The 111,554-nt window shown below is 41.4% G+C and overlaps 2 protein-coding genes across 5 annotated transcripts; one reads left to right on the top strand and one right to left on the bottom strand.

Moving 5' to 3' along the window:
* Positions 1-15,542: 15,542 nt before the first annotated feature.
* LOC113129103 (cyclin-K-like) lies at positions 15,543-45,185 on the bottom strand. Its single transcript, XM_026304901.1, has 10 exons — positions 44,938-45,185; positions 44,594-44,675; positions 43,950-44,081; positions 43,372-43,477; positions 43,101-43,158; positions 42,707-42,876; positions 42,450-42,622; positions 42,328-42,358; positions 42,120-42,185; positions 15,543-16,719 (listed from the first exon to the last, which is right to left on the bottom strand). Exons 1-10 carry the CDS (start codon positions 45,183-45,185, stop codon positions 16,304-16,306), a joined length of 1,482 nt encoding a protein of 493 aa, XP_026160686.1. The 3' UTR covers positions 15,543-16,303.
* A 453-nt stretch (positions 45,186-45,638) lies between these two features.
* On the top strand, positions 45,639-80,194 carry setd3 (SET domain containing 3, actin histidine methyltransferase). Of its 4 annotated transcripts, XM_026299560.2 has the most exons (14): positions 45,789-46,188; positions 46,600-46,640; positions 47,607-47,730; positions 52,000-52,092; positions 52,276-52,424; positions 56,311-56,383; positions 56,677-56,933; positions 69,919-69,977; positions 72,309-72,423; positions 72,680-72,754; positions 72,942-73,108; positions 74,283-74,368; positions 75,798-75,958; positions 78,767-80,194. In XM_026299560.2, exons 3-14 carry the CDS (start codon positions 47,628-47,630, stop codon positions 79,223-79,225), a joined length of 1,797 nt encoding a protein of 598 aa, XP_026155345.1. In that variant the 5' UTR covers positions 45,789-46,188; positions 46,600-46,640; positions 47,607-47,627; the 3' UTR covers positions 79,226-80,194. The 4 variants fall into 4 exon arrangements, with proteins under 4 accessions (XP_026155335.1, XP_026155366.1, XP_026155345.1 ...); XM_026299550.1 differs by lacking the exons at positions 45,789-46,188; positions 46,600-46,640 and adding an exon at positions 45,639-45,734; XM_026299581.1 differs by lacking the exons at positions 45,789-46,188; positions 46,600-46,640 and adding an exon at positions 45,689-45,734 and having other exon boundaries at positions 47,612-47,730.
* The last annotated feature ends 31,360 nt before the right edge of the window (positions 80,195-111,554 follow it).

The following is a 111,554-nucleotide window of genomic DNA, read 5'->3' as shown; positions in this document are numbered from 1 at the left end:
AGCTATGGGAGAGAGCAGTCTAAACATAACTGAGGTCCTACAGATGATTCAAGAGCTACTGTAGTAGAAGATTCATTTATTGCAGGTATAGGAAGCATCTGCTGAATTTTATCTCTAATAGTTGTGATTTTATTTGTAAAGAAACTCATAAATTCATCACTGCTGAGAGCTAAGGGAACACTGGGCTCAACGGAGCTGTGACTTTTTGTCAGCCTGGCTACAGTGCTGAAAAGAAACCTGGGATTGTTCTTATTTTCCTCTATTAGTGATGAATAGTATGCAGTTCTGGCTTTACGGAGAGCTTTTTTATATGTTAGTAGACTGTTTTTCCAGGCTAGAAAAATTTCCTCTAAGTTTGTGGAACGCCACTTCCTTTCCAGCCTTCGTGATGCCTGCTTTAAGGTACGAGTATGTAAATTATACCATGGGGCTAGTCTTCTCTGATTCACTAACTTCTTTTTCAGAGGGGCTACAGAATCAAGCATTTCACGCAGTGAGGTTACAGCGCTGTCAACAACATGATCAATTTGGTAGGGAGTGGGATTGAAGCAGCTGCCCTCCACTATGTTTATACTTGGCATAGATGTAAATAAAGATGGAATCATTTTCTTAAATTTATTAACAGCGTTGTCGGATAAACATCTGCTGTAGTGGAATTTTCTTCCAAACGCTGCATGATCCATCATTTTAAATTCAAAAGTTATTAAAGAATGATCTGACAAAACAGGATTTGTGGGAAAAACTATTAGATGTTCAATTTTGATGCCATAGGTCAGAACAAGATCAAGGGTGTGATTGAAACAGTGGGTGGGTTTATTAACATTTTGAATGAAACCAATTGAATCTAATATAGAATTAAATGCAATGCTGAGGCCGTTATTTTCAACATCTACATGAATGTTAAAATCTCCCACTGTAATAACTTTATCTGATCTAAGCACTAAATCAGACAGAAAGTCAGGGAATTCAGTTAAAAACTCTGAGTAAGGGACAGGTGGACGGTACACAGTGACAAGTAGAACTGGTTTTTGTGTTTTCCAGTTTGGATGTGAGAGACTAAGAGTGAGGCTCTCAAATGAGTTAAAATTGTTCTGAGGATGAAAGTTTAATAATAAGTTTGAGTGGAAGATTGTAGCTACTCCTCCACCTCGACCTGTGCTTCGAGGAACATGATAATTTTTATGACTGAGGGGGGTTGATTCATTCAGACTGACATATTCATCCTGCTGTAACCAGGTTTCAGTAAGATAAAGTAGGTCAATTTGATGATCAGTTATCAAATCATTTACGAGATTTAGAAGAAAGGGACCTAATATTTAATAGTCCACATTTGACAGTTCTGTTTTTCTGTTCAATAAGAGGAGTGATCTTAATTTTTATTAAGTTTTTATGAATAACTCCTCTTCTGTTAACTTCTGATTTAATATATGAATTTATATGTTCGAGGGGCAGACACAGTCTCTATGTGGTTTGAGGGGGGCAGCGGCTCTAAGGAAACTGCAGAGAGGCATTTTAGACTGAGTCTCTGCATCCCGGTCCCCACCCTGGATTGTCAGGCTTTAGGTCGGCTAATAAACTCGGTCAAATTTCTAGAGATGAGAGCTGCACCATTCAAAGTGGGATGGATGCCGTCTCTCACTACCAGACCGGGTTTTCCCCAGAAAGTGGCCCAATTGTCTATGAAGCGCACATCGTTTGCTGGACACCACCTAGACAGCCAACGACGGAACGACGACATGCGGCTAAACATGTCATCGCTGGTCAGATTGGGGAGGGGTCCAGAGAAAACTATGGAGTCCGACATTAATTTAGCAAAGTTACACACCAACTCAACATTAATTTTAGTGACCTCCGATTGGCATAATCGGGTGTCATTGCTGCCGACGTGAATAACAATTTTCCCATATTTACGATTAGCCTTAGCCAGCAGCTTCAGATTTGACTCGATGTCGCCCGCTCTGGCCCCAGGAATACATTTGACTATGGTCGCTGGTGTCTCTATTTTCACGTACCTGACTATGGAATCGCCAATTATCAGAGTCGGTTTCTCAGCGGGTGTGTCGCTGAGGGGGAAAATCTATTTGAAACGTTAACAGGCAGGTGATGAGCCGTGGGTTTCTGCTTAGGAGTACGTTTCCGTCGGACCGTCACCCAGGCTAATTCTCCGGACTGCTCCGGAGCTGCCCTTGGACCTCTAATAGACCCTGAGCTCGGTGGCTCCACACCAGCTAACGGGGCTAGGCTAGCTGGCTTTTGTTTGAAGGTGCGGAGCCGCGCTTCCAAATCAGTGATCCTCGCCTCCAAGGCTAGCAGAACCTTACACTTATTACAGGTATCATTATCGCTAAAGGAGGCAGAGGAATAACTAAACATGTGGCACACCGAGCAGGAGAGAGAGAGAGAGGGAGAGGCCATGTTAGCTAAGCTAACTAGCTAGCTAAGCGAACCGGTAGGCTAACGAGCACTAAGCCAGGAAATAGCAATAAATACCGGTCAAAATAGAAAGGTACTTGACTAGTACCGGAATGTAGCAGTTAATGAATTGTTTAGAGTTTAGTTAGTTTTTAGGTGTGTTAAACTATAGCTAGTCTGTTGCTAGTCTGTAGACAAACTATACAACACACACAACACGACACGCTTGCAAGACAAAAGTGATTCGCTTACCCGGAGGGCAACACCAACAGGAATCAATAATACAAATAATCCACACAGTGAACTACCGACTGCTGGTCCAACACAACTAGATGAAGGGAGCTGTGAGCTTGCTGTACCGACCAAACCACCACCACCATCATCAGAGCTGCTCTGATCACCAGTATGATCAAGCGCATCCACACTCTGTTCACTAGCTGATGATGCTGATGCTGAGGCTAATGTTGTGGCATCCACAGCTGGAGCTGCGGAGGCTGATGTTGCGGCTGCTAAGACCCTCCGTTTAGCCAGAGAAGCCTGATGGTATTGTTCGATTTTTCTTTTGAGTTGCTCTGTTTTCATACATGTATTTTCAGACCATTTGAGGAATTCAGATGGGGATAGTGCGACATTACCATATTCAGAGTGTGGTGGTGATGGTGGGATGTTCAATAGTTGTCTGAAATAAGTATCTTTCTCACGAATCTCTGCAGCCCTGCGTTGGAATCTAGCATGCAATATGGCCCAATTAGGGTATTCACTATCTGCAGACATGTTCAAATTAGGGTGTTCACTATCTACAGACATGTTCAAATTAGGGTGTTCACTATCTGTAGATATGTTGTCGTTCTGGTTGACTGCCCTGTTCATTTTTAAGAAATTATTGTGTTTTGTCTAAAAAAAAAGTACTCATTACTTTATGTGTATTGATCATGTGTGATAGGCCTAGTTCTGTACTGTTTAAAAAATATAAGCCTTGCTGTGCACCCTCTGAGCGAGTCTGCATTACGTCTCTATGTATACACTCAAGCTTTTTACCATGCTCTCTGAGAGTAGCCCTGATGTCTGACAGCGGGTCTATGCTGGGCTGAGATAGAAAGAAAGTGTGTTCACCGCCACTAGTCTGTGTTGCTACGTCTGTGTAAACAACAGCTGACTGTGCAACGAAACGAGTCGCAGCTGTTTCAGCGCAGTAGTTGTCATCGTTCATTGAACGAGACTGAAGTATATAGGAAGAGAGACGCTTTTGCTGTTTAACTCATTGTGTTCATTTCACATGTTTTGAGTGTAAATAAGTTGAAATGAAGCCTCTGTGAATATTTTTGGCAGCATCTTATTGAGTTTAGAAAATGCATTATATTATTATCACGATGATTTTTGGGCATGGGCATGATAATCCATATTCAATGTGAATATCAACTTAACGTATCCACTGTACCGCTTGATGTAGATTGAATGACTGTGCAACGAAACGAGTCGCAGCTGTTTCAGCGCAGTAGTTGTCATCGTTCATTGAACGAGACTGAAGTATATAGAAAGAGAGACGCATCTGCTGTTTAACTCATTGTGTTCATTTCACATGTTTTGAGTGAAAATGAGTTGAAATGAAGCCTCTGAATATTTTTGGCAGCACCTTGTTGATTTTAGAAAATGCATTATATTATTATCACGATGATTTTTGAGCATGGGCATGATAATCCATGCTTATTCGCTTGTTGATTTTAGAAAATGCAGTATCACGATGATTTTTGAATTCAAAACAAGTAGCTTTGCAGCATGTTTGCAGAAAATTCAAAAATGCCAGTGTGATCAGAGCGGTGATTGGCACCTGTGTAAGCCGATCATAGTGCGGTAGGACTGGGCACGGCTTTCTGGATGTCCCCCTGAAGTTTTCGCTGGAGCCCCAGCAGTTTTCAATCATGACTGCGTTAACAGGAACAGAAGGTTTCTCCTCCTGACCAGGACGACTGCATTGCTAGTATGCCGTGCCCAACAAATGATAGTCAATATCCAAAGTGAATATCAACTTAACGTCTCCACTGTACCGCTTCATGTAGTCATGACTGTGCAACGAATCAAGTCGCAGCTCGTTCTTGCGCTGTAGTCAGCGTTCATTGAACGAGACTGAAGCCATATAGGACAAGGAGAGACGCGTCTGCTGTTTAACTCAGTGTGTTCATTTCACATGTTTGGAGTGTAAATGAGTTGAAATGAAGCCTCTGTGAATACTTTTGGCTGCACCTTATTGAGTTTAGAAAATGCATTATATTAATATCACGATGATTTTTGGGCATGGGCATGATAATCCATATCCAAAGTGAATATCAACTGTACCGCTTCATGTGGTTATGTCTGTGCAAAGAAACGAGTCGCAGCTGTTTCAGAGCAGTTTTTGTCCTCGTTCATTGAACGAGACTGAATTCCTATAGGACGAGAGAAGCGTCTGCTGTTTAAATCAGTGTTCATTTCACATGTTTTGAGTGTAAATGAGTTGAAATGAAGCCTCTGTGAATACTTTTGGCTGCACCTTATTGTTTTTAGAAAATGCATTATATCATTATCATGAGGATTTTTGAATTCAAAACAAGTGGTTTTGCAGCAGGGGCGAAGAGAATTCAGAAATGACAGTGTGATCAGAGCGGGGATTTGCACCTGTGTAAGCCGAGCATAGTGCGGTAGGACTGGGCACGGCTTTCTGGATGTCCCCCTGAAGTTTTCGCTGGAGCCCCAGCAGTTTTCAATCATGACTGCGTTAACAGGAACAGAAAGTTTCTCCTCCTGACCTGGACGACGGCATTGCTAGTATGCCGTGCCCAACAAATGATAGTCAATATCCAAAGTGAACATCAACTTAACGTATCCACTGTACCGCTTCATGTAGTTATGACTGTGCAACGAATCAAGTCGCAGCTCGTTCTGCGCTGTAGTCAGCGTTCATTGAACGAGACTGAAGCCATATAGGACAACGAGAGACGCGTCTGCTGTTTAACTCAGTGTGTTCATTTCACATGTTTTGAGTGTAAATGAGTTGAAATGAAGCCTCTGTGAATATTTTTGGCTGCACCTTATTGAGTTTAGAAAATGCATTATATTAATATCACGATGATTTTTGGGCATGGGCATGATAATCCATATCCAAAGTGAATATCAACTGTACCGCTTCATGTAGTTATGTCTGTGCAAAGAAACGAGTCGCAGCTGTTTCAGAGCAGTATTTGTCCTCGTTCATTGAACAAGACTGAATTCCTATAGGACGAGAGAAGCGTCTGCTGTTTAAATCAGTGTTCATTTCACATGTTTTGAGTGTAAATGAGTTGAAATGAAGCCTCTGTGAATACTTTTGGCTGCACCTTATTGTTTTTAGAAAATGCATTATATCATTATCATGAGGATTTTTGAATTCAAAACAAGTGGTTTTGCAGCAGGGGCGCAGAGAATTCAAAAATGACAGTGTGATCAGAGCGGGGATTGGCGCACCTGTGTAAGCCGAGCATAGTGCGGTAGGACTGGGCACGGCTTTCTGGATGTCCCCCTGAAGTTTTCGCTGGAGCCCCAGCAGTTTTCAATCATGACTGCGTTAACAGGAACAGAAAGTTTCTCCTCCTGACCTGGACGACGGCATTGCTAGTATGCCGTGCCCAACAAATGATAGTCAATATCCAAAGTGAACATCAACTTAACGTATCCACTGTACAGCTTCATGTAGTTATGACTGTGAAACGAATCAAGTCGCAGCTCGATCTGCGCTGTAGTCAGCGTTCATTGAACGAGACTGAATTCCTATAGGACAACGAGAGACGGGTCTGCTGTTTAACTCAGTGTGTTCATTTCACATGTTTTGAGTGTAAATGAGTTGAAATGAAGCCTCTGTGAATATTTTTGGCAGCACCTTATTGAGTTTAGAAAATGCATTATATTAATATCACGATGATTTTTGGGCATGGGCATGATAATCCATATCCAAAGTGAATATCAACTGTACCGCTTCATGTAGTTATGTCTGTGCAAAGAAACGAGTCGCAGCTGTTTCAGAGCAGTATTTGTCCTCGTTCATTGAACAAGACTGAATTCCTATAGGACGAGAGAAGCGTCTGCTGTTTAAATCAGTGTTCATTTCACATGTTTTGAGTGTAAATGAGTTGAAATGAAGCCTCTGTGAATACTTTTGGCTGCACCTTATTGTTTTTAGAAAATGCATTATATCATTATCATGAGGATTTTTGAATGCAAAACAAGTGGTTTTGCAGCAGGGGCGCAGAGAATTTAAAAATGACAGTGTGATCACAGCGGGGATTGGCACCTGTGTAAGCCGAGCATAGTGCGGTAGGACTGGGCACGGCTTTCTGGATGTCCCCCTGAAGTTCTCGCTGGAGCCCCAGCAGTTTTCAATCATGACTGCATTAACAGGAACAGAAAGTTTCTCCTCCTGACCAGGACGACTGCATTGCTAGTATGCCGTGCCCAACAAATGATAGTCAATATCCAAAGTGAACATCAACTTAACGTATCCACTGTACAGCTTCATGTAGTTATGACTGTGAAACGAATCAAGTCGCAGCTCGTTCTGCGCTGTAGTCAGCGTTCATTAAACGAGACTGAAGCCATATAGGACAACGAGAGACGCGTCTGCTGTTTAACTCAGTGTGTTCATTTCACATGTTTTGAGTGTAAATGAGTTGAAATGAAGCCTCTGTGAATATTTTTGGCAGCACCTTATTGAGTTTAGAAAATGCATTATATTAATATCACGATGATTTTTGGGCATGGGCATGATAATCCATATCCAAAGTGAATATCAACTGTACCGCTTCATGTAGTTATGTCTGTGCAAAGAAACGAGTCGCAGCTGTTTCAGAGCAGTATTTGTCCTCGTTCATTGAACGAGACTGAATTCCTATAGGACGAGAGAAGCGTCTGCTGTTTAAATCAGTGTTCATTTCACATGTTTTGAGTGTAAATGAGTTGAAATGAAGCCTCTGTGAATACTTTTGGCTGCACCTTATTGTTTTTAGAAAATGCATTATATCATTATCATGAGGATTTTTGAATTCAAAACAAGTGGTTTTGCAGCAGGGGCGCAGAGAATTCAAAAATGACAGTGTGATCAGAGCGGGGATTGGCGCACCTGTGTAAGCCGAGCATAGTGCGGTAGGACTGGGCACGGCTTTCTGGATGTCCCCCTGAAGTTTTCGCTGGAGCCCCAGCAGTTTTCAATCATGACTGCGTTAACAGGAACAGAAAGTTTCTCCTCCTGACCTGGACGACGGCATTGCTAGTATGCCGTGCCCAACAAATGATAGTCAATATCCAAAGTGAACATCAACTTAACGTATCCACTGTACCGCTTCATGTAGTTATGACTGTGAAACGAATCAAGTCGCAGCTCGTTCTGCGCTGTAGTCAGCGTTCATTGAACGAGACTGAAGCCATATAGGACAACGAGAGACGCGTCTGCTGTTTAACTCAGTGTGTTCATTTCACATGTTTTGAGTGTAAATGAGTTGAAATGAAGCCTCTGTGAATATTTTTGGCAGCACCTTATTGAGTTTAGAAAATGCATTATATTAATATCACGATGATTTTTGGGCATGGGCATGATAATCCATATCCAAAGTGAATATCAACTGTACCGCTTCATGTAGTTATGTCTGTGCAAAGAAACGAGTCGCAGCTGTTTCAGAGCAGTATTTGTCCTCGTTCATTGAACGAGACTGAATTCCTATAGGACGAGAGAAGCGTCTGCTGTTTAAATCAGTGTTCATTTCACATGTTTTGAGTGTAAATGAGTTGAAATGAAGCCTCTGTGAATACTTTTGGCTGCACCTTATTGTTTTTAGAAAATGCATTATATCATTATCATGAGGATTTTTGAATTCAAAACAAGTGGTTTTGCAGCAGGGGCGCAGAGAATTCAAAAATGACAGTGTGATCAGAGCGGGGATTGGCGCACCTGTGTAAGCCGAGCATAGTGCGGTAGGACTGGGCACGGCTTTCTGGATGTCCCCCTGAAGTTTTCGCTGGAGCCCCAGCAGTTTTCAATCATGACTGCATTAACAGGAACAGAAAGTTTCTCCTCCTGACCAGGACGACTGCATTGCTAGTATGCCGTGCCCAACAAATGATAGTCAATATCCAAAGTGAACATCAACTTAACGTATCCACTGTACAGCTTCATGTAGTTATGACTGTGAAACGAATCAAGTCGCAGCTCGATCTGCGCTGTAGTCAGCGTTCATTGAACGAGACTGAAGCCATATAGGACAACGAGAGACGCGTCTGCTGTTTAACTCAGTGTGTTCATTTCACATGTTTTGAGTGTAAATGAGTTGAAATGAAGCCTCTGTGAATATTTTTGGCAGCACCTTATTGAGTTTAGAAAATGCATTATATTAATATCACGATGATTTTTGGGCATGGGCATGATAATCCATATCCAAAGTGAATATCAACTGTACCCGCTTCATGTAGTTATGTCTGTGCAAAGAAACGAGTCGCAGCTGTTTCAGAGCAGTATTTGTCCTCGTTCATTGAACGAGACTGAATTCCTATAGGACGAGAGAAGCGTCTGCTGTTTAAATCAGTGTTCATTTCACATGTTTTGAGTGTAAATGAGTTGAAATGAAGCCTCTGTGAATACTTTTGGCTGCACCTTATTGTTTTTAGAAAATGCATTATATCATTATCATGAGGATTTTTGAATTCAAAACAAGTGGTTTTGCAGCAGGGGCGCAGAGAATTCAAAAATGACAGTGTGATCAGAGCGGGGATTGGCACCTGTGTAAGCCGAGCATAGTGCGGTAGGACTGGGCACGGCTTTCTGGATGTCCCCCTGAAGTTCTCGCTGGAGCCCCAGCAGTTTTCAATCATGACTGCGTTAACAGGAACTGAAAGTTTCTCCTCCTGACCAGGACGACTGCATTGCTAGTATGCCGTGCCCAACAAATGATAGTCAATATCCAAAGTGAACATCAACTTAACGTATCCACTGTACAGCTTCATGTAGTTATGACTGTGCAACGAATCAAGTCGCAGCTCGTTCTGCGCTGTAGTCAGCGTTCATTGAACGAGACTGAAGCCATATAGGACAACGAGAGACGCGTCTGCTGTTTAACTCAGTGTGTTCATTTCACATGTTTTGAGTGTAAATGAGTTGAAATGAAGCCTCTGTGAATATTTTTGGCAGCACCTTATTGAGTTTAGAAAATGCATTATATTAATATCACGATGATTTTTGGGCATGGGCATGATAATCCATATCCAAAGTGAATATCAACTGTACCGCTTCATGTAGTTATGTCTGTGCAAAGAAACGAGTCGCAGCTGTTTCAGAGCAGTATTTGTCCTCGTCATTGAACAAGACTGAATTCCTATAGGACGAGAGAAGCGTCTGCTGTTTAAATCAGTGTTCATTTCACATGTTTGAGTGTAAATGAGTTGAAATGAAGCCTCTGTGATACTTTTGGCTGCACCTTATTGTTTTTAGAAAATGCATTATATCATTATCATGAGGATTTTTGAATTCAAAACAAGTGGTTTTGCAGCAGGGGCGCAGAGAATTCAAAAATGGCAGTGTGATCAGAGCGGGGATTGCACCTGTGTAAGCCGAGCATAGTGCGGTAGGACTGGGCACGGCTTTCTTGATGTCCCCCTGAAGTTTTCGCTGGAGCCCCAGCAGTTTTCAATCATGACTGCGTTAACAGGAACAGAAAGTTTCTCCTCCTGACCATGGACGACGGCATTGCTAGTATGCCGTGCCCAACAAATGATAGTCAATATCCAAGTGAACTCACTTAACGTATCCACGTTGTATACGCTCCATGTAGTTATGACTGTGCAACGAATCAAGTCGCAGCTCGCTGCGCTGTAGTCAGCGTTCATTGAAACGAGACTGAAGCCATATAGGACAACGAGAGACGCGTTGCTGTTTAACTCAGTGTGTGCATCTCTCTGAATTTACATCAGTAGTTGCTTCATCGAAATCATCAACGTGTCTCTTAGACCCCCTCCCGACTAGACTGCTTAAAGGCACCCTGCCATTAATGAACTCATCTTTATTGGACTTGGTAATTTATCTCTAGTATCAGGCTACGTACCACAGGCCTTTAAGACTGCAGTAATCAAACCTTTACTCAAAAAGCCTAGTCTTGATCCAGGAGTCTTGGCTAATTATAGACCAATATCCAACCCTGCCATTTATTTCTAAAATCCTAAAAAAAAGCTGTTGCTAAGCAGCTATCAGACCACCTTACACAGGAATGAACTATTTGAAGATTTTCAATCAGGATTTAGAGCACATCATAGTACAGAAACAGCACTGTCAAAAGTCACCAACGATCTTCTCTTAGCCTCAGATAATGGACTGGTTTCAATACTTGTCCTCCTAGACCTTAGTGCAGCATTCGACACCATTGACCACAACATCTTATTACAGAGACTGGAGCATGTGATTGGTATCAGAGGAACAGCGTTAAAGTGGTTCCAATCCTATTTATCAGACAGATTCCAGTTTGTTCATGTCCATGATGAACCTTCCACACGAACAAAAGTTAGTTAGAGTTCCACAAGGCTCCGTGCTAGGACCGATTCTGTTCACCCTGTACATGCTTCCTCTAGGCTATGTCATTAGGAAGCACTCTATTAATTACCACTGCTATGCAGATGACACTCAGTTATATCTATCTATTAAACCTGTTAACACAAACCAGTTAACCAGACTTCAAGCCTGTCTAACTGACATAAAGGCCTGGATGACCAGTAACTTTTTACTTTTAAACTTGGAGAAAACAGAAGTCATTATATTTGGGCCAAAAAATCTCAGAAATAACTTTTCTCAAATTATAGCTACTCTAGATGGCATAACCCTGGCCTCTAGCACTACTGTAAAAAACCTTGGAGTTATTTTTGACCAGGACATGTCCTTTAACTCACACATAAAACAAATCTCTAGAACTGCATTCTTTCACCTGCGCAACATTTCCAAAATTAGGAACATCCTGTCTCAAAATGATGCAGAAAAACTAGTCCATGCATTTGTTACCTCAAGGCTAGATTACTGTAACTCATTACTATCTGGATGTCCCAATATCTCCATAAAAAGCCTCCAATTAATCCAGAATGCCGCAGCCAGAATCCTGACAGGAAATAGCAAGAGAGATCATATTTCTCCTATATTGGCTTCTCTTCATTGGCTCCCTGTAAAATATAGAATAGAATTTAAAATCCTTCTTCTCACATACAAATCCCTTCATAATCAAGCTCCTTCATACCTTAAAGACCTCATAGTACCATATTATCCCAATAGACCACTTCGCTCTCAGAGTGCAGGTCTACTTGTGGTTCCCAGAGTTTCCAAAAGCAGAATGGGAGGCAGAGCCTTTAGTTATCAAGCTCCTCTCCTATGGAACCAGCTCCCAGCCTGGGTTCAGGAGGCAGACACTCTCTATACTTTTAAGGCTAGACTTAAAACCTTCCTCTTTGACAAAGCATATAGTTAGGGCTGGCTTCAGGCAACCCTGAACCATCCCTTAGTTATACTGCTATAGGCCTAGACTGCCCGAGGACCATCGGTGCACTGAGCTCCCCTACCCTAACACTCCCCCCCCTTTCCCTTCCCCTCCCCTTTCTTCTCTCCTCCCACCTCATGTATATTCCACCATTGAATGTTACTAACCTTGTGCTCTCTCTCTCTCCCCTAGTTTGTGCTCTCTCCCTCTCTCTCTGTTCTCTCTGTTCCTTCTGCAGGTGTCCCTGGTCCTGGAGTTGTATATCGCTGATGTGCACTTACTGGTCCCACCAACCTGCAGTGTCTATTTGTTGTTTATTATTGCTGTTCTTTTCTCTCTGCTCTATCCACTCACCCCAACCGGTCGAGGCAGATGGCCGCCCAAACTGAGCCCGGTTCTGCTGGAGGTTTTTTCTTCTGTTAAAGGGAGTTTTTCCTCTCCACTGTCGCCAAGTGCTTGCTCATAAGGGAATTGTTGGGTTTTTAGTTTTACTTTTTGTAAAGTGCCTTGAGATGATTTGTATTGTGATTTGGCGCTATAGAAATAAAATTGAATTGAATTGAATTGAATTGAATTGAATTGAATAGCCTAGCCCCATTAGCCGGTGTGGCTCCACAACAAGAGGAGCTCTGGAGCAGCCCAGACCACCTGTGTGACGGTCCAACGGAAACATACCAACATACAATGTGGGACTCCGCGGTTTTCTCTGGACCCCTCCCCAGTCTGACCAGCGATGACATGCACTGCATTTAATTCAATATTAGATTCAACTGGTTTCACTCAAAATGTTAATAAACCCACCCACTTTTTCAATCACACCCTTGATTGTTCTGACATATGGCATTGAAATTGAACATTTAATAGTTTTTCCCCAAAATCCTATTTTGTCAGATCATTCTTTAATAAGTTTTGAATTTAAGATAATGGATCATGCAGCATTTGGAAGAAAATTCCGGTACATTAGATGCTCTTAATACATTTAAGAAAATGATTCTATCAAGACCGAGGACCATCGGTGCACTGAGCTCCCCTACCCTAACCCTCCCCTCCCTTCCCTTCCCCTTCCCTTCTCTTCCCTCCTCACATGTACATTCCACCATTGAATATCACTAACTTTGTGCTCTCTCTCTCTCTGTCCTCTCTCTCTCTGTACCTTCTGCAGATGTCCCTTGTCCTGGAGCTGTATATTGCTGATGTGCAGTTACCACTAGCCTGCAGTGGCAGATGGCCCCCCCAAACTGGTTTTTTCTTCTGTTAAAGGGAACTTTTTCTCTCCACTGTCGCCAAGTGCTTGGTCATAAGGGATTTGATGGCTTTTTTTTGTAAAGTGCCTTGAGATGATTTGTATTGTGATTTGGTGCTATACGAATAAAATTAAATTGAACTGAATCTTTATTTACATCTATGCCATGTGCCAACACAGTGGAAGGCAGCTGCCTCAATCCCACTCCCTACCAAGCTGATTTATGTTGTTGACAGTGCTGTAGCCTCACTCTTCATACTGTGGCCCCTCTGAAAAATGAGTTAGTGAATCAGAGGAGATTGGCTTCATGGTACAGTTCACATATTCGTACCATAAAGCAGGCATCATGAAGGTTGGAAAGGAAGTGGCGTTCCACAAATTTAGAAGAATTTTCTCCGTAAAGCCAGAACTGCATACTATTCATCACTAATAGAGGAAAATAAGAACAATCCCAGGTTTCTTTTCAGCACTGTAGCCATGCTGACAAAAAGTCACGGCTTTGTTGAGCTAAGTGTTCCCTTAGTTCTCAGCAGTGATGAATTTATGAGTTTCTTTACAAATAAAATCTCAACTATTAGAGATAATAGTTGACCTGTGAAGACTAGGTCAGCCAACATTTCCTTGTAGGGAGTTGCCTACTATCTGTCTATTGTTTAACAGTCTCTGGGGTGTAGTCCCTTCTGCCCCTAAGTCTCTGTCCAGTCACACTATAATGTACAACACATTCTTTAATACATACGACTAGTACAAATTCACACAAATTGATAGTTTTCTATCTGCAGAAGCCTTCATCTTCCCTATCCACTCTGTCTGTCTCTTCACACAGTGGAGACAATGCTTTTAACCTTTCTCCTTACTGGCGTTCCAGGCCTGCACAACTCCTTTCAACAATGTAAAAACAAATAATATTTATAATCCAGCTAAACATAATGCTATGCTAAATGAATAGTACAATTTTTCCCAACAATTTTGAGCACATCATAGTACAGAAACAGCACTGTTAAAAGTCACAATACAATCTTCTCTTAGCCTCAGATAATGGACTTGTTTCTGAACTTGTCCTGCTAGACCTTAGTGCTGCATTTGACACTGTTGACCCCAGCATCTTATTACAGAGACTGGAGCATGTGGCTGGTATCAGAGGAACAGCAATAAAGTGGTTCCAATCCTATTTATCGGACAGATTCCAGTTTTTTCATGTCCATGATGAACCTTCCACACGAACAAAAGTTTGTTATGGAGTTCCACAAGGCTCTGTGCTAGGACCGATTCTCTTCACCTTATACATGCTTCCTTTAGGCAATGTTATTAGGAAGCACTCTGTTAATTACCTTGACTAGTACAGGATTATGTAGCAGTTAATGAGTTGTTTAGAGAGTTTAGTTCGTTTTTAGGTGTGTTAGACTACAGCTAATCTGCAGCTAATCCGTAAACTCGCTATACAGCACACACAGCACAACACACTTGCAACAGGAACTGAATTTGCTTATCCAGGAAACAGCGTCACAGGGGTCAGATAATTTTACTACAGAATATTAGTTCCCTTCATCAGCTCCCTGTAAAATTTAAAACAAAATATTAAATTCTTCTCCTTACATTCAAAGCCTTTAATGATCAAGCTCCTTCATAGCTTAAAGACCTCAGGTCTAATAAACTACATATTATAGTAGTAGTAATAGTAGAATGGGAAACACATCCTTTAGCTCCTCTACTGTGAACCCATTTTGGTTTTAAAATTACTCTAAAAAAATTGGGGTTAATCTGACTCATCCAAGGAACACTGTTGTTCTTTGGTGCTGAGGGTACTATCTCAGTTCCTCTGCAGGAGTGGCATTCTGGGGTTGCCTGGTATGATGGTGGCATCACACTCCTGAGCGCAGCATTTTAAGGAGCCCTGGAACCTAGTGCTCATCCTCCACTACATCAGCGATGCCCCTCACAATAGCTGACCTCATTTCTGTAGGTGACTTGTACTGAGGTACAGGTGAAGTTTCATTGTCCACCCTGATGGATGAACTGCAGTGGGTCCATCCTCCAGTTGGAAATTAAACCATAAACACTATATATAGTATAAGCATTTTAACAGAGTCCTTAAACATCACCCAAACAACAACTGCTGAACAAGATGATTAATTGGGTTTGATGACATTTTATTAAATTTGGATCAGATTTCATAGGATGTCCTGTACAGGCTCTTGGAAATGTTTTGAAATGCAGCTTTTTGTCCCTGTAGGTTAAGTTAATTAGTGATTAATTACCCATAGGTGTGAATGAGCCTGGTTCGGCTGGAGGTTGTTTTCTTCCTTAAAGGGAGTTTTTCCTCTACACTGTCACCAAGTGTTTGCTCATAAGGGATTTGTTGGATTTTTTTGTAAAGTGCATAGAGATGATTGTATTGTGATTTGGCGCTATACAAATAAAACTGAATGTGAGTGTTTGTTTCTATGTGTGTTCGCCCTGTGGTGGACTGACAATCTCTCCAAGTTGGGATTGGCTGCAGCTCTGTGTGACACACAATAGGATAAACAGTACAGATAATAATTCTTAAATGTACAGCATTTCATGGGAAAAACACAAAAGGTAAATGTAAAAAAAAAGCCTTTCACAGGGCTGTGTTCTCTTTAAAAGGCTAATAAAAACAGTCAACAGTATAAAACTCCATCACAATATCCAAACTGAAAAACCTCATATACAAAGCAATGCCACATAACAAAAGAATAAAAACAAATTTTATATCAGTATCTAAATTGCACAAGATAATTGCAGAGATGATTTAAGCAAAAAAATAAAAAAAATAAAAAGAATACAGTTTATTTTAAAAATATGACAGGTAAAGGACAGTCACTTTACAATCCTCCATGTCTCTGTTAACACTACTAAGTCGTGTCAAACATTTCAAATAAACATTTCAGATTATGTAAACGCATGTGTTTATTAGAATGATCAAAAATGTAGACACAGCTACATTCTCCTGCCTTTCATTACCTGCCAGCAAGGCCCCATATCATCATGTAGTGAAGAGTTATTGAAGTGTTTTCTTTTATCTTATAAGGGAATACTATTTAGACCAGCAAAGTTGTCCACTGTGGTGATTTTACTATATATCAGTCTAACTTTTCTGAGCCTTTGCCTGTGCTCCCGGTACTCATCTTAACCATGTTCCTCGATTGACTCCACTGACAGGAGGCATTCCAGGAGGCAGCGGGGGGGGTAGTTGTGTGTGTCCTGTGGTTGATGGTGGCAGGTACCCACTATTCAAACTGGGTGCCATCCCAATGACTGAGGAGGGTGGAGGTGCAAGCAGGTAGCTATAGGCTGAGAGTGGGGGAGTGTGGTAGGATGTGGTGCCTGGGGCATAGTGGTGGTAGCTCAGTGGTGGGCCACAGGCCTGGGGTACATTTGTATAACAGGAGCCCTCTGTCTTCATCATGGACTGCAGCTTCTGGTAACCTTCACTGGACACCAAGGAGCTGGAGCTTGGGAGGTCCATGGGTAGAGGAGGTGGCGGAGGGGGGCAGAGGGGTAAAGGTGGCAGGGCTGGTTTAGAAGGTTGATCTGGGGCTAGTGAATAGAAGGAAGAGGGTATAAGATTATGACAAAAAAGACGCAGTGAACTATGTGAATTTCATTTTCTGTAACTAGTACACTGATGAACATGACTTCTATTAATCTCCAATGTGACCCCCAGTGTGCTGTGGAAGGCCTCTGTATCATGTTCCTGTCATCTTCCAGCTTCTAGATACAATTTGCTGCTGCTCTTATCAGTGTGCTGACAGCCACTAGACAGGTGAGCCTACGGCGCAAAACCCAGCACAGTGGTTTGTAATGATCCTGACAGGATTTCACAACTCTGTGAAGTATCACAGCACCAGCTCTTTAATTTTTGATGATCTTGAAAGAAACAGATGAAATACAGCATTCATGTTACATTTGTGTGACGGCAGTATCCACAGACACACAATGCAAGGTTTAAGTCTTTCTGGTGTGGCAGAGGAGGTGGCTGAGTATGGAGCAATATGGAATAATGGAGAGGCCCACGCAAAGGACCAGACCAAAAATTCTGAGTTAGATTTAGTTTTTAACTGAACAGTATGTTAATTTGTTTTAAACTTATGTAGTTAATTAGGTTTGTCTTTGCAACCCCTTTTGCTTCAGATTGGCCTGAGTTCATATTGCTTGATTTGAGTTCTCCACCTCTTTTATGTGCACTTGGTGTCATGTTTTGTAAATTGTTCTTTTTCTTTGTTTTATTTCAGATCTGATTTCCATTCTTTGGGCTTACTTTTATTTGTACTTTTGTTCTGGATTAGATTAGTTTTTGTGAACTGACAGTTTTTTTCTCCCCCATTTGTGTTTATTGTTTGGTTAGTTAAGTTTGACTCTCTTGCTTCAGAATGACCTGATCAGCCAGTGCTCCCATTGTGCCCCTTTAGCACTAAAATAGAATTCCATTATTGTCATTGTATGTAATACAACAAAACTTCTAAGCGTAAGGTGAAGACACATCTCTTAAAAAAAAAAAAAAAAACTCTGTCATCATAGCACGGCAGCACAAAACTGAAATGTCTGGATCTCCTCGTAGGACCATGGTACTGTTTTAGCCATTTGCCATACTAAAGACGATAAAAATGGAAAAACTTTTTTTCCTCTATATATTTATTGGTTTTTCAGTTTTCTCACAATAAACAGAAGAAGACAGAACACAGAACATTCCGGCTCATTGATACTGACAGGTAGCAAACCTAGAGACCATAACATGACAAAAATATCTTTGTCATGTCTTACATGTTTACATCATACAAAGCCTCTTAAAAAAACAGTATAAATATCCAAACCAATGTATATCATAAAAGGGTCCCAGATTTTATGGAATGCGTCGCTTTTATTGTGTAACTCTGTGGTTCTTGTTCTTTCAGATTTATCAGCTGCTTTTTATACCATAGACCACTCTTTACTTTTATCTAGATTAGAGTCTTGGGTAAGTCTAAAATCAAACATTTTGAAATAGTTCCAGTCATATCTCTCTAACAGAAATGTTTTAGTCAAGCCTGGTAATTTTTCCTCTTGTCCTGCAGCTTTGACCTGTGGCCTTCCACAAGGCTCTGTCTTAGCTCCATCTGTCTTTCTCTCTGTATGCTACTGTTGGGACATATTCTATGACAACATGGTGTGTCTTTTCATTTCTACGCAAATGATACCCAAATCTATATATCAATCAAAAGAAACAATTCCTCTGTGATCACTTCTCTTCTGCACTGTTTAGAGGAAGTTAAATTATGGCTAGCCCAAATTTTCCTCTTTCTAAATGAAGACAAGACCAAGGTAATTGTTTTTGGCTCAAACTTCGAAAAGCCCTAATTTAGAAAGTCTATCCACTTTTAGATCCTCGCAGGTGAGGATCCTAGGTGTCTTTATTGTCAAGCAGCTAAAATTTGTTAAACATATCTCTTCTGTTATTGGATCCAGCTTTTATCAGCTTCACTTACTGTAAATTAAAACCTCTCTCACTCCGAAGACCCTGGAAATGGCTGTCCATGCTTTTGTCAGGTCTCGTTTAGATTACTGCAATTCCTTATACTGCGGTATATCTAAATCTCAAATTGCCCGTCTTCAGCTTGTCCAGAACGATGTTGACTTCTTGTCAAGTGCCCTAAATGAGAACACATCACTCCGATTCTCAGTTCCCTACACTGAGTACTAGTTCTTCAGAGAACAGACTTCAAAATTCTTCTCTTCGTATATAAATCCCTGCATAATCTTGCTCCTGTCTATCTCTCTGAACCTCTTCTTCCTTATTCTCCATCTAGGTCCCTACGACCCTGTGACCAGGCCCTGTTGGCCATCCCCCAAATTAGGCTTAAGCGTAGAGGGGAGCATACATTTGTGGTGGCAGGGCCACGACTTTAGAATACCCTGCTTTTACAGATTAGAATGGCTCCTACCTTGTCTGTTTTTAAGTCTATTAAAAACGAGAGTTATGCATGTAACTGCGGTTCTATGAATCCTGAATGACTGCCAGGGGGCGGTGCTGCAAGCACTGAATGCTCCCTTCGCGCATGCGCAGTTCGAGTAATTATACCAAAAAAGTCACCTTTGACCCCCAGAGGTGATATATATTCCGGCGTCATCCGAGGCTCTTTTCCTACAGAACCTTCTCGCACTAGCGCAAGGATTCTGGGGGAGATTCATAGAACTGCAGTTACATGCGTAACTCTCGTTCTATTTCATCTTTTCTGACCGCCAGAGGGCAGTGCTGCAAGCACTGAATGACTCATACCAGCAAAGTCACAAGGAAACCTGAGTGTATACCTCATGGAGTAGACCCCAAGGCCTCTGGCCAGAGGACCACATCCACTGGCTGAGGAGTTACAACATTCACCCTGTTGAACCTGGAAAATGTGCCAGTGATGCCCATGAAGCAGCAGCACATATAGCATCCAAGGATACACCCCTCAAGGCCGCCCATGATATGGCAACGCCTCTGGTGGAGTGACCCGTCACGCTCTGTGGCGGGGAGTGGTTGCCTGCCTTGTAGGCGTGAAAGATGACATCGACAATCCAATGTGAGTTGCGCTGCTTGGAAAGAGTGCGACCCATCTTAGGACCATCACAGCATAAGAACAACTGGTCAGACGCTCTCACAGCAGCTGTAGCCCGTACTGCAGCCCGTGCAGACTGGGCACAACAATTTCAGCCTACCCCCCCCCCTGTAAAGAGGCCGATAAGGCAAACATAAGGTGCGCCAGTGAATTGCCAAGACGGCCAGCACGTGCACAGGCGTTATAGGCCCTTGTCAGAAAGTCTCGACACTGGGGTCGTGGGCACCGGACAGTTGGGCGCAGTTGCCTCCTCAGGTGTCACAATGAGGGAGGCGATAGCTGGCTCAACTGCAGGCATGTGCGCCAAGCACCTCTGCTGCATTGTGCATGGACGCCAGGACTCGACCATCGACTAACAGCCGTGACCGGGCTCCAGGGTCCCTCCAGCAGGCACTTAACTCCTTCAGATATTCCCTGGAGGGGGGAACAACAAAGAAGGCAGTCGGTGGGGCCGAATCAGTCTGCTGCGGGACTTCTATCTGCAACTGCTTGAGGCATTGCATGAGGCATTGCATAGAATTATCACTTGTGTCACTCAGTGTACTCCGACCAGAGGACACTGTACTCGCTTCTGAAGCCTGAGAGCCCACTCTTCAGCATCCTCCATAAACTGGGAGGCTGAGGCGGCCAACGAAAGAATATTGTCCTCCAGCGCCAAACCAGGCATAGGCGGAGAGGACAGACCTAAGAACATAGATCTCATCTCAGCTAATTCTGTGGACAGCCGCTCGGCCCTTGAGGAAAGCCCACGTCCAGCTTTTGCCCTCTTTCTAGGGGGAGTTGTTGTAACCGTGGGCTCAGCCAGGTGCCTTGACCGCCGAGGTGGGGCTAACGCCTCTCGCCCTGAGGGGGGAAAGTCATCCCCACTTGCCAACGACAGCAGTGTCAACCTAGCTAACATGAGGCACGAGGCATGTAGCTACAATTCATGCATAGGTTGCCAGACAGGCCTTCCGTCAAGTGATCAAGACCGAGGCAGGCCGGGAAGAGGTTGTGTCCACCATCAGGCTGAAGTGTGTCCCCACAGGTCGCACAGCAGTGAGCCCCATCCATGATGAAAGGCTCCTCTGTCTGCACCAATATCAAGCCGCTGGCGGCTGAACTGAACCTGCTAGCCAAGCCCCCAAAAACCAACGGGCTGAGGCGGCAGGTACGTCCCTGTCGCTGCGACAGTACACTAAGGAAAAAAATCCAACTGCCAAAAACTGGGAGCAGGGAGCGTGAACGCTGCTTTCACTAGCAGAGGCTCAAGCTACTGTCTTAAAGAAAGATAGAAAACAAGTACGGTGTTTGAACCGCAGTGAACAAATGGTGCGGAAAACACAAAGTGGGAGCGGGGAGCGGGGAGCGGGGAGCGGGGAGCGGGGAGCGGTGAGCGTGAACGCTACCGTCACCAACAAATATTCAAGTCTCCGTTACTACCAAACAGAAAACAACTATGGCGTTTTGACCGCAGTAGACAAACGGTGCGGAAAACACAGAAAGTGGGAGAGGGGAGCTTGGACGCTACCGTCACCAACAGATGCTCAGGTGAACTGAACAGAAAACAACCACGGTGTTCCGACCGCAGCGAACAACAGATGCGTCAAACACAAAGTGGGAGTGGGGAGCGCAAACGCTTCCTTCGCCAGCAGAGGCTTAAGATACTGCCTTAAAGAAAGACAGAAAGCAACTGTGGCGTTTCAACTGCAGCGAACAAACGCTGCGGAAAACACAGAAAGTGGGAGCGTAAACGCTACCGTCACCAACAAATACTCAAGTCTCCGTTACTACCAAACAGAAAACAACTACGACCTTTTGACTGCAGCAGAAAAGCGCAACACTTATCGCAGCCAGCTGGGAAACGGGGCACAATGCCACTGCTACCAGCGGTTAACGTGAAAGCCTAAGAGCGTTAGCACCGCGGCTGGGGGAAAGAGGACGTGCATGCCGTCTAAACCAGCAAGGGTGAAAACGAGATATATAACCACATACCTGAGGTACAGAAACCCACAGTCGCAGCTTCTGGAGAGCGGAATTCCGTTTCTCCGACTGATGGGGTCACGGAGCTCCCAGCAACTGTCAAGGAGTGCGTCGCTTGCTATGCAAGTAGCACTCAGTGCGAACTGCGCGTGAGAAGAAAAGAGGAAAAGAGCCTCGGATAACGCCGGAATATATATCACCTCTGGGGGTCATCTGGGGTCACAGGTGACTTTTTTGGATCAATTGGTATAATTACTCGAATTGCGCATGTTCGAAGGGAACATTCAGTGCTTGCAGCACCGCCCTCTGTCGGTCAGGAAGGATGAAATAGAACCTATTTGTTTTCCTGAGCGTATTGATTACTGTGCTCTGGTAATTTTAATGGGTTGTTTTAAATTCTGTCTGGTTTGTTTTATGTCTATATGATATAATTTTGCTCCTCTGTAAAGCACTTTGGTCAGCTGAGTGGTGAATGTGCCATTCAAATAAATTGAACTTGAACTAATTTGCTGATTAGATAGTCCAACAACACATATTCAAGTACAGTCCGGTGCCACTGTGATATGATGGAACTGTCTGTTGCCCAGTTCAAAAGGATACATTTTTATACATTTTCTATTCTATTTTAATTTTAATTTTTTAATAGTTTTCAAGAGTGTCTGTAACTGAGCTACTGTGACCAAAGAATTTCCCTTGTGGACCAATAAAGTTTATCTAATCTAATCTAATTTCCTAGCACAGAAGGTAAGCATCCTGTAAAGTTGCCCTTTATGCTATACTGGTTATCCCAACTAGCATACCCAGTGGGTTACATTCTATAGTAGCAGAGAAGATTTTGTTGTATTTTCCTGCAAGACCAAAGATAATGAGTAAGATTGCCCACTTTTATTTTATACTTGGGGCACAGTGGAGAAAAGTCTGAACTAAATCGATGGCATTGGGAAGGGGAAATATGAGCTCGATGTAGGATTTTAAGTTAGCTTTAAACCTGCTACAGATGATTTATAGATTTAGCATTTACCCAGGCTTCATCCCAGTCTCCATTATTGATCTTCATGCTTTTTATTTTTTCCCCATGTCGCCTTCAAGTGAGCTTTGTTAGTGATACCTTACTCTTTTAGCAAACTGTGAAAGGACTTTACAGAGCTCCTAAGTGTAAAGTGTTCCTTTTCAGAATCAGAGACAGTTTGGTTGAAGAGTATTGTAGTATTCCTCTGAACATAGTCCCTCACTTGTAAGTGGCAGAAAAAAAAATCTGGCCTTTCAATGGCCTTCGTCAGGTAGGCCAAATATTTTCTGGGTTTGTCACCATGTTTGTATAATATTTAGTTGTATGACCACAATTTTTTATAACTGCTTCACATCTGTGTGGCATGGAGTCAACCAAATTGTGGCACCTTTCAGCTGTTATTCCACTCCATGATTCTTTAACAACATTCCACAATTCATTTACATTTCTTGGTTTTGCTTCAGAAACAGCATTTTTGATATCACCCCCCAAGTTCTCGATTGGATTAAGGTCCGGGGATTGGGCTGGCCACTCCATAACATTAATTTTGTTGGTTTGGAACCAAGACTTTGCTCGTTTACTAGTGTGTTTGGGGTCATTGTCTTGTTGAAACAACCATTTCAAGGGCATGTCCTCTTCAGCATAAGGCAACATGACCTCTTCAAGTATTTTGACATATGCAAACTGATCCATGATCCCTGGTATGTGATAAATAGGCCCAACACCATAGTAGGAGAAACATGCCCTTATCATGATGCTTGCACCACCATGCTTCACTGTCTTCACTGTGTACTGTGGCTTGAATTCAGAGTTTGGGGGTCGTCTCACAAACTGTCTATGGCCCTTGGACCCAAAAAGACTCTCATCAGTCCAGAAAATGTTCCTCCATTTCTCTTTAGGCCAGTTGATGTGTTATTTGGCAAAATGTAACCTCTTCTGCACATGCCTTTTTATTTTAAACAGAGGGACTTTGCGGGGGATTGTTGAAAATAGATTAGCTTCACACAGACGTCTTCTAACTGTCACAGTACTTACAGGTAACTCCAGACTGTCTTTGATCATCCTTGAGCTGATCATTGGCTGAGCCTTTGCCATTCTGGTTATTCTTTGATCCATTTTGAGGGTTGTCTTCCATTTTCTCCCATGTCTCTCTGGTTTTGCCCTCCATTTTAAGGCATTGGAGATCATTTTAGCTGAACAGCCTATAATTTTTTGCACCTCTTTATAGGTTTTCCCCTCTCCAATCAACTTTTTAATCAAAGTACGCTGTTCTTCTGAACAATGCCTTGACCCATTTTTTTCAGGCTTTCAAATGCATGTTCAACAAGTGCTGGCTTCATCCTTAAATAGGGGCCACCTGATTCACACCTGTTTTTTCACAAAATTGATGACCTCACTGATTGAATGCCACACTGCTATTTTTTTTAACACACCCCTTTCAACTAATTGCCCAATTGCACAGCCTTAAGAGGGTGCATATCATGAATGCTGGGTCTTGTTTGTTTTCTGAGAATCTACTGCACCTACTGGTAACTTGTTTGCCATGTAGCAATAAAAAATATACTAAAAACCTGGATTATTCTGGTTAGTCACATTGTACTGCTATTATTTTGAACAATACTGTAAGATAATGACTCCTCTGGAGTCTCCCACAGCAGTGATGGGTCATCTGTAGAAGCCACATTAATAGAAAAAAAAACTGTCTAAATACCTAAATTTTTGCTCATACAGGATGGAAGAGTCAAAAAACTGTTAGTTCCCAGTGCTACATTGAACAAAGACTGTTGCATGATCAGATGTAACTAAATTGCCTGTTTAGCTTGATATGATTGATGATAGTATAGGTTTTGGAACAAAGAAGTAATCTATCCTTGTGTAACACATATGCACTTTTGAAAAAAAATGAACTCTTTATCCACCAGATCTTGTGCTCTCCGCACATGCAGGAACACGTCAAATGTTTTCCACGGAAGACACACTCTGCAGCCAGTTGGTAAATCAGAGCATTGATCACATGAGTCTACTATTACCTGAGCTCACTTCTATTGTTCATCTAACTAAGTCTATTCAGGCCAGGTGTGAAGTGAAACCAACTCAGGAGTGCGGGTCTAACAACTCTCACCCATTTACATAGTTCACCCAATGAGCCTATGGGACTAGGGCTGGAGTGAAACCAACCTGGAAGATAAATTAGAGGTCCCATACCAGAGGTGGGAAGTAATGAAATACAAATACTTTGTTACTGTACTTCAGCAGATTATCAAAACAGGCTCGTTACTTTTTCAACCTCCGCACATGACAACACGAAGTAACAGAACTAGCAAGGGCAATCGAGTGAGTGTACAGGTTATAATTAGAGAGAAAACCTGCAGTGGAGAAAGGGATCCAGGGAGTGTTGCCAAGTCCGACGACGATGCAGTTGATTCGGAAAAGCCAGACATTCCCCACCCATGGCCGTATTTAAAAAAAAAAAAAAAAAAAAAAAGTGGTTTGGCTCCAAGAATGATTAATGGTGAATGCATTGTGTTGTGTTCCCTGTACAAGTTTGTAATAAAAGAAGAATTTCTTTTTCTTTGTGTCAAACTTTTTTAGTTTTGTGGAGTTATCAAAAGATGTATGGTGTATCAGTGAAGGCAAAAGAACATTTTTACTTTTTTCATTTAAGTACATTTCAGATCCTGTACTTTTTTACTTTTACTTGAGTAAAGGAGTTGAGTCAGTACTTCTACTTTTACAAGTCTTTTTTTCCTTTTACACAAGTATCTGTACTTCTACTTAAGTATAGAATGTGAGTACTTTTGCCACATCTGTTCCACATCAGCTTCCTCTTTCTCCACTGATGGAGCTAAGCAGATGAGTAGTGAATCAGAGCAGCAATGCTGTTAACATGTCCTACAAATATGAGTCTGCCTTGTAAAATATTCTAATAGTAATAGAAGTAGTAAGAAAGGAAAAGAAAAAAAATTTCTGCAAAGAAGAAACCCCGAAGTAGAAGCACAACTACTCACAGCATGGGATGGAAGGGCTCTTAAGTTCACAAGCGTGTAAAAACATGGTTGATGTTTATACACTACATTAGCAGGAGTTACATCCAGCAACTTCAAGTATCATTCCACTTCACCCGGGTCCTGGAACACCCTGGTAGACTCACGGTGGGTAACCTTGAGCTGGGTGGGATAGATTTGCTTGTAGTCAGCGCTGACAGACTTAAGGTCTTTCTTTACCTCATCAAAACTTTTATGCCTGCGGAGAACTGCAGCTGAGTAATCATTAAAGATCATCACTGTGGCTTCCTCATGTTTTAGCGGCCAGTCGTTTCTCGCCATTTCCCATGCTGCACTCATATTTTGTTGTTTATCCATCTGGTTGCAGGAAGGGACCTGTGCTGCTGTGAAGTGCGCCCTTTCCACTTTAAGTCGATCTGTCTTTGTCTCAATGTTAATGAGTTTAGGTAGCCACGTTGTTGTGTATTGTCCCAGAAATCTAAGGCCATGAGTAGACTGGGTTCTGTGTGCATGTGATTGAAGACATGTTCATGTAAGTCCCAAAATACACCACGGGAACAGGTGGGATCAATGGCATGTAACGGCATGTATGTAAGGGATCAATGGCATGCACAAGAAACTAAGTATGGACAGGATGGAGGCTTGGCTAAAATAAGTCTTAGAGACAGGTAAATGTGTACCAAAACTAGGACTGAATACAGGATAGAGAGCAAGGGAAACCTGTCCATCTATAGGAGAGAGACATGGGTGGGGCATGGTCCCCTATCCTAAAAAGGAATGAGGAGAAAATGGTATATAGACGTCCAAAAAAAAGGGAAACTAATAATGGAAAAACCTATGTGACTAACCGGTGTAACCTTAAAATGAAGGGAGATGGTCTAAGGGGGTGGAATCCATCCCTCTGACTAAAAGTATAAAAGGTAGAGAGTTTAGGAGATCACAGGCAGTATACCCTGGGGTAGTATACCCAGGGGTAGCTAGGGTATACCCTCTACTAAGGGTATACCCTGCCAAGTATAAACATAGTGGAGGGCAGCTGCTTCAATCCCACTCCCTACCAAATTGATCATGTTGTTGACAGCGCTGTAACCTCACTGCGTGAAATGCTTGATTCTGTAGCCCCTCTGAAAAAGAAGTTAGTGAATCAGAGAAGACTAGCCCCATGGTATAATTTACATATTCGTACCTTAAAGCAGGCATCACGAAGGCTGGAAAGGAAGTGGCGTTCCACAAACTTAGAGGAAATTTTTCTAGCCTGGAAAAACAGTCTACTAACATATAAAAAAGCTCTCCGTAAAGCCATAACTGCATACTATTCATCACTAATAGAGGAAAATAAGAACAATCCCAGGTTTCTTTTCAGCACTGTAGCCAGGCTGACAAAAAGTCACAGCTCTGTTGAGCCCAGTGTTCCCTTAGCTCTCAGCAGTGATGAATTTATGAGTTTCTTTACAAATAAAATCACAACTATTAGAGATAAAATTCAGCAGATGCTTCCTATACCTGCAATAAATGAATCTTCTACTACAGTAGCTCTTGAATCATCTGTAGGACCTCAGTTATGTTTAGACTGCTTCTCTCCCATAGATCTCTCTGAATTTACATCAGTAGTTGCTTCATCGAAATCATCAACGTGTCTCTTAGACCCCCTCCCGACTAGACTGCTTAAAGGCACCCTGCCATTAATGAACTCATCTTTATTGGACTTGGTAAATTTATCTCTAGTATCAGGCTACGTACCACAGGCCTTTAAGACTGCAGTAATCAAACCTTTACTCAAAAAGCCTAGTCTTGATCCAGGAGTCTTGGCTAATTATAGACCAATATCCAACCTGCCATTTATTTCTAAAATCCTAAAAAAAAGCTGTTGCTAAGCAGCTATCAGACCACTTACACAGGAATGAACTATTTGAAGATTTTCAATCAGGATTTAGAGCACATCATAGTACAGAAACAGCACTGTCAAAAGTCACCAACGATCTTCTCTTAGCCTCAGATAATGGACTGGTTTCAATACTTGTCCTCCTAGACCTTAGTGCAGCATTCGACACCATTGACCACAACATCTTATTACAGAGACTGGAGCATGTGATTGGTATCAGAGGAACAGCGTTAAAGTGGTTCCAATCCTATTTATCAGACAGATTCCAGTTTGTTCATGTCCATGATGAACCTTCCACACGAACAAAAGTTAGTTAGAGTTCCACAAGGCTCCGTGCTAGGACCGATTCTGTTCACCCTGTACATGCTTCCTCTAGGCTATGTCATTAGGAAGCACTCTATTAATTACCACTGCTATGCAGATGACACTCAGTTATATCTATCTATTAAACCTGTTAACACAAACCAGTTAACCAGACTTCAAGCCTGTCTAACTGACATAAAGGCTTGGATGACCAGTAACTTTTTACTTTTAAACTTGGAGAAAACAGAAGTCATTATATTTGGGCCAAAAAATCTCAGAAATAACTTTTCTCAAATTATAGCTACTCTAGATGGCATAACCCTGGCCTCTAGCACTACTGTAAAAAACCTTGGAGTTATTTTTGACCAGGACATGTCCTTTAACTCACACATAAAACAAATCTCTAGAACTGCATTCTTTCACCTGCGCAACATTTCCAAAATTAGGAACATCCTGTCTCAAAATGATGCAGAAAAACTAGTCCATGCATTTGTTACCTCAAGGCTAGATTACTGTAACTCATTACTATCTGGATGTCCCAATATCTCCATAAAAAGCCTCCAATTAATCCAGAATGCCGCAGCCAGAGTCCTGACAGGAACTAGCAAGAGAGATCATATTTCTCCTATATTGGCTTCTCTTCATTGGCTCCCTGTAAAATATAGAATAGAATTTAAAATCCTTCTTCTCACATACAAATCCCTTCATAATCAAGCTCCTTCATACCTTAAAGACCTCATAGTACCATATTATCCCAATAGACCACTTCGCTCTCAGAGTGCAGGTCTACTTGTGGTTCCCAGAGTTTCCAAAAGCAGAATGGGAGGCAGAGCCTTTAGTTATCAAGCTCCTCTCCTATGGAACCAGCTCCCAGCCTGGGTTCAGGAGGCAGACACTCTCTATACTTTTAAGGCTAGACTTAAAACCTTCCTTTTTGACAAATCATATAGTTAGGGCTGGCTTCAGGCAAAGGGAGTTTTTCCTCTCCACTGTCGCCAAGTGCTTGCTCATAAGGGAATTGTTGGGTTTTTAGTTTTACTTTTTGTAAAGTGCCTTGAGATGATTTGTATTGTGATTTGGCGCTATACAAATAAAATTGAATTGAATTGAATTGAATAGCTCATTGTCTGTACTATGGTTTGTGAATAAACACCTGTGAACTTGGATCCAGTTGTGTCTCTACTGTTTGTGATTGTATAGAAGAGGATTGCTAGCTATACTTTGGAAAATTGACTCAGTTATAGTATAGTCAGAAATTTTCACGGAAAAGCATCAAGGTCGTCAACACACAACATTTGGCGAGCCAGCCAGGAGGATCGGTGGAGTGGCCTGTGGCGGAGGACTGGGCCAGACAGGACAGTAAAGCTCAGGGGCCCCAAAATTCACCAAAAGAAAGGTGAGAAAAAATTTTATATTAAATTTATGAGCATAACTGTCCTCTCTGCTCCAGACCAGTGTCCCAGGTACTGTTAAACCTTTCCTAAAGAACCTAAAGTTAATTAAGTAAAATTGAGAAAATTGAGTAAATATAAGGGCATGATTAAAGTCTTTAGAAAATAAAGGAAGCTGAATCCAAAATTAACAGGTGTTTAGAAATGTTTGTCTTTTTAAATGTGCAAGCTGATGTTGCTGGATAATTGCTTTGCTTAATGTGCATATTGTTGATTGTGATTAATGTTAACATTACATAGGTATTAATTATAATATAGAGATAATAGATATGGTGGAAAGAGTAAGAAGGAATGGATGAAGGTGAAAGGTGTTTGCTAAATGTGGTTATATTCATATGGATTGGATTGTGTTTGATGTGTGCTGGGGGAATGATATGGTATATTGTTGAGTATAATAAGGTCAGTATCTAGTGAGATGAATGTTTTTAATGTCTAGTAGTGAAGTTGTGTGTTGTAGTGAAGGTCTGGAGTACTCAGTGTGAGTGAGGTAATTTACTAGTGGTAAGTGTAGACAGAGATTGGAAATAGAGCTCAGTGCGACCCGTGCCGGAACTGGGGGTCAAGAGGTTACGTCTGATCACATATCGCTGTGCCCTCACAGGAGCGATACAGGCTAAAAAATAACCTAAGGCAGGTTTGACTGATATTACTGTGCCCTCTCAGGAGTAATGGGTCAACTTTCAGGGCCTAAAAGAAGATATAGATACAGTGCCTATGATAGAGGACTGTGAGTGTAGCTACCAGAAGAAAAGATTAGTAGAAGTAGAAATAGAATTAAAGGCCTTGTATATATATATGTAAAAAGCTGCTTGATGATAAATAAAGAGTAAGTGCGAATGAGTAGTGTGTAAAAAAGGTTGCTTATGAAAAGCTGCTAATAATGAATTTATAATATTGCATGTAATGTGTAAAAAATTGCTAAGGTATCAACTATAAAGTGTAAAATAACTGATGAATAGTGAAGTGGGTGTGTTGGAAAGTGTAAAATATAATTGATAAAATGGATAAAGAGGAATAAAGTGATAAAAGATATAAAGTGGGAATTCTGGGAAAAGGTGCAGTAAGGTAACACAGCTGAGGAACACCATAGACTGTGTATCTTTTAAGAAATTACCTAACAATAATAATAATAATAATAATAAAGTAAAATAATATTAATGAATAATTAATAATAAAAGAAATAATCAAAATAATAAAAGGAATAACCACTACAGGGTCACTATACCCAGCCTAGCCCCAGAAAGATAATGGGAGTAAGATATAGTAAACAAAAAGATATAACAACACTGGTAGAATTAATTATGTTAAAACACCCAACCAGACGACGGAAAATTCAACAGTGCATGAGAAGATGGCACAGAATAACATCAGGAGGCACAAAATGGCCTATGGATGGGACCTTTGACCTGGTATACTGTGACAGAGTGGAGACAGAGTTGAGAAATAAGGATAAAGAGAATGATAACAGGCACCAGAAGGAAAAAAATAAAAAATGAAGAACAGAGAGAAATACTGAGTTATTTCAAAATGGAAGGAGTGCAAAAACAGATGATAGTAAAGCCTGAACTGGAGGCAGAGAAAATTAAGCCCACAGCACCAGTAGCAGAAGCCCATGCCCAATCACCGCATGAGGCCCGGAGGAAAGTTAGACAATGTCCACTGACTGTAGAAACAGAAATGGAGGGCAGTATAGAAGGAACTTTTACTGTTGAGTTAAGAGAAAAAGAAGAATGCATGAAAGAAAAATATACACACACACGAGAGAAATGGAGAGTGGGAGATCAAATTACTCCACTGCACCTAAATAGATCAACAGAAGCAGGACATGACATGTCCCCAGAGTTTCCAGACCTGGGAAAGAAGACAATAAGTAGAAAAGTTACATCACATATGTATCCAGATCTAAATAAAATAGACATTGAAGAAACTTGTCCATTAATGGATCTGAGTAGAACAGGAGAGTATGAAACCGAGAGAAACAGACGGCAACATGGGACCTATTGGAAACCAGAGAACCCTTTCTCCAGCAAATATCAGAAATCAGCTGAACAACTTAGAGATTCTATAGACAACCACAGACAGAAGAGTCTGGAGAAAGGGAATGAATGGAATAAAATAATTAAACAAGGAACTCAAAGTAAAAGATGAGGTTCTATGGACATAGAGGAAGCAGCCCGTTACATTGATGAACTTCAAGAGATTGTTCTACTTCTCTCATTTCCCACTACACTGAGAGAAAACAGCCAACAGTGAATGCCTCACACAAAGAAAGCATCACAAAACTTCAGCGTACATATCAAAGGTGACATTCAGCCAGCAAGAGGAGAAGTCACTAGACCCATGATCCTGAGAAGTGGGAAAAGGATAAAATTTCCAGCAGAGACAGGAAACTCAAATTCAGAAGAAGAGGATGAAAAAGACGAGGAGTTGGAAATGAGAGAAGAAACTTCGTACATGGAACCATTATTACAAAAAGGACCCAATCAAGCAGCTAGATATGTGCCATGGAGTTTCATGGATATGGTGGGATTGACAAATCGCTTACCAGCCCTGACAGATGGAGCAGATAAATGGATCACAGCTTTTGAAGAAAACACAGGAGGAATAACGTTGGCTATGGGAGATATCAAGGGTCTGCTGATGCAAATAGTAGGAAAACAAACTACTGTGGAAATCCTGACGGAGGGAGGCACAATAGCCATGGTCCAAGACAATCATTATGATGGAGTACCATTTGGAAATTACAGATCAGAAGTATGGCGGGCGCTACGAGAAAAATACCCATCTAAGATAGATCCCTCAAAGCTGGAAAAAGAGACATTGAAAGATGAAGAAAGTCCAACTTAGTTTCTTCATGGATTCCAGAGGAAATGGAAGGATGAAACAGGAAGTGAATGGAATGCAAATGAAACAACTAAAACTCTTTTCAAGCTGATGGTGAAGAAAGCCATGCCCGAAGATGTAAGAAAGAAACTAGACAATGTGGTTGGACTAATGAAAATGGACTGGCCAGTGTTCTCTGAACACATTGTGCATTATGTGGAAGCACACAGAGCAGAAAAACAAAGTCAAGAAGAAACAACTAAAATGTTAGCCGGTAAGCTAACACAACTCCAGATAGGAGAACTGACAAAGCAGAAAAAAGACAGTAACATCACATACTTAACCACGAACCAAAATCTGAATCCAAGCCTGAACCAGTGGTGACACAGGCTCCAGTAATATCTGCTACCACTGCAATGCCACAAGTACCACCTGCCACACAGCATCCATCATATGGGTCCCCAATGTTCACACCTGTGCAACAGGCTCCTCCCATACATGTGCATCTTAACCCTCTGGGGTCTGAGGGGGTTTTTGGGGCCTGGACAAATTTTGACATGTCCTGACATTTGTGCTTTTTAAACATATTAACCAACGAGGAAACACAAGCTATCCCTTCCAGGGTAGAGGAAGATTTAATCAAAGAGGAGGACCACCCCAGAGAGGAAGATGGAGACGGGGTCCTCTCCAAATGCAGTACCAACAGCAACATCAACAGCTTCCAGCAGGACTGCCGACACAGCCAGAAGCTTTGAGAGGAGAGATACAATGTTGGGGATGTGGACGACTAGGCCACTTACAAAGAAACTGTCCAAGAAACCCATGGATGAGAACTATGGATCCCAACAACCCATGGATGGGCCCTGCAGCACAGTGGCAATAGGGATGCTTAGAGAAGCCTAAAGGGGAAGTAATTGCACCTGTTATCATAATGCAACCACAAAGTGAACCCACCATAGGAATCACAATACAAGATCGACAATATCAATTTATGGTGGACACAGGAGCAACATATTCATGTATTGGAAAAGAAGGAGCCGAACTTCCCCTATCCACTTCAAAGATTCGAACTGTTGGCTTCTCTGGGAAAACCCAAGTAATACCTATGACAGAACCGGTTCCAATGAAGGTTGCAGGAAAAACTGTCTATGCTCCACTCCTCTATTTAGAAAACACACCAATAAATCTGTTAGGAAGAGATATCCTTTGCTCACTGAAAACAAAAATACTATGTACACCAGAAGGAGTTTCTTTTGAAATTCCAGAAGAAGGTCAGAGTACTATGATGTCACTGATTGAACCCATAATGGATCAAGACACGGCAGACAAGACAGAAGAAGCACAAGTATACTGGATGAGAATAACATCGCAATACTCATTTCAGAATCAGAATCAGAATCAGAATCAGAATGAGCTTTATTGCCAAGTGAGTGTGCACACACACACACACAAGGAATTTGTTTTGGTACAGGGGGGGGGGGGGGGTACTCCAGTGCAAACAGACATAAATACAAATGCTACAAAGGGTCAAACAGTAAACATAAATGCTACAGAAATGCTACAAAAAACTAAAAGACTAAGAGAAAAATGCACAGATAACCTGAGAAACAGGATGAAAGGGGAACTAATTGCTGTGCAAAGAGCAAGAAGGTGCAAGTGTCATAGTGCAGGTGGTGGAAGGGAATGGTGGAGAGCTACGAGTTTAAGAGTTGGATGGCCTGAGGGAAGAAGCTTCCTTTGTGCCGGGCTGTCTTGATGTTTGGAGCTCTGAAGCGCCGGCCAGACGGTAAGAGCTGGAAGAGGTGGTGACTCGGGTGGGTGGCATCCAGAGTGATTTTCCGAGCTCTTTTTCTCACTCTGGAGGTGAACAGGACTTGGAGGGTGGGTAGGGTAACACCGATGATCTTCTCAGCGGTCCGGACTGTCCTCTGAAGTCTTCGGATGTCTGATTTAGAGGCAGAACTAAACCAGACAGTGATGGAGGAGCACAGGACCGACTCGATGACCGCTGAGTAGAACTGGGTCAGCAGCGTCTGTGGAAGGTTGAACTTCTTCAGCTGGCGCAGGAAGTACAACCTCTGCTGGGCCTTCTTCGTGATGGAGTCGATGTGGAAGTTCCACTTCAGGTCCTGAGAGATGGTGGTGCCCAGGAACCTGAATGACTCCACTAGTGCCACAGTGCTGTTCATAATGGTGAGAGGGGGGTGGGTGGGGGCATTTCTCCTGAAGTCCACAACCATCTCCACTGTTTTGAGCGTGTTTAGCTCCAAGTTGTTGTGACTGCACCAGCGAGCCAGCTGCTCCACCTCCTGTCTGTATGCAGACTCTTCACCGTCCTGGATGAGACCAATGACAGTGGTGTCATCTGCAAACTTCAGGAGTTTCACAGAGGAGTCACAGGAGGTGCAGTCGTTTGTGTAGAGGGAGAAGAGCAGTGGGGAGAGAACACACCCCTGGGGGGCGCCGGTGCTGGTGATGCGGGAGCCAGAAGTAAATTTCCCCATCCTCACTAGCTGTTGCCTATCCGTCAGGAAGCTTGTAATCCACTGACAGGTGGAGTCAGGAACAGAGAGCTGGGAGAGTTTATTCTGGAGGAGTGATGGGATGATGGTGTTGAATGCTGAGCTGAAGTCCACAAACAGAATCCTTACATAAGTCCCTGGTTTGTCCAGATGTTGCAGGATGTAGTGCAGCCCCATATTGACTGCATCATCCACGGACCGATTGGATCGGTAGGCAAACTGCAGGGGGTCCAGGAAGGGTCCAGTGACGTTCTTCAGATGGGCCAACACCAGTCTTTCAAAGGACTTCATGACCACGGATGTCAGAGCCACTGGTCTGTAGTCGTTGAGTCCTGTGATTTTTGGCTTCTTGGGGATGGGAATGATGGTGGAGCGTTTGAAGCATGCAGGGACTTCACACAGCTCCAGTGATCTGTTGAAGATCAGAGAGAAGATGGGAGCCAGCTGGTCAGCACAGGTTCTGAGGCATGATGGTGAAACCCCATCTGGTCCTGGTGCTTTCCTTCTCTTCTGCTTCCTGAAGAGCCGACACACATCGTCCACACTGGTCTGAAGTATCAGAGCGGGGGAGAGGGGGTTGATGGATGGAGGTGTTAATGGTTGCTCTGGAGGACAATCAGAGCGGGTGGGGGGTGATTCAAATCTGCAATAAAACTCATTCAGATCGTTCACCAGCGTTTGATTGCCTATTGAGGAGGAGGATGGAGTCCTATAGTTGGTTATTGTCCTCAGGCCTCTCCACACTGAAGCAGAGTCGTTAGCTGTAAACTGGTTTTCCAGCTTTTTGGAGTAGCTCCTCTTAGCTGCTCTGATCTCCTTATTCAGTGTGTTCCTGGCCTGATTATACAAGACCCGATCACCACTTCTGTAGGCATCTCCTTTGGCTTTACGAAGCTGTCTGAGTTTTCCAGAGAACCATGGTTTGTCGTTGTTGTATGTTAAGAAGGTCCGGGTGGGAATGCACATGTCCTCACAGAAACTGATGTAAGATGTAACAGAGTCCGTGAGTTCATCCAGGTTTGTGGCAGCAGCTTGAAAAACACTCCAGTCAGTGCATTCAAAGCAGGCCTGTAGCTCCTGCTCTGTTTCCCTGGTCCATCTCTTGACAGTTCTCACTACAGGCTTAGCAGATTTAAGCTTTTGCCTGTATGTTGGTATGAGGTGGACCAGACAGTGGTCAGAGAGTCCTAAAGCTGCTCTGGGGACGGCGTGATATGCATCCTTTATTGTGGTGTAGCAGTGGTCCAGAATATTGCCCTCCCTGGTGGGGCACTTGATGTGCTGCTTGAATTTGGGCAGTTCGTGGCTCAAGTGTGCTTTATTAAAGTCTCCGAGGATGATAAAAACAGAGTCCGGGTGTTGCTGCTCCGTGTTTGCGATCTCCTCAGCCAGCTGATGCAGCGCGTCGCACACGCGCGCTTGCGGGGGAATGTAAACACTGACCAGAACGCACGAGGAAAACTCCCGCGGTGAGTAGAAGGGTTTACAGTTAATGAAAAGTGCTTCCAGGTCAGGACAGCAGATCTTCTTCAACACTGTTGCATCTGTACACCACCTCTCATTGATGTAAAAGCATGTCCCACCACCGCGCGATTTCCCCGTTGCGTCTGAGTTGCGGTCCGCTCTGATCAGCTGGAATCCGGGCAGATGGAGCGCGCTGTCCGGTATGGCTCCATTAAGCCAGGTCTCCGTGAAACACAGAGCAGCAGAGTTCGAAAAGTCCTTGTTTATCCGGATAAGCAGGTGTATTTCGTCCATCTTGTTGGGTAGCGAGCGGAGATTCGCCAGGTGTATGCTGGGCAGCGCTGTCCTGAGGCCGCGCTGACGAAGTTTCACCAGCGCACCAGCGCGCTTCCCGCGTTTGCGCTTTCTGAGAAGCGCAGCTGCTCCGCCAGCTAAAACGCTCCACAAAACGTCCGAATGTGCAAAAATTGGAGGAAAAATATCCTGGGAGTGCTGCCGAATGCTTAGCAGTTCAGCCCGAGTGAAACTTAATAAGTTACAGAAACAAAGTGCAGGACAAACTAACAAAAATAACAAAACAACTGGAGAGCTCCAGACCGAGGCAGCCATCCGCGGCGCCATCTTGAATATCAGTATCAGTATCAGAATATTTCTAAAGCAAGAATGGGAAACTTAGAAATTGTTCATAACTCATTACTATGAAAAGGCACGAGAGCCAACTCTCCCACTCCATTGTACCATGATGTATGACAAAAATCAAACTATACTTGTGAGGATTATGAAAAATGTTGGGATGAATTGATGAACCACACAACCTATGATGACATCATATTGGGACCTCAAGGAGCTGCAGCAATAGTTACACTCCCGAATGAGCTAAAAGCATGGTTCCAAGTCCCAGAATCAGCGCCTCATGTTACATTGCTCATAGCAGAAGGCTATGAATCCCAAAACTTGGGGCCAATGATAAAAGAGGCCTTACAGGTCAGTGAATGGAGTCACACAGATTGTCAATTCATCCAAGTTTCACCAGATAAACATTTTATTAGAATGACTAGTAAGCAGGCAGATGAGGTAATAGCAGAAAAGGTAAGATTGTTATGCAAAATTAATATTACACTAACAGAAGAACATGAAGAATTGCTAAAACAGGTCCCACAACATCACACAAAACGGATGTAGGATTAGTGAAATCAGCAACTCCACTCCAATTCCAAATAAAAATAGGAGCAAGATAGAAGGAATAAAACCAATTATTGATGGGTTATTAGAAGCAGGAGTGTTAATTAGAACTAAAAGTGCATGCAACACTCCAATTTTTCCAATAGAAAAACCAAATTCAAATGATTATAGATTAGTGCATGACTTAAGAGCAATTAATGCAATAGTTGCTGAAGAAAATCCTGTAGTCCCTGATCCACATACATTATTGTCCAACATTCCTCCAGGGGCAAAGTGGTATACAGTGGTTGATCTGTGCTCTGCATTTTTTAGTGTGCCTGTTCATCCAAATTCACAGTATTTGTTTGCATTTACATATCAAGGACAACAGTATACCTATCAAAGGTTACCCCAAGGGTTTGTGCACTCCCCTTCAATATTTAATTAAGCGCTAGCAGAAGATCTCCAGCATTTGGACATTCAGTCCACTACACTTATGTATGTTGATGACATTTTGATTTGCTCAAATAGCAAAGAGCAGTGTGAAAAAGACTCCATTATAGTCTTAAAGGCACTGGCAGCTGGAGGACACAAGGTCAGTAAAAGTAAACTGCAATTCTGCCAACAAACACTCAAGTGGAAGCAATAACTAAGGCCCCAAAGCCGCAAACGGTGGGCCAAATGTTGTCCTTTCTGGGGTTGGCTGTCTACAGTAGACCCTGGATCTGTGATTATTAAAGCAGCCCCATTGAGAAACATGATACGTGCAGCTGGACAAAAATCGTTCAGCTCCACTGGAATGGACTGAAGAGGCTGAAGGAGCATTCCAAGTCCTGAAAAGGGACATGCAGACTGCCCCAGCTTTAGCTAACCCAGATTACAGCAAACCATTTCATTTGTATGTGGCTGAACGACAAGGCTATGTCTGTGCTGTATTAATGCAGGATTCCACTACAGGGAAGCAACCTATATATAGCTTATTATAGTACAAAGGTGGATAACATAGAAAAAGGACTGCCACCCTGTTATCAGGGTTTAGCAGCTGCAGCATTTGCTTACAAAAAAGCATCAGTTTTGACAATGGGACATCCAGTGACATTGTACACATCCCACCAATTACATGCATAACTTACGAGTCCACGGTTTGTAGTCACTCAAGCCAGACGGACAGGCTATGAAGTATTGCTATCTGGAAAAGAACTAACAGTACAAAGATGCACTACTATAAATCCGGCAACAAGAATGGTACTACCAAATGAGGGACGTCCTCATGATTGTATTCAGGAAACTGATAAATTTATGCAGGTACGTGAAAATCTGCATAATCAACCCATCCCTTCAGAGCTAACTTTGCTTGTGGATGGATCATGCATAAGGGATAAAGCAGGTACCCATGCAGGTTATTGGTGTTGTTCAGCTGAAACCAGATGGCACATTTGTTACAGTACAATCAATGAGCTTAGATCAGCCATGCTCAGCTCAATTAGCTGAAATAAAAGCTCTCACTGCAGCCTGTCAAATGGCAGCAGGAAAAGCAGCCACTATCTATACAGATAGTGCATATGGGTATGGAGTGTGTCACATCCATGCCAGTATATGGAAACAGCGAGGCTTCTTCCGTGCAGATGGTACACCTGCCATAGTAAAGTGTCCAGCACATCAAACAAACAGCTCTTTAGTAGCGAAAGGAAATAATTTAGCAGACGAAGCAGCAAAAGAAGCAACCAAAAGTGTAATACAAGCTCCAATTTTGTATGAAGGAGACACAGCACCTATAACTAGTTTGGCCTCACTAATAGAAGCTCAAAATTCAGTACCTGAGGCAGAAAAGAGACTATGGGTCCAAAGGGGGGCATCAGAACAACCACACCCAATGAAGGGTTGTGGAGAAGTAGCCATGGTCACTTTGTATTACCTTTAGCTTTGTTGCCATTTGCTATTAGAAAGATACATGAACCAGATCATTGTTCACGAGCCCATGTGTTGAAAAAGTTGCAAGCCGTGTGGTGGTCACCCTACATGACACCAATGGTTGACAGGGAGCTAGCGTTGTGTCAGCACTGCCCAAAGTATAATGTGAGGAAAATGTTCACTCATCCAATAGCTCATATACCTGTGCCTGAATGACCATTTAGGCATTTGATGATGGATTATGTTGATATGATAGATCGAGTCAGGAATAAAAGGTATCTTTTTGTGGTTGTGTGCAGATTTAGCGGATGGATAGAAGCATGTCCAACTACTAGGCCAGATCATAAAGCAGCAGCCAAGTTTTTGTGTACAGAAGTTTTTCCTAGGTTTGGCATGCCAGATACCATCTCATCAGACAATGGTCCTCACTTTGTGTCAGGAGTAATGCAAGAAATGGGTGTCAAACAGAAGTTTGGATGCATTTAAAGCTAAAATATGTAAAATCATAGTTGATAGTGGAAGGAGATTAACATGGGTGGATGCAGTGCCTTTAGCACTAATGTACATGCTCTCTTAAACTAACAGACTAACTCATCTAACCCCGCATGAAATGCTTACGGGACGTCCCATGCCACTCCCACAATATCGTGGTCCCATAGAAGGACCAACACTGCAACAGCTTGAAAAGGAATTGGGAGATTATCTGAGGGGTCTAACTCAAATCCACAGACTTGTCTTCCAACAGGTGAAAGAAGCCAACAGCAAAGGAGAAAGTAGAATCCCAGTGGATGCACGGGGGGTTCAAGTGGGTGACCAGGTTTTCATACGAGTGTTCAGACGTCAGTGGAACGAACCCCGTAGAGAGGGTCCATTCCAGGTCATCGTCTCATACCGGAGACGATGACGGGGATGCTGAAGGCACCACACGAAGCTCTACAGCCGACTCACCAGCCTCACCTCAAGGAAAGAGACGTTCAGCTCGATTGCTGGAGCATTGCAGAAACAGACTAGCCTCACCAGAGGGAGCACAAAGCTCCTCAACTAGTAACAGTAACACCGACCAGGGTAGTGCTCAAAAGGGAGCAGGTCTCTGTCACGACCATGGGACTAGTTTGGGACAGAAAGTGATTTGACTGAGGAGATGGCTACAATGAAGAAAAGCATGAAGTACCGCCTAAAGCGGCCCGTGTAATAAAAATGGATGGTTAATGACTGTTACAGTATAGTTCATGGGGATTATATAAGTGTTATGTTTAATCTGCTATAACACATGCTTACTTACTTAGTAATACAGTTTTCATTACTACTTGGTATGATGAATGGATATATGATGGATGATGATGGATATTATGATGGATATATTGTAGTTAGTACACAATGGATGTGGTCACAGGATGGGGGTTTTACCTCTTGCAGGAAGAAAAAGTGTGAGAGGATGTTTCCCCTGTTACGTCACCTCATCCACAGGATTCCTGTCAGTGATGGTATCTGAATGATCCATGTTTTGAGCACATTGGGCCTAGGATCATTTGAGAAGGATCTGACACCTGTATATTAACGGGTGGGATAACTTCTTGTAGGAAAACCCTCACTGTCAGGAGTGATAGATCGTATTGTATTGAGTATGATATCAGTCTATAAGTATGTTCAAATGGCCTGATTTCTGATATTAATGTATTCGTTGGATGGTCCTGTTAGGACCAAAGGGGGGAATGTTGTGTATTGTCCCAGAAATCTAAGGCCATGAGTAGACTGGGTTCTGTGTGCATGTGATTGAAGGCATGTTCATGTAAGTCCCAATACACCACGGGAACAGGTGGGATCAATGGCATGTAACGGCATGTATGTAAGGGATCAATGGCATGCACAAGAAACTAAGTATGGACAGGATGGAGGCTTGGCTAAAATAAGTCTTAGAGACAGGTAAATGTGTACCAAAACTAGGACTGAATACAGGATAGAGAGCAAGGGAAACCTGTCCATCTATAGGAGAGAGACATGGGTGGGGCATGGTCCCCTATCCTAAAAAGGAATGAGGAGAAAATGGTATATAGACGTCCAAAAAAAAAAGGGAAACTAATAATGGAAAAACCTGTGTGACAAACCGGTGTAACCTTAAAATGAAGGAAGATGGTCTAAGGGGGTGGAATCCATCCTTCTGACTAAAAGTATAAAGGTAGAGAGTTTAGGAGAACACGGGCAGTATACCCTGGGGTAGTTTACTCTGGGGTAGCTCATTGTCTGTAGTATGGTTTGTGAATAAACACCTGTGAACTTGGATCCAGTTGTGTCTCTACTGTTTGTGATCCTATAGAAGAGGATTGCTAGGTATACTTTGGAAAATTGACTCATAGTATAGTCAGATTGAAATTTTCACGGAAAGCATCAAGGTCGTCAACACACGACAACGTCTCAAAAAACGTATGTGGTCATTGCCCTCGACACCCTCCGGGAGACCAACAATGCAAATATGCTTTATTTTCCCCCTATTCTCTAAGTCTTCCACTTCTCCAATTATTTCAGCTTGTTTTATAGGGCGCTGTGGCATCCTCCACAGCCGAGAGTCATGTCTTGGTCTCTGTTATGCCTATATAAAAGTTACTGAACAGGCGCGCTTACTCCCCAAAACACAGCCTCCCTTCATGCTGGCATCTTGAAAAACCCTGCTGTTGCTGGTTTTTTAAAAATGCTGGGTTTTTTATTCTTGTGTTGGACATAGAGGTCATGACATCACTCCCTGTCCAATCTGACCCCCCAATCTCACACACACTTCACCACACATTAATGGTACATTTTTCCATGCAGAGTAAACAGTGCAAGAATGACATGACAGAGTTTTTAAATGGTATGAAGAGCAGAGGGCACTGACCAGGATTTATGCACACTGAAGGAGGAGGTGGAGGAGGAGGTGGAGGAGGCTCAACATCTGGGAGGTCTGGAAAATGAAAACAGAAGCCAGTCACTGATACAGGAAAAAAAAGCAAAATGGTACTATATGGTATTTACACACTTAAATTGACCTATGATTCCTCTAATATGTGAGAGATGTTTGCTATATAGGCATGATTAGTACTTACTAGCGACCTTACTGTCATCTTTGGGAGAGGGCTAAACAAAACATCAGCCAGAGTCAGACAGTACTCAAGAGATCCAACACATGCTAATAAAGGCTTAGATGATGTGCAATGTATGTCCATACCTGGGCTGGTCTGGGTGGTCTGGGGCTGGTCTGAGGTGAGGCCTTCTTTGTCAGCAGTGGGGCTGAGGGGGGCAGTATTGATGGTGGTGGGGCATTTTCCACAGTCCTAATCCCTCCATCAGTCATCTGCTGCTTAGCCTGAGAATACAAATCCAGGATCTGGTGGCAGATGTCTTTAAGACAGAGGGAAGGAAAGAGGAGTAAAAAGCAGAAAAGCTTATATGTTCTATAAATAGTGTGTGAGTATTCCCATTTACCTTCCAGCACCTCCACAGGTACGTCCTGAACAAATTGCTCCCACCAGCTCCGGGATGACTGTTTGGAGGTCCAGTCCTGGATGTCAAACTTACAGAGTCGTCCAGCCAGATACATGACAGCCACCGCAATGATCTGTGGCTCCCATTGAAGGGCCACCATGGTACAAAGGCTTTGAACCGTGGTAGAGATTGTTATTATTATTAATATTATTTCTTTAGTACACCTGTCAGCCTAATAATGTGTGTATACTGCATTGCACAGGCTTAGTATTTTAAGAGAAAGTGAATAATTACAAACAATTTAAATGCAAAAAGGATGAAGAGTAATGACACATTACTGTGATCAACCTTAAAACTCCTATTTGGTATAAGAAATGCTGGATCCTGAGCTCACCTGTCATTAACAAAGGTCCAAGCCATCTGGACCAGTTTCTGCACCTTGTTCTTGTCACCTGACAAACAGTAGTGGTTTCTCCATCAGCTACACATTCTTTAGTCCAAACATGGTTTTGTAAATGCAACTGAGTGGGCTTTATTGTTTCAACACTAATGATCCTGATGCAGATTTGGACAAAGCAATGTATTCTGACAGACTGAAGTCAGAGGTCTTGTTTACTTTTTACATTTTGCCAAATGCCTCAGAAATTAAAGACAGAGAGATGGACCTTTCAGTTGTTTTGCATAGCACAGCAGAAACTGATAGGGGTGTTCCACCTGCAGGTCGAACTTGATGGTCTGCAGCAGGATACGTTCTAACACCATGACCTCCTCCTGTAAGGAAAAGACTTCTTCCATAAGCAAATAGTGACATACACAGTGTCCTGGTTGCCTGTTAAAATTCAGAAGATTCTTTCTATAATAACAACATTAAATACATATGTACAGGAAATGCAGACAGAGCATCCTTAAGCATCACAACAATTAAAAAAAAAGAAGATGCTGTTGTAAGAAGGAACTTTAAGGAGTAAATGCAAACCACATTGCATTTTTCATGCAATGGAGCATGAAAGCTCCAGTGGAGCTCCAATTTTTGGAGCATTTCAAAATGCTATACATTAATACAACCCTTATACTCCCAATTTTAAGGATGTGTATTAAGAAGGTTTGCAGAATTTGACTAAAGGGCCCAACCTAAAGGCTGAATTTTTCTTAAGCTTTTTGTGTCCTCTTCCAGTCATAATTGTAATATTTTCAACAAAACATTACTGGTCCTGTCATGATGAAAGTAGTTGTGATTACAGACCTTGGGATCATCTCCAAATTGTGCAAACTGAATGTCGTTGAGCAGGCTACGAGCTGTCTTGATTATGTCTTTGCACTTCTTTGGAGTTTCCTCCACCTTGCCTGCAAGGAAAAGGCAGCATCCTCCTGTAACCTGTAGGTACATGCAACAGATTGGGAACAAAATATATTTGCTCAATACGTATAGTAAATTCTATTTTGATGATCAGTTTGATATACTTATACATATCACTGACAAACATGAACCAGATTAGCAGAGCCACTTGAGATGTGTTGTGGACTGATCATGGCTCATAAACTTACTGCTGTGGAGGTGACTTATAGAGGTCATTTATACTACTCTAGTTGCTACATTAGCAATGAATAAGTGCAGTTCTTACACATGTTCTTTCAATAATTTAAATGTGTGCTTAATGCTGCAAAACATTCTCTATGTACTGAAGAATTCAGTAGCAAGTAAGTAGCTGTTTCCACAGGTTTCCACTGCTGTTGAATTTTCTCTGAACTACACTGTAACTATATGTATTATTTGGTTAAGAACAATGGAACTTGCAATTTCAGTTTTTTAAAGGATCAATCAAACCATGTCAAAATCTATAAATGTAACTCCAAAGGGCCAGGGTAGGTGAAGAACAATATACTTACATATCTGGGGAAGGTCTTGAAGGAGTGGAACATGTAAAAACGGTGGAAATAAACAATCCCAGTTGCCAGTGTGTCATAGTGCCTGAAGCCACAGAGGTTAAGGAGACTGCAAGCATAACCCATTTTAACAGTCAGGCAAACACCACACTCCATAACCGTCATGCAGCACAGCTCTTCAGTTACAATATGTATGTATAAGTAATGCGATAGCTGCTTGTGGAGAGGCATGTTTCATGTACCAGTTAACCTGTTGCAAGGTGTGACAGTGGACGTTGTTAGTGTATCGGGTGTTATTATGGCTTTTTTTGTAAGCATTGGCCATTGTGTCTTCCATATAAGGATACAGGCCGAGCCGCGTACCCACGTCAAAGATGAACCGAGCCCCCTCTCTGCGGTACCGTGCTTCGGTGGCAGGGTCCAGTCCCTCTGACTGGGACGGAGTGTGGGCCAAGTCCTTCTTGTCCCAGTACCAGCATGGTTTGATGTGGTCCAGGATGGCTGGGTCCGTGCTGTCCCAGTGTAAGAAGGGTGTGATGAGGAGGTCCAGAGTGGATGGAGATGAATGGTCCTGCGGTGAGGAAAACACCTGCATCAGCCAGGTGCCAGCAAGTGATGCTACTAATACGCTGGCTACTGGTACATCTGCTGACACGCTGCAGCAGTGCAGCTATCACAAATCACTACTCAGAAGCAACTCAGCCTGTTGAAATTTACCTTGGTTCCTTTTATCCAGCAAAGTGATTAATACATATCCAGTGTCTATAAGAGAAATTACAGAGATGTAAAAAAAAAAGATATATCCTGTGATAGTAGCTGTTTCCTGCAAACAAGACTACTACATCCAAACAAAGACCCCTGGCTACCCAAGACCAATATTTGTGACTGACACGTCTTTTAGCCAATCATTGTAATTCCAAATTTACCATTTAGGGGTGTGTTCAGCGTTCTAAAAGTAAATGTCCAATCAGAAACTGCGGTTGGAGGGAACTATTGGTTACATAAATTAGCAGCGGTCCAACAGCCAATTAAATAGCAGGATCCAATGTCGCATTTGGGGGCGTATCTTAAAGGCTTACCAATCGTAGACCAGACTGAGTCAAGGTTGGTTTCTGAGAAGGATCTGCTGCTGTCCCTTAATAAGGTACGAGCCGGAGAAAAAGACTATGGTTGTTTTTGTCATGTTGCTGTTGTTGAGAATAAACGTGTCTGTCCGGTACAGGGTGCATTTTACCTGGCAGACCTAGCTAACACCCATGCCAGTACATTAGCATCTTCCAAAACTCAGGCGGGTCCATTACAGCTTAGCGGCCAGGCGCTAGCGTGCTAATGTCAGCAGGAACAGCCAGACTCGATGGATGAGCTCTTGTCCCGTCCCTCCAGTCCTCTGCTGGGACGGGATAGGAGCAGTCAGGGTCAATGGATGAGCTCCGTGAACTCCTGCACCGTCCCTCCAGTCCTCTGCTGGGACGGGAGTCCTCAGTTAGGGAGCTAGCTGCTAGCCTTGTGGGAGAGGCTGCCTAACCCGGGGAGCTAACTGCTGCTGGGCTGACAGCGTGCAGTTGGTTGGAGGAAGGCATGTTAACGTCTCTCTTACGGTACGTTTAAAATGAAACCTAATGAAGTACTTTTTTTCTAATAAGATCGAGTACTTTTTTGTGGCAAGTTACCTAATGAAGTACGTTTTTGTGGTGAGTTACCTAATCAACTACTTTTTGTAATAAGTTACCTAATTAAGTAATTTTTTTTTTAGGTTCCCTAATAAAGTGTTTTTTTAGTATTAAGTTACCTAATGAACTTTTTTCTAGTAAATTACCTAAAAAAATACTTTTTGGTGGCAAATTACATAATTAAGACCTTTTTTGTCGTAAGTTACATAATGACGTACCTAATGCAGTACTTTATTCTAGTAAGAAACCAAATGACATACTTTTTTGTGGTAAGTTACCTAATGAAGCATGTTTTTTGTAGTAAGTTACTTAATGAAGTACTTTTTTGTTGTAATTAAGAGACCTGCCAGAGACACATCCGTGACAAACCGTGCTGCTAGGTATGTCAGTAGTTTTTAACTATGCCCAGGTTATTTTCTAGCAGGGATATTGTTAGCCAGAACAGTTGAAGATGTTGATTTTACAGTTTTAGATGAAGCTTTGTTCTTCAGTCTGTGGTTGATTTCAGAAGCTTGTGATTTCTACAGCTGTCAGCTCATTTAGTGAGAACCCAATAAGAGAGTACGTGTAATCTCTTCATATTCATTCATTCATATTCATCATATTCTGAATGTTCCTGACTACATTAAACTTTACTACCAGAGTTTGCGTTGTTATTATTCAACAGAGACAATACGTTTTGCATAAAGAGAAGTTAAAGACGGACTATTCAATATCTTTTATGTAAGTATTTATATAGATGTTTTCCTTCGGAGTTGGCAGAGACCTAAAAGAGAGTGAATATTGCATTATTAGATTTATTATTATTACCACTACAAATGAAGGGTCATGCTGCTCTGCGTCTGCTGGGCTTTTTTAAAAATTTTTTTTATTCTTCGTCAACATTTTGAGAAAAACTACATGTGGTAACAGTATGTTACTAGACCCAAATCATTTTCATTAATGCAGTTAAGTTTATAGAATATTTACTTGACTATCTAGTGGCCCCAGTATTCAACTCTTATAGATGGTTGAAAATATAGTGACCATTTCCACTGAGTCCTGGCAGTTACAGGACAATGGTGACATCAAGCTATGTTCTTGTAATTGATGTATTTGGACCACACTGACAACCGCTACCGAATTGGTGTGACAAGGAAAGTGAGACACACACCCACTGGGGCTGTGTGATATTAGTGTGTGAATCTAGACAGTAAAAGACTGCCAAAAATGGTCTCAACTACTTTCTCTGAGTTTCCTCTCGGGGAAAATATCAGATTAAGAAGAAACCAGAGAAAATGACCTGTTTTCACAAACTCCTGAGAAAAACCTTCAAATAAGCATGCTTTATTGATGTGTTCCCTCAGCACAGTTGTCCATCCAGCACCATGGGAAAGAAGAGTCGTGTGAAGACTCAGAAGTCGAGCTCAGGAGCCAGCGCTGTGGTTTCCTCCAAAGAGATAATGAACCTCATCTCTGAACTTCTACAGAGTATGTCTGCATTACACTCATTCCACCTTTCTAGTTGTTAATTCTGGACATGAATGAAAACAGTATTTGTTTTAATCAAATTTTATTTATGTAGCACAACTAAACAGTCGACCAAAGTAGTTTCCAGAATAAGCCCTTAATAGATAAACACATCAGTAAATACAAACATTGTCAAGTCCTCTGCTGAAAAATTAAAAGCTTATTTAAAAGATTTGTCCTTAACTTAGATTTTAAAAATGAAAAATTACAAATATGAATTTCTAATGGTCGGAAATTGGAAGAATCCTCTCTTCAGGTGATTACATCTGACCATGCTAAGTTGTGCACCGACCACAATGAGGATGACATATTGATAGTGGGGTCTAGGTATTGTCTAGATATTGATATTGATGGATGATGTCTTCATACCCACAAACATACAGAACTCAGCACCTGGCAGAGAAATTATGTATTTGAAGAAGTCTAAGATGAAGGTCAGAATTGCATCTCAACAAGGTGGGTGTGCAGACTTGAGGGAAAAAAAACTGCTGGAGTTGTGCCCAAGGCTAGACTAGTTGCAAGAGGCTTTGAAGAGATAAGCACTCAAGACATTCCCCCAGAATCACCTACATGTGCCTCAGAGTTTCTGAAAATGATCATGGCAGTCATATGTCAAAATAAATGGCAGCTGAACTCCATGGACATTAAAGCAGTCTTTTTACAAGGTCAAGAGTTAACCAGAGACATTTACAACAGTTCTCTCAAGTTAGTGGTGTTCAGTGATTCCTTCCAATGGTGGCACACAGGGTGGACATTTCATCATGCTTATGGGAGAGAATGGAAGATTCTCACCTATACGCTGGCAGTCAAGACACATCAGGAGAGTTCTATGGAGGACCTTAGCAGGAGAGACTTTGGCACTGACATATGGGATTGACAGTGCAGTTTTTCTAGCTTCTCTACACTGAGATTACCATTGGTAAATGCTAATGCAACAACTTACCCAGTATGTGTACAACAGACATTCATTCCCTTCTTGATGCTGCCAAGTAGGCATAGGTCGATTAAAAACTTCGTTATGATACTAGGATCTAATATCTCGGTGACAAATAACCAGCCTTAAAATATAAATGATTTAAAAATTGTTTTATTAAACACACTGCTTGAAACTCTGCATGAACAATTGTGCAAAGAAAATGTAAAAAAAAAAACAAAAAAAAAAAAACTGAAGAGATGAAATTAAAATGGGATCATCTCTTCACATCTTTTCAGTACAGGCTTACAAGAGTATGTAAACCTTTTTTACATACCCGAAACACAACTCAAATTAAATACTTAAATATCAGATTTCACCGCTCTACTGCTGGGCCCCTTTAAGCAAATCACACAATGTCCATCCCAAATGAAAGCTAACACTGCACAGACTGAAGATGTGTGTAACAACATGGTGTAACAAGACATGAGAGAGCTAGAAGCCAAAACACAACAGCAGCAGAAATCAATCTGCCTAACGATAGCTGTAAATTATTTTGTTTATTATTATTATTTGTTACAATTTTGCTATTTAAAGCATATTTTACCACTAAATCCACATAAAATCCTGTTAGACCTGTGTTATGTGACATTCAAATTGCTGTGGGTGTTTCTGAAGGGCTTTTCCAGTGGAGTTCTAAAAATCAGTCTCAGGTTTAAAGGGTTGATTTCTTTGAAATAAAAGTCTAAATTAAATCAGTTGAAAGAGACACTCACTTGTCGATCTTTTAACTCCTTGATGAAATCAGGATGAGTGAGTGACAAATGTTTGCTAAAATTTGATGCGTTGCCTCCCACATGACTTATAGCAGTGCTTGCAGACTGGTGAATTAACGTGGGGTTAACCTCTGGGGACTAAGCGTGTTTTGGGGCCCTGGACAAATTTTGACATGCCTTGACATTTGTGCTTTTTCAGGTGCTTTTAAACATCTTTGTTTGCTTCAAGATGATGTGGAAATCATCTTATTCACTCATTCACAGAAAATATACTGATTTAAATTTTCAAGGACACTTTTTGTTTAGAAAAAACATATGCAAGAAGGCGTGCCTGATTATGAATAATCATGTAATTTACCTGAGAAGACAAAAACTTGCATAATGAGTAAAATAAAGGAAGCAGACAGAGAAGACGCGCTCTCTCTGCCACCTCTCCTCACAGACACGTAAATAAAACAACCTGAATCTCAGCGAATACTTACCTCAAAAACATAATATATGGCTAGAAAGCTTGAAAGAAAGAAAGCTTCTTTTAAATGAAACAATTCAAGTCGAAAATGAATTCTCTTTTTATGTAATCCGTATGAAAGTAAGGAGCAGCATGGATTTATAGAATTTATTTTTATTATATATTTTTTACTTTTACTTTTTTTGGATGATGGCACGCTACGCGGGTGAAGAAGCCGTTTGTATGGTTCCAGACAGCGACGAATAGTTTACTTTGCCTTCAGGGGAAAAACACGACTCAGATGACCAACATTTGCATCTGCATTGCATTGCAGTAATTCCCTCAGCCACATTCCTGACTGAAAGGCTCATTATGCGAGTCTTTGTCTTCTCAGGTAAATCACATGATTATTCATGATGAAGACACACCTACTTGCACATGTCATGTCATGTCTTTTCAACTCCAATAAGTGTCTTAGAAATTAGAAATCAGTGTTTTTTTCTGTGAATGAGTGAACAGGATCCTTGTACCAACACCGTATAGGTTGTTTAATAAAAGAAGAATTTCCTTTTTTTTTTTTTTTTTTTTTTACTTAAGTACATAAGTACATTTTCAGACCCTGTACTTTATTAGTCTTTTTTCACACAAGTATCTGTACTTCTACTTAAGTATAGAATGTGAGTACTTTTGCCACCTCTGGTTATTAAGTCAGTATATGAATATGGTATTGACACAGATCTTGGGAGATTAAAAAAAATATACCATCGAATCTGTAATCTTATGTGCACAAAATGAGGCTTAAGACACTTTTTTCCATGTTTATAGTCAATATGAATGTAAGAATAATCCATACATGCTATTATGATGTTATTCAGTGTTTAACATGGTGGGGTATTTTGTTTTTCTCCTGAGCTTCTATGATTTAATTTGCATAATTTTCCAAATTGTAAGCTGTGTCTGCTTAGTCCAGCAGTGAGGCTTACTGGACACCATTTGTGTTGTTTTCTGGAAGCACCAAACTCTGTTTTAGTTCAGTAAGAACTGAGCTTGCTGATGTATTGAGATACGTATCATATCGTGACATCCTTAAAAACACCTAGCCCTAGTTCGAATAGACTATGTAAGAAAATCTTGTCTGGACCAGAAAGTCTCAGCTGTGCTGTTTACCAAATAGTTACTCTTCACAAGCTGGGCCAGTGTTGCAGAAGGGAGGCTTCACAGGTAGGGGTGCTGCGATCAATCTGTGACCAGATCGGCATTGGCCGATTTCCATACTGTCGGTCTCATTTTAGCCAATCAAAAGAACGGATCATATGACGCAAAACGCGTGAGACATAATCCACAGCTGAGATGGTGTTGCTAGTTTAGTGCACAAGCCTACCTCTGTGCACCATACACAGGTGTAGATAGTGAGTAACTTTTTAGTGCAGCAGGAAATATAGTAGCTGACGAGAGGAACAAGTTAACAGCTAAAAGTCCAGAGATGCTCATATTTCCGACAGTGTATCTACCAGTGATGCTGCTTAAGAAAGAAATTTCCGTTACCTCATACATACAGTTCTTGGTTTGTTTTATTGTTGAACACATTTAGATTTTATTCTAAAGCAGGCCAAGGAAGCTATTTTGTTGAAGTTGACTAAAGATAGCCTTGAAGCTCAATGTATAGTGTTAAGCAAGCTTCAAGTTCAAATAGACACCACATGATCAGTATCGGCGATACTGATTTCAGTGATTGGCCCCAAAAATCCTGATCGGAGCACCCTGTTCATAGGTGTATTACTCACACCATAGTGAAAGAATCTTATCAAAAAAATGTTTTTTTCTTTTTGTTTGCTGGAGTACGAATAAGGTAACTAAAAGCACACAGTCTGTGTCAAGGTGAACAAAATGTCACAATCAATTAGTTTTCTATATCAGCTGTTACAGACAGACTATTACCTCACAGTGACCAGACTGTCAGCAGGACTCCGATATGCTTCAGAGAAATTTTTCATCAGCAGGTTTCTGCACTACGTGATTTCCTGATGATCTGCATTTTGTTGTGTGGTTTACTGAAAGTCGTACAACTCGGGTTTCTATGGTTGTTTTCACAGAATGCAGCAGTTCAGGACCCTCTGCTGGCAAAGAGTGGGAGGAGTACATTCAGATCAGAGGCTTGGTGGACAAGATCCGCAAGAAACAGAAGGGTGAGTATACTGTATGTGCACACAGTATTTAAATGTTTGACCTTTTATAATAATGAAATTACCAAATACATATGCCATGAATTTTGTTAGTTTGGGGTTCATTTAGGTTGTGACATCAGGTTATCTGTTTGGATAATGAAATCTGTAGAAATAAATGGTTTTTGTATCTTTGTGTGTGTGCAGGCATGTCAATAGTATTTGAAGGCAGCAGAGAGCACTATTTCCCAGATCTGATGTCTTGGGTTCAGGAAAATGGGGCTTCCAGCGATGGTTTCACTGTGGCCAACTTCGGTACGGAGGGCTACGGCCTGCGGGCCACCAGAGACATCAAGGTGAGCTAAACACAGTGGTGACAGCTTGGTAAGAACTTTTAAAGGATGAGTAAATAACTTTAATTTATCTCAGTATGACCCACAACAGTACAAGTGTAATAATTCATTAGAAAGTAGCTGGCAGAGATTTCTGTGTGTTCTTCACAGCATGTAGAAGTGAAGTCATTCATGTAGGTCCTGATATATATGTGTGTGTGTGTATATATATATATGTATGTATATGTATATGTGTGTGTATGTATGTGTGTGTGTGTGTTATAGCGACCAGGGCATCACCAGTGTGGGCCCTTAGGCAAGGTCCTTAACGCTACTAGCCTACCTCATCACAAATGAGCGATAGAAATACTGGAGTCATACTGGCTCGGACGTCGCCCGGGTCAACAAGGTCCACGTCAGGTGCTAGGGGACCAGGGCAACCTGATGAGAAATGGGCTACTGGAACAAGACACTCGTGGGCGAGGGCTGATAATAGAGAACTGTTGGAATGCTACTACATGAGTAACCCCAGTGATAGGGGCTACACGAAGAGGATGTGGGACCTATGGAAACTCCGAAACCCACCATCCACACTAGGGCCAAAGCATCTAGTAGCTCAGTGTTCCAACATCCGCAAACGGCAGCTGCTATCACAACTAGAGATGGAAGAAATACAACACAAATGCTACGGCAAGGGGGAGCCAGGACGCCAGGTCAGGGGGGAAACAACACCACCCCCACCCGAGATTGGGTACCAAGCCCCAATGACAAGCCCCAACACGCTCAACACAAGAGCAGCTGACCTGAGAGTGAAGATCGTAGGCAAGATGGACACCTGGAACCTCCGCAGCCGGTTACCAAGACTAAGTGAAGTACTCTCTGAAAGTCTACTAGAAGATGTGAATGCAGCATTACGAACAATCCCCACTGTGACCATCACAGAGACCAACAAGCTGATATACACCACGGCAACAGTGATCCTTGAGATGCTTGGCCACAAAATACATTCCACCACCAAGGAGCAGTACCCTGCATGGAGGAGGTGTTTAGAGGCAAAAATAAGGGCAACACGGAGAGAAGTTAGCCAACTGTCAGAACTGCAGAGATGGATGAAGTTGGGTAAGAAATACAGCAAGCTGTCCATACCTGAGGCCCTGGAGACTGCCAAACAATGACTCACAGCCCTGGCCACACGCCTGAAGAGGTACACCAGAGAAATAGAAGCGCGGAGAATAAACAGGATGTTCTCCACCGAACCATCCAAGGTGTACTCTCAGTGGGAGGGCAGTAACACGAGGGCTGACCCACCAAGGCTGGAGACTGAACGATACTGGAAAAACATATGGGAGAGGGAGGCATCACATAACACCAATGCCCAGTGGTTGGCAGACCTGAGAGCAGACCACAGCAACCTCCCTGAACAGGAACCAGTAACCATCGCAACGGCAGATATCTGAGAAAGGGTCTCAAACATGAAGAGCTGGACAACACCGGGGCCTGACATGATCCACACCTACTGGCTAAAGAAGCTAACTGCCCTCCATGAGTGCCTGGCAGCTCAAATGAACCAGCTGCTAATGGATGGGACCCACCCAGAGTGGCTAACTGAAGGCAGGACAGTCCTGATCCTGAAGGACCCCCAAAAGGGAGCAGTCCCATCCAACTACCGTCCGATAACCTGCCTCTGCACAACATGGAAGCTCCTGTCGGGCATCATAGCGGCTAAGATGAGTAGGCACATGGCTCAATACATGAGTGGGGCCCAGAAAGGAATGGGTAAGGACACCAGGGGAGCAAAACACCAACTACTGGTGGATAAAGCGGTCGCTCGAGACTGTAAGACCAGGCAGACCAACCTGTGCACCGCCTGGATTGACTACAAGAAAGCCTACGAGTCAATGCCTCACACATGGATCCTGGAATGCCTGGAACTGTACAACATCAATAGGACCCTAAGAACCTTCATAAGGAACTCAATGGGACTGTGGAAAACAACCCTAGTAGCCAACCTCAAGCCGATAGTACAAGTCTCCATCAAGTGCGGCATCTACCAAGGAGATGCTCTGTCCCCGCTGCTGTTCTGCATAGGCCTGAACCCCCTCAGCCAGATCATCGCTAAGACTGGCTTCGGATACCGACTGCGAAATGGGGCAACCATCAGCCACCTCCTGTACATGGATGACATCAAGCTGTATGCCAGGACTGAGCGAGACATCGACTCACTGATCCACACCACCAGGATATACAGCAACGACATTGGAATGTCATTCGGACTGGACAAGTGTGGTCGAATGGTAACAAAGAAAGGGAAGGTTGTCAGGACTGAAGGAGTTGAACTCCCAGAAGGCAGCATAGCGGATGTTGAGGGCAGCTACAAGTACCTTGGAATCCCTCAGGCAAATGGGAACCAGGAAGAAGCCGCAAGGAAAGCAGCCACAGCCAAATACCTACAGAGAGTAAGGCAAGTCCTAAGAAGTCAGCTAAATGGGAAGAACAAGGTCCAAGCCATCAACACCTACGCCCTGCCGGTCATCAGATACCCTGATAGCATAATAAGCTGGCCAAAAGAGGACATAGAAGCCACTGATGTCAAGACAAGGAAGCTCTTCACAATACATGGAGGACTTCACCCCAAATCCAGAATCCTGAGACTGTACGCTAAGAGGAAGGAAGGAGGCCGGGGACTGGTGAGCGTCAGAGCCACCATCCAAGATGAAACAACCAAGATCCATGAGTACATCAGGAAGATGGCCCCAAGCGATGGAATACTTAGTGAATATCTCAGGCAACAGAAGCCCGATGCAGAGGAAGAAGAGCAAGAACCATCATGGCAGGACAAACCCCTGCACGGCATGTACCACCGACAGATACAAGAAGTGGCTGATATTGAAAAGTCCTACCGGTGGCTGGAAAAAGCTGGACTGAAAGACAGCACAGAGGCACTGATCGTAGCAGCACAAGAACAGGCCCTGAGCACAAGATCGATAGAGGCCGGGGTCTACCACACCAGGCAGGACCCCAGGTGCAGGCTGTGCAAAGATGCCTCTGAGACAATCCAGCACATAACAGCAGGTTGTAAGATGCTAGCAGGCAGAGCGTACATGGAATGCCATAACCAAGTGGCCGGCATAGTGTACAGGAACATCTGTGTCGAGTATGGGCTGGAGGTCCCAAGGTCAAAATGAGACACGCCTACAAAGGTGAGGGAGAATGACTGAGCTAAGATCCTGTGGGACTTCCAGATACAGACCGACAAACAGGTGATGGCTAACCAACCGGACATAGTAGTGGTGGACACAAAACAGAAGAAAGCCGTAATGGTAGATGTAGCGATCCCAAGTGACAGCAACATCAGAAAGAAGGAACACGAGAAGCTGGAGAAATACCAAGGGCTTAAAGAAGAGCTAGAAAGGATGTGGAAGGTGAAGGCAACAGTGGTCCCCGTGGTAATCGACACCCTCGGGGCTGTGACCCCCAAACTGGGAGAGTGGCTCCAACAGATCCCAGGAACAACATCAGAGATCTCAGTCCAGAAGAGCGCAGTGCTAGGAACAGCTAAGATACTGCGAAGAACCCTCAAACTCCCAGGCCTCTGGTAGAGGACCCGAGATTGAGGAAGACACACACCACCCATAGGGGTGAGACGGGAAATATTATTTTGTGTGTGTGTGTGTGTGTGTGTATATATATGTATATGTGTGTGTGTGTGTGTGTATGTATGTATATATATATGTATGTATGTATAAAAACTGATATATCGCTAATTTATATATTTGTAGGGGAGCATCTGAAAGGAATATATATATTTATATATACACACACAGTCAATCACCTACAGCAGGTTAACAAAGCATACATATTTAATATTGTGTGTATGTGTGTGTGTGTCTTCACGCGTGTCTTCATGCAGGCAGAAGAACTATTTCTGTGGATTCCCAGGAAGATGCTGATGACTGTTGAGTCAGCCCAAAACTCTGCACTTGGTAAGAATTTTAGGTTCTGAATTTATTAAATGTGCTTGTGAAGAAATTGCACTATCCCAAGAGCAAGTATGAATTATGTACAAGAAAAGATATCATCTTGAAGATTAAAGGAAAAAAAAAGCCAAATTGATTTTTGTTCCATATTTAATTGCTTCTCCCAAAAATGTCCTGTGAATGTTTTCTTAGTGGCACATTTCTTCACCTTTAGTGTGTAGAAACAACAGTAATCCAAGATTTTCAGGCTTCGATACAAAGCAGTCTTGTGTTATCTTGTAACTGATTATCTGTCTCAGCTTCTCTGTACAGCCAGGACCGCATCCTGCAGGCCATGGGCAATGTGACACTGGCTCTACATCTGTTGTGTGAGAGAGCCAACCCTGCATCATTCTGGCTGCCGTATATCCGCAGTCTTCCTCAGGAGTATGACACACCGCTGTACTACCAGCAGGATGAGGTTCAGCTGCTGCTGGGCACACAGGCAGTGCAGGACATCCTGAGCCAGTATAAAAACACTGCGCGGCAGTACGCTTATTTCTACAAACTGGTACAGGTAGGCACTTGCACTTAATGTACACACACACTGCACATACTATTGTTGCTGGTTGTAGTTACTGGTTAGCTACTTTAAAAAGCATGTGAACTGATTTAAGCTGCAGACTATTTTCAGTTGTCGGAAGTGGATATTTCTTTCTGAAAAGCACTTTGGGAGTCATAGTTGACATCTACCTTCTATACCCATAGACCTTTAGTTCAGTAAAGTATGGCTCTGACTGTGTGGGATTGTACAAGCTGAGTATGACTGACATCTCCCTCTCCTGCTACAAGTAGTGGTAGAAATCTTTCTGGTTCAAGTCCAAAAGTCATCACTAATGATACTGAACAAGAGCACAGGTCAGCTGAGGATTTCAGTCATGTTAATACTGTACCTTTTGGAATGTAGGTCCTCTAAATGGAGAATGTACTGTGGTATTTATTACTTGTACCAAGAGGACTTCAGTCTTATAGTTGACATACTCTTCTATGGCCAGGAAGGGGAGGCTTTAGGCCAGAAAATAAATTTAGAAGGACCATGGTTAATTTCATGAAAACACCTTAAATCAGATTATGTACATCATCACACTTGAACTAAGGATTATAGCTGCTGATCTTTCTCTTCCTTGAATTTTGTTTGATGTATAAACTACTAAATATGACATGATTTATGATCAGGTCATTACCATATCAACATCGGCAAGACCCTTTTTCAATATGGGAAAATATTCAATGTGTGAAATGATCACACAGACACAGTGATTGTCTATGATGAAATGTTGGTTTAACATGCCCAGATAATGGGATAATAATTTAATAATATGCTAATGTCCTCTTATTCATGTGAAGTGTTGTTAAGACAGAACAGGTTTGATCAGCTCCCTGAAATCAGCTAATTGTCAAAGAATTCATTTTTTGTCAGCACCTACATGATAAACTGGTGGGAGAATGAATGTTTGAATGTTATAACAAGCACAAGCTATGTCTGTAGTGTACTTCTTACTTTGAAGTAATTACACAATATACAGATGATTTAAGTGTCTAATGTGAATAATTTAGAAAACAGGAATAACCATATCTGTGTTTTGCTTACTACTCTTTCAGTATTACTTTACAGTGCAATTTCAGCAAAATCCACTAGATGGGTGTGTTGTTTTTAAATGGTTTAATATCAGTCACAGAGAATAGCTATACTGGCTCTAATGCTATCTATATGATTAATCATTATTTCATTTCATCCACATTCTGTGGGTATTGTGATCACTGTGTCACATGGTTTGAATTTACTACGTTTTCTTTTGGATGTTGAACTGAATGGTTTTGATGTAGCATGGTCTACTTATCCATCCATTATCTACACCACTTACTCCATTTCAGGATTGGGCTGGAGCCAATCCCAGGTGACATTGGGTGAGAGGCTGGGTACATCCTGGACAGATCACCAGTCTGTCACAGGGCTGACACATAGAGAGAGACACTTGCACTCATTCACATTTATGGGCAGTTTAGAGTCACCAATTAACCTAACCTGCTTGTGTTTGGACTGTGGGAGGAAGAATGTTCAAGAAATAATCCTTGAGCATGTTTCTGGAGAAAACGTGACCTCCACACAGTAAGGCCCAAGTTTTTAACAGATTTCAAACCTTAAACCCTTTTGCTGTGAAGCAACAATGCTAACATCCTCTCCAACATGCTGCCCTGTTGCATGATGATCTCCCGTGATGCAACGTTTTTTTGTTTATATTCAAAACTGCCCAATCAATTACAGTCAGTCACTTTTGGTTATATTCAATTTCAGTTCAATCCAATTCAATTTATTTGTATTGAAATACAAATATTGTATACAAATCATCTCAAGGCACTTTGCAAAAAAACCCCAACAAATCTCTTTAACAGAAGAAAAAACCTCCAGCAAAACCAGGTTAATGACATTCAATGGTGGAATATACATGTGAGGAGGAAGGGGAGGCGAGGGGAGCGGAGCTCAGTGCAACGATGGTCCTTGGGCAGTCTAGGCCTATAGCAACATAACTAAGGGATGGTTCAGGGTTACCTGAAGCCAGCCCTAACTATACACTTTGTCAAAAAGGATGGTCTTAAGTCTAGCTTTAAAAGTACAGTGTGTGTCTGCCTCCTGAACCCAGGCTGGGAGCTGGTTCCACAGAAGAGGAGCTTGAAAGCTAAAGGCTCTGCTGTAACATTTTACTTCTGGAAACTCTGGGAACCACAAGAAGACCTGGACTCTGAGAGCAAAGTGCTCTATTGGGATAATATGGTACTATGAGGTCTTTAATGTATGAAGGAGCTTGATCATGAAGGGATTTGCATGTGAGAAGAAAGATTTTAAATTCTATTCTGTATTTTACAGGGAGCCAATGAAGAGAAGCTAGTATAGGAGAAAGAAGCTAATATAGGAGTTAAGATATTGTATAGGCTATGTATCATTTAGTGGTTAATGACACTCAAGTGTCAAGTAACTGAATTATGGTCTGAATGATTTGAGTTCAATTTAAAGGCACATTTCTGATCCTGTGTGCATATATCTGTTGTGTCTGTACTGTAGTACTGTAGTATGTCTACAAGTTTGACCACTGTCCATGTGCAAATCTTCAGCTGTGCTAATCTATACCTGAAAGCACACATATGTATGTGTACTTATCTGACCAGCGATGACATGTTTAGCTGCATGTTGTCGTTCCGTCGCTGGCTATCTAGCTGGTGTCCAGCAAACGATGTGGGCTTCATAGACAATTGGGCCACTTTCTGGGGAAAACCCGGTCTGGTAGCGAGAGACGGCATCCATCCCACTTTGAATGGTGCAGCTCTCATCTCTAGAAATTTGGCCGAGTTTATTAGCCAACCTAAAGCCTGACAATCCAGATTGGGGACCGGGATGCAGAGACTCAGTCTGCCTCTCTGCAGTTTCCTTAGACCCGTCACCCCCCCTCAAACCACATAGAGATTGTGTCTGCCCCTCGAACATATAAATCTGAAGTTAACACGAGGAGTTATTCATAAAAATCTAATAAAAATTAAGACCACTCCTCTTATTGAACAGAAAAACAGAACAGATGTGGATTATTAAATATTAGGTCTCTTTCATCTAAATCTCTGTTGGTAAATGATTTGATAACCACCAAATTGACTTACTGTCTTACTGAAACCTGGCTACAGCAGGATGAATATGTCAGTCTGAATGAATCAACCCCCCTCAGTCATAAAAATTATCATGTTCCTCGAAGCACAGGTCGAGGTGGAGGAGTAGCTGCAATCATCCACTCAAACTTTCATTCTCAGAACTGTTATAACTCATTTGAGAGCCTCACTCTTAGTCTCTCACATCCAAACTGGAAAACACAAAAACCAGTTCTACTTGTCATTGTGTACCGTCCACCTGTCCCTTACTCAGAGTTTTTAACTGAATTTCCAGATTTCCTGTCTGATTTAGTGCTTAGTTCAGATAAAGTCATTATAGTGGGAGATTTTAACATTCATGTAGATGTTGAAAATAACTCTCAGCACTGCATTTAATTCTATATTAGATTCAATTGGTTTCACTCAAAATGTTAATAAACCCAACTACTGTTTCAATCACACCCTTGATCTTGTTCTGACCCATGGCATCGAAATTGAACATCTAATAGTTTTCCCCCCAAATCCTGTTTTGTCAGATCATTCTTTAATAACTTTTGATGATGAATCATGCAGCGTTTAGAAGAAAATTCCACTGCAGCAGATGTTTATCTGACTACGCTGTTAATAAATTTAAGAAAATGATTCCATCTTTATTTACATCTATGCCAAGTATGAACACAGTGGAGGGCAGCTGCCTCAATCCCACTCCCTACCAAATTGATCATATTGTTGACAGTGCTGTAGCCTCACTGCGTGAAACGCTTGATACTGTGGCCCCTCTGCTTAAAGACACCCTGCCATTAATTAACTCATCTTTATTAGACTTAGTAAATTTATCTCTAGTATCAGGCTACGTACCACAGGCCTTTAAGACTGCAGTAATCAAACCCTTCCTGAAAAAGCCTAATCTTGATCCAGGAGTCTTGGCTAATTATAGACCAATATCCAACCTACCATTTATTTCTAAAATCCTAGAAAAAGCTGTTGCTAAGCAGCTATCGGACCACTTACACAGGAATGAACTATTTGAAGATTTTCAATCAGGATTTAGAGCACATCATAGTACAGAAACAGCACTGTTAAAAGTCACGAACGATCTTCTCTTAGCCTCAGATAATGGACTTGTTTCTATACTTGTCCTCCTAGACCTTAGTGCTGCATTCGACACTATTGACCACAACATCTTATCACAGAGATTGGAGCATGTGATTGGTATCAGAGGAACAGCATTAAAGTGGTTCCAATCCTATTTATCAGACAGATTCCAGTTTGTTCATGTCCATGATGAACCTTCCACACGCACAAAAGTTTATGGAGTTCCACAAGGCTCTGTGCTAGGACCAATTCTGTTCACCCTGTACATGCTTCCTTTAGGCTGTCATTAGGAAGCACTCTATTAATTACCACTGCTATGCAGATGACACTCAGTTGTATCTATCTATGAAACCTGTTAACACAAACCAGTTAACCAGACTTCAAACGTGTCTAACTGACATAAAGGCCTGGATGACCAGTAACTTTCTACTTTTACTACTTCTACTTCGTTTTCAGAGAAAACAGAAGTTATTGTCTTTGGACCTCAAAACCAGGACATGTCCTTTTAACTCATAACATAAATACAAATCTCTAGAACTGCCTTCTTTCACCTGCGCAACATTGCCAAAATTCGGAACATCCTGTCTCAAAATGATACAGAAAAACTAGTCCATGCATTTGTTACCTCAAGGCTAGATTACTGTAACTCATTACTATCTGGATGTGCCAGTATCTCCATAAAAAGTCTGCAGTTAATCCAGAGTACAGCCAGAGTCCTGACAGGAACTAGCAAGAGAGATCATATTTCTCCTATATTAGCTTCTCTTCATTGGCTCCCTGTAAAATACAGAATCGAATTTAAAATCCTTCTCCTCACATACAAATCCCTTCATGATCAAGCTCCTTCATACCTTAAAGACCTCATAATATCATATGATCCCAACAGACCAATTCACTCTTAGAGTGCAGGTCTAATTGTGGTTCCCAGAGTTTCCAAAAGCAGAATGGGAGGCAGAGCCTTAAAGCTATCAAGCTCCTCTCCTGTGGAACCACCTCCCAGCCTGGGTTCAGGAGGCAGACACTCTCTGTACTTTTAAGGCTAGACTTAAAACCTTCCTCTTTGACAAAGCTTATAGTTAGGGCTGGCTTCAGGCAACCCTGAACCATCCCTTAGTTATGCTGCTATAGACCTAGACTGCCCAAGGACCATCGGTGCACTGAGCTCCCCTACCCTAACCCTCACCTTCCCTCCCCCTCTCTTCCTCTCCTCCCACCTCACATGTATATTCCACCATTGAATGTCACTAACCTCATGCTCTCTCTCTCCCCTAGTTTGTGCTCGCTCCCTCTCTCTCTGTACCTTCTGCAGCTGTCCCTGGTCCTGGAGCTGTATATCGCTGATGTGCAGTTACTGGCCCCACGAACCTGCAGTGTCCATTTGTTGTTTATTGTTGCTGTTCTTTTCTCTCTCCTCTATCCACTCACCCCAACTGGTCGAGGCAGATGGCTACCCAAACTGAGCCCGGTTCTGCTGGAGGTTTTTTCTTCCGTTAAAGGGAGTTTTTCCTCTCCACTGTGGCCAAGTGCTTGCTCATAAGGGATTTGTTGGGTTTTTAATTTTAGTTTTTGTAAAGTCCTTTGAGATAATTTGTATTGTGATTTGGTGCTGTACAAACAAAGTTGAATTGAATTGAACTTAACTTAAAGCTCAAGTACAGATAATGCAGCTGAACAAAGAGGCAGTTTATTGTAAAACCAGCTAGATACATCACAGTAGTTAGTTTTGACTTTGATTGAAGACATTTTTTTCATTACACACACACACACACCCTTCCCTCCTTGTGTAGAACCTTCCCCCACCTCCTACCTCCCCACTCCACACCACCTTACCCCCCTCCTCCTCAGATGACCGGGCTGGAAAATTAGCTTGTCACATTGGCTTTGAATTGAATTGACCTGAATGTACCTTCCTCAAAAAAAGCCCTCTCTGTCCCTTTCTCTTCCTCTCTCTTTGTCACAATTTCTCTCTGTCTGTCACTCTCATACTCTCTCTTTCTGTCACTGTCCCTCTCTGCTTTTTGTAGAGGAGTGTCATGAGGGAGGATGGTCCTTTTCTTGCTACCCAAGACATTGCTGTTCTTAGGAATTGGAGGCCGATGGCCCCCTTTTTTGTATGTGTGTTATAAGGCAGATGTGTTCACCTCAGGTCAGCTACAGTGGTGTGAAAGTGTTGGCCCCCTTCCTGATTTTTTTTAATTTTTTTTGCATGTTTGTCACATTTTAATGTTTCAGATCATCAAACAAGTTTAAATATTAGTCAAAGACACATGTAAACATATCATGCAGTTTTTAAATGAAGGTTTTTAAGGGAAAACAAAATCCAAAACCCTGTGTGGCCCTGTGTGAAAAAGTGTTTGCCCCCCGTTAAAACATAACTGTGATTTATCACATCTGAGTTCATTTCCTCTAGCCACACCCAGGCCTGATTATTGCCACACCTGTTCGCAATCAAAAAATCACTTACAGTGGGGCAAAAAAGTATTTAGTCAGCCACCAATTGTGCAAGTTCTCCCACTTAAAAAGATGAGAGAGGCCTGTAATTTTCATCATAGGTATACCTCAACTATGAGAGACAAAATGAGAAAGAAAATCACTTTTTTTTTTTTTTTTTTTTTTTTTAAAGAATTTATTTGCAAATTATGGTTTAAAATAAGTATTTGGTCACCTACAAACAAGCAAGATTTCTGGCTCTCACAGACCTGTAACTTCTGTAAGAGGCTCCTCAGTCCTCCACTCGTTACCTGTATTAAAATCAGTGTTTTTACTCTGAGGACAAGGTAAACTGTTTGTCTCTGTGTGGAATACAAGACGCGCTTCTTCATGTCCGTGACACACCATCATCCAAACGCGCAGAAAAAGTGAGTAAATTCTATGATGAAGTTTGACGTTTTATGTCATTTCTCGGGAGTGTGCACATATTTACCTGGTTCACCTGACATTATTTACATGTGAACAGTGGACAGTGTACAAGGCGGGACCGCATTACCTGTAATGAGGTGAGACAGGAAAAAACGGACTTCTTCTTACGTTCATATGGATTAAATAAAAAGTGATGATTTGTTTTCGACTTGAATTGTTTGACTTAAAAGAAAACATTTCAAGCTTTCTAGCCATATAATTCTTATGAGGCAAGTATTCGCTGAGATTCTGGTTGTTTTATTTACGCGTCTGTGAAGAGAAATGGCAGAGACAGAAAAGTCCGAGAGCGCACCCTGTCGGCTTTCTTTATTTAAAAAAAGCACGTTTTGTTGTTATTATGATGGTATACCACTAAAGCTAGACCCTTTACAGATTTGAATGATATACTTCTTTTATCTGTACGATCAGAATTGACAGAGTAATTTAAGTTTGTTTCGGTCTTATCAGGAAAAGATGCGTCAAAACGTGCCAGCGCGTGCGTTGACCCCAGAGGGTTAATGGCACCTGTTTGAACTCGTTATCAGTATAAAAGACACCTGTCCAAAACCTCAAACAGTCACACTCCAAACTCCACTATGGCCAAAACCAGAGAGCTGTCAAAGGACACCAGAAACAAAATTGTAGACCTGCAATTGAAGGTTGCAGGGAAGACTGAATCTGCAATAGGTAAGCAGCTTGTTGTGAAGAAATCAACTGTGGGAGCAATTATTAGAAGATGGAAGACATACAAGACCACTGATAATCTCCCTCGATCTGGGGCTCCACGCAAGATCTCACCCTGTGGGGTCAAAATGATCACAAGAACGGTGAGCAAAAATCCCAGAACCACGCGGGGGGACCTAGTGAATGACCTGCAGAGAGCTGGGACCAAAGTAACAAAGGCTACCATCAGTAACACACTACGCCGCCAGTGACTCACATCGTGCAGTGCCAGACGTGTCCCCCTGCTTAAGCCAGTACATGCCCGTCTGAAGTTTGCTAGAGAGCATTTGGATGATCCAGAAGAGGATTAGGAGAATGTCATATGGTCAGATGAAACCAAAATAGAACTTTTTGGTAAAAACTCTACTTGTTGTGTTTGGAGGAGAAAGAATGCTGAGTTGCATCCAAAGAACACCATACCTACTGTGAAGCATGGGGGTGGAAACATGCTTTTGGGGCTGTTTTTCTGCAAAGGGACCAGGACGACTGATCCATGTAAAGGAAAGAATGAATGGGGCCATGTATCGTCAGATTTTGAGTGAAAACCTCCTTCCATCAGCAAGGGCATTGAAGATGAAACGTGGCTGGGTCTTTCAGCATGACAATGATCCCAAACACACCGCCCGGGCAACGAAGGAGTGGCTTCGTAAGAAGCATTTCAAGGTCCTGGAGTGGCCTAGCCAGTCTCCAGATCTCAACCCCATAGAAAATCTTTGGAGGGAGTTGAAAGTCCATGTTGCCCAGCAACAGCCCCAAAACATCACTGCTCTAGAGGAGATCTGCATGGAGGAATAGGCCAAAATACCAGCAACAGTGTGTGAAAACCGCAGTGACAACTCATCCAAAAGGTCACAAAAGACCCCACAACAACATCCAAAGAACTGCAGGCCTCACTTGCCTCAGTTAAGGTCACTGTTCATGACTCCACCATAAGAAAGAGACTGGGCAAAAATGGTCGGAATGACAGAGTTCCAAGACGACAACCGCTGCTGAGCAAGAAGAACATAAAGGCTCGTCTCAGTTTTGCCAGAAAACATCTTCATGATCCCCAAGACTTTGGGGAAAATACTCTGTGGACTGAGGAGACAAAAGTTGAACTTTTTGGGACTGTTTTGCTGCTTCAGGACCTGGAAGACTTGCTGTGATAAATGAAACCATGAATTCTGTTGTCTTCCAAAAAATCCTGAAGGAGTATGTTCGTCCATCTGTTCGTGACCTCAAGCTGAAGCCAACTTGGGTTCTGCAGCAGGACAATGATCCAAAACACACCAGCAAGTCCACCTCTGAATGGCTGAAGAAAAACAAAATGAAGACTTTGGAGTGGCCTAGTCAAGGTCCTGACATGAATCCAATTGAGATGCTGTGGCATGAAAAGGCAGTTCATGCTCGAAAACCCTCCAGTGTGGCTGTGAATTACACCAATTCTGCAAAGATGAGTGGGCCAAAATTCCTCCACAGCGCTGTAACAGACTCATTGCAAGTTATCGCAAACGCTTGATTGCAGTTGTTGCTGCAATTGCTGTAAGGGTGGCCCAACCAGTTATTAGTTATTAGGTTTAGGGGGGAAACACTTTTTCACATAGGACCATGTAGTTTTGGATTTTGTTTTCCCTTAATAAAAACCTTCATTTAAAAACTGCATGATGTGTTTACTTGTGTTATCATTGACTAATATTTATACATACTAATTTGTTTGATGATCTGAAACAAAGTGTGACAAACATGCAAAAAAATAAGACATCAGGAAGGGGGCCAACACTTTTTCACACCACTGTATATATTTTGACCTCTGAACTTCTGATATCCAGGTATAGAAACTGGCTCAGTGGATTTTCACAGCTACTCTGCCTCTGATGGTCTCCACCTACACAGATCTTAATTTCTTTTTCAGGGATCAGGCTGATTTTTACTTTCACTTTTAAAATGCTAAAAAGACATTTGAATAAAGTTGTTTTGAAAAAAGAAATGTTTAGTCCAGAAAGGCTATATATACTAACTAAACGGTGAATGTGAATAAAAGATTTGATAAGAGATTTAGTTTACTTTTAATGATCAAGGTTAATATTCTGAGTAGTTTATCAACTTGGAAGTGGACCCAACTTTAAACAGTGTGTTAGAAAATGAAAATGGTATTTTGGAATCCGTTGACCAAATCTTTAAAAGTCACTGATAACTTTTCTGACACTGATTTAAATTCTTTTGTTTTTAATTTCTGAATTTCCCCCATTGGGGATGAATAAAGTATCTATGTAAATCTGTTAAAAGTTGTTGGAATAGATTTGATGGATGAAAGGGAAAAATTAAGATCGAAGGAGGAATTGTTGGTTTGAGGAAAGAAACCCTGTTGGAGAAATGTCTGCTCTAACTTTTCCTGTAAACCTTTTCCTTCTCTTCTGTGCAGGCCGCAAGCCTGTGAGGGTTCTCTTAATATGAATAGTGGGATGCACATGCAAAAGAGATGGCACAGTTTTCAGACAAAGTCTACATGTCCTATTTCTCCATGAAACACATTCTGATTTTATAATAAGGTAGAGTGTGGTACACGGTGGGATGGTCAGTCCTAATTTAGCCACACCTTTACCCTTGGTGCAGGAGGCACTGTACTTTTTTCTTCAGGTGTTTGTTTCTAAATAAATCTGTGTACCTGTGGGTTTTCCCTAACAGAATTAGATCAGTGAACTGTGTAGGTTTAGGGAGGATTTTAATCTCACAATAGATGTTAGTCTGGACAGGGCACTGTATGAGAGAGAGCAAAGTATCACACATACCATTTACCACTTTTCTGAAGAGCCCACTGACTGAGCTAGATTTCATACACACATGCAGGGTGAAACACTGACAGGATTTACTGTACAGGTACGGTATCAGGGTCATGGATGGTAGGGTCACTGCAGCTTGTTAGGAGAGGATTTAGATTTTGCAATGTCTTGGCAACAGACTAGAGTTATACTTATGACTCCAGTAGATTGTACAAATCACCATTGTCACTGCAAAACTCCAATGCCAGTACAATATTTAGCTGGCATTTTAAAATAAAAAATTTGCAGTACTTTTCTTTTTTGTGTCTTTATGGGAGGTACCAAGGAGGATATATATATATATATATATATATATATTTTTTTTTTTTTTTTGTGTCAGTGTTAGGATCCACTAGCTAGATTGCATGCAGAAATATTCTATACAACGTCACATTTTCTTACTTCTTACAGCGCCACTGCTCTGCTGCAGGTGAAACAACAAGATGACTTCACTCTTCAATCCTTAGCAGTCTTCTGTGTTTTTTTGCTACTAAAAAAAGGCTAAAAGAGCAATTTAAATAAAGGACTTTAAATTCAAAAGGCCTGAAGAACAACCACATATAAAGTATCCACTACAGAGTATATAAAGATAGAGGCATGAAAATGTTCACATTAAAATGTAAGGCAAGATGTAAAGTTTGACTTGCAAGTGCATTTTAGTAAGAAACATCCCAACACAGAGCTTACCATTGTGTTGCTAATGATGAAAAAAAGCTACAGGTTATACTTTTACTTTTTATACTTTTCTTTCTAAAAAGGTCTAGCATGCAGTTCATGTCTTGTTAGACAGGTGGACTGACTGACCAAACTCACCACATCCACAAACCTTTTTTTATAGTCCAAATGATCCTTGTGTAGGACAGTCAATCATAGTGCTTGTCTTTCCTCACCTACACTTCATCAGGATCACAGTTCATACACACAGCATGATACTGGAAGTAAGATGTGGGAAGCAGGAGACCAGCTTGGTAATCTGGACCTCCACCTCTGTAACTTCTCCTCTCCCTCTGCTGGTGGGAGAGAGTCAAACAGGTATACGTGTGTGAAAAAGCGATAGAAGCCAGGTCACATTGTTTAACTTGACAAGCATGATCCTCTCCGCTCACCTGCAGGGATGAATCAGTGTCACTGCTGGACTTTCTATATTAACACACACTTACATTTACCTGCAGAGGAGAAATATGTGAGGACTCCATTTGCCCTGAGGTGTGCCTGTGTGGTTGTGTCTTTTCAGGAAGTGAGGTGTCACTGATTTTGATTGTCAGAAGTTTGATGCCAACCTAGAAGACTGAAGTGTTGACCTATTAAAAATACTGTAGAAATAATGTAATTAGGGAGATATGTGACTGACGCAAGAATGTCTGGTAAAGTCGGAAAACTTTACAAATGTAGGATAGCTCCAAATATATAAATGTGAGTGTTGCCCTGTGTTATGTGTGGTACTTATTTGAGGAATAAAGTACCACACATTATTATTTGGGAACAAATGCCTATAGCTCACCAGACAGTGTCTTTTAGAATATTTTTATTTGTCCGGACTGTGTGTCATACAATTTTTTTTAATCTTCACAATGAATGTCTCTTCATTCACTGTTAATGTAACTGCTACAAAATTCCAGAAGAAGGTGTGACGTGGTTAAGGAGGTGGTTAGGTGAGGATTATGAATTTCAAATACTGTAATGATATCAAGTATAATTTTAGCCATATTTGAATATTTTTATCTTTTTATGTACTTTTAGTTTAGAACCTCCCTTTTGCTCATTCAGTTTATTACACAGAAGTGGGTTCTGTCTCTTTTTTGTGCTGCTTTTGTTTCTTTCCTTTTTCCCCCTCCCATTCTTTACTTTGTTCTTACTCTTTTGCCCTCTCCTTCCATTTTATTTCCCTCCGTCTCATTTTTCCCCCCCTTATTATGCATTCCACTAAACTCCTCTCTGTCTCTGTGTCCTACTGAAGCTCAGGGCACTTTAATGGCTCTTGTAGTTGGCAGCTGTGGCTTTAAGTGGAGAGTACAGTGGCATCGCTGGACAGATGCTCTCCAACACACATGTACACTCCCCGTTTTGGGCACAAATTGATGAGGCAGATTTATGATGGCTGCTGGCCACAACAAATTAAGTTGACAGTGATGTATGGGGGGAGCAGTGTCACGCTGCAGTAACAGACCACACACATATACAGGACCAGCAGTGGCCGTCTACTCCCAGTCCTTCTTGTTAGGCATCCCTGTCAGGCAGCCCTGTTGCAGCATACTTGCATAATGAAGTTTCTCGTACTGCTTTGTGATTTTTTTTTTTGTTTTTTTTTTTTTTCCTTCCCCCCCTTCACCCTGTTTTCCTTTCATCCACCTCTAGACTCATCCTGCTGCCAGCAAACTGCCCCTGAAAGACAGCTTCACATTTGATGACTACAGGTCAGTGTGTGTGTGTGCGTCTGCATCTGCAAGACCTGTCTTATCAACTAGATGCTTATAGGTTTATGTTTAGTTTAGTCCTTATTTTCACAGTTCTGCCTGTCTTTCCTGTCACTAATACTAACATGGACTGTAGCAGTCAGATGATAAGACATTAGAAAGCTGAGATATGTCTACAACAAAACATCCGATCAACACATTCACCATTAGTGTTTGTCATTTCAGCTGCTGTGAGAGTAATGATAGTACAGAATAAAAAGTCTCATATTCAGTAATGAGACAATTCAATTCAATTTTATTTGTATAGCGCCAAATCACAATCATCTCAAGGCACTTTACAAAAAACAAAAAAACCCAACAAATCCCTTATGAGCAGCATTTGGTGACAGTGGAGAGGAAAAACTCCCTTCAACTGAAGAAAAAACCTCTAGCAGAACCACGCTCAGTTTGGGCGGCCATCTGCCTCGACTGGTTGGGGTGAGTGGACAGAGGAGAGAGAAAAGAACAACAATAAACAATAAATAGACACTGCAGGTTCATGGGGCCATCAACTGCACATCAGTAATATACAGCTCCAGGACCAGGGACACCTGTAGAAGGTACAGAGAGAGAGGACAGAGAGAGAGGGAGCGAGCACAAACTAGGGGAGAGAGAGAGCACGAGGTGAAGTGAAAAGGTGAAATTATGTGTAGACCTTGTAATGGAAAAATGAGTTTCAATGATTAATTATTCTTACTGATTATGATTTTTATTGTTTCTTACTCTATTCTTGGTTTTTCATGTTTCATAAGTTTTCATTTACAGGTTGATTCATAGAGTTCACCAAGGCTCATGTGTTTTTCATAATCATGTCTGATATTTATGTTCCTCCTGACCTAGTACAGTCTGACACTAAGGGAAACGGTGTTCTCAAGGATGTTGGTGAGGAGTATAAGTTTCCTTAGGACACTAGGTACACTAGGTGTGAGGACGGGACAAGTATAACGGAGCACGCCCAGGATGGAGGGTTAACTGTTGAATGATAATATAGAGTTTTAGAATATGGCCTTATTAAGGAATCACTTTGTAGAAGAATAGGGAAGTACAGGCTTCATTATCTGATTATGTGAATGATTATTTGCATTTACTTTGCATGTCTGTATACAGTGGGGCAAAAAAGTATTTAGTCAGCCACCAATTCTGCAAGTTCTCCCACTTAAAAAGATGAGAAAGGCCTGTAATTTTCATCATAGGTATACCTCAACTATGAGAGACAAAATGAGAATAAAAATCCAGAAAATCACATTGTCTGATTTTTAAAGAATTTATTTGCAAATTATGGTGGAAAATAAGTATTTGGTCATCTACAAACAAGCAAGATTTCTGGCTCTCACAGACCTGTAACTTCTTCTGTAAGAGGCTCCTCTGTCCTCCACTCGTTACCTGTATTAATAGCACCTGTTTGAACTCGTTATCAGTATAAAAGACACCTGTCCACAATCTCAAACAGTCACATTCCAAACTCCACTCTGGCCAAAACCAGAGAACTGTCAAAGGACACCAGAAACAAAATTGTAGACCTGCACAATTTTAAGTGGGAGAACTTGCACAATTGGTGGCTGACTAAATACTTTTTTGCCCCACTGTAAGTAGAGGCCTCAGCCTAATAGGAGCTGAGCAACAGGGGACCAACTGGGGAAGAGTCTTTGATGATTATGTTCTATTCTGGTTTGCTCCTTTCTTGCAAGAAATATATTCTGGGAAAAGACAATCTGTCTGCATTCTCTTTATTGCTCATCCAATGGGTTTTGCTACAACAACCTCATGGTCACTCTGTATCACAAGCAAATAAATAACATAACACAGTTACTGTGGGAAATGTCATTATACCACCATATAGCCTATTTTCTGGGACAACACATCTCTAAGACATTACAGTAAGTCTGTTCATTTGAGTGAAAACCTTTAAAGTTATCTAGAACTGGACTTCTTGTTAAAGCCAAAATGTTTCAACACTCATCCAAGTAGCTTCTTCAGTCTGAAGTCAGTCTTGGATGAAGAAGTCCAGTGGCCATGACTCAGCTTCTGGGTGACTTCACCGGTATGACTGAGGATCTTGACAATTTTATCTAAAAAAACATTTTTTATAATTTTCTGTATTTTATCTTCAGTTCTGGTCCTTTCAGCTTTACTCTCCACCTTCTTTCCTACTCTCTTCATACTATCCATGTATCACAGTAGTGTTGATTTGATGAACTTTCCTCAAAACCTCGTCTCTATCTCATGATCCCTGTCAGCAGAGTGAATAAAAGTCACTGTGCTGAGCAGTGATTGGTTGATTGTGTGTGACAGGTGGGCGGTGTCATCAGTGATGACTCGTCAGAACCAAATTCCTACTGAGGACGGCAGTCGAGTCACTCTGGCCCTCATCCCCCTCTGGGACATGTGTAACCACACCAATGGATTGGTAAGCATACACACACATACATTGGAGAAGTCACTGAAAACCTACACCAGGACTATTTCCATATGTACAAACAAGGCTTTAGGGATTGGTTTTAAAAAAAAAAAAAGGGTTTAATATCACCAAGTGCAAAAATTCAAATATTCAGAAATAAATTCACAAATTAAAATTAACCACACAAATACTTGGATGTCATGTATTTGAATTATGTTTTTGACGTACATTAATGTTTTTCTGAGCACTGATTGTATATCTGCAGATCACCACTGGCTATAACCTGGAGGATGATCGCTGTGAATGCGTAGCACTGCAGGACTATAAGGAGAACGAACAGGTCAAGAGATGTTCTCACACTCAATATTTACACTGTGTATTTATAGTCTTTCACTTTTTACAAATACCCTTCTAACAGTTCCACAGATGTCAGCAACAAATCAAAATATCTATGCTGCAAAAGTAAAATGTCTACACTAGGTGGATGGGCTGTTTATATGGCTGTGATTTTTCTGATCTTCCTGCAGATCTACATCTTCTACGGTACAAGATCCAATGCTGAGTTCGTCATCCATAATGGTTTCTTCTTCCAGGACAATGCCCATGACCGAGTGAAGATCAAGCTGGGTGTCAGTAAGAGCGAACGCCTCTACGCCATGAAGGCTGAAGTGTTGGCACGAGCTGGCATCCCAGCGTATGTCCAACTGTTCTCTTGCTTTTTATTTTCAGTCAAACAACAGACATTTTTTTCTTTTTCTTTCACTTTATAGACACAGTATCTTCTCTCATAAGTGGCTGAATCTGCAGAGGCCTAAAGCATTTTACTCTAAAGTCTTTGATATGGGTCAAGGAGAGCTCCAGGCTCATGACTAACTGCATGTACCTTTCACACAACACAGTTTAGTTAGTTTAGTTAGGCCCCCCTTGGCATAATATAAATGTTGCAGCGTCCTCCCCTCCCGCCAAGTATCAATTTGCCATCCACCCCAACACTTTCATCAGCAAGAATCTTAATCGTTTTATCATTAGCCTCTTAATTTTATGCAGTATTCTCTGCACAGCATTTTTAATCAGTCCCCTTTTAATCTCTTATTGATGACAGTCTAAATCTCAACAGTGGAAATTAAATGAAACAATCCCTGTTGTTGCCGGGGTGCTCTATTAATCTGACCGATATGCTCGTAGATCATTTTCAAAGAAAACAGCTACACATTCAGTCAGGCCGTGCTGAGATGTTGAGTGGCTGCTGTCATCACACATGACAGCAGCCTTTTGCCTCCTTTTGCCTCCAATGCGGTTTTTTAGAGGCAACTTCCCCGAGCTGAATGCTTTGTTGCTGGAGGAAGGGACAGGGCGATAATTTAATAGGAAGAGTGGGGAGGCAGCTGTAATGCGTTTGTGTGGTGTAATAATGTCGACCCTGTGCTACCCATTGCCACATCAATCACTTTGCTCAAGCATGAGGAAATATTGTCCTCTCTAAAATTAGCTCAGTGTGTAATGTTATGATGTGAAACAGATTCTGCTGAGTCCTGGATCATACTTGTTTCATAGGTTGTATTGTTGGCTTTCACAATCAACCAAACCTTAAACACTAATATTATGTTTAGACAGACACCAGAAAGCAGAATTAGATCTGATAGCGTCAGATGACCTGCAGGCGAAGATATGTCCCTACTTGTACTTTTTTTATACTTTTCATTGCAAAGTCAGGCTTATTTATGTGTCAGATGTCAAAATTACAGATTTGTTTCTTTTTTTCAAATACCCTTCATTTGATTATTAACCCTTTTTTTCCCCCGTGTTTCTTGGATGTCTTTATTGATGTAATAACTAATATGTTGGTGTGCATGCTGTTGTGATTTCAGGTCCTGTGTCTTTGCTCTGCACTATAATGAACCTCCCATCTCAGCCCAGCTCTTAGCCTTCCTCAGAGTCTTCTGCATGACAGAAGGTAAGACACTGATACACCAAAGTATGCCTACACTGTGAAATACCAGCCTGGTAGCACACTCTGAAACAAAGCACGCTAGAGTTTCTGATGCTCCTCCGAGACCATCTCTCTCTCTTCCCTTCTGTTGTGGTGGAGGTAGAGTCGAAGCAGAGGGGAAGAGCAGGACTTGTCCATTACAGAGCTGCTTAATTGATCAAGGCAGGCCACCAGATGTGTGGAAGGAGCAATCCACCAGGGGGTTTTGCAATATTCATCGACATGTATGGCGAATAGCTTCAGTGTCATAAATCCCCAAACACACAAGGCCACATTCTCTTCTGTCACAGGACTCATCTTAACAACCCTGCTTGATACATTATTCACTTTTTTTGCTTCACGTTAATTTTTCAATCGGCCTCAATGCCCTTGGATGTGTGCATGTCTGGATTTTTTTTTCTTAGAGGGGGAAGTACACATGCATGTACATTCATGCATGTGTGTTGACATTTCTTAGCAGATGTGACTTGATGCATTGCTTTTCTTTTATCTTCTCATGTAACCAAGCCATGTTAAAGTTCTCAGATCAGGGGCAGCAGGACTTTCTTTTTTTTAGTATAATGTGACAGAAAATTCAATGTTGATCTTTACCAAATTCATGGTCACAATTCAACCACACATGGCCAAGATTAATATGGCGTTGTTGTCCTTTCAAAATTCCTAAGCATCAACTGTTAGTTTGAGAGCATAATCTTCCTCTGCTCGCACTCAAAACTTTGCACTCACACATGGATTCTTTCTGCATGCGCTCAAAACTTTGCGCTAGATCTGATGGCTCGCACAGATTTCCTCCGCTTGTTTAAAGCTCTGCTCACACATGGAATCAGCAGCGATAAAACCTTGTCAAAAGTCTTCCACCAATAGGAACAGACTTACATTTGAACCAATGAAATTCTCAATGTTTAGGCATGATTTTTGCCAGGGATCCTCATTGGTTGCAAATGCAGCTGCATACAAAGTATACAGTGGGTACGGAAAGTATTCAGACCCCTTTTAAATTTTTCACTCTTTGTGTCAGAGCCTTTAGCTATCAAGCTCCTCTCCTGTGGAACCAGCTCCCAGTCTGGGTTCAGGAGGCAGACACTCTCTGCACTTTTAAAACCTTAAGACTTAAAACCTTTCTTTTTGACAAAGCGTATAAGTTTCAGGTGACCCTGAACCATCCCTTAGTTATGCTGCTATAGGCCTAGACTGCCCGAGAACTCTCCATCATGGACTGAGCTCCACCTTTCCGCTCCCCTCCCCTTCCCTCCTCTATTCTACTCTACACTTCTCTCTCCTCTCCTCTTTTTTTTTCCTGTTCTCCCCTCCCCTATCCTCTCCCCTCCTTTCCCCGTCCTCTCCCATCTCCTCTCCTCTCCCCTAATTCTGCTAACATTTAGTGTCATTTCAGAGGAGCTGAAGGAGTACCTGCTCGGAGAGCATGCCATCAATAAGATCTTCACCCTGGGCAACAGTGAGTTCCCAGTGAGCTGGGAGAACGAGATTAAGTTATGGACTTTCCTGGAGACCCGAGCTGCTTTGCTGCTCAAGACCTACAAGACCACTGTAGAGGTTAGACAGCTGGAATTTTAGATATATAGAAAATTGTGATTTAGGGTTGCAAATTAATGAGGGTCTTAGACTCCTCTAAGCTACATACTGTATTTCTCAGACTATAAGTCTCTTTTAGCAAAAACAGCTTTATTGAATAGAAAGATTGCTTCAGTGTGTAAGTCGTATTTTGAATTACACTTGTTATAGTATAAATTAGCCTATGAAGAATGTAGGCTAGATATAACAACAAGCAGCAGTAAATATTGGCAGTCGTGACCTAATAGCTAGGGAGTCGGACTTATAACCTGAAAATTGCAGGTTCGAGTCTCAGGTCCGGCAGGAATTGTCGGTGGCACAAAGTGCCCTGTCCACCCTCAATACCACGACTGAGGTGAGACCCTTGAGGCACCGGACCCACTGCTCTGGGTGTGTGTGCACGGTGTGAGTGTGTGTTCACTGCTGTGTGTGCACTTGGGTGGGTTAAATGCAGAGCACAAATTCCGAGTATGGGTCACCATACTTGGCCATATAAGTCACTTTCACTTTTAAATTACAAAATTCACTCATCACTTTCACTTTCACTTTTAAATTACAAAATTCATTCATCTGTGTCAAGTAACATTAAAACAACTGTCAGTCAACATCATCTCCTCCTCCTCTCTCAGGTTGTCTGAATGCTGACATTGACTCCAAACTTTGTTTCAGCTGCAGACTTTATTACCTGCACTTTGAAGTCTGCAGTATAGCTCTTTCCTTTGTGTGGCATTTTCACTTAGGAGTTAGAGTTTAGCATGAACATACAGTGGGTACGGAAAGTATTCAGACCCCTTTAAATTTTTCACTCTTTGTGTCATTGCAGCCATTTGCCAAAATCAAAAAAGTTCATTTTATTTCTCATTAATGTACACTCAGCACCCCATCTTGACAGAAAAAAACAGAAATGTAGAAATTTTTTCCAAATTTATTAAAAAAGAAAAACTGAAATATCACATGGTCATAAGTATTCAGACCCTGTGCTCAGTATTAAGTAGAAGCACCCTTTTGAGCTAGTACAGCCATGAGTCTTCTTGGGAATGATGCAACAAGTTCTTCACACCTGGATTTGGGGATCCTCTGCCATTCTTCCTTGCAGATCCTCTCCAGTTCTGTCAGGTTGGATGGTGAACATTGGTGCACAGCCATTTTCAGGTCTCTCCAGAGATGCTCAATTGGGTTTAGGTCAGGGCTCTGGCTGGGCCAGTCAAGAACGATCACAGAGTTGTTCTGAAGCCACTCCTTTGTTATTTTAGCTGTGTGCTTAGGGTCATTGTCCTGTTGAAAGGTGAACCTTCGGCCCAGTCTGAGGTCCTGAGCACTCTTTTTCTTCCAGGATATCTCTGTACTTGGCCACATTCATCTTTCCTTCAATTGCAACCAGTCGTCCTGTCCCTGCAGCTGAAAAACACCCCCACAACATGATGCTCCCACCACCATGCTTCACTGTAGGGATTGTATTTTGGCAGTGATGAGCAGTGCCTGGTTTTCTCCACACATACCGCTTAGAATTAACGCCAAAAAGTTCAATCTTGGTCTCATCAGACCAGAGAATCTTATTTCTCATAGTCTCGGAGTCCTTCATGTGTTTTTTGGCAAACTCTATGCGGGCTTTCATGTGTCTTGCACTGAGGAGAGGCTTCCGTCGGGCCACTCTGCCATAAAGCCCCGACTGGTGGAGGGCTGCAGTGATAGTTGACTTTGTAGAACTTTCTCCCATCTCCCTACTGCATCTCTGGAGCTCAGCCACAGTGATCTTTGGGTTCTTCTTTACCTCTCTCACCACGGCTCTTCTCCCACGATTGCTCAGTTTGGCTGGATGGCCAGGTCTAGGAAGAGTTCTGGTCGTCCCAAACTTTTTCCATTTGAGGATTATGGAGGCCACTGTGCTCTTAGGAACCTTGAGTGCTGCAGAAATTCTTTTGTAACCTTGGCCAGATCTGTGCCTTGCCACAATTCTGTCTCTGAGCTCCTTGGGCAGTTCCTTCGACCTCATGATTCTCATTTGCTCTGACATGCACTGTGAGCTGTAAGGTCTTATATAGACGGGTGTGTGCCTTTCCTAATCAAGTCCGGTCAGTTTAATTAAACACAGCTGGACTCCAATGAAGGAGCAGAACCATCTCAAGGAGGATCAGAAGAAATGGACAGCATGTGAGTTAAATATGAGTGTCACTGCAAAGGGTCTGAATACTTATGACCATGTGATATTTCAGTTTTTCTTTTTTAATAAATTTGCAAAAATTTCTACATTTCTGTTTTTTTCTGTCAAGATGGGGTGCTGAGTGTACATTGAGAAATAAAATGAACTTTTTTGATTTTGGCAAATGGCTGCAATGACACAAAGAGTGAAAAATTTAAAAGGGGTCTGAATACTTTCCGTACCCACTGTAAGTGTTTTTATTAATATCATATAAGTCGCTTTGCTGTATAAGTCACAGGACAAACCAGTGGAGTAAAGAAAAAAAGTGCAACTTATAGTCTGGAATATACGGTAGTTTGCACAAAGTGTGCAAACAAATGTAAAGGCAAATGTGTTAAAACAGTGTCATAAAACACAATCAAGGCATGGTTGGTGACTCCCCTAATTTGTAATTCAGAAAATGGGTTTTGGGTATTTTTAAAGCTCCAACTAATACTTAAGAGTTGAGTGTGTAAATGCAACAGAAGTTTATATTGGTAGAAGAAATAAATCCCATTGTACCACCTCTTTTTTTTTTTTGCCTTCTTCCTACAATGTTTGTCATGTTTCTCTCACTTTTTTTGCCTATCTCCTTGCCTTCTGTTTTCCAGGAAGACCGCTCCATGCTGGAGAAACCTGATCTGTCTCTACACTCCCATGTGGCCATCCAGCTTCGACTGGCTGAGAAGCAGATTCTGGAGAAGGCATGGGCGACTGGACTAGCCAAACGTCTGAACTTCCAGAAAAAGCTGGAGGAGGAAACTCCATTGCCCCGTTGTGAGGAAAGCGATATCGCTTTGCTCGAGAATACTAATGCAGACGCAAAGCTTCCTATTATTCTGCGCAAGCTGGAGGAGGTGGAGGAAGGCCAGGGAATCCAGGCAGAGGAGCACAGCCAACTCCATAATGGGGGGAAGGTGAAGTATGGGATAGATATGGAGGCTAACGGAGAGCCAACACATGATGAGATTCAGGAGAAGGTCAATGAAGATGTTCATTCATCTTTGGACTCATTTGGAAATTCAAACCAGAAGGACCAAAGGGAAGTGGAGGACACAAGTGCCCGTTGAACTCAAGAGAATCCCAAAGAGAAGAGTGAATAAATATACTCCTCTTATTGCCACTTCCCATGCTTTTTATTTATTTTGTCCTTTAAATGACTCAGAAATATAGAAGCTGGAAAAAACTTGCAGCCAGCGTGTCCCTCAGCCTTCTGTACAGAACAGGTCTGGATTAAATTTTTCTTTTTTTTTTAAACATTTAAAATCTAGGTTTTCATTGAAGCATTTCAAGAAATACAGCATACAAAGAAAGTGGGAAGTGTGTGTGGGGGGCATAACTGGTTTCAGCAGATAGGTAAGTGAAGAGGGGAAAAAAACAAAATGGAGTTACAGTAGGTGAATGTTATTACCACAAAGACAAAATCTCTGCAGTTTTGTGAATTGGTTGCTTTATTACTGCAGTTTGTCTCCATATGTGTCCAGTATGTTTTGAATTGACAATCATATTCTCTAGAGGATTTTGGAGTGTGCTGCTAAGTTTGGTCTGTCACTGCTCTCTGTTCCATTTTTATTCTGGTTTAAAAACATTTCAAACAAAGGTAACTGAATGTGTTCTTCACAGACTGAAGCAAATGCTTTATGTCGACAGTGACTGTCATGGTTCAGTAGGCCAAAAGAAACATGCTTTTTGCTCTCTGTGAACCATTTGAACAAATTTGTACATTTTCAGGCATCACATAGATCTAGCCCTTAAGAGAATGAATTTTGTTCTGTTCTGTGTTTTTAAAATGTCGTTCTGAATGTAGTCCGTTTATGTTGCAGTGAGTAACTATGGATGTCACTAAAAAAGGAGTTATGAGTGATCCGGTGAATACTGTTGTTGCTCACGAGAAAGCCATATAGATATTACCACTGAGGACTCAGTGACATGGAGGAAGATATTTTGGTTACTGTTAGAAGCTTTTTGTTTGACTGCATTATAATGAGGCGATTTCAACATGACACTTTTCTATAAACAGCTGGGAAGTACTGTCTTTAGTCAGCGTTAAACACGGGTGGCCCTAATAACTTGGAAGCTGTGCATTGTGAGGGGAAAATTTTGGGTAAAACGTATGAATAGGACTTATAATTCTTTGTTTAAAACAGGCCTTTTTTGTAGAGTCAGATGCCATGGGGTCCTTCAGTTTAACCCATTTATCAAAACCCACTTATCTTGTACTACCACCTTGTCTTTAATGTTTCTCCAGGTGTCCACTGACCCCACAACTTTGTCCCCTTCTCAGTCTGCTGGGGTTAAAGGTCATGAACCAGGTGTCAGTGGCCAACATGCATCTAGCACCAGAGAGCCATCTCTAAACAAACATAAAAGGTTACATATTCAAACAATGACGACTGAGCGACTCACAATTTTGACAAGCTACTGTTCCCAAAACTACTACTACTACTGGGACCAAGCAGTTTCCCTTGTTAATAAAGTTCAGACTAAGTCAAATTGAACTGTCCCAATTCCAATAAAAAAAACAAAAGTTACACTATGGCAGTAGTAGCCATGCTTGATTTCCCAATGTATTTTTGTTAATTGATGATAATGGTTAAAGAAAATGGACAAAAAAATGTCTTCAGAGCTTGCTGTGCTCAGACATCGAGCTCTCTAAAGCTCATACACACACCGACACCTGTGTGGCTCACTGACGTGCTGTGACAAACAGCTATTTTATATTCAAGCACCTGGATTCTAACTGGGGTCAATCTCTAATCTGTCAAATTGGAAGGATTTTGTCAGCCTTGCCATGTGTGGTTAGTTAACGGGACATTGATGGTGGTGTGAATTGGAAGGCGAGGAATTATCACTGCCATCATGTTCTACTGCATTTTTGTATAACATTTAACGTGTCACCTGTCTTTCTGTGGCTCTAGCACTTTTCCATCAGAATCTGTATTTTCTTATGCAATCATTTACTTATTAGTGTCATTCTGTCTGTTTGTTGCTTTTCTAAGACCTTTATACAGTATCACTTTGTGTGTACTGTATTTGCACCTAGCTTTAATCTGGGTGGGTATATTGCAATCCAGCAGACTCCTCGCCTTCTCACTATATGCAGTAGTTGTGGGTCTGTGTCAGAGTGTACAACAAATCTAGAGCTTAAAAGAAAACCTGTCCTGAAGATGTCAACATCTAAAAGTCAGACATTAAAATGAATCTTTTTTCTGAGCTTCTGTGTTTTATGTTGAAACTGCTTGTGTCTGGATTGAGGCTTGCTATTCTCCAGAGGCATCAGGCCACAATCACTCTACTCTTCCTTACGTTCTCTGCTTGTTGGGAGGGGGGAGGGGTTATTTCATGTAGTTTCCCCCACTTTTGCCCTATGGCCCTATTACAAATTTATAAAAGAAACATTATCTTGAATCATTTAATTCTGGGCAATTAAATTTTGAAATGTCATTTTCATAATTCATGGGTGTCTAAGATAAAACCTCTTTAATCCTTGAATGTATTATTATAATGGGCACCAGGGTGGGCTGCCAGAGACCGAGGCATGTCCAGTGTTGTTAGTACTCACTGTGACAGTGCTGGGTGCAGGCCTGCGACCAGCACACCCAACTTATCCTGCCCTATGAATTATAAACTGCCATGCATTTTAATAGACAATGGCAGCAGCCACGACCAGGCCCACCTCACTGTGGGGTGGTTCAGTTGTCATGCATGTGTTTACTGGTGTTATGCTGGTGGTCAGGTTAGAGTCAAACCTTTAGCACATTGTCAAAATAAAACTGATGGTGACAGACAGGTACAGGTGCAAGGCATTAATATAAAAGACAATATTGTAAAACAAAAGCTGAAATAAGCTGAATGCTGAAATACAATGCTGAAGAATCCTGAAAGCTGAAATGTAAACCTGGAGTGGGAAGCCTAACTTGTTAAGCTAAAAAATTATCTAACATTGCTGAAAAGAGTGGAAAGAGAATCATATGATGTAGAAATGGCTAAAGAAAGAAGTGTTAAACTAATATAAAAGAACTACAGGAATTAGGATTGAAGAGAAAGGAGGAAGAACTGAAGAAATCAAATCTGAGTTAAAGAAAGAAAAAGGGAACAATGAAACAGCAAAAAGTTAAATTGTAGAAAGACTATATAGTGTAGTTTTAAAACCAATAAATATTGCTGAAAATTACAGAAGGTAATGGTGTGTAACGAAAGCAGGAATATTTGAAGGTTTTTCTTATGGAGAAAGAAGAGAAGATGGAATGAAAGACTGAAAAAAGGGAAGAATTGAAGGAATGGAAGTAGTTTGAGTAAAGAATAAACTGATGTGCATTGGTCAAAAGGCTGAAAGGAAAATATGTGCTGGAAAAGAGCAAATATTAGCATTTCTTGTATTTTGAAACCAATGTAATAAAAAGGCTTTTTATTTTTAGTAACTTCATACAAATAACTGTAGACTTTTATTTTGAAAATACAAACGTCTGGCTGCGAGAGGACCACAGTGCGGAAGTTTAAAATGGCTTCAGTGGGTGCCTAAAGCTGTATCTTACTAAACAAAGTTGATTTTAAGCTCATATTTGTGTTTCTTGGCTTTTATATTGAAAATCATACAATAAAGTCTTATTTTTGAAAGGCATGTTGCATGATGGTCATTTGACATTAAATAAAAATCTTAACATTAATTATGAATATTTATCAGAGTTTAACTTCATGCAAATAACTGTAGACTTTTATTGTGGTGGCTGAAGCTGTAGACTTTTATTGTGGTGGCTGAAGCTGTATGCCAATTACAAAAGTCCATTTTAAGGTTATGTTGCTGTTTCAGGACTTTTATTTTGAAAGGATGCTATAAAAAGGCTTTTATTTTGAAAGGAGAGAGTGTTGCAGGAGACACATAATCACAGATTTACAATCCTAACTTTATTTTCAATATTCATTATACTTTACAAAGGTGTAATAACTAAAAACATCCTAAAGTCACTAAAGCTGTATGCCAATAGCCAAAGTCCATTTTAAACTCGTTATTTCTTGGTTTTTATTTTGAAAGAAACCAGAATAAAGGCTTTTATTTTGAAAGTGCAGCATGCTGTGGTGCAGCTGTTCTCTGTTGTCCTGCTACTGCTTTGTGAGCTGTGGCTATGGTGACCTAAGTGGGAGTGGGAGTGACCGTGACCCATCACTTTACACACGCAGAACACGAAAGCTGAGAAAACGTCACCTCACAAAATGGAGTGTTATGACCCTAGGGGTCATTATGTGTGTTATTGGCCCTCCCCATTACGTGTGTATGTGTGTGTGTGTATCGGAGGATGGAGTGGGCGTGGACGTAGGAAGCCCGTGGATTGGACTTCCGGGATTGGTCCAACACTTCCGGAAGGACTATAAGAAGCCCACGGACTGCTGTTCGAGAGAGCTATTCTCCCACCTTTGCCATTCCCAACTACTTTGCTAGAGATTTCGACTTCGAGTTAGTTAGTTAGTTAGATATTAGGTTTTGTTTCGTTTTGTAGGTAGTGTTAATGATAGGATTTTCGTTATTTAGATTAGAAATACTTAGATATTTAGGCTACGTTTGTGTTTTGTTTTCTCCTGTTTTGTTTTAGGAGTTTCCAGGCTAGCGACCTGTGATTTTGTGTTGTTTCTTTTGTTTTGAGATCGTAGGGCTATTGTAGCGTTTCTGTTATTTGATCTTTTGTTTGTTTGAGACCATAGGGCTATATTTAGCGTTTGTGTTTGTTTTCCAATATTCGTGTAAAATCGTAGGGCTCACGGAGCGTTTTTGTTTGAGTAGGGCTAAATTAGCGTTTTGTTTGTGTTGAACATTCTGTATTGTATTCTGTGTTTAAACAGAATAAATATTCTTGTTAATTGTAGTTCGTCCAGTTCGTGTTTGTTGAGAGTGGAAGAGGTTTGGAGGAAAACTCCACAATCGTGTTACGCTCCGGCAACCCCTAGGCTGGGGCGTAACAGGAGTACTACAGAAAAATTTGAGCAGTCACTCTCTGTGGATTTGGCCACCTGGTGGAAAAACCGTAGGTCCTATCAAAATGAGAACAGCATTACCTGAAAGAAGACAAAAATCTCGACTACTTTTGAGAAAAAAGAGGCAAAATTGTAGCCGTGACGGCGAGTTGGAGAGAAAAATTTTGAATAAACTTAACAGCTTCTCCCACTCTAGCGATGATGTCACCACTCTGTGAACATTTCGCTCCCATAGACACCAATGTAAAATTCAGAAAAAGCCTAAAAAAAAACATAAAACATAAACTGCGATTAAAGAAAAACCGTAATAGATACCAAAAAGACTTACAGATCTTTTATAGTGGGAGTGAATGAGAGATAGAGCAGTCACTCTGTGGGTTTGGCAACCTGGTGGAAAAACCGTAGGTCCTACGATCACGCACTCTAGCTTTTGCTCTTCAGCTTTTTTCAAATTTTTTGTCTCCTTTCTTCTCGTGTCAACTTTCAGCTATATAAACAATTTATATATTAAAGTCGTAGAGATTTTTGCTGTCTTTCAGATAATGCTGTAGTCATTTTGATAGGACCTACGGTTTTTCCACCAGGTGGCCAAACCCACAGAAAGTGACTGCTCTATCTCTCATTCACTCCCATTATAAAAGATCTCCAGGAGTTCTGGTGAAAAACACAAATGAAGGCTGCTTCTAACTCGTCACCAATTCTTCATTTTTTGGAATATATTCACAAAAAGTGGATCAGTCTCTTTGCTGAAGCCTCCTGGCACTGTTAGTGAAATATTTTGATAGGTCTTATAGTTTTTCTGTAGTCCTCCATTTTGTGAGGTGAAGTTTTCTAGGCCTCTCTATTCTGTGTGTGTAAAATGCTGTGTCTCTGTCACTCCCCCTCCCACTCTGGGCTTAGGTCACCCATAGCAACAGCTCACAAAGCAATAACAGAGACAACAGTTTAGTTCAATTCAATTCAATTTTATTTGTATAGCACCAAATCGCAATACAAATCTCAAGGCACTTTACAAAAACTAAAACTAAAAACTCAACAAATCCCTTATGAGCAAGCACTTGGCGACAGTGGAGAGGAAAAAACCTCCAGCACAACCAGGCTCAGTTTGGACGGCCCTGAGCCTCGACCGGTTGGGGTGAGTGGATAGAGCAGAGAGAAAAGAACAGCAACAATAAACAACAAATAGACACTGCAGGTTCGTGGGGCCAGTAACTGCACAACAGCGATATATAGCTCTAGGACTGGGGACACCTGCAGAAGGAACAGAGAGAGAACAGACAGAGAGAGAGAGAGCACAAGGTTAGTGACATTCAACGGTGGAATATACGTGAGGGGGTAGGAGAGGAAGAGAGGGGAAAGGAAGGGAGTGTTGGGGTTAGGGTAGGGGAGCCCAGTGCACCGATGGTCCTCGGACAGTCTAGGCCTATAGCAGCATAACTAAGGGATGGTTCAGGGTTACCTGAAGCCAGCCCTAACTATATGCTTTGTTAAAGAGGAAGGTTTTAAGTCTAGCCTTAAAAGTACAGAGAGTGTCTGCCTCCTGAACCCAGGCTGGGAGCTGGTTCCACAGGACAGGTGCTTGATAGCTTAAGGCTGTGCCTCCCAGTCTGCTTTTGGAAACTCTGGGAACCACAAGTAGACCTGCACTCTGAGAGCAAAGTGCTCTATTGGGATAATATGGTATTATGAGTACTTTAAGGTATGAAGAAGCTTGATCATGAAGGGATTTGTATGTGAGAAGAAGGATTTTAAATTCTATTCTGGATTTTACAGGGAGCCCATGAAGAGAAGCTAATATAGGAGAAATATGATCTCTCTTGCTAGTTCCTGTCAGGACTCTGCCTGCACAGCATTCTGGATTAACTGCAGGCTTTTTATGGAGATACTGGGACATCCAGATAGTAATGAGTTACAGTAATCTAGCCTTGTGGTAACAAATGCATGGACTAGTTTTTCTGCATCATTTTGAGACAGGATGTTCCAAATTTTGGCAATGTTGCGCAGGTGAAAGAATGCAGTTCTAGAGATTTGTTTTATGTGTGAGTTCAAGGACATGTCCTGGTCAAAAATAACTCCAAGGTTTTTCACAGTAGTGCTGGAGCCCAGGACTATGCCATCTAAAGTAGCTTTAATTTTTCGAAAAGTTATTTCTGAGGTTTTTAGGCCCAAATACAATAACTTCTGTTTTCTCTGAATTTAAAAGTAGAAAGTTACTGGTCATCCAGGCCTTTATGACACGCTTGAAGTCTGGTTATCTGGTTTGTGTTAACAGGTTTAATAGATAGATACAACTGAGTGTCATCTGCATAGCAGTGGCAATTAATAGAGTAATTCCTAATGACATAGCCTGAAAGAAGCATGTACAGGGTGAACAGAATCGGTCCTAGCACGGAGCCTTGTGGTACTCCATAACAAACTTTTTTTTGTGTGGAAGGTTCATCATGGACATGAACAAACTGGAATCTGTCTGATAAATAGGATTGGAACCATTTTAACGCTGTTCCTCTGATACCAGTCACATGCTCCAGTCTCTGTAATAAGATGTTGTGGTCAATAGTGTCGAATGCAGCACTATGGTCTAGGAGGACAAGTATAGAAACAAGTCCATTATCTGAGGCTAAGAGAAGATCGTTGGTGACTTTTAACTGTGCTGTTTCTGTACTATGATGTGCTCTAAATCCTGATTAAAAATCTTCAAATAGTTCATTCCTGTGTAAGTGGTCTGATAGCTGCTTAGCAACAGCTTTTTCTAGGATTTTAGAAATGAATGGTAGGTTGGATATTGGTCTATAATTAGCTAATTAGCCAAGACTCCTGGATCAAGAGCAGGCTTTTTGAGTAAGGGTTTGATTAGACTGACACCATCCACAGGCTGGTCTCCCTCTCAGAGTATGGCTGGCTATGATTCAACGCTCAAGTTGTTTACAAATAAAATCACAACTATTAGAGATAAAATTCATCAGATGCTTCCTATACCTGCAATAAATGAATCTTCTGCTACAGTAGCTCTTGAATCATCTGTAAGACCTCAGTTATGTTTAGACTGCATCTCTCCCATAGATCTCTCTGAATTTACATTAGTAGTTGGTTCATCGAAATCATCAACGTGTCTGTTAGACCCCATCCCGACTAGACTACTTAAAAACACCCTGCCATTAATTAACTCATCTTCATTAGACTTAGTAAATTTATCTCTAGTATCAGGCTACGTACCACAGGCCTTTAAGACTACTAACATCTTAAGTGATCTGTATACCAGGCAGCAATACTCACAGACAAAAGAAAGGCTGAGAAAACACAAAGACATGTTTACATGATGATTACCTTTATACTCTGTGGTGACAATATACAACAAGGCCAGGTAGAGAACAAACTCAAGGTGGTTTCCTCAAACAGCATCAAGGACTGCAGCTGCCAGTGTGCTGTGAACCATATTTGATATAGCTGGTGATTCCATTGGTGACCAGAACATTACCCTAACCTTAAAAGAACAATGAAAAACAACACTGAACTTTGTTTGTTGTTAACTGTTTTCTTTCTTTTTCTGTGTACTGAGTACAATGGGTAGAACATATTAACTACCAGCCACATACTTTATTTGTTTTCCGCTAGTTGTATCATGTATATTTATTCTTCTTTCAATGAAAATTGTTATTCTTATGTTTCTCGTAGTCTTGTTTTCTTTCACTGTACCAACAGTTAAACACAGTAGGAAGCAGTCGTATTTTATTTTCACCATTGCTCCAACAGAGAGCCTCATAGTGGAAACAGTTATAAATTCACAGGGCAGTACTACAAAATCATAAAGAAGCCAGTCTCTGTCTGTGCAAAAGCTTTCATTTGTTTGCATCTTGAATGTGGTTTTCATTAAATTACTTACAGACATATGACCATATAAAGAAATGTGTGTGTGTATGTATGTATGTATATATATACATACACACACACACACACACACACACACACACACACACACTCCCCAGCAGGGACCTTTCTATGTGGAGTTTGCATGTTCTCCCAAAAACATGTACAGTGGGTACGGAAAGTATTCAGACCCCTTTAAATTTTTCACTCTTTGTGTCATTGCAGCCATTTGCCAAAATCAAAAAAGTTCATTTTATTTCTCATTAATGTACACTCAGCGCCCCGTCTTGACAGAAAAAAAACAGAAATGTAGAAATTTTTGCAAATTTATTAAAAAAGAAAAACTGAAATATCAGATGGTCATAAGTATTCAGACCCTGTGCAGTGACACTCATATTTAACTCACATGCTGTCCATTTCTTCTGATCCTCCTTGAGATGGTTCTGCTCCTTCATTGGAGTCCAGCTATATTTAATTAAACTGGTTGGACTTGATTAGGAAAGGCACACACCTGTCTATATAAGACCTTACAGCTCACAGTGCATGTCAGAGCAAATGAGAATCATGAGGTCGAAGGAACTGCCCAAGGAGCTCAGAGACAGAATTGTGGCAAGGCACAGATCTGGCCAAGGTTACAAAAGAATTTCTGCAGCACTCAAGGTTCCTAAGAGCACAGTGGCCTCCATAATCCTCAAATGGAAAAAGTTTGGGACGACCAGAACTCTTCCTAGACCTGGCCGTCCAGCCAAACTGAGCAATCGTGGGAGAAGAGCCTTGGTGAGAGGTAGAGAAGAACCCAAAGATCACTGTGGCTGAGCTCCAGAGATGCAGTAGGGAGATGGGAGAAAGTTCCACAAAGTCAACTATCACTGCAGCCCTCCACCAGTCGGGGCTTTATGGCAGAGTGGCCCAACGGAAGCCTCTCCTCAGTGCAAGACACATGAAAGCCCGAGTTTGCCAAAAAACACATGAAGGACTCCCAGACTATGAGAAATAAGATTCTCTGGTCTGATGAGACCAAGATTGAACTTTTTGGCGTTAATTCTAAGCGGTATGTGTGGAGAAAACCAGGCACTGCTCATCACCTGCCCTTTACAATCCCTACAGTGAAGCATGGTGGTGGGAGCATCATGTTGTGGGGGTGTTTTTCAGCTGCAGGGACAGGACGACTGGTTGCAACTGAAGGAAAGATGAATGCGGCCAAGTACAGAGATATCCTGGAAGAAAACCTCTTCCAGAGTGCTCAGGACCTCAGACTGGGCCGAAGGTTCAACTTTTCAACAGGACAATGACCCTAAGCACACAGCTAAAATAACAAAGGAGTGGCTTCGGAACAACTCTGTGACTGTTCTTGACTGGCCCAGCCAGAGCCCTGACCTAAACCCAATTGAGCATCTCTGGAGAGACCTGAAAATGGCTGTCCACCAACGTTCACCAGCCAACCTGACAGAACTGGAGAGAATCTGCAAGGAAGAATGGCAGAGGATCCCCAAATCCAGGTGTGAAAAATTTGTTGCATCATTCCCAAGAAGACTTCATGGCTGTACTAGCTCAAAAGGGTGCTTCTACTCAATACTGAGCACAGGGTCTGAATACTTATGACCATGTGATATTTCCATTTTTCTTGTTTAATAAATTTGCAAAAATTTCTACATTTCTGGTTTTTTCTGTCAAGATGGGGTGCTGAGTGTACATTAATGAGAAATAAAATGAACTTTTACGATTTTGGCAAATGGCTGCAATGACACAAAGAGTGAAAAATTTAAAAGGGTCTGAATACTTTCCGTACCCACTGTATGTCAGGTCGATTGGTGACACTAAATTGCTCATAGGAGTTAGGGTGAGTGTGTGAGGTTGTTTGTCTCTATGTGGCCCTGTGATGGACTGGTGACCTGTCCAGGGTGTACCCCTGCCTTTCACCCAAAGAGAGCTGGGATAGGCTCCAGGAGATGCCTGCGACCCTGGTTAGGAATAAGTGGGTATAGATAATGGATGGTTTGATGGATGGATGGATATATTTTCCCACTCACCTGTGTAAGTAATCTTTTTCTCCTTCAAATTCAGGTCTTCTACCTGACGGTTGTTCACATTATCTTAGCTGTTCCTAGTACTACACTCTTCTGGGCATAGATTTCAGCCTTGAGTCTTTTTGGGTATGATGCAACAAGCTTTGCACACATGGATTGGGGGATTTTCTGCCATTCTTCTTTTTTTAATCAAAATATTTATTGTTTTCACATCCACGATTTACAGCTTCAATACAGTTTACAAGTAGATATTCTTTTCTAACCACCCTTCCTCCCCTACCCCATCCCCATTAGACAGAACACCTAAATGGACATTATTGCAAGGCACTGACCGGTATGTAAAATAAAACGAAAGAAAAAAGAAGAGGGAAAAAAAATAAACAAAACAATAAATAAATAAAATTATATATAATAGAAATAAATATCAGTGGTATTAATCAATAAATAAATCAAAATCAAGAGGAATTACATTATCACAGCCGCATTTTCAGCCAATGTAACATCCAAATTATTCGTATATGCAATAAATCTGCCCCAGATCTTTTCAAACATTGATGACTTTTTTTTTAGATTAAACAGTTTTTCCACAGGCACATAGGATGAAAGTTCTCTAAGCCATAAAATATGATTAGGTTGTTCTTCTGATTTCCATTGTATAGCTATACATTTCTTTGCTGCTATCAGAGCCATCTTAACAAAACATAAATTCTTCCTTTGATCAAGTTGAAGAATTGATTCATCCCCCAATAACATAAATCTCGGGTCAGATGGAAGCCTAGCATCAGCAATTTTGTCAATAGTCTGTATTATGTTTCTCCAATAAGTTTCAAGTTCAGAACAACTCCAAAACATATGCAATAATGTACCAACCTCTGTTTTACACCTAGGGCAACATTCTGAATATGAAATACTGATCTTGTGCAATTTTTCAGGTGTATAATATACCCTATGTATAATATTGAACTGCATTAGTCTATGCCTACTGTTAAATGAAAAGGATGAAGCACTTTCACATATAAGTTCCCAAGTGTCTACAATCCAGATCTTTTTCCCATTTAAGTCTTGAAGATGATATGTCCTCACCATGCAATTCAATGAAATTAACATACATTTTAGATCCTTTTTTCTCTCTAATTGTATTATCTATTGGGAGTGAAGACAGGGACCTCAAATGACCTCCCTGTATTGTATCAATATAATTTCATCTGAAAATATTTGAAGAAATGTTTAACAGGAAGAGAAAATTTTGTTCGCAATTGTTCAAATGTCATTAGTATGTCTTCTCAAATATTTGTATTCCCTTTTTATACCAAAATTGTGTTATCCCATCTCTTAATGCCTAAGGAAGAGATGGGTTACAGTGAAATGGAGTGTTGTCATAACCATACTGCTCTCATTTGTGCTGCCCAAAAATAAAATCTGGAAGCTGCAATCCACCTTTTTTAGATGTCATTTGTAATGTCTTATGTTTAACCCTCGGGGTTTTATTATTCCAAATAAATTTTCTAATTGAGCTATTGATATTACTAAAAAACTTTTGTGGAATAGAAATGGGAAGAGTTTAAAAATTTAGGAAGAATGTTCATTTTTATACAATTTATCCTGCCAATTAATGATAATGGTAGAGAGATCCATCTTTCCAAATTTCTCATTACCTTTTTGAGTAATGGGGAGTAATTCAAAGAATATGTCTCTTACAACTTCGAAGGAATACTTAATCCTAAGTAAACTATCTTTTCTGAATTCCATAGAAAAGGGATGTTATTTAAGGGCATTTTCTCCGCCACCAAGTTCAGTGGCATCATAACACTTGTATTAATATTAATTTTATAACCAGATATCTCTCTAAAGTTTTCTAACAATTGAGAGAGTAGGCAGAGATGATTTAGGATTAGTTAAATATAACATTACATCATCCGCATACAATGATATTTTGTGTACATAGCCTCCTATCTCTAGCCAAAGAGATTGATTCGTTTGCCCATATTGCTATGGCTAGGGGCTCCACTGCTAACACAAAAAGTAGTGGGGATAGAGGACATCCCTGTCTAGTTCCCCTTGATAAATTAAAATGTGAAGATAGATCAGAGTTAGTATGAATGGTTGCCAATGGACAACATTCGAATCATGTCAATAAATTTTGGCCCGAAATTCATTTTATGCAAAACAGCTATCAAATAAGGCCATTCTACTCCTTCGAAAGCTTTTTCTGCATCTAAAGAAAGAGCAGTCACCGGAGAATCCAATCCAATATTCATTAACCTCCGTATATTATCAAAGGAGGATCTATTTTTAATAAATCCAGTTTGATCCATATGAATTAAATTAGATGAAACCCGCTCTAAACATAACGCAATCATTTTAGTAAGAATTTTATAATCAGAATTACGTAGTGAATTCGGCCAATACGAGGTGCAAAGATTAGGGTCTTTGCCAGGTTTCAGCAGAACTGTAATTAAAGCTTGATTTACAGTCTGGTAATTCTTTTTTATGAATTGCCTCCTTATACATTGAAAGCAATGGGTCGGCTAATTTAAAAAAAAAGTTTTATAAAAATCCATCGAGAAAGCTTCCAACCCAGGTGTTTTGCCCCATGCTAGCGCAGCAACTGCCAATAGAGTCGCTTCTTTCGAAATTTCTTTTTCAAGTTCTTCTCGGTCATTATCACATAGGACTAGTATATCAAATTTACCTAAAGTTTTGGATTTCAGCTTCCTCTACTCCTTGAGATTTATACAGCAATTTATAAAAATTTAAGAATTCTTGGTTAATTAATTTTGGGTGTTCAATATTTTATTGTCTGAAGAACGTAGTGTAGTTATAGACTTAGTAATTTCTTCTTTTCTAATTTGCCATGCTAATATTTTTCCAATCTTATCTCCGTGTTCCTAATACCTCTGCCGTGATCTGAGAAGTGCATTTTCTGCTTCTTTAGTTGACAAAATATTATATTCCAATTTTTTGGACTGCAATTGTTGAAACAACTGAGCGTCTTTTGTCTTGGAATGTTGTCTTTCCATTGTTGAAATTTCTTTTTCAAGTAATTGCGATTGTTTTTGGTATTGTTTTTTCTTACTAGAAGAATAACTAATGATTTGATGCCGTAAGAATGCCTTCATAGCCTCCCAAATTATACCTGAAGAAGCAGAATTCTTGTTTTAGTCAAAAAGTTATCAATATTATTATTTATAAAATTCAACACTTCAGAGTTATTTAATAGATGGTCACTAAATCGCCAAAGTTTACATTTTGGTAATTCCGGAGACTGATGCACTGAAATAAGTAAAGGAGCATGATCTGACAGTATTCTTGGTAAATAAACACATAATTCAATCAAATAATCCTTCGCCTTTGGAACAAAATATAGTCAATTCTGGAGTAATTATTATGCCTATGTGAATAGAAAAATATTCTTTTTTAGTTTTATTCTTAAATATCCATATATCTATTAAGTTATAACTTGAGAGTTCGTATTTTAAGGCTTTGGCAACTTGACTCAGAGGTGACATTTTGGTAGACGACCTATCTAATACTGGGTCTAAGACTACATTAAAGTCTCCTCCAATTATTAGCTCTGTAATAGGGCATTCAAATTTGAAGAATATATTGTGAATAAAATCAGCACCCTCCGTTTCTGGACGGTATATATTTGCTAGGTTCATTCTTTGCCTCCAAACATTCCTCTTACAATAATATATCTACAGGATTTGACTTTATCAACAGATTCCATTTGAAAAGATATATTTTTATCAATAAGTATAGCCACCCCTCTGGATTGTGATGTAAAAGAGGAAAAGAAAACCTGTCCAGGCCACTGTTTTTTAAGATTCTGATGTTCATAATCAGTCAAGTGTGTTTCTTGTAACAAAGCAATCCCAATGCTAGGTTTCCTGAGATACAGAATTACTTTTTTCCTTTTAAGTCTTTGATTTAACCCGTTGACATTCGAAGTAACATACTTATACTTCAGTGTACTTGACATTAGCTATATATTAATTGTTTCCTTTTCATTTCAAAGCTCTTGAAGAACTTATCTCTAAACAGCCCGTTAGTTAAAAAAATTAAACGTGTTCTGTCCAACCCCCCCACCACTACCACCACTTCCCCAAATGAAGTGTGAAACTTTAACCCCCATGACTGATTATACACCGCAACATACAGTCGAACTTCACTTCTTCCACCTTATCCTAACTAACTAGCTCCCTTGCAATTTCTGTCAACTCCACCAAATACTAATATTATGTACTTTCGAACAAATGTGTTACTTACTTCGAACATTCCTAATAACATACCCAAAGTTCACACCTTTTCGTAAACCATACAAGAAAATCACATTCTTTTCCCATTAGGGTGTAAAGTCCATTCTTAACAAAATTAAGTCATTTAATGTTCATCCAAGAAAGAATAAAGAAAGAGAAAAGAAAAGAAAGAAAGAGAAAACAAAAACAAAAAAAAAAAAAAACACTCACCCCTTTTACTTAAATATAAGTATTCTTACATACTTTACTAGTGATTGCTATTTTACAAACCCTAGAGTTCGTTGATATGCCTTTTCCTAGTATCTTATCCGGCAATCAAGTGTGGATGATGTTGGAGATAAGTCTCTGCCAATGATTTGGAATTGAAGGATCTTTGTCCCTCCGGTAGCAGAATCCTCAGCGTCACGGGATGAAATTGCATAGGACACGTCATTGTTGCGTAGCTGTTTTTTTAGTGCGCTAAATTCTTGTCGCTTTCTGAACAAGGTTGATGACATGTCCCGAAATATCATGATAATGGAGTTGCCATAGGTGAGCTTGCCCCTTTCTTCGGCTGCATTGAGGATTTTAACTGTGTCTCTATACCGAAGTAGACGAATCAGAATGGCCTGGGGTTTGCCTTTCTCCGCTGGTCGTCGTTGCAAGTTGCGATGAGCTCTTTCAATTTCGTAGACCTCTTGTCCCAGGATCTTAGGTAGCCATTCCTTTACAAAAACCACAGCATTTCTGTCCTCCACTCCCTCTGGAAAACCGACCAGGCGTAAATTCTGACGACTAGATTGATTCTCAAGCTCATCAATGTTGTCTTTTAGCTGTTTAATTTCATCGTCAACTGCCATTTTGAAATCCGCGACATCTTTGTGAAGGCCCGTTACCGCCTCTTCTGCCTCCAACTGCTTGGTTTCTACATCCACCATTCTCGAATTTATTGTTTCCCATTTTCTCCAAGGACTCTGCGAACTTACTCAGGCGTCCATCGATTAACTCCTGAATTCTGAGGAAACCTTTTTCCATTTCTGCATGGAACTATGGAGGCCGGTCAGATAATTGGAGTCTCGTTTCCTTAGTTTCTTCTTTTTTATTGTCCGTCTTCTTTGGATTCGGCATATTTATCAGAATGTTCAAGGTTATTATTTTATATAACGTACTTTCGTCATAGTAAATGTCTTTAAGGAGGGTTATTTAAGTGAAATGATTCGGGAGCTCCGTGCAACGTGTCTCACTCTAGCGCTGCCATACCCGGATGTCCACCTGCCATTTTTCTTTGCAAATCTTCTCAAGCTTGGCCAAGTTGGATGGGGACCGTCAGTAGACACCCATTTTCACTTCTCTCCACAGTTGATTGACAGGGTTCAGGTCAGGGCTGTGGCTGGGCATTTTCAAATCATGTCTAGAACATTCACAGAGTTGTCCCTGTTGTCTTGGCTGTGTGCTTAATGTCATTGTAATGTTGGAGGTTGAAGCCTTGTCTGAGGTCCTGAGCGATGGGGAAAAGGTTTATATTGAGGATATGTCTCTACTTTGCTCCATTCAGCTTTCTCTCAGCCCCACCCCCACAGCATGATGGGCAACTGATGAGTGGTGCCTGGTTTACTCCAGACATAACACATAACAGTTCAATCTTCGTTTCATTAGACCAGAGAATCTTGCTCCTCACAGTCTGACAGTCCTTTAGGTGATTTTTTGCAAACTCCAAGCAGCTTTCATAGATCAGTGAAGGGCTGCTGTGATGGTTTTTCTTCTGGAACTATGTCCCATCTCCAGTTCTCCAGCTCTGCAGGTGGTTCCTTTGACCTCACGGCTTGGCTTTTGCTCCGATATGCATTGTCAGCTGTGAGGCCTTCTATAGAGAGGTGTTAGCCTTTCCAAATGCCATGATTAGTGCCTCTGTGCTGTCTTTCAGTCCAACTTTGTCCAGCCACTGGTAGGAATTTCAGCCACTTCTTTTATCTGCCAGTGGTACATACCATGCAGGGGTCCTGTCATGATGGTTCTCTCTCTCCTCTTCGGGCCTTTGTTGCCTGAGATAGTCACTAAGTATTCCATCTCTCAGGGCCATCTTCCTGATGTACTCATGGATCTTTGCTGTTTCATCTCAGATTGTGGCTCTGACGCTCACCAGTCCTCGGCCGCCTTCCTTCCTCTTAGTGTACAGTCTCAGAATGTTGGATTTGGGGTGAAACCCTCCATGCATTGTGAGGAGCTTCTTGGTCTTGATATCAGTGACCTCTACTTCCTCCTACAGGCAGGTTATTATACGAGTGGGGTATCTGATGACTAGCAGGGTGTAGGTGTTGATAACCTGGACCTTTTGAGTTCTATAGTGAATATGGAGTTCAGAGGATTCCTTTTGCTGCGATGATGTTCATGAAGTACCACCACTTATAAACTAATATTTAATGTAACAAATCATCTCAACTACACAAGATTAAACAGTTTTATAAAAGCGTAAGAATGGAAAAATAAAGCAGGGAGGAGGTTAACTGACACAAAAAGAAAGAGGTGAAATGGAATGGAGGCAAATATACAAGCAAAAAGAAGGAAGCTAGATTGTGCTCAACCCAGCTGAGCAGAGATGCAAATGGAATGTTGATAAGGGCCCAAAAATCTTGTGTGTGTGCATACCTACACTTGGGTCTTTATATTAAAAGCACTAAAATGGACTGGTAGTTATAAGGCAGCATTTTTCATCTTTCCTCTTCTCCTCTACCTGTCTTCTTTCCTTGTCCTTTCCTTTTTTCTGTCCTCCTCTAATCCGACCTAGAAACACATGAAATAGTGTCACTGCATCTCCATCTGATTTAAAACCTAATAGCTACTTCTTCCTTTCTTTCTTTGTTTCTTTCTTTTGTTTCTCTATCTTTCTTTTCAGGGAGAGAGAACATCATTCTCTATTCTGCAGGTCAGAGAGGGAACAATTAAGTGTGGAGGGCGCTGGGAGTCGCCGACAAGTGATGAATGGCCAGGCTGGCTGCAACTGACAATATGCAGACAAGCCAGATCATTTGCAAATGGATGCAGGGAGATGGAGGGTGAAGGGGGTGGGGGTGGAGGCAAGCAAAGTCAGGAGCAGCCAAAGTGGAAGAGGAGGAATGACGAGGAGGAGGAGGAAGCTAGCGACAGGGTGGGATAGTGGGGAAGTTAACCCCTTCCAGGATCATTTCTCACTATGGAGAACAGGGAGGAAGTGGATGAGGTGCAGCCACCTGCCCAGCAGAGGCTCATTTGTTAGAGCTGATGGTGGCTTCCAAACAGCACACTGCCCTGGGGAATACACTGCAGCATCATCACACTGCTGTGTTGACCAGCAGCCCTGTGCACAATTCACTGTGACAGAGTCAAAGTCTCTGCTGATGCCTGCAGTCTCACCTCAGTTTATTATACCGCAGCTCTCTTCTGTGCTAAATGCTGATTGGTTGGTTAGAAAAGTTAAGAATAATCCAGGTAGGGTTATTTTCTGTCTATTCAGAACATTTTACAGTCCACCTATTTGCACAGCATAATTTATATTCTCCACACCAGTCTTCTAATTAGAGTGTTTATTTTTAAATTTTTTAAATTTTTATTTTGCACACTCTGGAGTTGTTTGCAGTTGCATTTCACTATTGTTATACTTGTACAAGCACGTATGTGACAAACATATGACACAATTTAATGGCATTTGGCTCTTTTTTAATTTGCTGGCTGGCAACATGGCCACAAAACGTAACTCACACAGCTAAATAAAATCCAGTATTCATAGTATTTTTTCGTAATCTGTTTATTATCTTGTCTGTTAAATTCATTTCTCTTATCTAAAGTTTTCCTTTTCAGTTCTTCTCTTTCAATATCACTCATCTGTAATTAACTTTTAGACTAATGCATTCTGGAGCTTATCTCTGCTTCAATCATTGCTTTGCCACAGAACCCAGAATGCTTTTCACCAGTAGACAAAGGCCATACACTTGGTCGTGGAAATGAAAACAAAACATGGGGGGAACCTTTAACCTTAAAGTTCCTCTCTAGTCAACAATTAGTTTTTTTGACTGACTTTTTTATGAGAATAAACCATGTCTTAATGGGATCTTTAAATGTACCTTGCATTCGACTGACTTTTTTATCAATCAGCCTAAACCTTTTCCTCTCATGGTGTAAAACTGAAACTGGTCCTCATAGAGATACAAGCCATACAAGCACACACACACAATTAACCTGAGGTGTGAACAGAGGTACCACTTTGTCACATGACATGTAGATCAATCACTTACTTGATCTCTAATACCCTTAACAAGGTACATCTGCACTGGAGGACATCTGAGTCACTCACACACATGCACAGGTTCTCACAACTGCAACACACAAAACAAAAAGGTGATGTCCTTGTTTTGCCTGCGGCAGGCGTCTGCTTGATGGATCTGCTGTGCTGCTGGTGATGGTAGCTAGGAGCACTCCTCCCTGTCATGTACTCAATAGATATGTGTGTGTGTGTGTATGTGTTGTAATGGAGAAATAAATGTAGTGATCTCTGTTTGGCTTAGGAAGCAGTATGACTTTACTTAATACACTCTAGATAATTTTGGTGTCCCTCACTCTTGTGAGTCTCATGAATCACGAGTTTCATGAATTTCTAGAAATAGAAACAAATGGAAGAAAATAGAAGCACAAATCATTACACATATTTGATTTAGTGATGATCCTGCCAGTTATTTCTGTTATATACCATGCAGGGTCTGACAAACAAGATGTAACAATTTTATTTTTTGTAGGTCTTTGACATCGTTTTTCTCCTATGCAGGACTTATGTTTGCTTTGCAAAACAGACCAATTCCCTTATAAAAACCACCATGGTATTCTGCCCATTTTCTTGAACTGCACCTACAAGAGATACAGTTAAACAGAAATGACCAGGAACACAAAGAGCAAGAGGATCCAGTACATACAACAGTAGATCTAACAGTAGGTGAATACTGGTAGCAGACCTAAATGCAAACTGAATGATTACCTGAATAGGAAAAAGATAGAAGCAGAGACAAGACATGTAAAGACATGGATGATACCTGTACTTAATATGAGGGAAATTTTCACTGCCTGAAGCTCCCCTGTCTGCTATGGTGCATGGTAAGCAACTCTTTGCACATTACAAAAGCATGTGGATTCTCTGAAGGAGAATAAGACTCTTGATTTAAAGGCAGCACTCACTGTAGCCCCCACACTGGGTCTGTCTAATCCTAATTTAACTTTCACTCAGTTTGTCGACCAGAAGGTTACATGACTTCTGTGTTATGCCAACCTCACGGCGGTAAACTACGACCTGTTGCTTATTTCTTGTCAAAGCTGGATCCAGAAGCAACAGGCCTTCCTCTCTGTCTGAGAGCCATTGCTGCAGCAGAGAAAACTGTTCAAGCATCACACGATTCTGATCTGACATTGATGGCTCCACATGCTGTTGCACACATATAACACACAGAAAACTGCACAGCGCTGCTTAAGATATCACTCTATTTTGCTTGAAATGCCTAACATCACTGCTAAAAGGTGTAACATGCTAAACCCTGCAACACTTCTTCCCACAGAAAATGGAGATGCTCTGCACTCCCAACCTGATCTTGCAGACACACCAATCTTGAATGCAGACATGGAGTCATTTGTTGATAGCTCTACTTCACGTGATGTCAAGTCATGAAGATGTGATGTTAGAGTATTATTCAAAGCTTTCTGCCTCTCTCTCAGCCCTTCATCCACAGATGAAAGCAGCTCTGTCTTGCCCTGCAGATACCACACTGCATGATCTCAAACCAGGTGACTACATGCTCATCAAGGACCACAGGAGGAAATGCTGGTAGCAGAAACGTTTCACTGGACCACATCAGGTGCTACTGACTTTGAAAACGGCAGTAAACATGGATGTGCTTCGTGGGTCCACACCAGTCACTGTAAGAGGATTGATTCCAACACCAGACAACAACCCCCACCCAGCCGTACCCTGACTGGATGAGGAAACAGCTGCCATGGAAAACGATCAACAAGGCACAGAGAGTCAAATTTGTCACCTGAATTGTTCACCTCGGTGAGGGGGGAGACGTGCTGATTGGGCAGGGCCAGCACTTCGAGCTCCAATAAACTTCAAGAAAGGTGAATACAGGAAGGTGAAAGAGGCAATATCTGGTGCCCAACGATGGAGAATTGTGCACAGTCTAACCTGAAGATCAGGTTATGCACATTTATTCTCTTCACTGTAATTTTAACAATCATGTGAATGAGTTATGAATTATGGCAAGATCAGCAGATCACTCGGCAGTTCACCACCAATACCAGACTGACAAGGAGTATGACTGGACCTGAACATTGGCTTGACCCATATTCCTACAAATGGTCTCTTGTGGGTGATGGAAAGTCTGTGGATGCAATCCATCAACTACACTGTGAGGACCACATTCACTTCTTCATGCCTCCTCTGCAAGATGCAAGACCAAGTTATCAATGGTAGGACTCCCAGAGGACCCAAACTGCATGACAGATAGTATTAATTAGGGCTGTCAGTGTGTTAACGCATGCGAATAATCTCAAAATGTTAACGCGTTAATATTTTTATAACACAAATTAATCGTTTGATAAGATTTGACCCCAACATCTTGTCGTCATTGCAGCGCAGATGGATATCTATCATTGTTGTGATAAGGGTAAGTTACAGTGAATGCCATGCTACTTAATATGATGGCAGTAGACAACGCCTGGTCTGCTGAATGGTAAGTTTCATGATAAAAAGCTTCCAGATGGAAGTTTGGATGTGTCACCTTAAACTAGTTTGTCAACACATTTACAGGTAAATCCCAGTATTTTAAATTTGAGATTAAGTTTCTTAATTGATTGACAGCACTACTTTTTACACATTTAGCTGACACGTAGGCACATCAGCACTTGTTTGAGTGTGTAGGCCTAGTAAATCTAAGCTTCCTCTCTCATGTCACTCAGTTTTAGTGTAATTTGGGCCTCTACCACATCCTGAGGGAAATCTCTGGCTCTTTCCCTGCTAAATGTCTGCTCACTAGCTAGTTCCTAACTATGTCGGCTGTTAGCTAGGTAATGGGCTTGTTTTTTAATCTGTTACACACCTGGCTGCTGGTGCTCCTGAAGTGGGAACATGACACACTAAAAATCCTGTTTACTCAAACCACATAGAGATTGTGCCTGCCCCTCGAACATACAAATCAGAAGTTAACAGAAGAGGAGTTATTCAGGGGAACATGGCATGGGATTCCGGGTCACACACACTCGGGGACTCACCAGACTCTCATGAAGCACATGGAACATGGAACAAAGGGAACATTAAACAAGGTGACATGGCCTGACGTGGGATTTGGGTCTCCTAACTGGGATTCGCCAGATCTACATGGAAAATATAGGAACAAACAAAGTACAAAAAGAAAACGTGGAAACAAGAAAAAGGGTGCTAGGCTTGGTAACCTGAGCGATACACACAAAAGTCCTCTGGAGCAAAAGTAACAGTTTGTTCTCTGGAACACAAGGACCAGTCACTTAACTTAGCGTGATGAGACGAGACAGACGGTGATCAGCAGTTTGTTCCAATGACATGAAGTAAATCAAAGCAGGTATCCTGGATGTAGCTTGAGCCACTGTGGCAATGAGATAACAGATAACCTGGCAGTTTGTCTGTGGCTGAGGGTATATAAGCCGTGAGCGGCAAACAGAAACACAGGTTAAAACAATGATGATAATTAGTCAGGGTAAAACAAGGCAGAAAAACCAGATCCTATATGATCCTACAAAATAAAAGCATAAAACAGGAAATCAACTGCGCATCATGACAGTAAGTGGTATAGATAGATAATGAATGTTGTAGTGTAATGCAACAGTGATGCAATAAGTCCTCCTTTCATTAAATGTCAATGTTCAGTTTTGTTAAAATGGCCACTTTGGACAAAGTAGCCTCTGCTGCTGTTGAATCATGAACTGTAGTGTTAAGCTGTTATGTGTTTCTGTTTTGTCAACTCTATTTATAACAATGAGAAAAGGCTAAACATCGGAGTCTTTGGATTTAAGTTCATAAGTCAAATTTACATTGTTATTCAAAATTCTAAAATCCTGACACTATGAAGCAAGAATCACTTAAAATACCATTAATTCTTAATTCAGCACAGAATGCTGACTACTTTAAAAAAACTTTACTTTCAAAATCTATAAATTGAAATATATTAAATAAGTAAATTGATTTACCCTTACCACCACATAAACTACTTGATTTAATATATTCAAACAGTGTTCTGTTTGAATAGAGATCAAGAGCTCTATTCATGAAGGTGAGATGACAGGAATAAAGTCGGAGCTCACAATGTTTTGTGGGTAGGTGTGTTTCAGAGCAGGGACAGCACCTTGTGATGTTTTGATTTTTGGGAGTAGTCAAGCTTTAAGCTTTATGTATGTTTTTAAGAAAGGTGTCCAGTGCACATGGAGTTTAAATGATATCAATAACTAAATTAACAGTCAATTACTGTATATCTCTATATCGTAGAACAGTAAAATAATACATACTCTACTGTTTAAGATTTGTAGGTGGAAGCAGAGTTTGCTTGCATCACAAGTGTTTGGCTAAGATCAAAGTTCCTGCAACAGCTGGATCAGCACTTCTCCGAGCTGATGGCAGTTTTCCAAAGGAAAGGTGAAGCAGCTGCACAGACAATCAAGGATATCATGGAAAACATGGTTTGTGCTTTTCTAACAAATGTCTGCTCAGAAAGAATATCTTTTTCTTTTTAGTCTTATTCACTCTATGAGTTAATTTTGGCCTACAACAAAAAGGTACACACATTTTCATGCAGAAAGCTGACTCTGAATTACCACATTGATACATTTGGGGTTGAATATGTTTAAATTACAGATAGCTGTTAGATCAGCATAGTGTCTCAGAAGTTGTGTTCAGGTCATTGCCATGTTTGCAACGAGTCATAACCCTAAAAAGTGAACAATATTAACAGCAGTTTCAATATAGATTTATGGATGGTGGAGATGGTGCTGTTTATTTCACCAAATGTAACACTTTAAACTTTCTCAAGAAATTCATTGACCATATATGAGCAATTGATGCCAAACTACAAAAACAATTTTGTTACAGTTGTGGGTTTAAGGATTTTTTTTAAAGTGTAACCTAACATATAAAGAACTATATTTGGAAAGATGTTTTTGGTTTCCCTGCCCTGAATAGTGTCAGCAAAATAAAGCTGACATGAATGAGAGTAGCAACAGTAAAAAACTTAACAGGAGCATGTTCATGTAAAATTGCACCATGGCACTGGAGCTACATAAATACAGCTTCACTTGTGTGTACGTGGACAAGTTGGTTTCAAGTCATGAAATTACTGAACAAGCTCAGGAAAACAACAAAAAAAATTAGCTGATGGGTAGAAAATAATCATCTGTAGTATCAGTAAATGCAGAAGTTGAAGACAAACAGAGATATTTTACTGCTATTATTACCTTTATTACATGAACTAATATTACCATTGATGGCAGCTTACCCTTAAATGTGATAAGTCTTATGCCATAAACATTTAGCATCTACTCTGAACACTATTTACAGAGTTTTTTAACAGGCCATAGATTTCCCTCCCTTCAACCTGCTACTTTCTCTCCTCCTTGACCCCCTTCTCACTCTCCCTTGAACCTCCAGCTCCATCTCCCTGGTCTTTCTCCTGATTATGGTGTGACGGCCTGTCAGGAGATGGTACTGAGGGGACCAAGAGATGACAAAATCAGTTCAGATCAGACCTGATCCTCTCACATGCACATAAACACACGCCCAAGCACAGCGGTGTACTGACCAGTGAGCGGTGAAGAGGCCCAATATCGGTGTCCCACCTCATTTTCATCAGACCTCCCAGCCTTGACCCAGAATCTTCCAGACCTGCCACCCCGGCTCCCTGTGTGTGTGTGTGCTTTCTCTGACCACATCTGTGATTCCTGTGGCAGTGGCCCTGGCCACTTAGGTGAACAGGCAGTGTGTGTGACATGATGGCTTCTGGCAGGGTGGGCCCTCCTACCCAGCAGCCTGACTGTCAGGCCGAATATCTGGAGAAAGGAGAAGAATGGAGTGATGGAGATGATGATTGAGGATGGAGAAGAAAGTAAGGGGAGACAAAAAATAATGAGCACGTTAGGTTCAGACTTCCCATACCTCACTGTATCTTCTCTTTCTGGACCACACGACACAGCATGTTTTTCTCTGCCAGTTCATTGACAATGACACTGTCCCACACATGAAGTTAGCAGCAGAATATAGTCAGCTCTGTCATTTCTTCTCAGGTCACCATTTAGTGCCAGTAAAGATCATGAAGAAGTTGAACTAGCCTACAAAGTACCATGAATCAAATGACCACAAAACTACTTCTATGATGAATGGAATTTATCAAACAATGACAGTTGCTGTTATAGGAGAATATAAATGAAGACACAAGATACCATTTATTAAAGAAAAAAGTCTTGAATGGAAACAGTAGATTTACTTCATGGAGAATAGTGACAGTCCAATATGAGGACAGAGTGACCAGAAGAGGGCAGCGGAGGACAGTTAATGAAGCAGAGCTGCTTAATTAACCAAGGCTAAAGAGGAAAGAGAGTGACAGAAAGACAGAAGAGACAGAGAGAAAGGGAGCGAAAGTGTGAAACAGACTGTGAACTATATGGAGCAGTGTTATATGAACATTTCCTCAGGTTATAGGTAGTCTCTGTATTGGAAGGTTAGAGTGAGGCTCTTAGAAGTACCTGATGAGGGACTCCGTGCAGCAGAGAAATGAAATGCTGCTGGATAGTGTCCCTGGCCTAAACATCAAAATGGAAACTAGTTTTACTTTTCAGGAGTTAACCAGATGTCTCCTGGGTATTTTCCAGAGGTAGATGGGCTGCAATGAGAATTTTACAAAAGTGGTGGCCTATAGTGGTGTTGGAGTGTCTCTCCAGAGGGGAGTGGCCACTTCGCTGTTGAAGAGTGGGCCTAACACTGCCACTTAACCAAAGGGATCTAAGACTTGAAGAATTGTCAGCCAGTTGCACATCTCTGTGTGGATTATAAAATGCATTTTTTCCAAGAGCATGGCAAATAGCCTGAAGGGACATTCAGAGACATGAATACATTGCAACTCGCCATGCTCTGTACCAGAATGTTTCATGTATGACAACTTCAACTTCCAACACAAGGTTCTTGACAGGGTGGATCATATGTACCTGTTTAAGTTCTTTATCTACTTGTGCAAGAGCAGGGATTGGTGCACAAGGTGACTAGGGATTGGTGCCTTTGAAATGGGCAGGGTCAGAGGTGGGGGCAAGTGCTGGCCATCTCCTAAGTGGAAGGTGTTACATGAGGCCCTTGCAGCAAAGATGTTTAAGTCTAAATCAGATCCTTATTCTGGTGTATGGTGTAACATGCCTGCAGCTGTGCATTATGCTTTTATTAACTGTCATCATGTGCTGTATTTACTTTCTCTGCTGTCTGTGGGAAGGTGGCACTGGTTTTCTGTGACGGGTAGTGTGTACTATGGCCCATGTAGGAGCTGACAGGGAGCTGATGGACCCTGAGTTATTGTGTCTTCTCAATGTAGGGTTGACTATGAATATTATGTATTTGTATGTGACCTTGACATGTTTCAGAGGATACAGTTTGTAGATGGGACTTTTTTCAGCTTGACGGAGGCTAAAGCTGAAAAGGGCAGGCTGCTTTTCTTTTTTTTATCCTGCTGTGTCATAGTACTCTAATCAGTGGTTGGTAGACATGTTTTCATAAAGGAGCAAAAAAGATAAAAGTCAAAAGCCTCTGTCTCTCTCCCTCTCAATGTCTGTCTCCATCTGTCTCTCTCTCTCTTTCATACATCACGGTGATGGATAGGCTTGGCTCTATCTCTTGCTGCTCCAACACAGGAGTCAGCTGCAGTTCAGCCTGCTTCATTTACATGGAATTACAGTGAGTGCTGGCTGTGTATATGTGTGTGTGTGTGTGTGTGTGTGTGTGTGTGTCCTTCAGTATTGATCATTTCAGCTCTTATTTGGGACAGTGCTGTGTGTCTCACCTTGACTTCATTTCACTGCTGCGTATCTGCAGGTCTTCCCTAATTCCCAGACTAAATTATGTCATTATGTTATATTATGTTTTCTAAAATTGAACCCCAAACTCCTGCAGTGCAGATACAAGGATTTAAATGGTGCTGCTTTCCTCGCCTAAATGGAATTTGTGGGTATTTCACTTCAATTTCCTCCTAAAAGTCTGTCACAACTGTGAAATTCTGCATCTTAGTTGTTCCACTATGATCTCCTCACTCTGAAGTATCAGCTTCTATGAGTTTACATATTTACTTTGAGTCTCCTCATATCATGAAAACACACCAACAGACAAATCTTGTTCTGTTTTCATTTGTTTTCATTAATAAATCTTATTAGACCTCTTCTCTAACAAAAATGAAGATATATTTGTGTGATACTTGTCTTTTTTGTCCACAAGAGGACAAAGTTTTAGGTTCGACAGCCATAAGTCATGTCAGAGCTGGAAAAAAGGACATGAGAGCGTCTTTAAAACAAGTGTGGACTTGGCTTGGCACCACTGGCTTTAGGAAGAGTGTCTGAGGACAGAGCTAATTGTGGTGAATACAGAGCTTTGGCAGCGTTATGTTCCTCTATCAGATGCCAGCGCCTGTTTGTGTGTGTGTGTTCTGGGCCATGCATTCCCTCACTCGTTTGTTTTTTCACTCTCTTTGCTTCCTCCAGGGACTTCAGTGGAAGTAGGCCTCTCGTCCTGTTGCCAAGCAAACCTGATTTAGTCACACTCAGCTGCCATTTTTCAAAACAATTGTGTTTGGCCTAGTGGCCAGTAGCTGGTGGCCGGTGGCTGGCTATCACTGGGCTATGGAGGGTATGAAGGATCATAAACTGGCCTGTGTGAACAGCTTGCTTTAGAGCTCATTGACTCTGAGGGTGACACAGCGCTGCCTATCACAGGACTGAATCCTAGTGTTTCTGATGGAGCTTCCATCACGGATTTCCACTACCACTGCAAAATGTATCACTGACAAGCTCTACGCTTTCTGTGCCTTTCCACTGTCACTATGGCAGTGAGTGCTGAAAAGTGGTACTGTAATTGCTGAAGTTCATGTGCCAAGCTTAGACATTAAGCACAGTTTATGATATAGACACCATGTCTTTAGAATCATATATTAACCTATAAAAGAAGAACTATATATTTTTACACATGGAAATCTGATTTATGGAAAACATGGAAAGCGGTTACAATCTACTCGAATTTCTCTGGCAAGGGGATAAATAACTACAGTTGTAGAATGTTATAAATTAAAACAAGGGTCAGTTACTAGGATAATATAGCTACTGTAGAGAATTTAATTATTTACAGATTTATACAATTCTACTGGCTATAAACAAACAATGAGTTCAGACACTAATCATGACCTTTTGGCTAAAAGGCTGCATATATACAACTGTCTGATTGTCTTTGCTGTTGTTATGACATATAATACTGAGCTGTACCTTACACATGCTGACATGCTTTCCATAAATGAAGTTATACAGTTTGACTTCTTTTTCTTTGCTTTCCTGTTTTGACTTTATACTTTTGTTGTTGCTTACTTTGCTTTTACAAAGAACAGGCTCATGAACTATTTTACTGCCATTAATTCTTAAGCATAACATTGTTGGTTATAGCACTTAGGGAATGTGGCTCCAGGTTTCACTCAGTATAAAAAAACCAACATTGAGCCACTGGAAAGCTGGCCTGCTCATCTATTGTCTTTAACTGAAGGCAGAGCTAATTAGGACGCTACACTTGGAGTAGAGAACACATCCTTTTTTCTTGCTTCCGCTGTCTGCCTCATTATATGAGACGCTGAATAATGACCAACATATACATTAAACCACTGGTATAATTGTAGTGGAATTAATGATTCTGAAAATACATTTCTTTGAAAAGACGGGAGGAAAGAAAAAAGTGAGAGACAGGGAATAAAAAGTCTTGAAGTGACAGTGCACGTGTTTGTGTGAGAGTGTGTGTGTTGGTAATGAGATCTCCATGCTGCTGCTAACTCTTTCTAAATAAATCTATGATTAGCATTTCCCTTTAATACGAATAATTTCAACTTTGATATCCGTAATTGTGCTTAAGGGCTTTTGTGCTCCTCCGCTAGCCCCTCAAACGCTCACTCTTCAGCCCATGCAGAGACTATCACAGCACTGTTTAATTCACTTAACACTCCATTCAGAACCTATAATAATGAGGTTTGCTGAATACTGTTTTTAATAAACCACTACAACACCCGAAGAAAGGCTTATTTCAGGTATGTGAAATGTTGAAATCAGCCTAGTGTGCAGCCTGTAATGAGTCCAGATACACAGAACACAGAGGAGTGATCAATCATCTGTAACACACACACACACAGTTTCAAACAGGCTTGGACACCGAGAATAAAAAAAGTTAATCCACTGGAGGCATGCTTTTGTCTCTGCAGACACATACATGTAAAATAGTTTAAAGAAATGTACACACAGTGGCTACAGTTCCAGTGACACAGAGGATCTTATTATTTTCATGTGGCAGTGGCTAACCAATAGAGGGTGGTGTTGCATTGCGGCTCTGAGAACACAGGGTCATCATGTTCAGCTGGGAGTGAGCATGGAGCTCTTTACGTTAGCACCTGCCTTTGTAATCTGCTTTAAATTACTGATGACTGGCTGTAAAACAGAAAATCGCCCCTTTAATGGACAATGCTGACATTAAGAACTGATGGTTGCTGTTAAGAGGATTTATCAGCTGCTCATTGATAAATAGTAGCCTCTTAAATGTAAATTGCATCAGGAAATAATGTGTATCTTTATTCTGTTCCATCTTAACAATAAAACATTTAAAGTGTCTGAATAGAAAGAAAAAAGTAAACAATTCTAAATATATATTGACTCAAGTCAATAACTGATATTCTTCTCCAATCTAACTGCCAGGCCCCTTTTTATGGCAATGCTAGGGCTTTAACGAAATCACATGATCTTCATCAGTCACTAAAAGCTTACGTTTACTTTGAGCTTCAGCTTGTAGTACCATATGGACAAGAAGGCCTGAAATTTTTCTTGGAAAATATCTAAATTTGAACCTGTTCAGTTGACAAGTGCACAAGCACCAGCTGCTGCTGTGATTTGAAAGCTCTAAATGGAGATTGTGGAGCTGTGTCCTAATATCTTTCCGATTTGACAAAAAATGCACTTAAATTCAACTCATTTACTTTATATTCTTTAGAGATTACACCCACATTTCATGGGCTTCATCTACATATGTGATTTCCTGAAATTTGCAACTAAAAGTAACTGAGCTGCATCTATTTCCAGAATATTAGACTGGGGTTGGCCTGGTGCCAGGCCTTGTTGTTAGAGAAAAATGTTGATACACTTAAAATAGACCAAACGTAGTGCTCCCATCATAGCTCCTCTGTAACATCATGAACTTTTTGCACACATTTGTTTCCTTGCACACCCCGCTTTATCTCCCAGCATGCATCTGAACACATAAACATCAATATTAGCAGTTTAGTGGTGAATATTTGCTGGGAAAGTGATCTTAAAACTCCAAAGGACACCTCCACGTCCCTCTAATTAAAACTTAACCGCCCAGCCGAGGCAATGGGCAATAGGAGGGGGGAGGGAAAAAGGCTTATTTAGCATTAACATAAAAACAAACAGCCGCATATATATATATATATATATATATATATATATATATATATATAAGCAAATGAAGGAAGGGCAAGAACAGGATGGCAGGAGCCATCCGCCATAACTCACAGTGATGGCCTTTAAGTAAGAGATCCCCTTAGAAAAATGTCCAATAAGAAAGCGGGAATGATGCACCTGTCGCCCATCTGACTAATGAGCCAATCAGGTTGCAAGGACAAGGAACTCATCCAGGTTGTGAAGTTGGCCTAGAGTTTCACTTCACACAGGGTGCACTCATGATTCCACAATGTGAGGATCTCACACAGACTCATGTGATAAAATGGAGCAAAAAAGCAACATTACACCTTAAAAACATGAAAGTTGCAATAAGAAATGATTTACAACTTGTTATAACATCAGCAGGGCTCAAAGTGATAACAGGGTGGACCTAAAAATATAGTTTAGAGGCATCCCTGATGTGTGTGTGTGAATTGAATGTGAGTGACAATGAAGACAGCTTCTTCTTCCTTCCCTCAATCCATCCACAAAGATGCTGAAAGCATCTTTAATCCCATATCTTCGTGAAAAAAAAACACTGGCACTAAGTTGCGCTTTATAAATGACAATGATTTACATTTCAACATAATACTCTCTGTCGGCTGTTATTGTGACAAAGTGCTGCATGTATCCCTCCCAAATGAAAGTGGGTGTTCTGTTATGTGCGCGACAAAGACATTTGGACGAACCTGCCATCCTCTCCCTTTTTCTTGTAAATGAGCATGGAAAATCTATTTACGTCCTCCTACAGTGTACTGGTGAAATAAGAAGCGGCTTTGGGCTTACTGAGAGACATCCCGAGCAGCCCCGTGAAACTATAGAGAAAGAAGGACGGAGGAGAGAAGCAGCAGCACTCGAGGCGACGCAGGAGGAAGTATAGAGAAGTCCAAACACAAAGCAAAATTGGGAAATGCGTTCTCCCTGGATGATCTGCCGCTCTGACAACACCTGGCCCAGGAACAAACTGCAGACTTGTCGAGATGCGAGGTAGGGAGGGATAAAAAGAACCCTGAGGCCTACACAGACCCCATCCCTCCTTCTACCCCGCCTCACACGCACTTCTTCTAGCCATGAAGTTGAAACGCAGACCGCAGACATGCAGATCAAGAAGAAGAAGAAGAAAAACAGAAAAGGGGTATTTGGAAAGTGATAGCAGTTAATCCAGCTCAGATGCGGCGCTGAGGGGATGAAGGGGCTGGCAGCTGTAGTTTATAGTCAAGGCTGACTGGCCACTGGTTTAAACCTCTGCTTTAAACACGGGTGTTCCTCTAATCTGAATCTGAGTTGGGTAGTGGTTTCACCCTAATGATGCCACCGTTCAGCTACATTCACTCTCTGCCACTTCCTGTCTGTTCACGCACACGCGCGCGCATTTCTCCAAGTCACAACATTTTTACTTTTGCTTTTGAGTCTCCTTCTCACCCACAGGGACGTGCGAGGACTTAAATCCGACGCTCCTCGCTGTACCTGGCTCCATGTTAAACAGTGGGTGCTGTTGGGAGGCAGTCAGCTGCCTGCATGCTTGGGAGCTACTTTCTGCC

The sequence above is a fragment of the Mastacembelus armatus genome, chromosome 22 (genome assembly GCF_900324485.2).
Source record: "Mastacembelus armatus chromosome 22, fMasArm1.2, whole genome shotgun sequence".
Taxonomy (NCBI): domain Eukaryota; kingdom Metazoa; phylum Chordata; class Actinopteri; order Synbranchiformes; family Mastacembelidae; genus Mastacembelus; species Mastacembelus armatus.
Note: the sequence above shows the minus strand (reverse complement) of the source record. Positions and strands in the feature narration are given on the sequence as shown.

What these genes read in the sequence shown, in the direction of transcription:
- LOC113129103 (XM_026304901.1), bottom strand. Translation starts at nt 45,185, where the DNA reads ATGCAGGTGTTTTCCTCACCGCAGGACCATTCATCTCCATCCACTCTG. An exon ending in CTATGCAAAACAACTGAAAG is followed by an intron (nt 43,159 to 43,371) that starts GTCCATCTCTCT and finishes ACTGTTTGTCAG; the next exon opens with GTGACAAGAACAAGGTGCAG. An exon ending in AGATGACAGTAAGGTCGCTA is followed by an intron (nt 42,186 to 42,327) that starts GTAAGTACTAAT and finishes TTCATTTTCCAG; the next exon opens with ACCTCCCAGATGTTGAGCCT.
- setd3 (XM_026299550.1), top strand. Translation starts at nt 47,628, where the DNA reads ATGGGAAAGAAGAGTCGTGTGAAGACTCAGAAGTCGAGCTCAGGAGCC. An exon ending in AGCCCAAAACTCTGCACTTG is followed by an intron (nt 56,384 to 56,676) that starts GTAAGAATTTTA and finishes TATCTGTCTCAG; the next exon opens with CTTCTCTGTACAGCCAGGAC. An exon ending in ACTATAAGGAGAACGAACAG is followed by an intron (nt 72,755 to 72,941) that starts GTCAAGAGATGT and finishes ATCTTCCTGCAG; the next exon opens with ATCTACATCTTCTACGGTAC.